This window comes from Macrotis lagotis, chromosome 2, assembly GCF_037893015.1.
Source record: "Macrotis lagotis isolate mMagLag1 chromosome 2, bilby.v1.9.chrom.fasta, whole genome shotgun sequence".
Taxonomy (NCBI): Eukaryota; Metazoa; Chordata; class Mammalia; order Peramelemorphia; family Peramelidae; genus Macrotis; species Macrotis lagotis.
Genome location: NC_133659.1, coordinates 334,084,149 through 334,224,172, shown reverse-complemented (window position 1 = coordinate 334,224,172; position 140,024 = coordinate 334,084,149). Strand labels below are relative to the sequence as shown.

The 140,024-nt window shown below is 53.1% G+C and overlaps 1 protein-coding gene across 6 annotated transcripts; it reads left to right on the top strand.

The window, feature by feature from the left end:
• The first annotated feature begins 46,868 nt into the window (after positions 1 to 46,868).
• TCF20 (transcription factor 20) lies at positions 46,869 to 127,546 on the top strand. 6 transcript variants are annotated; one of them, XM_074227077.1, is made up of 6 exons: positions 46,869 to 46,928; positions 86,665 to 92,406; positions 96,591 to 96,717; positions 117,478 to 117,571; positions 122,533 to 122,582; positions 127,329 to 127,546. In XM_074227077.1, exons 2-5 carry the CDS (start codon positions 86,701 to 86,703, stop codon positions 122,546 to 122,548), a joined length of 5,943 nt encoding a protein of 1,980 aa, XP_074083178.1. In that variant the 5' UTR covers positions 46,869 to 46,928; positions 86,665 to 86,700; the 3' UTR covers positions 122,549 to 122,582; positions 127,329 to 127,546. The 6 variants fall into 6 exon arrangements, with proteins under 6 accessions (XP_074083178.1, XP_074083173.1, XP_074083177.1 ...); XM_074227072.1 differs by lacking the exon at positions 46,869 to 46,928 and adding an exon at positions 47,526 to 48,996; XM_074227076.1 differs by lacking the exon at positions 46,869 to 46,928 and adding an exon at positions 47,526 to 65,087.
• The last annotated feature ends 12,478 nt before the right edge of the window (positions 127,547 to 140,024 follow it).

Sequence of the window (140,024 nt, the reverse complement as noted above, 5' to 3'; positions counted from 1 at the left end):
GGCCCCGCGTGGAGGCCTGGGGAGAGAAGCGGCGTTGGCAGACCTGTGGAAGGACCGGTGCCATCTTGGAGCCTTGTCCTAACGAAGCCAGGCTCTGGCAGAGGGAGGCAGTTTGGCCCGGAGCCTGGGCAGCTGGCCCGCCGGTCTGCGCGCTGTCAAAGCTGGCGTGGCGAGGGAGGGGGCCCCGTCCTCTAGGCTGGGGGAGGGGCCCGCACACAGTATCTCTGTCCCTTCACAAGGTCCCGTTTGTGTCCACACGGCCCAGCTGGCTGCCTGGGTCAACCACTCAATACAGCGAGCATTTATTAAGTGTCAACTGTATGTAGAGCCCCTTTTGGGGGAGCCCCCCAGAGACTCTGTGAGCATCCCAGGAGCCGAGGGTAAGCCTCCTGAGGGCAGGGCCGGCCCATAGAAAGGGATTCATAGAGGTTCATCATTTGGACTGAGGAAGTATTCTGACTACACCTGGGGGGGTGGAGGGGTGTCTGGCTCCCTTGGAGGGGGCAGGGAGACCTCTTGTGTAGTCCAGGCCCCCAGGGTCATGAGCGTCTGCCCTCCGCCCAGAACGCCGGGCACCTGACTCCCAGGCTCCCGAGTCCAGGCCGTCTAGGAGCTGCCTCTGCGACATGGAGGACAAGGAGGCCTACTTCAGTCTCTACAGCAGACCACCGGTGATGAGGGGGTTCTGTTGGGGGACGCTGGTGTCGCTAGGGACTCGTCCTTGGTTTCACACCTGAGTCAGGTCGGAGAGCCCCAGGAGGCCAATGCATGGGCTGAGCATTTGGGTCTGGTCCCCTCCCCTCCCCCCATGGGCTGTGGTCTCGAGCCCAGGTGCCCTCCTGGTCACCCGACTGTAGCTTGTCATTGCCTGTTGTCAGGTGGTGCCCGCCCTGGCCTCCCCAGGCCCGCTTGTGTTTGCTGCCAAGATGGGGAAGAGCAGTGGACCCGAGACCTTCTAGAGCCCCCCCCACTGGGGCCTCTCCTTGTCTGCCCTTTGGGTGAGACTCCTTGTTACAGGTATAAACTCTCTACCCACCTGTGGACCGCGCCGCCACCTCGGTGGAATGCAAGCTTCTAGAGGGCAGGCCCAGCTTTAGATTTTATCCTGGGACACGAGAGGGGGCATCCATGGAACCAGCAGCCCCCATCAGCTGGGGGGTACCAGGGGCAGGGGAGGACCCGGCCAAGCCTCTTCCTTGCTAATGTGGTAGGTTGGGGTGCAGACTGAGTTAGAGGACATCCTCAGGGGCTCTGGTGGATCCCCCACCCACTTCAAACAGGAAAAGAGGAGAGGGAACATGTTAGCCGGACTACTGACAGCCCGCCCTGGGTGAGGCGTGGGGGTTGGCCTCTCCCCACTCCCGGTTTCCTACGTCCGCTTGGCAACAGGCAGCGGGCAGCGAGCAGAGCGCCAGACTCGATTCGCTCCCAGTGCCTAATAGGGAGATCGGCCATCTGTTCCCCATCCCTCGGTTTGCTGATGACTCTTGGCCGTGGGCCAGCAGCTGGGCAGCTCTTTGTCCTTGGAGGCCCTGACCTGAGCCTCTGCTGCCCAGTCTTGTGAGCCCAAGAGATGCCTGGCAGACTCATCCTCGGCCTTCGTCCTTGCCGGGCAGGGAGCCCCAGGGCCACGGCCTGGACCGGAGCTGGACGGTCTGTCCGTCTGGGTCCCCTCTAGAGGTATGGATGTTGTTCAGAGCACCGTCACTCAAAAGGTTTGCTCAAGGGTGAGATTGTTCCTTAAATCCATTGCCTTTATATCAAACATTAAATGTATGGCTGGGTGTTGAGGTGTGGGTTGGAGAACAGGATCAGAGCTGGAAGAGACCCTCGTTGAAGGGGGAAACTGAGGCTTGGGCAGCGGCCTCTGATGTGGACAGAGTCTGCGGTCTGGAACTGGGAAGACCCCAACCAGCCGAGTGACCCTGGACCGGGCCCTTCCTCCCAATTGCCTCAGTTTCCTCATCTGTAAAATGAGTTGGAGAAAGACGAGGCAGTCACGCCAGGGTCTTTGCCAAGAAAACCCCACATGGGCCAGTCAGGACCAAAGCAATTAAAGCAACAAAAGCAAACAGGCCCTGAGAGGGGCGCTGGCGAGGCCAAGCTGGGGTCTGAGCTTAATTAGCTGTCAGGGCCCTCTTGAAGTCTCTGCTTCCAGGGCTGCTGGGGACCTCAGACAGTTCCCTGCCCTGCCCTGGGCCATCAGATCCTTCTCTGTGAAATAAGGGGTCTCCCACCCCACCCCCCGCTCAGATTATATAATAATGATGTCTGAAACACCCAGGAAAGGGGTGTGTGTGTGTGTGTGTGTGTGTGTGTGTGTGTGTGTGTGTCTGTCTGCATGTGTCTGTGTGTCTTGTTTGTGTGTGTGGCCATCTATCTGTCTGTCTGCATATGTCTGTGTGTCTTTGCATGAGTGTGTGTGTGTGTTTGCAATTTATGGCCCAGCAGTCAAAGAGCATTTATTGAATTCTTGCTGTATACCAGCCACTGGGACTTCCTAAACAAATCCCAAATACTGTCAGGAGCATTCTGGTTTTCGTCTTAGCTGAGGGGTCGCTGATGCACCCCCAGGGAATTCCGACAAACCGCTTCTCCCAGAGCCAGCTGGAGCGAGAGGGCAAGGTTAGGCTCCAGGCTGCCTTGCTCCTCTGATAGGTGCCCGCGTCTCATAGATGGCCTTCCTCTCTCACCCTCTCTGGGGGACCAGGAGAAGTCGGCAGTGGGCACTTACTGTGTGCTGCCTGGGGGTGGAGAGACAGTGAACCAGAGAACCTGAACTCAGTGCTGGAAAGACCATAGAGATTATTGAACTTGACCCAGGTCATTTTAGGGAGGAGGAAATTGAGGCCCCTAAAACCTCTGCCCGGGACCCCAGAGATCTTTCCACTGGTCTCTAGATGGATGACTGGGGGCAGCTGGGTGGCACAGTGGATAGAGCAATGGCCCTGGAGTCAAGAGGACCTGAGTTCAAATCCAGGCTTATACATTTGATACTCACTGGCTGTATGACCTTGGGCAAGTCACTTCACCGGACTGCCTGGCATCCAGGGTCGTCTCCAGTCTTCCCGATCCATATCTGGCCACTGGACCCAGATGGCTCCAGAGGTGAAAGTGATGCTGGGGACTTAGCACAGCATGACCCACCCCCATCGAAATCCAATTCACATGCTTGTCATGGCAAAACCTTCCTGATATCGTGGTCTTCTTATTAGATGGATGACTAATGAGGAAGGCCTCTTGTCCATGGTTTGTGGGAGGTTGGTTAGAGTGGGTAATGGCTGAAGGGTTCTAGGCCCCTTTATGGGCTGGACTTTAGACTCTGTAGATTCCAGTCCCTGCCATAAGATAGAGGGAGATGTTGAGACCCAGCCAAGGGAAGTGCCTTGACCAAGGTCATTCAGTTAACTGTAGCTGGCTTTTATTAAGCACCAGATATATGCCTGCAGTCATTAAGCATCAACTGTATGGCAGCCTCTGTGCAAAGTTCAGATGGTGGTCTTTTTAACCTACTGGAAGTCACTGCCCCTTTCTGAGCTCAGTTGCTTCATCTGTAAAGTAGATTGTGTAATCTTTCAGCTCTCCATCTATGATCCCACTAAAAATTACTTTCTCTCTGCCTCAGTTTCCTCTTTTGAAAAATGAAGGGGTTGGAATAGTCAGCCTCCCAGTTTTTTCCCAGTTGCTGCTGATCTTAGTCCCCTCCCCCTCTGTAAAATCAGGAGGTTGGGTGGATGGCTTCCCCAGAAGCCCCAGTCTCTTTCAACTCCACAGGGAAGATTTGCACCCAGAGCTCTGCACATATAAGGGGGGATGGGGCACCGAGCAGGCTTTGGGCAGCATTCCCCTCCTTTCCCGGTGCTCCAGCAGTGGGCCACGCTCCAGGGCCAGCCAGGATCCTGCTCTGGAGCTCGGCGGCAGCTGTTTGGATGACAAATCGCATTCAAGCTTCATTAGAGTAATCACAGCTTCCCCTCCCCGGCATCCCGGCCAAATGTGACTGTCAGCTCGAACTAATCAAATCCCTTCCCCGGCCCTCCATCCCTTCAGCCTCCTCTGGCGCTGCCTGGGCAGCACCGCTGCCACCGCCAGCGCCAGCCCCACACATCTGTGCTTGGCCCTCGGGGCCAGAGCAAGTGAGCACCAGCAGATGAGGCCCCGGGGAGGGAACTTGGTCATCCCAGTCAGCGCCTTAAAGCTGGCAGGGATGGCAGAGGGTGTCCAGTTCTAGCCCTCCTGTGGCAGATGAGAAAACTGAGGTCCAAGGTTTGTGAGCAATGTGCCCAAGGATCAGAAATTGGAGCAGGAGGTCTCAGGGATCATCTGGTCAAGTCTGCTCATCTTACAGCTGGACAGAATGAGACTGGCAGAAGCTCTGGAAAGTTCTTCTGGCTGAGAATTCGGGACGTTGATGCTCAGGCATGGTCTCCAGCAGAGGGGGGTGGGGGGTTCTGGTCCAAGGTGCTCCAGGAAGAGGTGGGCAGGGGCTTCCCCTGGGGCCCTGCTGCCAAGTGGGTTGAGACCCACCTGGCCTTTCCTAAGACCCTAAGATTCAGAGCTGGAAGGAAAAATAGCAGTGATAGAACAATGATAACTGATGTTTCTCTGGTGCGTGATGCTCCCCCAACTGGGCCTGGCCCTCAGAGGGGGTTCTGGAGGCACTGGTATCCTTAGCTAATCTTCACCCCAGCCCCATTTAACATTAAGAAACTGAGGCATGCCCTAGAGGGGAGAAGAGAATGAAAGGTTCAGGCAGCAGCAGAGTCCCGGTTGAGGTCACTGCACAGACTCCTCCAAGGCCCAGGCTCTTTCCTGGACACTAATTCTGGCTCCTTATCCCTACTGAAAAGCAAGCAGCTTGGACCAGGTGGTGGTGGTGGTGGAAGTTTAAAATACTCTGTTCTGAGACCCCCTCCCAGCTCTGTCAGTCCAGGTTCCAAGACCCCCCTCTTAGCCCCAACATTTCTGGCTTTCCTACATAGCCCCCAGGAATGAGAATTCCCATCATAAGCTCTCTCATGGGAGAAGAATCATTGGGAAGAAACAAACCTGATTCTTGGTCCTCATTTCAAGGCTGCTCTTTAATTTTTTCAAATATTTTCAGTTTTTCTCATCACTTGTAAAGATAGTTTTCAACATTCCTCATTTTTCAAGGTTTTGAATCCCCCAGTTTTCCGCCGGCCTCCCTTGCCGCGCCTCTCCTTGACGGGGAACAATGTGATCCAGGTTGTAGATCGTATTACACATATATCCATGTTAGTCCTGTCGTGAAAGAAGAATTAGAACTAAGGGGGACAGCCACGAGAGAGAAAGAAAGAAAGAAAGAAAGAAAGAAAGAAAGAAAGAAAGAAAGAAAGCAAGCAAGCCCATGAAAGAAGTTTCAAAAAGGGAGCATGGCCTACTTGGTCTGCATTTCCACTCCCTGACCTCCTCTCTGGTGGGGATGACTTGGTCCGAGGCAGGTCTCCCAGGGCTGTGCTTGACTTCTGATCTGCCGAGAGGAGCTGTCCACACTAGCTGATCTTGACACAGTGTTGTCCTCAATGCCAACAGTGTTCTTCTGCTTCTGCTCCCTTTCCTCTGTCTTGGGCCAGGCCAGTCTTCTTATTCATTCATTCATTTATTTATTTTGGTTTTTGCAAGGCAATGGGGTTAAGTGACTGGCCCACTGTCACACAGCTAGGCAATTATTAAGCATCTGAGGTCGGATTTGAACTCAGGTCTTCTTGACTCCAGGGTCAGTGCTCTATCCACTGTGCCACCCGAGGCCAGTCTTTAGAGACTTTTCTGAAGTCCACTGCTCGCGAGTTCATCCAGAACAGTAGTGCTCCATCACATGCCTAGACCGCCATTCCCCAGTGGATGAACATCTCGTTTGGCCATTCAAGACTGATCTTGATAGAAAGTGGATCAGCCCCAGGCTCTCCCTGCCTGTCTTTTTCTGAATCTCCAAGGACCTTATGGTGGACCTTGCTCGGCTGCCCGGAGGCAGTGTAGTACCATAGAGGGAGCCCTGGCTCTGGAGTCACCACTGCCCTGGCCCCCCTACCTAGAGGACTTTGGGTTCTCTCCTGGATCAGATGAGCAGATTGGATCAAACGCCTCTGGGCCCCTTTTTTTTCACTCTCACTCTGCTCTCCCTCGGCCGACCCACGACTCAGCCCCAGAAGCTTGGAACTTGGACGTTGGCGAACTCCTTTGCATGCCAGCATCTCCTGCATCAGAGCCAAATCTCCCACCTCTGTGTCTTTGCCTGGGCAGTGCCCTGGGGCTGAAAGCTGCTCCTTCCTTCCTTCCTTCCTTCCTTCCTTCCTTCCTTCCTTCCTTCCTTCCTTCCTTCCTTCCTTCCTTCCTTCCTCTGAGTCCCTGCTTCTTTGCAATCCCACCTTGTTTGGGAGTCCTCCCCTGGGCTTCCTCAGTTGCCGCAATGTCCCCTCTGGGGTCTCCTTCTCTTTGCTCTCAGATCTCCTGGATGGCCGGGCCCATTTTTACCATTCTGTGTTTCTCTAGTGGCTCGGCTACAAGAAGCCCCAGAAATGCTCTTACATTCATTCATTCGTTCCTCGTCATCTTTATGGAGTAATTTGACTTAGTGGCTAGAAGGCTTGGAGAGAGAAAGAGAAGGAAAGGAAGAAAAGAGGGAGGGAGGAAGGGAAAGAAACAAGGATCAATTAAGCACCCATTGGGACCAAGCACTACCCAAGCACTTAAAAATGGATGCTCATGGCAACCCTGGCAGGCATTTTACAGTTGAGGAAACTGAGGCATGTAGATATTGACTTGTCCAGAGTCACCCAGCTATTAAGTACCTGGGTAAGGATTGGGGCTTGATCTTTCCTGGCTTCAAGGCCTGTACCTTGAGGCAGGGGTTCTTCTGAGGTGTCTGTGTGGAGACAAGTCTGCTTGTACTTTGAGGCACAGGGGTGGTGGGAGGCAGAGCCTTGGGGAGCTTGGGTGGAGAGGAGAATGGTCAGGGAAGTCCCAGAAAGAAAGGGGGGGGAAGGAAGAGGAGGAGGAGGAGGAGAGAGAGACAGAAACAGAGACAAAGTGAGGGAGGAGAGGGAAAGAGAAAAAGGGAAAAAGAAGAGAAGGAAAGAGAGGAAAGAGGAGAGGGAAAGGGAGGAGAGAGAATGAGAGGGAGGAGAGAGAGAAAGGGAGGAGAGTGAGAAAAAGGAAAAGAGGAGAGAGGGAGGAGAGAGAATGAGAGAAAAAGAGGGAAAGAGGAAAGGAGAGAGGGAAAGGGAGGAGAGAGAAAGGGAGAGAGGAAAGAGGAGATAGAAAAAAGGGAGGAGAGAGTAAGAGAGGGAAGAGAGGGAGGACAGAGGGAAAGAAAGACAGAAAGAAAAGAGTGAAAGAGAGGGAGAGAAAAGAGATGGGCAAGAGAGTAAGAGTGGGAAAGAGGAAAAAAGAGAGAGAGATGAGATAGAGTCAGATGTGTGCAGTGGATAGGATGTGGAATCTGAGCCCTGGGGCTATTCACTTCCTTGGCTTATTAGCCTCAGTTTCTTCCTTCATCTGGCTGGTGAGGGGCCCAGACTCCAGATCTCTGGTCAGGGTGGTCCTAGTTAGGACCGCTGTCATCCCCGGGCCTCCCCGTCACTCATCATGGGGCCTGACCTGGAGGAGTCACTTGTTTCAAATCCCATGACTTGGAGCTCCATCTGGTTGGTAGAATTCTGAGGTTAAACAGGGATGGCCCTTTGCCCTTTGCCTGCCCCCAGCCCAGGTCTCCTTCATGCTTGCCCAAAGCCTGCCAGTTAGGAAATGTCAGGTCACATTTGAACTCAGTTTCCAGCTGCCGGTCGGGTTCTCTCCTGCCTCTTCTTCCTTGTTCTCTTCCTTGCCCAACGATCTCAGCTGGCTCACAGCCCTTTGGCTGCCATCATTTGTTCATTTATCACCACTGGTTTGCCAGGAACCAGCCCCCAGCCCTTGTTGCCTGCCTCTCCCTGGACCTGGCAGGCAGCAGAAGCTGCCCACACCAGGCTTTGGGGGCTTTCAAGGGAACGATTGAATTCTCACCTTGCCCTCAGGACAGGCATCTTGGTGGAATCCAGGCTGTCACATCTGGCCAGGGGCTCCCAGCAGCCCCTGCCTTGACCGCCGTCAGCCCCTGCCTTGACCACCAGCATCCTGCTTGCTCACAAGTTATTCCAAAGAGCTTTTCTCTGGCATCATCAGTTTATCAGAGCGGCTTGCCTGCCCGCCGGTCAGAGCAGCCCAGCCAGGGCTTCCACCCAGAGAGCTCCCGCCAAGGGGGCACATTGCCCAGCAGAGCAAGGCCCCTGCCGGCTTCTAAGAGAAAAGACTGGGGCCTTGTCCCTTGGGGCATGACTATCACAGCTGCAGAAGACCTCTGGGTCATCTCTCTGAGTGAGAGACACTCCACAAGCACATGAGTGGTTTGGATGGACCTTTCTAGGAAAGCCTGGTCATTCTGGGCCGAGGAAGGCAGACAACCATTCGTTCATTCATTCAACAAACATTTGCTGATGGCCCATGGCTGCCAGGGATCCGAGATGCCCTTCAAGGAGGGGGATCCGTGGAGCCTGGAAAACACAAAGGGGGGGTATTGTTCCTAACATCAAAACAACAGCGTGGGTAATGGTGCAGCAAACGCCGGCTCATACCATAGATTCTCTCGATGGAGTCATTGCTACATTTACTCACTCATACGGTAACGTTTTTTGCTTCATTATTTTAATAGAATTCAAATTTCTGACTCAAAATGGTCCAATCCCTTCTCCCCTCCCCCTCCTGCGGCAGGAGCATTTTCCTTTCTTGTCGGGCTGGCGGCTTCGAGTCCTTCCCAAGCTCAGATTCTGGGCTGGGCGGAGTCGATAATTAATGTTGAATTCAGAGCTTCTGTGATTTTGAAATTGGGCCATGGGAGATGGTTTTGATAAGGAGCAGCCCATCCCCCTGTTGGACGATCAGGAGACCCATCCGTGAGCTGAGCAGAGGTCATTTATTTAGTGCTTACTGTTTGTAGGGATAGAAAGAAGTTAGGGAGGAGCAAGTCATATATTCTCTCATTTAATCCTGATAAAAATCGTGGTAGCTGGGGGCTGCTCCTGTCCTAATCTTAGAGTTAGAGAAACTGAGGCAGGCAGCGACTTGCCCAGGGTCCCCTAGGCGGTCAGTGTTGGGGGTCAAGCTTGAATTCCATTTGAAATGGCATTTTTTGAGTCCAGGCCCAGCTCAGTGGCGCCCTGGCTAAAAACCCCATTTCTTCCCCCTAAGGAACTTGCATTCTGGTTGATTCATCTTGGGTTTCTAGGACTGCTAGCTGCCCTGGACACTTGATTTGGTAGCTGTATGACCTTGGGCAAGTCACTTGATGCTGTGGCCTCTCGAAAAACAGACAGCAAAAACTAAGACTGTTAGGATCATGGACTTCTAAAATGAAGGGATGCTGAGCCTCAGAGCCTTGCCTCGAGGATGATGGGTTCTGAGACTCCCGGACCCTTCCTTCGGGGGGGCTCCACAACAAGGCCATCAGACTGGCCCCGCCGGGTCTCCGTGGGCTCCTGCCCACGTGGAGGGAGGCGGCCTGGCAAGGCTGGCAATGCTGGCGACCACAGCCAGCACATCCCACAGAGCCAGGGTTTCCTGTCCTCAGTCTGACCTTGTTACGGCGGCCGGTCCTGCTGCGAGGGAGTCCACGGGGCTCCTCCAGCTGGGGCTGGTTAGCGCTGAGGAGGGGGGCACTGGCCTCTCCCAGCCCAGGTCAGCGGCCAGATTCCCATGTGGGCCAGAGGCTGGCAGACCGCACCCGAGCTGAGCCCGGCCAGCTGTCTCCCAGATGTGCGGGGACCTGGGGAGGGAGGGGCAAGGCATCCTCTTCTGGAGGGAGCGCTCCAGACGCAGACCCAGCAGCCAGGATGTGTGGCTTTGGCAGGTGGTCTTCCTCTGAGCCTCAGTGTCCTCATCTGTCAACACTCCCTGTCCACTCCACCGAGGGAGCATCAACCCTGTCTTGGGCAGTCAGCTCACTTTCCTTAGGACTGTGAGAGCATTCATCTGGAGAGACCCCAGAGCCCCTCATTTTACAGATGGAGAAAGTGAGGCACAATGGTGTTAAAGTGTTTACCCAAGCAAAGCAGGATTTGAACCCAGGCCTTCTGACTCCACATTCACACTGTTATCTGGGCTCTGGCCATTGGTGGTTCATTTCCCAAATGCTAGAGTTAGCATGGTACAGGGGGAAAATCCAATGTTCAAATCCCTGCTTTGGCCCCAACCTCAGAGAGGGCTCCCTGGGGCCTGTTTGCTTGGACTCAGGAAACCATCACAATGGCCCATTCTGAGGGGGAGCCCCTGCAGGCGGTGGCCAGACCCATCAGTGCCTTTCCTGGGGGCCCTCTCAGGCCAGCGCTGGGAGGGAGGGAGGCCCCAACACCGGATGGATGGATGGGTCTCTCCAATCACTTAGGGACACTCACTGGCCTGAGAATGGATGGAGGCCAGAGGGATGGTGATGGATGATCCTCAGCAGCAAAAGGGGGGGGGGCCTTTCCTTCCTCCCAGAAAGCTGAAAGAGGAGGAAGTGGAGGATGCAGGTTTTCCTGAGGTCCAGCCTGGGCAAGGGGAGGCAGGAGTGGCATCTCCAGAAATCCAAGGAGCATCTTATGGCAGAGGAGCCGCCTCGCTCTCATTAGCGCCAAGAACCGAGCACGAGGGAAGAGTGGACGAGTCAGGAAGACCCCATCTGGGAGAATCCTCTAGCTGGGGAAGGGCCGGCATCAGGAGGGAGAAGATGAGAGCCAAGAGTGCGATGGCCAGTGTCCATCAGGCAGCTGTCTAGAGACTGCCCTGGAAACTGCAGAGCCCAAGAGACTACCCAAGAGAAGGGGAAAGGGCTTGCTGGGCGTCTGACGTGAAGGAGGGTCAGCCTCCGGCCCCACTGCTCAGGGCGCCAGGCGTAGTGGAGGGCCGGGTCCAGGACTGCCACTCTGGAACCCGCTCGGCAGGTACCAGGTATCCCCTCCAGTTGGGGCCCAGGACCCAATGGCAAAGCAGATGGATGCAGGTGCTCTGGAAGGCTGTGGAGGGGAGAGCAGACCTCTCCCCCACCCCGGGTCAGAGGGAGGCACCCTTCCCCCTGCCTGCGGGCCTCCTTTTCCGGCTGTCTGGCTTGGCGCAGAGCCAGCTGGATCCCCTCCACCTGCCGCTCCTTCTCTGGCTCTGGTTCCAGGAGAGAAGATCTAGGAGTCAGGCTTGGATGAACAGGAGACGGAAGGCTTCAGCTGCTCCGGCGCGCTGCCGGGGGAGGCACCAGTTCAGAGCTGGGAAGCCTTAGAGATTGCTCCTCTTATAGGCAAGGAAACCAAGGTCCCAGGAAATGGAGTGAGTGACCCACGGCCACATGGGTGGAATTTGAACCCAGGTCCTCGGACTCTTGCGGCGGCTCAGGAGAGGAGTGGGAGCGCTAAAGCAGCTTCTGCTGAGATCTGGCCACACTTCCTCAGCCCGAGAGTCTTCCCTGGCTCTCCGTGGCCTCCTTTGGCCTGCATTTGAGGCCCCACTCATGGGACGTCTGGGGCCAGTGAACTCCTAGGACAGTCACCCCCTGCCTCGGGTACCCAGGAGCTTCTCCCTGGACTCAGAACTTGTGAGCTCACTTCCTGCTCTCCACCAGGAGAATGACCCAAAGGGAGGTGGAGGGGCCGGGGACTGGGGGTGGAGGGCTGCCCCCCTCCCTGGGTGGGGATGGGGGATAGAAAGCTGCTCCTCCCCCTGCCCCGGCTTGCTTATTTTAGCTTGGGTGTTGATCTGAATGAGTAGGCCCTGGGGTGACGGGTGCCCCAGAAATGGAGCGAGCTGGCTTGGCAGGTTTGTAGGACAGAGTCAGCCAGGCTTACCTGGGAGAGCCTGGATGGTGCCATTCACTGTCCTGGAAGGTCAGGTCTGAGCAAGTGCTTAGAACAGGAAGAGTGGGGGGCCTCAGAACTGGAAAGGTCAGGACTGGGGGGGGGTTTAGAACAGGGGAGGTCAGGGTTGGGGTGCCTCAGAACAGGATATGGCAGCTGGGGAGCCTGATGGACCGAATGCTCGGCTTTTGTTCTCTTTGCATTTGAGGCCCAGTCAGCCACCCACCTGGCCACCCTCTCCCACCATCAAGCAGACAGAGGACCACAATTGCTTCCTTTCACCCTGGAGGTCTGGGCCTGTGTGCAGCCCCCCACCCCCTGGTTCTCCCTCCTGAATTGCTTGGGGACCCGTGGGTCTGAGCGGCCGGTCCCCATGTATTCAATTTTCTGGCCATGGTGCGCTATTAGCCCATTCTGCCACGTCCTCAGTGGCTTTGCCCATGTTGCAGGGAGATGAAGTAATGCTGCTCCAGGTGGACTTCAGCAGAGGAGCTGGCACCGGTGCCTTGGCCTCCATCTCGCCTGTGTCTTGCCCTTGGGAGGTGCTCAGTTCAGGCTCTGTCATCTTCAATATCTTTCTACCCATGCCTTCCTTGAGTGCTCCCCCAGAGCACTGGGACGTGGGGGACCTTGCTCTAGTTCTCTTAGTGTCTATGAGGGGGTACCACGCTGCTCAGAACGCCAGCATGTAGTCAGGAAGACTCAAGTTGCAATGCTGTTCCAGATGCTTCCATGCTTGATGAGCCCATTGGTGCCTCAGTTTCCTTCTCTGTAAAATGAGGGCATTGGGCACAAATCAATGATGCAGCCAGCCCAGTGCCCCCCCCCACTTCCACTCAGACTTCTCTCTCATATTAGGGATCTTTTATATCATGTCACCATGAAATTCTCCCTTGTTCATCGGCTATAGCCCATTCCCACCAACTTGCAGCAATGAGTACCCGCAGTGACGACTCACTGGAGATGGTGGCATCCCATGATTCTTAGCTGTACAGTGGTATCCCCGGAATCATATTGGGGTAAGAATGATGGGTCTTTGTTCCACAGAGCAGTCTTGGGACCCACAGAGAGGGTCAGGGGTGTTGAAGGCTGGCTGACGGGGCCCTCTTCCTCCTGGCTGGCAGTCGGGAGCTCTCCCAGGTGGATGGTTGGCTCTCTTCATCCACTTGGCTTTTCTTCTGTGAAGGGTAGGGCAGAAAAACATGGAGGAGACGCCCAATGATGTTGGCACAAGGAGGGCCTGGAGGAAGCTCTTGGGCTATGCCAGTGAGACCTGGGGGCAGGGGCAAGTCACCTATGTAGCCTGTCTAGACAGGGGCACGTGCCCTCAGGCAGCTGACCATCTGTGGGGAGAGACGTGGGCACATGGACTGCTTTCCATGAACCATCTGGGGCTTTCTTGGCAGACCTCCAAGTTGTTGGTTGCTTTCTTCTCCAGTTCATTTGACAGATGAGAAACTGAGGCAAGCAGGTGACTTGTGCAGGATCACACAGCTAGGAAGTGTGGGAGACTGGATTTGAACTTGGGTCTTGCTGACTCTGGGCCCTCAGCTCTGTCTGTTACACCACCTAGCCTCACCCAAGCAGAGTGCTGGTCAAGGATGGTCAGGTCACCGAGGGCGGCCCATCAATGGCACCAGGGATTCCCCCAGGGCATGGATCTCTCTTTTCCTTGTCCTCCTGCTGGCTGTCCTCCAGGTGCTTTCAGGCCTTTGGCCGGCTGCCCACCCCTCGCTTTCTGCCTGGGCGGACGGTTGGGATGGGAGAGGAAGCAAGCTCCCTTACAGGCAGGAGGATGAAGACCCCCACAGTGGGGGCCACGTCCTTTCCCCACTGCACCAGGCAGGGGGCCAGGGTGCGGAGGTTGGCACAGAGGCCCAGGAAGGGTGTCCCATCTGCCTCCAAGATAGAGCCACCCAGCACTGGCCCACGGCCAGAGCACTGCCAGCCCTTTAGAGAGGATGCCTGGCTCAGATGCTGCCCCGGAATGTCTCTGGACCCAGTCCTCTGAGAATTGAGGTGACGTCAGCACCTGCTGACCCTTGGTGTCTTAAAAGGAGTGGCAGACCCTGGAGGGGTGAACTCTGTGATGGGGGGGGTCCTTGGAATAGGGGAGGTCAGGGCTGGGAGGGGGCTCAGAATTAGTGATAGTAGAGCTTGAAGGGACCTTACAACAGAGGTCAGGGCTTGGAACAGGGCATGGGCAGGGCAGATAGTGTGCGATGGAAAAGATCTGTCAGCTCTGGGGTCAGAGGGACTGTCCCAGCCCCTCAGCGCCATCTCATCTCAGGCATTGCTTCCGTCTGTCTGTCCATGGGTTTGTGGGTGGGAGCTCTGTACCCCATGAGTCCTCCACATCGCCTGGACCACCAGCCGGCCCCCCGCAGGCCTCCAGGATGAAAGCCTCACCTGCCTTTCCCAGTGATAGCGCCTACTTGCTGGGCCCCATGGAGGGGCCCTGACTCCTTGGTGGGGTGGGGGGCCAGCTGGGTCAGGTGACCCGGCCAGCCCCTTGATGGAAGGAGTGAGGAGGGGGCCCTGGCCGCCCTGCCTGTGCCGTGCTCTGATGCTGTCTTTGGCTGTCCGCCTCTTTCCTTTCCCTTAATGGGCTGGCTCCTCGCTCCCCCTCCTTCGGAAATGGATTTACCATTATCCTCAACTGCTTTTCTTCTCTTTCGCTCCCCCCGCCCTCCTCCCTTCCCTCGCCTCCCTCCTCCCTGCGCCTCTGTCTTCATGTGGCTCTTCAGAGCCTGGGCCTGGGAGGGCCGAGCCAAGATGGTCTGGTTTAGCCTTCGCTTCTCCAGAGCCCTGGTCGCTTTGGGGTGAAGGGAGGGATTTAGGGTGGGGGGGAAGGGAAGTAAGTAAATTATATATCGAACTCCTAACTGATGCTGAGGCCTTGTGGTTTCCATGGCAACGAGCCTGGAAATAGCTCGGTGTGACATCAGTATGGTACAGGTGTAGTCAGCTCCAGCCCCGCTCCCCCTCCATGAGGGAGCACAGAGGGGAGGAAGGATGCTCTGGTAATTAGCATATGCAAATACCCACCCGGACAGGAAAGCAGGGCGTCCGGAGCCAGGCCCAGCATCCTCCAGTACCATGGGGCCAGCCCTGCCGGGGGCCTCCCACAGGTAAGGAGAGCGGGGGTGGAAGCAGGAAGGAGGGCCAGGAAGCTGGGGGCCCTGCATCCCCTGGCCCCTGTTCTTGGGTGCCGGGCCGAGCAGCCGGAGGGACCTGGGCCGACCGGTCAGTGCTCCTCGGGGGCCCTCGCTGGGGGTCTCCTGGGGCTCATGATAGGGTTCAGTCTGGAGAGTAGAGCCCGGCCCCAGCTTCCAGGAACCGACTTCCTGTCCTCCCTGGGCCTGTCTCAGCCTGTCCAGGAGCCTGGCTAACTCAGGAATGTTCGGCTGGGTGGGGCGAGGGTGGCGAGGATCCTACCCAGCACTGGGAGGTAAACCTAGAGATGATGGGCCAAGCTGCCCTAGGGGCATCTAGTGAGCCCCTCTTATCTGCCCTGGCTCCGAGGCCACCGGAGGCCGGGATGCCCGCCGCCTGCCTCCTGTGCCAATGAAGACTTGAGTCTTCCCTCCATGTATACCCCTCCTCCCTCCGCCCGCCCAGACTGCCGCCCGACTAGGCCGAAGCAACAGGGTGTTTGTTGGCCTTGCTCCAGAGCGCTGCTCACAGGCTAGAGCTTGACGGTGAGCTCACTACCTTCCTTAGGACAGGCCGGGCCTAGCAGCGTTCCTCCTCCTCCCTCCGTGTTACAGCCTCTGGAAACTGGTTTCCCTCCCAGATCTGTCCTTGGTACTGAGGCAACGGTCCAGAAAAGACCGTGTCCTGGCCCGGTCACTTGCCAGATGCTTCTCCTGGCCTGAACACAGTAGGCTCTTCATCAAAACTCATCTCCTTGCTTCCTCTCAGGTCCTCCCCAGGCTTCTCTGGGGCCTCCTCGCAGCTCTGCCAGGCCAGGCAGCCTTGGTCCATTTCTGAGATGGGCACATGGGGCCTGGGTCATTTTTTATCTGTGCATCCTCAGCCCTGGCCTCCAATGCCCGGTAGGCGACCTATCGGTCTTTGTTACCATCCCGTTGGACGGGTCAGGGCTCGCCTCTCGGGAGGGCCTTTTGCTAGAGTCTCCGCTTGGCCTGGGGTTGGCGCTAGAACCTCGAAGGCTTTGCTGGTGGGCCAGAAGGGCTTGTGAGTGGGTGGTAATCAGCCCTAGTGAAGGGGTGTGTGTGTGCATGGGAGGGACTCAAGCAAAGATGTCACTAGTCCTCAGTGGTGTTCACACAAGTGAGTAGCGGAGCTCTGGGCTCCACGCCCTGACCCCATCCCCCAAGGAGAAGCCAGAGCCAGGGGGCTGGGCCGCGGGGTCCCTCGGGTGTGGACCATCTCTGTCTTCCCCCGGGCGTGAGGTGGGCCCTCAGACGGTTTGTGAACCGACCAGTTGGGGGGCTGCCCTTCTTTCCGGGCTCTGCAGACCCCGAGGGAAGCGCTCTGCAGGGAAGGGGGGATGGGGCGGGGGCTGGTTTCCCACAGAAACATCTTTGGGTGTGTCTGGGCTTCAGTGTGCCGTGGAAGAGGGATGCCATGGAGGGGAGGGGGAGGGGAAGGAAAGCCTGCCAGTGTCACATGTACATCCTGGGGAGGACGCGTGTGTGTGCGTGTGCGTGTGTGTGTGAGTGTGCGGTGCGTGGGTGGGTGTGTGGGGGGTGGGGGCGGGAGATGAGGCCAAGCCTGCGCCCTGAAAATTAGATTAATGATAATTAATCACAGTAATCATGATAACAATCATCTGAGAATGAGAAGAAAAATCTAAGAGAGTGAAGTCGTTTCCCTGCTCTGGGGGCCTCAGCTCTTGGTCAGCGAGCTCAGGAAATCTTTAAAGTAGGGCAGGGGAGAGACAGAGAGAGAAACAGAGGTGGAGAGACAGAGAGAGACAGACAGACAGAGACACAGAGAGAGAGACAGACAGAGAGACAGAGACAGAGAGAGAGACAGACAGAGAGAGAGAAAAGAGAGACAAGACAGAGAGATAGAGACATAGAGATAGTCGGAGACAGACACAGAGAGATAGAGACAGAGAGGGAGACAGAGACAGAGAGAGACAGAGAGAGACAGAGACAGACAGAGAGAGACAGAGAGAGACAGACAGACAGAGACAGAGAGAGACAGACAGACAGAGACAGACAGAGAGACAGAGACAGACAGAGAGAGACAGACAGAGAGAAAAGAGAGACAAGACAGAGATAGAGACATAGACAGAGATAGTCGGAGACAGACACAGAGAGAGATAGAGACAGAGAGGGAGACAGGACAGAGATGGAGAGAGAATGACAGACAGACAGATAGACAGAAAAGGGAAGAAACAGAAGAGAGCGAGCGCACTTTTGGGAGTCAGGGACGGTTTGAGGACAAAGCCGAGCCAGGCTCCTGGAGGCTGCAAGGGGGGGAGTGGACTTTTCCTCAGGGCACCCCAGGGGGCTTCTAGAGGCTCAGGAGCTGCAAGTCCCAGTTTCGACTCCTCACCCTGAATAGAGGAAGGATCTCAGCCAGGACCACACAGTTGGGAGAAACCCAGCCAAGATGTGACCCCGGAAGCGGGCCTCTTTCCATTCTTGTCCCCTCACCCCTTGTACTTAAGCCTTTTGAAGCAAGGTTGTTGACCAGAAAAGTGTCCATCCTTCCTGCTTGGGGACAAAAACCTCCCCAAGAAAGAGTTCTTGTTTTTTAAAACAAAGGGGCATCAGCTTCTGCTGGGCTGGGCTGGGCAACAGCTCTGGGAGCGAACTTGGAACCAGTGCATTTGGATTCTGCACCACCTTAGTGGTTTTGGTTGACCACCTGGGAGACTGCTGAGTAGACAAGCAGCAGGAAAGAAGCCAGAGGTGTGGGGGCTCCCCTGGGTGTTGGCGGACAGCATGGGGGGCTCAGCTTCTCTGTGGGATTTAGGAAATGGAACCAAGAGACCCTTCACCTCCTTTTAGTTCATTTTTTTATTGGCAAGGCAATGGGATTAAGTGACTTGCCCAAGGTCACATAGCTAAGTAAATATTAAGTGTCTGAGGCTGAATTTGAACTCAGATCTTCCTGACTCCAGGGCTGGTGCTCTATCCACTGTGCCACCTAGCTGCCCCTCTTTTAATTCATTTTGGAGTGTGGCTGGGGTCCCACATGGCCTCGGAGCCCTTGCTTCATCCCAATCTCGGCAGAATGTTTGGGGTGATTATAGTTGAACATGGCGGTAGGTTGTCTATCATAGACCATCACCAGAATGATGAGGGGAGCCCCCCACGTTCCCCAGCCAGTGGGGCATCTGCCGGATTCCTGCCTTCCTTTCTGGCTCATGTTCTTGGAGCCAAGTCCCAGCTTCTCTCATCTCCATCCACAAAGGGTGATACCCCACTTTTGGTCCCTTGCTCCCCTGAAAGCCCTGCTCACTACATCTGGAGTTGGTTGGGTGGTTCCCGGTGGCTTATTTCTTCTCCTTCTGTGAGGGCGTCCAAAGTTCTGGGATTGGTCAATATCAGTGTTTCTCATTGTGCTCAATACAACCTATTGAATTGTAATAGATTGTGTTTTATATTGGGGAAACCAGTTGCCCCCCCAACATCCTTCCCCACCCCTCTCCCGGCTCCTTGCTATTCAGCTGGGGGGGGGTACTTTCTTTCTTTCATCATGTTAGGTCCTTGTCCATTAACTTGAAGCTTTAATATCTCAAAGAGATTCTTGGCCAAACTACAAAGGGTTGGAGCTGGTAACCTCTGCCCTGGTCCCCTTCCTGGAGGATCATGGGATGTCAGAGCTGGAAGGACCATACAGACCCCCCCCCCCATTTAAGAGACTTGAACACTCAAGCTCAGGGAGGTAAAGTCAGTGGTGGAGGCAGCCGAGCAGATCCCGGACTCGGCTCCAAATCTTTTCATGGCACTACATGATAAGGATGGCAGCAGGTACCAGGGAAAAGAATAAACTGGAAGCAGGCAGGATGGCATGCTGTCAGGGAGGCCGAGACCCACAGAGTTGCAAGCCACAGCGACCATCCACTGAGGGGTGTTTGCACTGGCGTCAAGAGCGGGACCCCTGGGGAAGGAGGGCAAGTCAGGCCAGGCCCGGCCCGAGAGTGGCCATCGCATTTCAAGCCTGAGTGGAAGAGGAAGACCCAATCTTTCAAGGGGAACGCAGTCTACCCCCAAGTAGAGCCTTGAGTCGGGTGCTCTCTGTTCTGCTCATCAGAGAGTGAGGCAGTGAGAGCAGATTGGGGGTGAGAAGCTGGAGAAGGCCTAGAAGATGCCTCCCCCCATGCTAGGCCAGGGTCAGGGGCTGGACCTCGGGGTCTTATTGTGGCTAAGCCCAGGATCCCCAGGGTTCCCCAAATCTGGAAAGGAGAGAAGAAAGCCCTGTTCCACCTGAGCCCTCTGAGGGATGAATTTTTCAGGGTCCTACCCCCAGAGCTAGTTTGATGTAGGGCCATAAGCCTTTGCTTCATGTGCCATGGGCTGCCAGGGCCAAACCGCTGCTCACCTCCCAGTCAAGCTGAGGGGTCTGGCAGTGCCTTGTTGTTGGGTGGCGACTCCCTGGGGGCTCCCTGGCCGGTTCTCAAAGCTATCTGTGCTTGGCAGATGCTATCAGTGGTTGTACCAGCCCGGCTCTTAGGAGCCTCCTCAGGCATCAGCTGCCAACCTGGGCCTGCAAGGGTCTCTCCAGCGTTCCCAGCTGGTAGCCTCTTCAGGATGAAGGCCAGCTTGGGAGCCTGCGCCGTCTTTGCTTTCATCCACAGGGTACAGTCGCCTCTTTGGCACTGGTGCCCTTGTCGGCAGCTGCAGTGGAAACAGATAGGGAAACCAAGGCCAGCTTCAGACGTGGTGTTGTGGCATGCCAGCGTGGAAGCTGAGGCCTGCAGAGATCTTTAGTTTGGCCGAGGTCCAGTGGCTTGCACGGGCCACACAGAGAAGAGCTGCTTCTGACCATGGCAAGGGCAGAGTGGAGGCTTGAACCCCCACCTCCTATCCAAGCCCGAGGGATCCCAGCCCCCAAGAATGAAGGGTGCCTGGTCTGGTGTATTGCCCTTTCATTTATGGGACAAAACTCTTTAAAAATGGGACAAATGATGTCAATGTAAAAATATATTTCTACATGCATGTTCATATATTCTGCCGTCGACCCTGTCCCCTGACTGGCCTTCCACAGCTCTCTGAGATACCTACAGAATAGATTCTTGGGCGATTGTGGGGTTGACCATACAAGAGGGTGGCAGGATGCCATCCAGGGAAGGGTGGGTAGCAAGAACCAGACAATGCGAGGCAGGCCCAGTGAGAGAGGTGCCCCAGAACCATGTCGGTCATGGGGTATACTGAGGGGTTACGCTTGAACTCACAGTGGCTGGTATGGGGCCTCAAGGTAGGCTCGATAGAAACGCTGACTCTGATTTGGGCCAGGCCCTTGATCGGCTCTGGAGAGAGGAGGCTGCTGACCTCCCTGCCTCCTCAGGTGGTGGTCCTGGTCGGGGTGAGTGCTTCCCACCTGCCCCAAAGCCCCTTCACTGTCTTCTCTGGGGCTGACCAAAGCAAGTTCACATCTGGTCCTGCCTGGGTGGCTCTGCTCATGCCACGTCCCCTCCTCCCTGGGCCTCAGTTTCCCCTCTCTGTAAAAGGATCCCCTCTGGGGCCCCTTCCCGGCTGGCTCCTGAGGCGACTCTGCAGGAGCTTTGGCCGTCTGGACATTTTCCCCGTGTCTGGCCATCAGCAGCCCAGTGACAGGAAACAATTCCAATTCAGTGCCTCTCGACCCCCCCTCGTCCGTCTGGCGCTCCCCTGCCAGATGCAGCCCTGCCAGCTCCATGCGTCCCAGCCGGGCCTCGCCGCCCCCAAACAAAGCAGCCACCCGTCACCGCTTGACCCGAGTTTATCTCCTCGTTAGCGTGGCAGCGGAGAGACGCGCAGCTGATGGGCTCCCGGAGATGCTTGGGCGCCTTTGGTTTCCAAGGGGAAGGAATGTTATCTCGACCGCGCCGGGCAGGGGAGAGGGGCTGGCTGGAGCAACAGCCCTGCTGGGAGGGCGCTGCTGGCAGCTCCTGGCCCCCACCCCTCCCCTTTTGTGGGAAAGAGGATGGGGATGCAGGGGGAATAAGGGGAGACCCTGGCCTGAGAACTTCAGAAAACCACGGGCGTGGATGGGAGAGCTCTCAAGACCCTTAGAACTGGGAATGTTAGAGGGGGGAGGGGCCTTGGACTCCTATTCCATTTTACAGAGGGGGAAACTGAGTCTCAGGTACTTTCATGAAGCCGTACAATGAGCACAGTTTGGTAAGAGGCGGCCTCAGAAGCCAACTTTCTCTCCTCAACAACCCTCTCCCCCGAGTTCCCACAGCCACATCCAGCCTTTGACTCTTCAATGTCCAAGGCAGAATGTCCCCCAGTTCCAGGTTTGGGGAAAGCTTCCCTTACACGATGGAACTGAAGAGACTTGGGGGACCCCTCCCTCCACCCAATCTGTTATCTACCATCTTGAGGGGAAGAGGCTTCAAGCCAGGTGCCCCCACCCTCCTCCTGTTCTTCACGGCCTCTGGAGGTCACAGAGCTGTAATTAGGGGTGCACAGGTGGGACAACCATAGCAGACGTGGTGCTGAATGGGGGCAGGGAGGGGGCAGAATCTCACCTTCAGTACCCCAATAGATGAGTCCAGGCCCTGCCTTCAGGAGAAGGCTCAGGGCTGTTGGGCTTGGAACCCAGAAGCCCCAAATTCAAATTTAACCTCTGCTGTTGACCCTGGGCAAGTCACTGAACAAACCTCTCATCTGAAATGAGGGGAATGGACTCAGTGGCGTCTTTGGGTCTGTAGTCCCGGTTCCACTTTTGGTTGTGTGTTAAAAGGTGATTAAGTGTTTAGTGACTGGCAGCTCACCCTCTCCCTACAGAGGCTGGATCAAGGGAGGGAAAGTGGAACCTTAGAGCTCACCTTTGGCCTCGGTTTCCCCATCTGTAAAATGAGACGGGGAGATCTGGTAATCCAGAAGTCCCTTCATGTTGGCTCCATGGGGTGAGGTGAGATCCCTTTCCCTCACCAAGGGTTTAGTCCACAGGACCTCAGGACTCCTCCCTGCCCCCCAGCTCTGCCTGGTCCAGCCTTGTGGCTCTCACACAGGGTGGGGGGGGGGCGCCTCAGAGCCAGATGTAGGACAGTGGGTCAGTGAAGCCTGTGGGCAGCAGGCTCTTCGGGCCGCCAGGAGAGGGACTGGAAAGGAGGGTGTGGACAGGAAGGGAGGGAGTAGAAGCCATGAGCTGCCATCATCTTCTACCAGGACCTTGGGGGGGGTCTCCATTGAAGCTGTGTGTTTTGGGGGACCCTGCTCCTCCATGATGATGGGTGGTCTCTGTCCCCCACCTCCACCCACTGACAAGGGTCCAGATGCATGAATTCTGGGGTTCTAGTGCTCTTGATGGAAGGAACCCTAGGGACCCCACTGGCCTGGCAGGAGCTGCCCACCCTCACAACTGATCAGGGCAGAGACAGGTCCTCCCAGGAGGCCTCTCCCCCAAAGGCTGGAGGGTGGCCAAGCTCGTGGCCAGGCAGCTCCTCGACCTCCCAGAGGTCTCCTTCCCAGGACTCACTGGCCCTGCTGGGCCTTGGGGGAGGGGAATCCCTGTGGGGGCCCAGGACCCTGCATCCGTCAAATGGAATACGTCTCACCCTACCACCTTTATGGGGGGGGGGGATTGAACATTCCTAGATCTGGAGAGATGGAGTGCCACCCGCAGTGGGGAACAGCCTGGCACCCCAAGGACAGATGCTTGCTGGGGGGGGGTGTTTGGCACCGCCGTCCCTAAAACGGACTTCCATCTGGTAGTAGGCGAAAGGAGGAAGAGGAGGAATGGCAGTGGGGGGGGCTAATTAGCCATTTCTTCTTTTACCACATCTCTGGGAGGCTGGCAGGGAGTGTAGTGTTAGCCCATCTTTACCAGGGGCCCAAGGAAAAGTGGCAGAACCAGAATGCCAAGCCATGCCCTCTGGCTTTGCAGCCACTCTGCTATGCTGAGCCCCTCTCCTTGGGCTTCCTGCCATGGCCCCGCCCACCCTCCATCTCCTTCAGAAACTTGGCGCCTGGTTCCCCATCCCTCACCCCTGCCCCCGGCGGGGATGGGCAGAGCCCTCCCCTTGTCTTGCCCTCGTCCACTTTGCTGTGAGCTCACCTCCTTCCCCATCCAACCCCAGCTTGAGCGCTCTCCCATTCAGAGGGTAAGCCCCTTGAGGACAGGGACCGAATCCTGTGCCTACACACTCTAGCTCTGTCTTCTCCTTCCTCTTCCTACTCCTTTCTTCTTCCTTTTCTCCTTTTCTTCCTTTTCCTTTCTTTTTCCTTTCTTTCCTCCTCCTCCTCCTCCTCCTCCTTTGCCTCTTCCTCCTCTTCCTCACTTTATTTCCAGAATGAGATGAGGTTTAAAAACTGTGGACCAGGAGAAGACCCCCACCTGGAGACTGCTGCTCCGGAGAGCTGGCGGGGGCTTAAATGGAGGCCTCAGTTTTTGTCAGCCACAGGTCTTGGCCCGGGCCGGGGTGGCCCAGTGTCCTTAGGAAAGAGTGGAGGCCCAGGAGGAGACTGGAGCCTAGACGAGGCCCCGGGCCCCTGGAGGGGCATCCGTCCATAGCAGGCAGGGTGGGCCGCCTCATGGGCCAGGGAGATGTCCTAGGAGCACAGATTAAGGACAGAGATCCTCAAAAGGAGGATGTCAGAAGAAGAGAGATAGGGGGAGTGGGGGACATGGTTTCTGGGAATAGGGGTTCAGGAGCTTCACATTCGAGTCCTATGAGAAGCGACGAACTGGCTGGTTTGTGAGGCTCAGAAAAAAGTGGGGATCACCAGAAGCCAGTGGGGGTTCACTGCTGATCAGATCCCCAGGAAGACCTGGGTTCAAATGTGACTTTAGATATCTGCTCACTGGCTACCAGCCTCAGCTCCCTCATTTGTAAAATGGGGGGAACACTAGCCCCTTCCTTGCAGGGTGGCTAGGTGGCACAGTGGATAAAACACTGGTCCTGGAGTCAGGAGTCCCTGGGTTCAAATCTGGTCTCAGACACCTAATAATGACCTAGCCGTGTGGCCTTGGGCAAGCCACTTAACCCCGTTTGCCTCGCAAAAACCTAAAAAAAGAAAAAAAAAAAAGAATCCTGCATGGAGACTGCTTCTCCAGCCTCAACCCTTGTTTCCTTGGGACCAGGCTGTTGGGCCTTTGGGTGTCATGCTTTGGACAGGGGTTCCTGGTGGGCAGAACGGAGAGATGCCGGGCTGCAGCCCCTCCCCCCCGCTCTAGGGTAGTTGAACCGCCTGGGCCCCCCCACCATCCTGAACACCAGATGCTCCGGGTCCCAGGCCCCGGCCTCGCCCCCCCTTGCAGCGCCTCCAAGGTTGACAGTGATCCATCGCCAGGCGCTCCGGGCAGCGGCCTCCAGACAGTTGCTCATCCGCCTAATCGTCGGGCCCTCTGGGCCATATTTTCCCGTTTATTGATGAGCGCGGGCTGCCGGAGATGGATGGCAGCCGGCCTTGTGCCTCTGCCAGGCCGCCTCCGGTGACGGGCCCCATCCCCTGACCTGAAGGAGAGGGGTCCCGATGAAGGGGGTGGTGGGGTCCAGTGGCTAGAGCCCTGGGTTGCCAGAGGGGGCGGCACCCCCCTCCCAGAGAGGACCCCTTGAGATCACTCTGGACCAGCCACTGCAGAGCTCCCCCTGTGTGGTCTGCCACTGGCATACTGCCTGCGAGGCATCCCCCTTCTCTGGAGGCCGAGGCCGCCCCTCCCTCCCCGCCGTTGGGCCTGGTCCCATCCAGTTCTATGACTGGCGCCGGTGGTGATGATGATGGCAGCGTCTCTGGCATCCTAAGGTTCATCAGTCACTTCTCCTGTGTGACTGGGCAGGGCCTCCCACCCTTGGGCTCGAGGGCAGGGGATGGGCAGCGGGTGTAAAGAGAAGAGATGGGTATATGTGGGAAGGAGGCAGGTACCCGCACCTGGAGGAGCCGGGGTCTCTGAGGCCCAGAGGGAGAGACGATGGAGAAGCGGGGTGGGTGCGTGGAGTCCCCAGAGGTGCAGGCTGGGGCCCCCTTCCACAGCGGGGCCAATGGGAGCCAGGCAGGGTAGCTTGCTGCTTCCTGTGCTACTGATCAGGGGGTGGTGGGGGGCCTGCCAGTGGCTGGTGGTGTGCCCACGGCCCCTCCCCCCTGTACCTCAGTTTCCACTTCTGACTGCCTCAATTCTTTCCTTCCCCAGGAGAGGTGAGGGGGCTGTGGCTGCAGTGCCAATTGTTTTGCCTCAGTGGGCAGGGTGGTGCGGAGCTGGCTGTGATGCCAAAGATGCCAGTGGAGCTCTGGGGATCATTCCTTTGAAGTCTCATTTCTCTTGGATGCACTGCCCAGTCGGGCCCCGCTGCACCCAGTTCCCCTAGCTCCAGTTCTCCGACTGCCCGGCACTGCCCGGCGTGGTGTTGCTGCCCATTGTCACGATCGCAAAAGAGGGTGGGAGCCTGTCAGGAGAAGGGATGGCGGGAGGCCTTTGGGGGTCCCAGACTCCTTTCTTTTCCTCAGGCTGCCCGCAGCGCCATTCACTGGACCCAGTCCAGATGGCCCCAGCTAGATGGGGAGCCAGGAGGCCGAGGGCAGGCTGACCCGGCAGCCTCCTCCCCAGGCCTGGGCTTCTTCTGCTTGGATCAGCAGTGCAGCCCGGAGCCAGGGTCCCAGCATCCCCCTCCTCTCTCCTGTCTGGTCCTGTGGGTGAGGAGCAGTTAGTGAGGATGATGTGGTCATCCCTCCCAGGGAAAATTTCTCCACCAGGGTCGGCAGCATCCTCTGGTGCCAGCTCTTGCCCCAGTGGTCTTGCCCCAGCAGGAGATAAAGATTCACCAGAGTTGTGACAGTGCCAGCCCGGGCCTGGGGGCCCAGCCCTTCACAGCAACAACTATCATGATGCTGGCACTTCCTCTCCCTGACCCCATGGGGTCTTCTTGGCAGAGATGCCCAGAGGTCTGGCCGAGTCCTCCAGATCATTGTAAGAAGAGGAAACTGAGGCAAAGAGCGTAAAGTGACTCACCCAGGGTCACACAGCCAGGATGTGTCTGATCTGGATTTGAACTCGAATCCCTCTGATTCAGATCCTTTGCCCTGTTGTTCAGTGTCCCTTAGGCACCAGGCTTTGACCCTGATTCTGGCTTTAGAGAGAGGTATGGAAAATTCCATCTACCAAACGTGCTGTGTCCAGAGGACATGGCGGGGTCCTGCCTGTCACCCTACTACAGGGTGCCTCCCAAGGACTTGGCGGTTGTCAGAGGACAGCATAGAGACCACCAGCCAGCCCCTCCCTGGACAGGAGAAATGGGAGGCCCAGGGGCTGGCCCCAAGTCACCCACTGAGTGAGGACTTGAACCTGGCTCTCTGGACTCTAGTTCCAAAGTGGGCATCTGGCTCAGATGCTGAGTGTGCCAGGATGCCCCTGGGCCACTGAGGGGACATGAGGACATGACTCCTGCCCATTGAGGCTTGGGGGGCCTGCTCAGTTTGGGGAGCTGCTTTTTACCTCCAGGGTCACCCTGGGGGTGAGGCAGGAAGGAAAGGGGGAGTCCTGGAGGAGCAAAAGATTAAGAAACACCTTTATAAGTTCAAAATAATCATGGAAAATGTTCAAGCTGGGAGGGTCTTAGAACAGGGAAGGTCACCCCCCCCCATTCCTCATGGCCAGTCCTGAGGCCCCTCCATTATCCCCCTGCCCCCCCCATTGGAAATTTATGAAATCTCCAGAAGTGAATAAAACCTGGCTTTAATCTTGGCCAGGGCCAGGCAGCCTGGGGCTTCTGGGAGAGACCCCAAGTCTCCCTTCATTGACTGTGTGACCTTGGACAAGTCATTGCCTTCCTGGTCCTAGGATGGTTCCTGTCCTTGGAGAAAGCCTCTGAATGAAGGGGGCTGGGGAGGCTTCCTGGAGAAAGGGGGAGCTTTAGTTGGGGCTTGAAGGAAGTGGGGGTTGGTAGGAGACTGGGCAGGGGTGGGAGATGAGGGTCTTGTCAGAGAGACAGCCAGGAGGCCCAAGGTCAGCAGATGAAGAGATGAGGGGGTATGGGGCAATGGGGGTACTGCCAGAGGGTCTCAAATGTGCCACTGTCCTCCACCGTCTCCCCTTGGGGAGGTGGGGCCCTGACTCAGGCCCAGAGCTCCCAGGGCAACTGGCCTGGGGTGGGAGTGGGGACCCCCCCTTGCATTAAATTCCCAAGGTGGGGGGGTTCAGCCCAGAGACAGGAAAAGCCTGCCACAAGACTCCCCACCAGCCTCAGCTTCCTGCCCTGTGGAATGGGCCCAGGGACTGAAGACTTGGGGGGCTTGGGGGGGCCGAGGGTCTTGTGGACCCCTTATTTTTACAGATGAGGACACTGAGGAAGGAACTGAACAGTTACAAGGAGGAGGCAGGATTCAAACTTGGGGCTCCCTGACCCCGGTTCTGTACCCCTCCCTCCACTGGGCAGGACCCTTCCCCTCCTCCAGGCTGCCCAGGTCTGGAGCCAGCCCCCCCTCCACCCATGGCCTTCACCTCTTCTGCCTCCTCTGCTTTTCACCACAGCTTTTCCTCCAGTGGCTGCCATCAAAGCGAGCTGCCAGAGGCTTTGTGAGCCCCCTCCCCTCCCTCCCCCTGCCTCCAGCTCCCAGCTCCCTCCTCTTCAGCTCCCCCTCCTCTGTCCTTCTCTTCTATCTCCCTGCTCCCTCCCTCCATCCCCTCCTCCCTGCATCCCCCTCCTCCCTCTCCCTCCCTCCATCCCCTCCTCCCTCTCCTCCCTCTGTCCCCTCCTCCCTGCATCCCCCTCCTCCCTCTCCCTCCCTCCATCCCCTCCTCCCTGCATCCCCCTCCTCCCTCTCCCTCCCTCTGTCCCCTCCTCCCTCCTCCTCCCATCCTTCCTAATTGCTTCCCAGCTCTGGTGCTGTTTATCTCCTGGAGCCTCCCAGAGAGCAGACCCAAGAACCACCCCCCCTCATTTTTCTTGCTTGCAGGGGTCCGGCTGGGCAGGAAGCTTCAGGTGGGGGGCTGGGGAGGGCCCGGGAGAGTAATTGGAGACCCCTGGGGGACTGACCTAGGGAAAAGCTGCAACGGTCCATTTAGTGGTCCCAGGGGAGGCCAGCCGGGTGACCCTGGGGCGGCCCAGGACTGACCCAGGTGGCAATCAGCATCTTAGTCACAGGGAAGGGAAGGCAAGGCTGGGGGGACGCTTCCCTGAGGTCATTCCCTGGTCTCCTAGAGCCCCCTTGGGTCCCCTGAGGCCCAGGGAGGGTGAGGGTCTTGAACCACTTATTTAAGGCTGAAGGGGACCCAAGAGCCCAGTTTTGCAGATCAGGAAACAGAGGCACATTGGCCATTGGGAGGGCGGGATTTGGACTCAGATCTTGAATCATGCAGGGTCTGAGCCAAGGGGGGATTTGGGGCCAAGAAGGCCCAACCTCGGTGTGACCTCGACCTGTGCAGAGCCGGAAACTTGATTCCATTTGTAATTGGATAAGGCGCTTAATAGACGCTTACTGTCTACCTAAAGTGAGTTAGACCCTGGAGACTGGGCCCCAGGACTGTGGGACCCTGAGGAGGAGCCCTTCCCTCTGGGGGCATTTAAGCTCCTACTAGGAGCTTGTGCCAAGTGGTAGCCTGGGCACCTTGAGGCATCTGAGCCAATTCCCTGCAGGCTGGCACGGGACTAAGAGGAGGAAAGCAGGGGGTCCTGAGACCCTCCCCCCCATCAGGGTCCCACAGCATCAGGGATTGGAGCCTCCCTACCTGGGATGGCTTCCTGGGGGCCCCTGCCCAGCCCGCCCAGATGGAGGGGGAGGGGAGTCTGCTGGAGAATCAAGCTTCGGTGAGCCTGTGTGGGCATGCATGGGGGGTGCCTGGTGGGTCTGGAGGAGCCCCTCCCCTCAGCCCATTCCTTGTGGGTGAGCCTGGAGGAAGCTGTCCTGGGAGGCATCCCCGCAGTGGGGCTGGCGGGAGGGGGGGCTTCTGCTTCCCCTTCCTCCCCTCCCCCTTCCCTTCTCTCTTCCCCCCTTCTTCACCCTCTTTCCCCCCCCTCTCCTCTCCCCCCCCAGCCCTCCCATCTGCAGCTTGGTGTTCCCCCCTGCCTGTCTTAGCCATCCCCCCGGCCCCCCAAACCCTAGTCCCATTCCCTCTGCAGCATCTCTTCTGCCCCTGCTCCTGCCCCTGGCACCCTCCCCCTCCTGCTTCCCCTCCCCCTTCTTCTGGCTCCTGCCCATCCCCCACCTCATTAGGGCTCCTCAGCCCCAGAAGCCTAATTCTCCCGGGTGCCTGGGTGCCCCTCCCCCTCCTGGTGCCCCACCCCCAGCAAGGGGGAGCTGGAGGAGAGCCGGGTCTGATCCTCCACTATTAATTACTCCCTGGGGAGCCTGTACCAGGCCTCCCACCCCCTCCCTTCCCTCCTCTGCTCCCCTCCCCCTCCCCAGCGGGGGTCCTGGGGAGGGGCTTCCCAGATCTGGCTAGTGAGAGCCTGGACCCTCATGTCCCCCTCCCTGGGGAGCAAGGGATTCTGGGGGGGAGGAGAGAGCCAGGGGTCCCCTGCCGGACCATCTCCTCGATGCTGCTGCCACTGCCCTCCAGGTCCCCTCCTCTGTGTCACCGGGAGGGGGCTTTGCCTTTTGGGGTTCTGGCCTTCCCAGAATCAGAGAATCCAGTGCATGGGATCCACAGGATTGAATCCAACCTCTGCCACTTGCCAGCTGGGTGACCCTGGGTGAGTCCCCACAGCTACTTGCCTCAGTTTCCCCATTTTGTCAAATGAGCTGGAGAGGAACCAGCAACCACCCCCAAAATAACCCAGATGGGCAAAGGGGGAGAATTTGTGTCTTCCTCCTCCCCACCCTCTCCTCAACCTCTGGGTCCAAAGCTGGGTTCAAGCCCAGTTGAGACATCCACCAGCTACTTAACTGACCCTCCCTGAGTCTCAGTTTCTTTCTCTGTCAAATGAGGATGAGCAGAGACAGAAGGGTCTGGAGGTGTGACCTTGGACAAGTCACTGCCCCCATGAGAGTGCACACTCACACCCTGTCCCCTTGCACCCTCTCTCTCTCTCATTCCTTTCCCTGTGGCTTCTGGCTCCCGCTTCCTCCTCATTCCCCATGGCTTCTGGCCTTTTTGTCCTGAGAAAGAAGCAAGTCTGGGTTTGAAGGCCAAGGATCCTCATTCAAATTCTTCCTCGAGCCTGGTGGCCTGGGACAATTGGCCAGAAGCCTCCGTGAAATAGGGTTATTGAGGTCCTAGAATACAGGGGGATCTCTAAGGGCATCCGGGCCCCCCACAAGCAGGGAAACTGAGGCACAGCTGTTTTATTCGATTTAGCCAACCCTTAGGAAGAGACAAGTGTTTATTGAGTGCCTACTGTTTGCAGGCCCTTGGCTGGGCCATGGGATGACCTGACGGTTAAGCAATGTTGGTTGGGCCGGTCCTGCCCCTCAAAGGGCTTCCATTCCCTGGGGGGATCCTGTGAGAGCAGAGCTGTTGGGGGGCCCCTTCAGAGGCAGAGTAGTGAAGCTGGTGGAGCTGCCATTGGGGATCCTGATAGGAAGGGCCGGTGGGGTGGAGAAGGAGAGCGTACTGGTCTGTTCTGAATCTGGGGGCCTCCAGGGGAGACAAAGGGCACATTGGGGTGCCAGGTGGTGTGCCCATCCTTGCCCAGCAGTTATACACTTCTGCATATGGCGTAGGCATGTTAGTAACAATGGGGCCTCCAAACACGCTCTGCCTGGGTTTCCCCAGCTGTGAAACCCTGAGGTGTGAGACCCAGCAGGTTCTTTATGAAAGCTTCTCTTCCCCTGAAGTGGTTATTGCTGGGACCCGCCTGCAGGGCAGTCTTGCCCTTCTTCAGCCCGGCCCCCCCCCGCCCCCCAGTCCTCCTTCCTCCACTACCGCACCCCACATGTCTGGTCATTAGAACCTTCAAGGGGCATTTTCTTAAAGTGGCATTGTCAACCTGGTCAGACTGGAGTAGGAAAGAATGATCCATCCTCGGAGTAGGGCACCATGCCCAGGGGCCCAGATTGTCAGCTGCCCCCCAGGCTCCCCCATCTTAGCCCCGTACCCAGGGGACCAGGGTAATGGGGGGTGACCAGGAAGAAGGGGGAAAGCGCAGCTCCTGCCCACCTGGAGACAGGACGAGGGAGGGAACCCATTCTACACCCTCAGCTTCCATCAGGTGCTCTGTTTATGAGAGTAAGGGTTTCTGGGGAGCTACTTTTCTGTCCCCCAGATTGCTCACTGTTTGTAGGGGGCAGGGTGGTGTGATTTCATTCTGATGGGTGGTTTTTGGAGGAGAAGGGGAAGAAATCACCTCTAATGTATGGCCTCATTGCTGGTGGAATGTGGAGAGGCCTGGTTGCTGGATTCTAGTCCTGGCAGGGCCAAGGTTGGGGCAGGCCTGTTTTCTCTCCTCGTCTGGTGGTTGGGGCAGGGCTCTCCTCCAGGAGCAGTTGTCCGGGAAGCCTTTCTCTTGCCAAAGTGGTCAGCTCACCCCCTGCCAGCCCCCTCCCATCAAAGATCGGAGGTGGATGCAGCCACAGGGTCCTGCCAGGCTTGGCGGCTGCCCTCTGCCTGGGGTTGTCTGGCCCAGGAGGCTTTACCTGATCTTGCCGCCCCCTCCCCAAATTATTTTCTATTTACTTAAAATGATCATTTTTACTGCTAGAATGGAAGCTCCTTGAAGGTAGCGGGGCTTATTTGTGTGGCTGCTGCCCAGGGATGATAGGTGAACCTTGGGTGGGCCCCCAGGGGGCTGCTGCATTTACACAGGGAGCAGTTGTGATTCCACCAGCTTCTCTGAGCCCCTCTACCAGGAGGTTGGGGAGTGGAGCCCCCCACTTAAGATTCCTCACCAGCCCCCCATCACAATTCTTTCTGAGAGGTCCTTTGGCATTGCGCAGTAAGCCACAGTGGCGTCCTCAAACCTCCCTCATTCAACATTTGGGGAGCCTTGGTGCCAGGCTCCAGAGCTGGGTGCATGCCTGCTTGGGTGGATGTGGACCCTGCCCTCATAGGGTTCACAGCCTCATGGGGCAAGGAGGCATGGGTGGCACAAGCCTAGCCCCTGGAACCCCCCAGAATTGTGTCATTTGTGAGACCTATTGGATGCTAAGTCTCCAGAGGGCAGGGTGAGGGTGGTTTGTTCTCCCAGCTCTGTACCCCCATGGGCTGGCATAGTGCCCCCCATGTGGTAGGCCTTAGAGGCAAGTGTCTTGGATGGAACTGAAGCCGGAGCCCCACCTCCACCACCGATCTCATTAGCTTCCTTAGACAAGACCTTCAGCTGGCAGGACCCAACCCTGCCTGCCCTGCAAGGCCAGTGCTGGTGCCCTCTCTGAGGCAGATGGTCCATCCCTTGACTAGTCCATTTGAAAGTGGCCTCTGGTCTTCATCTGCATCGGAGCAGAGACAGCTGAGACCCCTGTCTCTGTGGGGTTGTCTCTGGGACCCCGCTGGCCTCCTTCCAGTGTGGAAGCTGCCCTTTCAGGAGGGCTGGGAGGGCATCTCAAAGGTCATTTTGTGGGTGAACTCTGATCTTCGGCTCCTGCAGAGCTGCCCTTCTGCTCCGGACCCTGCTCCTGGTCAAAGGCGAGCCCCTCCCTTGGGGAGCCTGAGGGGAGGGGCAGAAAAACTGGGATTGTACCCTGAAAGGGGGCTGCAAGGCCATCCTGAGGGGGCACTTGTGGTCCCATGGGTCCTAGGCAGCAAAGGATTTGAACCCAGGCTCTAAAGGAACCTCAGAGCCCACTCAAAACCCCTGATCAGTTGTATCAGTGGGATGGGATCCCACTGAGGAGGGGATCAGAGCCCAGGAGACTTCCCAAGTGGTCTCCAGCAGGTGCCCCGCCAGTGGCAGCCACCCACACCCGCAGGGGCTCCCCACTGGCTTGCTGGTGGCTCTCCCTGTAGCCGCCCCCTGGCCCCAGCCCTTCATTGCCACCCCCTGGATGGGCACCCTCCCCACCCTGGTGGCGCTTGTCTTCTGTGCCTGCACAAGCTGCCAGAGCCCCCCCCTCCGCTCTGTGGTCTTCAGTGCTCCTCTCCTGATTGTTCCCAGTCCTCCTCCCCTCTTGCCGGGTGACCCTGGGCCTGAAGTTTAGGAACCCCCCAATCTAGAACCACCTGACCTTTCCAGTTAGATTTAGGGGAACCGTGAATCAGAACCTGAGCCTGAGCATGTTGCTCTCTGAAATGAGAGATGTGGGGTAGATGGTCTCAAGACGCCCCCATCTTCCCTGTTCTAAGACCCCCAGCTCTGAATCCTGGGATCCCAGGTCTTGCTCACCTCTAGACCACCCAGCTTGTCGCTTAATGGACACATGAGTGACTGTTCATGAACTCATAGAGTCCTGAAGTGTCAGACCTGGGAGGGACTTTGGGGTCACCTCTTGTAGCCTGCACCTTTGGGGCACATGATGTGTGGGGGTGGGGCAGCAGCCCCAGGACCCAGCTCCTGCGACTCCGGTCCAGTGGTTTTCCATCCCAGCCAGGGCACTGCCAATCTAGGCACCTTTTTGTGGTGGGGGTGGGCTGAGAATCAGCCAAAGGTCCTCCATGGAGTCCCTCCCTGGCCTAGACCCACCCATCTGGGCTCCAGACCCACCTCCTTCCAGCTGTGGGAACCCCTCTGCCTCCACTCCCTCAGCTGTGGGTGCTGGGGAGGATCCCCGAGGTCCCCCTGTTCCCATCCTTAGGCCCAGCCCCATCTCTTTCAGGGTCCCCTTCTATGATGGTCTACAGGTCTCAGGGGGTTGCTTCTCCCACCTCCCATTAAAGAGAGTCCCCTGGGGAGGGTCCCCAGGATGGGGGGGGGGTTCCAGCCCTCCTCCCCTCTTGCTGGGTGATCCTGGGCTAGGCATTTGATGTCCTGGCCTCAGTTTCCTCATCTGTAAAATGAGGATTGTAATCACCCCTCTCTCTGGGCTGTTGTGAAAACAAAGGAGAAAATATATTTACAGGCCTGGAAGCAAGATCCAAACAGCAGCTGTTCCTGTTAGAGCCAGTGAGGCAGAGAGGGAGGAGGGAGGAAGAAGGGATGAAAGGGGGAAGGGAAAGAGGAAGAAGGAAGGAAAGGTGGGGGAGTGAGGGATTTTATTTGGTCCTCCAAGCTAAATGCTAGAAATGGAGACAGCCACGTCTGGTGGGTGCCTGCCCCCCCCCCCGGGAGCTTCTTCTCTAATGGGGGCAGAGAAGGGCCCCCTAGCCCCTCTTCCCTTCCTCTACTGGGACACTATTAGACTAGAATATTGGCTTGTGCTGTGTGATAGCCAAGGGGATCTCCTCTGGCTCCAAGGGTCTGACCCTCCTTAGGGATGTTAGGCTATCAGCGGCCCTGGAAGTGGGCATGCCCATGTTGGTACCCTCAGTTTACAGAGGGCAGACAGAGGCTGGCATGGACAGCGGGAGGGCCCTCTTCCCTCCAGGTCCCACACATAGTGACCTTAACCTTGGGCTGGCTGGAGGCCCAGCTCTGATCCTGGCCCCGTCTCATCTGGTCAGTCTGCCGGTGGCTCGTCTGCCCAGACCCTGTCCGGCGGAGCTCTGGCCTGTTCTGGCTGGGCCTTTTATCTTGTAATATTGGCAAAACGCCAGCCACGTTTGTTGGGAGAATTAATGTGATGACCGCCTGGGAACCGCTGAGTCGCCGGACTTGGGAGGAGAAACCCAGGGGGACCAAGAACCCGCTGTCCACTCATCCTGCTCTATTTGGGGTGCGTAGCCCCAGGGCCATGATGCAGGCCTGCCCTTGGGAAGCTTGCAATGTAACTGGGGAAGAGGGGACCCCCAGAACCCCAACACCCAGGTGTCTCAGACTCTGCCTCCGTAACAAGCCAGCAAACTGTATCCTAGGGGTCATGGTCAGAGGGGTGTCGTCACGGGTGTTGCTATTATAGGGGTTGGTGCTGTTGGCGTCGGTCGATGGGATCAGAGAAGTCCGGGGGGTCTGCTGTAAATATGAGTGGGTGTCGTGCCGGTCGTGGCTCTTGTGGGGATTGCTGGGCAGATCACGGAAGTTATTCTAGAGTGGGTGGCATTCAAGGAGGGGCAAAGAGAGGGAGGAATAGTGGTCCAGGTATGGGGCCCAGCCCAGACAAAGGCATAGTGGTGGGAAGGCCCACGTCATGCTCCCATTAGGGGCTGCTGGCCCTGGAGCTGGAAGAATTCTCTGAGGCAAGCCCCGTCATTTTATTGGAGAGGGATTTGAGGCCACAAGAGGGGACGTGGTCCAAGTAGCCCAGGTGCTTTAGGATGATAGCGAGAGAGGAACCAGCCTCCAAGACTTCATGGTATGGGACAAGGCCTGGGGGACAGAGGAATTAATTGACTTGTCCAAGGCCATGAGTGGTGAGGCAACAAGTCCAGATTTGAACGCAGATCCTTCGAGGCCAGGTCCAGCTCGCTCTCCAGACAGAGCTGTTCAGTTTGAGTGTAGACTATGGAGGAAAAAAGCATGAGCTGAGACGGGGGAACGGGTCTGGGGCCTTGAGACTTGGTTTCCTTGGTGGGCAAGAGGAGCCGTGGGAGGTGTGGGAGCAGAGGAGGGTGAGACGGGCAGGCTCCATTACCCGGATCCATCGGTGCTCCTGTGAGCCGGGTCCAAGGCTGAGCTGGGTGACTGTGGAGTCTGCATCTATTAAGTGTCTCATGTATACCAGGCCCTGTATGCTTAAGCATTGCAGATACACAGAAGGATAAACAGAGACGACCCACGGTCCTTGCTCTCCCCCCACTGGGTGGTGATCTCAAAGGGAAGGCACTTGCCATGAGGGAGTTTTCCCCAGCTCTCGATTTCTTCATCTGTGAGAGGGGGCCCTCGAAGCCGGGCCGCCGGTGACTTTGGGTCGGTCCCAGGATCTCTCTGGGCTTGGGGACTTTTGGAGGTGATTCTGGACAGCACTTTGGGTCCCTCCCAGCCCTGGATCTGGGTGACAAGTTTTTCCTCTGATGTTTCCCAGCAGGGTGACTTCTGTGTCTCAGTTTCCCCATCTACCATTGCCCTCCCGTCTCCAGAGCAAGTGCTTCCCTGAATGTAGTTGGGGGGAACCCCTTAATAAGGAGACAGGTGTGTGGTAACGGGGGCCTGGTGAAGGGGGGTATCTGTGAGAATTGGAGGGGGGTGAGGATCTGGACTGAGACAAGGATGCTGCTCTTTCCAGTATCCGCGACTTCCCTGCGGACCATTTTCTCTTTGGAGGAGATGAAAGACATTTTTTTTTGGTGAGGTTTAGTTGGTCCCTAATTGGCCGTTTCTTCAAAGATCACTTGTGTTGAAAGGAATTAATGCCTGTCTTATTTAGATCACTTCAAAGCCAGCCGCCGTCCGTCTGTCCTTGAGGACGCCACTTGGCTTCCAGCCTGGGCTGTGGAATGGGGTCTGAGGCCGGTGGCCAGGCCAGGCAGGGGGATCCGGGGCCCCACCGCTGGTTTCTGTAGCAGGGAGAATGAACCCATGTATGTGGGGGGGGGTCCATGCTAGCCCCCCTGCCCTGACTGTTGACTGCCGGCCACCAAGGTGGGCACCCAGATGCCCCCCACAGGGATCCAGCCGCACCTCCTGGGGGCCCAGCCGCCCTCCCCAGGTGCCAGAGCCTCCCTCTCCCTCAGGTGTCTCTATGGCTGGCGCATGCGTGAGCAGGCGGAGGAGAATTAGCATTCCTGGCGCATTGCCCCAGCATCCTGCACACGCTGAGGAGAATATTACAGCTATTAGCCGTGGGAGTTCGGCCGGCGCAGTATCTGGATGGAGAATTCACTGTGATTAATCTGCCTCTAAGTAGCGGCCTCCGGGGTCCTGGGATTCTGTGGCATGTTTGGAATGGGAGAGAGGCCTGGGCAATGGGAGGATGCCGGGTGGGGGGGGATCAGGGGGCACTCCCTGGAGGAGATCCAAGTGGCCACAGGGGAGAGGACCTGGCAGGCCCCAGCCTCTCCGGCCTCACCAGCTCTCTGGCCTCTCTGACTTTGGATCCGCTGGTTCCTTAGGGACCCGGGACCCAAGCTTGGAGGGGATCCTGCCCCCCTCATTTTATACATGAGGCAGCCAAAGCACAAGGTCAGATGGGTAGTGAGCCCTCCAGCCGGCATGGAGACCTCAGAGCCCCCTAATTTTTCAGATGGGCCTGGGATCCAACCTGGACCTCAATCACTGTTTCCACTAAACCTCGCCACCTCCTTTCATTGCTAAAGTGCTTTACATGCCAACAGACACTGATTGAGCACTTACTGTTTACAGAGATCAGAGGCATCCCAGCCCAAGATCAGTGCTCCCTCACAGATGGGTGCCCGCCACCTGCCCAAGAGGGGCTGGTGCAGGCCCAGGTGAGGTCTGGGCAGGAAGACAATGAGGCTTCTGGGAAGACACAGCATTTCTCAGAACAGAAGCCCCTTGAGGGCAGGGCCTCCTGGGGTCACCCCGATGAGAAATGCTCCTTGGCTTGACTTGAGGTGAATCCCCTTCTTCCAGGGGTAGGCTTTAGCGAGGGAGAGGTGGTCTTAGGTGGGGGTGGAGGGTCCCGAGGGGGCCCAGGCTGCAGAACCTTCCGGAGCCGAGCAGAGCAGACCCAGCCTCAGAGCCTCGAAGATTGAGAATCGACTCCAGAGACCCTTGGGAGGCAGAACAGAGGCCGAGGACACAGGCTCTCCCTGTGACCTTGGCCAAGTCCCTTCCCCTCTGGGCTCCCCGTGTCTTCATCTGTAAAGGAGGAGGAGGTGGTCCCTCTGGTCCTAGCTTTGGATCTGACCCCAAGAACCCAGTGTAGAGTGAAGGCCCCGGAAACACTTGGTGACTGATGGCTGGTGCGGTGTGTGGTCAGTACTAGGAGACAGGCCAAGGGTCAGGGTCCTGCAGGCCAAAGGGAGACCAGGGGTCTTGCAAGGACCATCTAGACCCCCCCCCCCACTTGGACACAGAGAAACTGAGGCCCAGAGAGTTGTAGTTGCTGGTCCAAGATCAGGGACTAGATCCGGGGCTTTGTCAAACCTTTTCCTTTGGGGTTTGATCTCCCCTTGGGGTTTTTTCTTTCTTGGGGAGCCATTAGTTGCTCTTTCCTAGGGCTGGGCTGCCCCTCCACCCCTCCCCCTCTTCCCCCCTCCTTCTTCCTCATCCCCTCCCTGAAACACTTGTAAAAAATAGCTATTTCCCTTCCCAAAGGCTCCACAAGCTTTTATTGAGCCCCCCCCCATGCCAGGCTGCCCCCTGGTTGGAACAGAGGCAGAATCTGCCCCCGTGCTCAGTGAGCTTCGTCTGTCCAGCAGATTGAGTCTGGGGGGAGAATTCTTGGGAGGGGCCCAGCAGAGAAGAAAGGAGGGAGGGGAGGCTGAGCAGGAAGGAGAAAACCTTAGGCAAAAGTCGGGGAGTGGGAGATGGGATGTCCAGGTGGTGAGCACCATGGAGGCCCGGGCCCCTCCAGGACAGGACGGGGAGGACGGAGCCGCGTGCTGGGTGGTGTGGGGCTCCGCTGTCCCTCCAACCACCCAGAAGTGGCTGAGGGCATTACAGGGCTGGATTCAAATCCTACCTCAGACCCTCACTGGCCACATGACTGCTCAAATCCTGTAACCTTCCTCAGCCTCAGTTTCCTCTTCTGTCAATGGGGGCAGCCCTGGCTGTCCTCCTTGGGTTCTTCAGCACCTCACCCTGGCCCCTCTTTCCTATTTCCTATTTCCTTGGGGAGTGGTCAGAGGTGGGGACCCCCATCTCCCAAGCCCACAGGTGCCCCAGGCCAGCTCGGGGCAGTAGCTTGTTCTTCCAGGGGTCCTGGGCCTCATCTCTCCCCTCCTTGGTCTCCACCTCCCCAAGACCCAGCTTCCTCTCAGGCTTGACTCACACACCTGGGGGCCTTCCCACCTTGAACCCTGGTGCCCTGGGGGAGGACAGAACCTTGGCTCTGGCCAATCTGCCACACTCCATCTCCCAGCCTCCATTTTCTACCGGGCAACTCAACCCTTCTACACTTGACCTCTTCTCCTGCTCTGTCAGCCTCCAAGTGCCCGGGAGAGCTCTGGGGGCTTCCCCCACCCCGTCTGCCTATAGTGTCCCCCAGCACAGTTGACCTAGACGGCCCCTACGGAGTCATCCTCGGGGCAGCCTTGTGGACTCTGGCGTGGTCCCCATTCTGTGGGCTCAGACTTTGTGGTTGACTCGTGGTCCTGGGAGGGAGGTGCCCTCATGGCCCCTATTTTACAAAGGGGGTAAACTGAGGCAGCCGACCGTTCCGTGATTCACCCAAGGTCGTGTGGCCAGGAGGCATCCGGAGACCGCAGGTCTGGTGCGTGGGGTCCGTGAGGCCCGAGAGGCAGCTCTCTGGTCGTCGCTCAGGTCCCAACTCCCCCTCCCGCCATGGGCCTCTTCGGCCTTCTGGGCCTCGGGTTCTTCCTCTGTACGGGGTGGGGCCCAGTTGTGGCAGTCCAGAAGGGGCCTCAGAGCCCACCGCCGTCAGAGTGTTAGGGTCTCAAGGCCTGCTTGGACAGAGGAGGAAACTGAAGGGTAGCCCACTGCCCCAAGGCTCCTGGGCAAGGCCCCCCTTACTGTGTTCACTCAGGGCTCACACATGTACACACGTACCACACACTCACACACCACAAACCCAATGCACGCATGTGTTTCTCTCCCTCCCAGTAGCGCCGAGCCTGCCATTTCCTGGGTTCTGCTTCCCACAGGCCCAGGCAGACGGGGCCTGGTTGGGCCCCGGGGCCCCTGACCCTCGGCAGGATGCCAGGGTGATGTCCCGGCCCAGGCCCAGGGCCCATGCTTGCAGCCAGGGGCAGGAGGAGCAGAAAGGAGGCTGAGAGGGCAGTGCCCCCTCCATGATGGGTAGCCTGGGGGGCTGGGCAGGATGCCCCTGCTGCTGCCCAGGTAAATGGGCTGCTCAGAGTGGTGCTGCCTGTGTTCAAAGTTTTCTCTTGTGTGAAAACCAGTCCTCACAGTAGCTGCTGCCGCCGGCAGGCGGGCACAGATGGGCAGCGCCGGGAGGGGGCAGGCGCAGCCGGCACCACTCTCCCCTCGGCCCCTTTCCAAGGCCCTAGCCGCCGGAGAGGCGAGCAGGAGGGGAGGAGGGAGGCGGGCCGGGGGCTCGGCTCTGGAGTCCCGCCGGCCTGTCCACGTGTGGGGCACCAGGGCAGAGGCGGTGGCCGGGCTCTCCTTGGGATGCCTTCCATCACTAGCACGAGCCAGTTAGTTCCAGGCAGATCCCAAACTGCTGATGCTGGGGAGTGAGGGGCGGGAGGCTGCCCCCCTCCCCAGGGCCGGGGGGGGCTCAAGGAGGGGAGCCCCGGGACAAAGAAGGGGCTGGCGGGCGGGGGGCTGGGAGTTCTCGGCTCGGGGGTCCACGCCAAGCATCAAGGCGCAGAGTGAAGCAGCCTTCATCTTGCCTTCCACTCTGTGTCTGGAGCTGGGAGGGGGAAGGGGAGAGGAGACTGACAGGGAAGGATGACATTGTCTTGTCTGTTTGTGCTCACTCAACACCGGGGAGGGGGCCTGGGCCGGGCCCTGGCCGCCCCGCGCCTCTGGGCCCCTCCTCTGGGCCCCCTCCCTGCTCTCCTGCCTTTGGGTTTTGATCATTTATTTTCACAGTCCACGTTGGAGACGGGCAGAGAGGCGGCAGGCTTGGGTGGCAGACCCCTCCTTTCTCCTGCCTCTGCAGCTCTGCCAGAAGCCCTCGGCCCGACCTGCCGGTCTGGTCTCCTCTCCTCCTGGCCCGCCCCTCGCCCCCGCCAGACCCAGGGATTAGCAGGGAGGGGGTGCCCGGCCCTCTGCCCAGATCCTTGCTCTGGCCCCAGAGCCCTTGGCGGGTCTGGCTCCGGGGTCCCCGGTGGCGGAACCCTTCCCGGCCCTCCTCGGGGTCCCCTCTCTGAGCCTCCTCGGATGGCCCTCTCAACTTGGATTCTGGGATTCTGTCACGGTTGCTGTCTGCTGGTAACAAAGACGAACCCCCCCCCCCCAGCCCCAATTCACCTCCTGGGCTTCTGGCACTCAGGTTAGAATTCCTGATTGGCAGCAGGATAAAACAAGGTCAGGCCCCTTGACCTGATCTGGCCTGGCCGGAGAGGTGCCCCCCCACTCTTGGGTTCCCCCAGGTGGCACCGCCCACTGTGAGCCACCTTCCCTCACCCCAGAGTCCCCATCTGGCCGGGCAGCCCGGTCTCTTTCTCATTCACCAGGCTTCTCTCTGGATCCTCTCTCAAGGGTCATCTTCCTGGGGGGGCGGGGGACAAGGGGGGGGATCCTGCCCCAAGAGCCGGCCAGGGAGAGGGGCTGACCCGACGACGTCCCCTCTGGGCCAGGGAGGGGAGGGTGGCCCCTTTCTCTTCTTCCACATACCAGGAAAGCCCCCCCAGGCTCAGTCTCTGCTCTCTCCAGAGCACTCGGGGGCCCCTCTGGGGCCTCCAGGGGGGAAGGAGGCTGCCCAAGCCAGCTGGTGGGACCCCCCCATACTCACATTAACACAGACACATTCACGCTCACACATACACACATTAGCGCAGAGGAACACAACGCATCACACACAATTAACACAGCCACACATTAACACTTCCCCACCGCCCCTTTTTAGTCCTGGGGAGCCCAGATCACCCCCCTTCCTCCTCATCTTCCTGGGATTTCATGTTGCCAAGGAGCCTTCCTCACATAATGGTGGGCGGCAGCCGGAGCAGAGCGCGGCGTCTGCGTCCTCTTCCTGGTGGGGGAAGGGGCTTGCCCCAATGCCAGGAGAACGTTCAAACTGCAGGGGCCCTGGCTTTCATGGTGGGGAAACTGAGGCCCCAGGCGGGTGAGGAACCATGGTTCGGCTCATGAGATCGGCCGCCAGGTAGAGCTGGGATCACCTTCCCAGGGTGGTCTTTCTGTTCCTCTGGGCAGATGCCAGTTCAGTGCAGTAGCTGCCCTGGGAGATCTTGGGTGGGCCAGAGCACCCCTCAGGGATGACCGGACCCCAAAGGTACCTTAAAGGTCATTGAGTGACCCCCCCCCATGTCTTCACTGCGAGGGTGAGAAAAATGAGGCCCACAGAGGCAGTATCTTGTCCTGGGGACAAAGACCTTGGACTCCATCAGATGGGGAGGTGACTTACCCAGGGTCACATACACACACTTCAAGATTTGAACCCAGGTCCTCTGACTCTGGCGGGCTTTCCTGAACAGCTCACATGTCTATTGGCTTAGGGCGGGGAGGCCAGAAGCTTCTGTGTGGGTAGGGGCTAGGGCTCAGGGCAGGGAGCAGGTTTCACATGGTTGTGACCTGGGAGGATCATGAAGAATATCCGGAGGCCCAGAGAGGATGAGGGCCTTGCCCTGGGCCACCCAGCTAAATAGGTTTTGGAGGTGGGATTTGAACCCAGGTCTTTCTGACTGATGAGCTAAGCCCCTACCTTGAACACTCCCACCTCCCAGGATGGATCCTTGGTCTACCTCTGAGAAGTCCCCCTTTACCCCTAGCCAGTGATGGGACCCCTCCCTCAGGGACCAGACCCTCAGGATGTCTTGGAGGTCTGACTGGTCTCATGCTCCTCTGCAGCCCCCTTTCACACCACCAAAAGTTCTTGCTTGGGGGCTTGACCACGAGTGACCAACATCCTAGGGCGGCCTTGCTCTCAGGAGTGAGGAGAGGGCAGTCTGGAAGGGTCAGGCTGGACACTCTGTGGTGGAAGGTGACTTGGAGGGTGGCTGCTGAGGGGTCATGGCTTCTGGGAAAGGGTTGCCCTGGTGCAGGTGTGACTCAGAAGGGTCTTCAGGCACTGGAAAGAAAGGCTGCACCAGCCTCTGTTGGGCCCCATAAGACAGAACAGGAGCCTGGGAGACCCCCAGAGGTTGATCAAGACTCCCATCATTGTGGGGTGTCCCCAGTTTTTGGAGGCCTGCTTATGGGAGGGTTGTTGGGATTCCTATTCAGGAGGGGCCCCCCTCTTGGGACCCAGCCGGGTGTAGATTGTGTGCAGGTGCCATCGTCCCCGGCTCTCTTAATCATCTGCCCCACTGTCAGCCTCTTCTTCAGTCATGGACCAGAATGCCCGAGGCTGGTGCTGGTGGTTACAATGGTGCTGTTAAGCCCCCCTGGCCATTGGGTCCAAGCCTCTCAGCTTCCAGACAGACACCTCTCTGTCTCCTGGTCTTCAGTCGGATCCTTGATTCTTGGGGACCTTGGTGCCCCTTCTCTGAGGCCCCAGAATTCCACCTTGGAGGGGCCTGAGTCACAAGCTGAGGCGGGAGGGGGCCACCACGGGCAGGACCCGTCGCTGCCTTTGATAAAGGGTGTCGGGCACTGGCTTCGCATCTGGTTTGCCACTTGGCGACCTTGGACAAGTCCCCTAACTCCTCTGAGCCTCAGTTTCCCCAGAGGACCTTGAGGTTTCCTGCTCTAGACCAGTGAGCCTGTGTTGTCCAGAAACCACCTCACCCCTGGGCCAGGTGGGAGCTCTAAGAGTGCCCCGCTTCAGAGAAACAGTTCAGACTCTTTAGCCCCCCCCCCATTGAGGAAGTTTGGGGTCTTGCCTCCTTCCTTCCATCATGTCAGCATGTCCCGTTTCAGAGGGAGCCTGGCCAGCGATGGTGACAGAGCACTGCCAAGGCCTTTCCCTGGGGCCTGAGACATCCATCTGCAACATGGGGATGCTTCCAGAAGAGGGGAAACTGAGGCCAGGAGAGGATCCTGGCCCTGGCCAGCAAGGTCTGATTTTGGGCCTTCTTTTGGGAAGGTCCTCCCCAGCCTCTGTCTCTGACACCTCTGCCTCCCTTTGCATCTTAGACCTTGACCTGAGCTAGTGGTCAGCAGGCTGGAGCCCAAGGCAGAGCTTCCGGGTTCCCCTAGAACCTTCCAGTATCCCCTTGGTCCTGTGTGAATTGCCAGGGCAGGGCTCTCCTCTCCCCCCCCCCCCCTCGGCCCCAAGGAGAAGGGCAATGGGCCAGCTGGCTCTCACCGCCTCTCTCCCTTTCCTCCGTCCTCTAGGGCCCTGTCAGGTTCACCATCCCCAGCAGACACCTGAGGCTCAGACGGCTCATTTGTTCCCAAATTGGATTAGGATTCGAACCCACGCCTCTAGCATCTTTGTTCTTCTGTATCATAGTGTCTGATGGAGACTGAGATGGGTTTGTTATTACTGTGCCGCCGGGAACTCTGAGCAGACCCCTTCCCTCTTGGGCCTCAGTTTCCTCATCTGTAAGAAAAGGGCAGGACTGGCCGTCTTCAGCAGCCAGGTGGTCTCCAGGTGATCATTTGGAAGGGGCCACCCTCTGTCTCCTTAGAAATCCTGGGTATTTGAATTGTTGCCTTTAAAACCAGGGCTTTACCTGAGGGCTGGGCTGGGGGCTTGTCCACACAGAATCAGGAACCCCTCATCCTGGAGCTAGTAATGTAGGGGTGGACATGCAGAGAGAACACTGCCAGGCCAGGTTCTGCCAGCAGTCTCCCCCAGAAGAGAGAAGGGAGGGGGGAGGAGGAGGAGAGAGGGAGGGAGATGAGTGAGGGAGAGAGCCGGGGGAGAGGGAGACAGCCCCCCGAGGCTGCTGAGACAGTGGGGCACATCTCTGCGCCAAGGCCAGGGTGGGCCATCCATCAGCGCTGACAGTTGGAAGTAGAGGCAGTGACCTGAAGGGGAAAAAAAAAAATCTCCATCTCTAATGCCCAATTTTCCCAGGCTCCCAGAAGCAGGCAGAGACATTTGTACTGAGGAGATGGGCCAATGGGGAGCACCCTGGCGCCCCCACCCCAAGCCCACAGTGGAGGCCCTCCTCCAGCCCCGGCAGAACTGGGCTGAGGCCTCCTCTTCCTCTCCCTGCGGCAGCTCCCCGCACTGCTCCGGAGCCTCATGTCCCTCACCTGACCCTGCAGCCCTGGTCCACTGTAGGAACACCACCGCGATGGGAACCTAGGATAGGGCGCCTTGTTTCTTGTTGTTGGGGGTGGGGTGTAAGGAGAAGGCTGTCAGGGCCTTGATTCGTGGGCGACTCTGGGCCAGTCACTTCCAGCCGCTTGCCTCAGTTTCCCCATGGGCCTCCCTCGCCTGTGGTGAGGATCACTTGAGGCAGCAGGGCAAGAGTGCTGGGGAAACACACCTTCAGGGAGTAGATAAAGAATTCTTACTGATGACTACTGTCCAAGGTCCTCCCTTTGAATTGGACTTCTGCGGTTTCCTGGCAGTCTAAACCTTTGCTCCCCAGCCCTGGTGAGGGGGCACTCGAGTCAACCCGGGCCCCTTTTTCCTGGAGAGGAGGCCACAGCTTCAGTCAGGAAGCCCTGGGGGCCGGTCTCCCCTCCTCCATTTACTAGGCGAATGACCCTGGGCAAGTCCCTGGCCTCCTCTCTGACAGGCTCTTCTGTTCCAAAAAGGGACCCCATTGGGGGTTTTGTTGCAGACAAACCGGAGTGGCTGGTCATGTCCTTCTCTGGCCCATTTGATAGAGGAGGAAACTGAGGCAAATAGGGTAAAGTGACTGGCCCGGGGTCCCCCGGTGGTGAGAGTCTGAGGTCAGTGCTCTCTCCGAGGTGCCATCTAACCACTGCTCTTGAACATTGGAGAAAAGCCCTGCATTCATTCTTTATGAAAAGGTTGAGGATGCCTGGGTGCCCCTTCAGGTTGAACCCTTGGTGGTGGGCTTGTGGGAAGACTAGAGCTGCCCATCATGGGGTGCCCTCCAATGACAAGGAGACACACGCAGCATTCCTGGGTACCCCAGGTGGATGGCAGTCTGGGAGCACCGCCGGGTGGGGAGGGGCCCCAGGGGATCTTCTTGGAATTGGCCAGGACCTGGTGGCCTGGCACTGTGGGTTTAGCGTTGGTGGGTCGCTGACTCTTCTGAGCATCATCAAGTCGTTGGGTGAACTGGTCCTTGCCCTCAGGGACTTCATATTTACTCGTATGCCCATGAGCTGGGCAAAAACTCCTCCTCCAACCTGAAAGTCCTTTACCCTGCCACAATGAAGGTTCAAATTCTGGTTCCAGGAAACTTCCTGGCTGCCAGGGCTATGGGCACACCACTCCCTTCTCTTAAAGCAGCCTCTATTTTTCAGAATCTCGTGGAGGCAGGGCCTGTACGTAATTATGCCAGTCATCACACTGGGGCGGCACGGTCCTCTTCAGTAATGAAGGACGACCATCACCATCACCGGGCCAGGTGGGGAAGCCGAGGCCCGGAGAGGAAGTGATGAGGCCCAGTGTTCCTGCGGCGGCCGGCGGCCTCGGACGCTTGGGAATCTGCCAATGCTTTGGAGCCGGGGATGCGCTGGCCGGGCCATCGCGGGGGCCGCCTCGGTTGGGCCCCCCAGTCCTGCCTCCACGGCCTCCTCGGGCTGCGGGGCCGGACAAGGGAGGGGGTCCGGGCCCCAGGAACCAAGGGCAGCGGCCGCCCCCTCCCCCGCGGCCCCCCACGACGTTCAGGTTTCCACCCGACGCGCCTTCCACGCTCTCCTTCCCCAAAGCTCCTCGGGTCGCGGCCGGCCCGAGCGGCCTTCCCGCCGGGGGGCCCCGGGGCCCGTCGGGGCCGCGACCCGCGCAGGGCCATGTGCTTGGGGGAGACCGTGCCGTGCGCCTCGGGCCCGCACCCCCGGGCCCCGCCGCGCGGGCAGCGGCCGGGGGGCGCCGGGCCGGGCCGGGGGGCGCCGGGCCGCCCGGCCCCACCTCTGCCAGGGGAAGTTTCAGGAAGGCGCGGGGGGGGGGCTGCCGGCCGCGCGGCCCGGGGCCGCCCCCTCCCCTCCGCGGGCGCCCCCGCCCCGGGGGCCGCCCCCGCCCCTCCCTCCCCTCCCCCCGCCCGCGCCCCCTCCCGCCTCCCGCGCGCCCGCGCGCCGCTGCCCGGGCGGCCCCTGATTGGCGGGGCGGCGTCACGTGCCCCTCTGTTATTTCCTGTGTGTTTGGGAGAATGGAGAGAAGCAGCCCCGAGCGGAGCCGCGCCGGGGCCCAGGAGCGCGGCGGCCCCTGCCCCTGCCCCCGCGGCCGGGGCGCCCCGCGCTGAGCCCCGGCCCGGGACCAGCCCGCGCCCGGCGGCGGCCCCGGCCCGAGGCCCGCGGCCCGCCCGCGGGGGGAGCGCGTAAGTGGGGGAGGGGAGGGGGCGGGGAGCGCGCGCGGGGGGAGGGGCGGCGGGGCCGCGGGCCCGCGCCGGCGCCCAGGTAACCCGGCCCCGCCCCGCCCCGCCCGGCCCCGCCCCGCGGCCGCATGTGGAGCGGGCGGCGCGGGCGGGCCGGGCCTCGGCGCGGGCCCACTTCCTGGGGCCCCTCCCCCGGGGGCCGTGGGCGCCCGCGGAGCACGTGGCCGCGGGGGGGGGCCGGGGCGCCTCAAGGTCACGTCTGCGGAGCGCCGGGCCCCCCGGGGCGCGGGGCGGCGGGAGACCACCTGTGGGAGGGGGCCCCCAGGCCCGGGGCGCCCCCCGCACGGAGAGCCCAGGCCGGGCCTTGGCGTGACTTTGCCAAGGTCACGGGGCCAGGGCCGGGGGGGGCTGCGGGGCGGCGGGAGCCGGAGCTGCGCCCCCTCTGCCTCGGGGGGCCCCGGGGCGCGCGGGGCCAGGACCCCCCAGACCCCGGGCCGCCTGCCCGTGCTGGGGGGCGCCGGCCCGCCGGCGGAGCCGAGCTGGGCATCCTCCTCTTTCAGCCCTGCCCGGGGCCGAGGTGCCATCCTGTCACCCCGGAGACTGCCCGGGACACCGAGGCAGGCCCCGGGCCTGGACAGCGCGGCTCTGCCCCTCGTCCAGTGCCGGACTCTCCCCGCTGGGTCGGGCTGTGCCCGTGACCGCCTCAACAGGAGCCAGCCTGGGCAGGGAGCCCCATGGCCGGCCCCAGGGACGGGGGTGATGGAGTGCCCGAATCCTGGGCTTCTGCTTGCAACTTTCAGAAAAGGCCGGAAGGTTGAGCCCGGCAGCCCGGGCCGACGGCAAGAGCCTTGGCTTTCTCCTAGGTGGTTCTCGTAGGACTTTGGGGGGATCGGGTGGGAGCCGGCGGAGGTGTGGAGGCCGCTCTCTGTCCTGGAGGAGTTTCAGGGTTTCAGTTTGCAAAGTTAAGCTTTCCTTTTGCAGCCTGGCCCTCCCTTGATGTTCTTAGAAATGAGAATAAAAATGTGGGCATTGTCTGCAGTGTGATGCAACGGGCCTGCCCCTTCTGGGAGGGAGCTAGCTGCTTTTCCAGACACTCAGGGACCTCCTCCAGCCTCTCTGGTGGAGTGAGGAGTTGGTGGGATGACTCCCTCAGGGCCGCTTCAGTGCTCGGTGCACCTCCTTTATCCCTTTCCTGGGGGCCGAGGCACACTCTGGGAGCTACCTGAAGGAAACCAATTAGTTGTATGGTTTTGTTCTCGTGAGCTGCCGAGGCTTTGCTTTGAGGGTAGGGGGAGCATAGGGGTACTCCAGCCTCAGATGAATGCCGTGACACGAGGATCGTCTCTATTTAAAAATAGAACGGGTCAGACCGGCCGACAGACGGGCACGGCTCTGGACAGATCTCCAATACTGAAACTGGCTGCGTCCATTGTTTGGGATTGAAATCTGTGACCAGTTCTAGGGTTTGTCTGACCTTAGTAGTATGGGGGGGACACACAGGAGACTGAGGCCTCAAGGCGGGCACCTCCAAGCTCTGTGATCCCCCATTTGGAAAAGGGAATGCCCCCACCAAGGTCCTCTTTTAAGTGAGCATTGGACACCAAAGCAGCTCCCTATCCTCTGAGTGCCTGTATTTCTGGGAGGGGCCCTCCATCCATCTCTTTCTGATCAGACTTCCTGCCTTCAGGGAGTTTCTGCTCCTTCCAAGGGCAGAACATGTACAAAGTCATGGGAGGAGGAGCAGTCCAAGAAAAGTCTCTTCTAGGAAATGACGCTGGAAGAGATTTGAGTGCAGAGAGATAGCATTCTAGGAATGGGGAAAGCTGGGGTTTGAATTTAGGGGATCCCAGTAGCAAGGAGACTAGTTTGGCTACTGTCTGCTTGGAATGATGGTTTGAAATCAGACTGTGAGGGATTATAAATGACCCATGTGTTTGCCCTTTATCCTTAAGGTACTGGGGAGCCACTGTTGCCTTTCGACCGAGAGAGAGCCATGGTCAGAGCGGGAAAACCCATTGGGCCACAGCTTGAGGAAGCGCAACCCCAGACCTGGGGGCAGAGACCTAGTCAGGTGTCTAGGTTGGGGGTAGAGAGAATGGGGCTGTTCCCGGGGGGGAGGAAGTGGGCTGGAGAGGCCCTGGCAAGGGATTGGCTGTGAGGGATGGGACAGGCACCAGAGAAGCATCTTCCAGCTGAAACAAGCCAAAGAGATCCAGGGGGAAGATGGAATTGTTCCTTAGAGAGGCTGCTCCCAGGAAGTCAGCGAAGAGACGAGAGAAAAGAATGGCCATCCATCTGGGACAGGGAAGCTCAGGCACCCTGGCTGTAAACATTGATGGAGTGCCTGCTGGGTGCCAGTCCCTGCCCTCCAGGAGCTCCCAGTTGAGGGGAAAAACTAGGCCCTCTAAGTAGTGTTCTGACCTCTTTAGCCCATCCTCCAGCAGTCTATGGCTGCAGCTCCTCTGGAGGTCCATATATCCCATGGACTGCCTCTTCTCCCTCTCTGGGAGCCCTTCAGGAGGAGACCTTGCCCCCACCAATGCTAGAACTAGAGCCTTTTGCCTGTTCTTTAGAGGAGAAAGGTTTTTTGGGGGTTTTTTAGGTTTTTGCAAGGCAAATGGGGTTAAGTGGCTTGCCCAAGGCCACACAGCTAGGTAATTATTGTCTGAGGCAGGATTTGAACCCAGGTACTCCTGACTCCAAGGCCGGTGCTTTATCCACTGCACCACCTAGCCACCCCTGAGGAGAAAGGTTTTGCTGCCTGCAGAATGTCTGAGGTTGGAGATGGGGGCACAGGGAGTGGGGGAAGTCTTAGTCTTTCAGAGCAGGCCTTTACCAAAGGCTGGTTGCATTGGCAGTTTGGACTGAATAATGATAACTACCAGTAGCCCCTGCTTCCTGAACTTGGGGGGATCTCCCAGCTGCTGGGCTCCCAAACTGTTTGGCCAGACTTGCGGCTCATCCTATTCCTTGGGTGAGCGCAGAGGCTTTCCTCGGAAGGACCCCTCAACCTACTTTGCAGTTGCTTTTCTTGACTTCACAGTGGGATTCTGAAGGGGGGTGTCCATGGTGTTTTCTGGGTTCTTTCTGCATGCTGAAGCCGCCTGTGCTTGGCTCTTGGCAGTTTGAGAGAGATAGTTACAATTGGGCCAACACTTTGATGGCTGGGTGTAAAAGACTGCAGGGTTTCCAGAAATTGTGCGTGTTTTTAAAATTCTTCTGAGGTAATTAGTGTAAGTTCATTTGTATCTGTGGGAAGGGTGCCACATGGATAGGGAGGGGGCTGTCTTGTGGGGACGAGTCTCTTCACCTCCTTTTGCTCCCTCATCTCTACAGCAAGGGCTTGGGCCGGGCCATCTCCAGAGTCTATTTCAGCTCTACCATTCTGGGAGCTTGGACAGTTTCCTTTTCTTTCAGAATCACTGCTGCCCCAGAAGCCAAGAAATCTCCAGTGAAACGTTTCCTGTCTTGGTCCCTTTTTTCTGACCTGGAGGCCTCTGGGAGTGAAGGTGGTTTATTTGGAGCCTGGGTAGCTTTTGGTGACCCACTTAAGGCTGCCACCCACAGTGGGTTGAGGATCCCACATCTACCTGCTGGCCAGGACAGCTTTTTCTTACTGATGATTATTAGGTTATTTTTAAGGTGCTTTGAGTACTTCTTAAGGGCTGAAGTTTTGAGCCCTAAATTTGTGAGGAAATGTTCATCTTGTGAGCTTATTAAATGGAGAGATTTGAAAATGAAAGAGTGGTCCATCAGAAGGCAGGGCTTGCCATTGGGAGGTGAATTGGGCCCTATACAGGAAGGTGACCCTCTTTGACTGATAAAACTCTTAATAAAGCATCTTTAGCTTACATTCCAGTTAGATCTTGGTTTTAAATAATTGTAACATCCAATTTGAATACTTTTTTTCTAACTTTCATCATCTTTTGCCTGCTCTTTAGAGGAAAAAGGTTTTGCTGCCTGCAGGATGTCTGAGGGTGGAGGTGGGGGAACAGTCTTAGTCTTTGAGAGACATAAGGACTTGGGTCCCAGAGGGACTTGGGTTCTGGTCTCGGCTCTACCAGGCCACATCGTTTAAGCAGGTTGTCTCCTAAAAGTGAGGGAATTGGATCAATCTGGCATTCTTAACATGGCCCTGAATAGATTTGAGGGGGGTCCTGTCTAAGAAAACATTTACACTGTTATTTCCTTTGTAATCCCGTGTCAACCATTCCTCAGGAGTCCATGCATGGTTTTGCCAGACTGACTGCCCAAAAGGGAAGAGAGTGGGCTACAAACAAGGTCCAGAACCTTTGGCCTGGACAGTCTTTCTCATCTTCTCCAGCCCTGGCCTCTCTTCCTGCCATTCAGATCCCCGGGTGGCTGTCCACAGCTTCTGGTGGATTCAGTTACATACAGTCGAGTTAGAAGGAGCTTCAGAGCTGATCTTGTCCAAACTACTGTGCCCCGGACCCCAGGCCAGGGCCGGCCCAGAGGCTCCTGAGCTGGCAGGTTGGTCAGCACACTTTAATTGTGACCTCTCAGATTCTCTTTCCTTTCTTTCAAGAGCCATCTGCGGCTCGATCTCAAACTGACAGAAGATTTCTTGTTCTTCTTTTGGCCCAGAGGGTTAGCAGTCCATCTCATTTCACTGGTTTTAGGCTTCTTGTTGCTCTGATCCTACCCAAGGGTGATGACCATCCATCTATGGGGATTCACTTAAAAAGCTACAGTTCTGAACCTCAATCCTTTTTGCCTGGCCCTCCGAGCCCTACGTTGGCTTCAGAGATAATGGTATGCAGGGCAGAGAACGGAAGATCAGGACCTGCCTGTAGCCCAGCAGTAGGACCCAGGACCAGTCTCTCACTGGATCCTCATGAGAACCCAGGAGGATATCACCCTCATTTTACAAATGAGGAGACCGAGGCAGCCACGGAGGATAAGGGACTGGCCATGTCTGAAAGAAGACTTGAACTCAGCTTCTTGAGTCCAAAGTCACCACTGCTGCCTACTAGTGGCCCAGGAAAGCACCCTGGCTTTGAGTTTCTAATTCTTCTGCCTTCTACAAGTCACGTCTCTGTGGGTAGAGAAGGGACCTTGCTGCTCTGGATCTCAGTCCTGTGTGCTAAGTCCCGGCCTAGGCCCTAGGGGAGGACACAGACAGGGGCTGATCCCCGGCTTCTCTGAGTACTCGGCCTCCAGGGGCCCTGGGGAGACTGCTGTCGGCCGCTGCATTTTAACCAGCGTTAAGGGTCAGCCTCTGAGCCCATGTGTCACTAGTGAACTGCAGGCTTTGCATGTGCTTGGCGTTTCTGAGAACAGGCTGGCATTAATAGATTTCATCTTCTCCCAAAATGTTGGAGGGGTGTTGTTTGTTTGTTTGTTTTTTTAACATTTGGGAGAAGAATATATGCAAGTTGTACATTTAAAATGGGAGCTGTAGAAGAGAAGGTTCTCATGGCAACGTTTGACTTGGCCATTTTGCCCATAGAGTAGGTAGTATTTTTGATTACGAGTGAGGCTGTTTAAAGCCCTTCAGGATATACAGTATGTGCAGTGTGGGCGAGAGAAAGTTCTCATAGCAACGCTCACTTTCTAGAGTTCCTAAATTTAAAAATTAAAATTAGCTTTAAGCACCAAAACAAAGGGACAATTTGAAGCATTTGATTGAACTGGTAGAATTTTTGCTGTACCTTTATGGAAGAAACCTAACTCGTGCAAGGACGAACAAGTAGATATTGAGCTGAGTACCTTTGGGAGTCAGACCTAGGTTTGCTCTAGAGGTGAAGCCGATGGGTTCGCTTGAAACTGGACTGTGATATGTGACATGGTGAGACATGTGGCTCTAGTAGTCTTTCATCTTTGAAATGATTGGGAGAAAATGTCCCTATTTCTGAGAGAAATTGCCCTCTGAGTCAGCTAGGTTGAGTTCAAGACCTGCTTCTGATCCAGGCTTGAGTGTTACTGAGCAAATCAATAACCTCCCAGGGGCTCAGGCAGCGTCCCCCATACCAGAAAAATCATAGATCTTTCATGAAGCAGGGGAGATGGCAGAAATATTTCTCTTAGGCTTCCATCGCTGACACACCTCGCTTTGCTCAATCTCAAGATCACTTTTCCCAGCCCTCCCTCTGGAGAGCAGCTTCTCCTCTTGTTTGTTTGTTTTTAATCATCTTCTTTCCCTAGGTGGAACAGAATGCCTTGCCCATAGTAGAAACTAATAAGTGCTTATTTGGATGGTTTCCTTTTTTCCCAAATTTCTTTTGAATTTCTTCTTTAAAAATATCTTTTTAAAAATGTTGCACTATTCTAAATTCTGCCTTTTGTTCTTATGTCAAATTCATTTCCAGATAGAGCTCTCCTCCCTCTCCACCCTGCTCTATAAGTGGGGATTTGTAACAGGTTCTAAAAACCTGGAAAAAGATGGGGAATATCCAGAGCTGGGCATACCCTCACCTGTCGCCTTTGGTGCTGGGTGAGAAAGGGACTGAGGAAGGGATGGAAAGAGGATTTCTCTTACCTCTTTTCCAAGGCTGAGCTTAGTCATTGTCATTGTGTAGCATTGCTTTGGGCTTTCTTTTTGTCATCTGTAGGACTCAAATCCTTGTGTGGATTGTCTTCCTGCTTTTGCTGCCTTTGCTTGCCATCATTTCATAGAAATCTTCAGTGTTTTTCTAGATTAGAAACGGAAGGACCTCCCAAAGGTGTCTAGTTCAGATCTTTCATTCTCAAGATGAAACTATGCAAAGCCATAGTCATGAAGTAACTTGTCCAAGGTGACAAGCCAGTGGAAAAGCTAAGAGGTGATTCCTTACTCTAAATCCTGCACTGACTTTTTGAAAGTTTTTTTCTATTAATGAGTATTTCTCTTTCCTCCCCCATCTCCCCTTGGGGGGGGGGAAGAAAACCTTTATAGCAAATCTGCATGGTTAAGTAAAGTAAATGGCCACATGAGTCACGTCTTCTCATGCTTCTTGAATCCACCACCTCTCCGGAAATGCAGTGATAGTGGTGTTATCAGAGATCTTCAGTCTTTTAGTTGTCTTTACAGTGTGCCAGAGCTGCTTTTTCTCACTTGACTCTACATCAATTCATACAGATTTTCCAGGTTTCTCAAAAACCTTCCTTTTCATAAATTCTGCAGTTAGGTGGTGCAGTAGATAGAATGCTGGCCCTGGAGTTGGGAAGACCTTAGTTCAAATTTGAGCTCAGACACTTAATAATTGCTTAGCTGTGTGACCTTGGGCAAGTCACTTAACTCCACTGCCTTGCAAACCCCCCCCACCCCCCAAAAAAATAAATAAATTCTGGTGCCACCTATTCCATTAGATTAATGTGCCATGATTTATTCAATCTTTTCCTGTTTGGTGCTCATCAGTTCAGATTCCCTTGGTTTCTAGTTCTTTGACACTACAGAAAGAGCTGCAATAACTATATTAGTACATATGGATCCTTTTCTTGCTTTGATAATCTCTTAAGGGTATGGGTCTAATTGTGGTATCATTGGGTCAGAGGGTTTGCACAGTTTGGCTTCCAGACAAGCTGAACTAATTCAAGCTCCACCAACAATGCTTTAACCTGTCAAATGTTTTCCTTCCTTCTGCTATGTATTCATCTGCCCATCTATCCATTCATCTTTGCCAGTTGGGTATGGGGTAGAAATGTAGGTTTCTTTCATTTGTATTTCTTTCAGTTAGAGTTCAGGGGCATTATTTCACATAACTGGATAGTTTGGATTTCTTCCTTTGAAAAACCAACTCTCTTTATCCTTTGACTATTTAGTAATTGTGGAATGGCTCTTATATGTTTAAATTGGCTTCTTTATGTAATCTAAATTTTCCATTTTATTTTCTGATCCTTTCTGGTCCTTTTTTGACCTAGACTTTTGCCTACCCAAAAACTAAAAGAAAATTTCTTGGCAAGTGTCCTTGTGGAACATCTCTTGGTATGTGATATGAGGTATTAGTCCAAACCTAATTTCTGTCAGACTGTATTCAGTTTTTCCAGTAGTTTTTGTTGAGACCCCTAAGCTGGGATCTTTGGGCTTGTTAAAAACCTACCCTCCCCCCTAAAGATTGGCAAAACCAACCATCAGTCGGCCTTCTTTCACAGCTCTAGGCATCCCTTCCACCCTACAAAGAAGAGAAAAAGGTGATACTCAGGATATTGTGTTTTGAAGTAATAGTTCCTTATATTCAGGAACTACTTTTGTTTAGCTATTCTTCAGAGAGTGAAAATCCAGTGATCCTATATTTCCATTTCTTTGCTGCCACAGAAAGTATTGTTATAATCATTTGGATGTGTGTGTGTGGACCTTTCTTTCTCCCTTGGATCTCCACGGGTTACGTGCCCAGCCATGGGCATGAGTTCCAAAATGGAGAATATTTTGACCACTGGTGTCCTAGCCATTCCACTTTCCTCTTAGGGAATGGCTTTGTCCATTGTGATTGTGAGCTCTGAGGTTGCATGCTTAATATATGGTGCTTAATAAATGCTTCCTGACTGAAATATTTGTATTTCTCTTTGTATCTTGGATATAGGACACTTAGAGATATTGGATGCAAAGCTTTGTTCTATCAAATTTCCCTTGTCCTGCCTCATTGGATTGCTTTTGTTTATACAAAAACTTTTAAATTTCATAAATTGAAAAAAAAATGCTATTTTTGTCCTTTGTGTGCTTAGGATTTATCCCCCTAATTATAGGGAAGAGAGATGCCTGATCTGATCCTCTTAAAATTTTTTTTGTGATTTGATCTCGACTTGAATTCTTTGAGATTGATGAGGTACAAATTTGCTTAATTCTGTTGAAAATGTTCCTGTGCTGTTTGTCATGGTGATGTGCACATAACCTGTCATCTGGATGGGTGGGGATGCAGTAAGTAGGCCCACACCATACCAGTGACTCACACAGAGTAGCCCCCAGATTGTGCAGGTGTGATGATTCTCATTTTACAGATGAAGAAACAGAGGTTCAGAGGCAGTGTGTCTAAGGCCATGCCAGAGCTGACTCTCATAAATGGAGATTTTTCATACTTCAGAATTGCCCTCTTTCCATTCTACCAGTGTTGCTTCTGAAGATGTGGAGAGCTGAAACAATCAGTCAGAAAAATCTGTTCCTCCCTTTCTCTGCCTCCCTCCACCTAAATAATTTAATCAAATGCAGATTGTGTTCCTCTGAAATACCTATACCTTGTCTTCCTTCCATTACCTAAAGTGTGAGCCAGAGGGGTTAGGGTCTGATTCTGAAGGAAGAACCCTGCTCTTTGGCTATGAATTAGGTTGAACTCATTAGCGTTGGTGCTGGTGGTTGGGTCCACTCTGTGAGAGAGATGGAGCAGACATTCAGACCACTGATGATGATCAGGGAGATCTCCAAGGTGTCTCTGTAGGACACGGTGTTCTAGTAGTTTTCCTCTATTGAACCAGAAGGTATAACTTTTTGTTTTTCTTTCCCTCCTGATAAACAAAAATAATCACTCTGTTATCTTTTTATTTTAAGAATAAAAGTTTTGCGGATTTTTTGGTCCCAGCCTTTTGGTTGGGATGATCCAAAGCCATGTTATATTATAATAATACTGTTTATTGTAATACAGCCACCAATGAAATTGGTCTGCTTTAGGCAAGCACCTATATATTGAGTGGCTTCTCTGTCTACCCAAATCAAAGTGAGGAATCAGTAGATTTCCAACTTGGAGTGTGGTTTTGTAGAAGAGAGGGAAGGCATCAGGAGAGGAACAGAAAAGGAAAAAAGATCCTGATGGGAAGAGATTTTGCCCATCACAATCAGAAGATTTCCCCTTCCTCCTTCCTTTTTTATTTTTTTATTTTTAGTTTTTTGCAAGGCAACGGGGTTAAGTGGCTTGTCCAAGGCCACACAGCTAGGTAATTATTAAGTGTCTGAGGGCAGATTTGAACTCCCTACTCCAGGGCCAGTGCTCAATTCACTGCGCCACCTAGCTGCCCCCCCCTTTAAAAAAATTTTTTTGCTTTTTTTAATCACCTTCATTTCCAAGAACATCCCTCTTCCCTCCTGCCCATCATCACTTAAAGCAACCCAATCTTTTAAACATTTTTATTCTTTTTTTTTTAAGGTTTTTTTTTTTGCAAGGCAAATGGGGTTAAGTGGCTTGCCCAAGGCCACACAGCTAGGTAATTATTAAGTGTCTGAGACCAGATTTGAACACAGGTACTCCTGACTCCAAGGCCGGTACTTTATCCACTACGCCACCTAGCCGCCCTTTAAACATTTTTAATTGAAACAATAAAACAATCGATAATATATTTTGATTTGCCATTTTAGTGAGAGATCTGTGGTAGCTCGGCTTCGTTTATTAAGGCACTTAGTAAACCCACAGGCAGGCTGCATAAAATTGCCCTGCTGGCCACATTGGCCAATGCATTGGGTTGCATTTTGAACAGCTTTGACTTAGAACAAAGAAAAACAGATAGGGGGATGGATGGTCCAAACAAACTCCCCAGAGAACAGTGCTCTGAGCAGGTGTGTGCCTGCTGCCTCCAGGGAATGGCTTGGGGTGTCTTCTTGTGGCCTTCTGGGCCCTCTGCAGCAGCATAGTTAGTCCATGAAGATCAGCAGTCACTGTTGGATGTTCCTCGTTTTCCAGTTCTGCTTGCTTCCCTCTGCGTCCATTGGCAAACATTCTCCTGCCTCTGGAGCACCAGGATCCCATCATGTTCACAATTACATGAGCCGTTCCTTAATCAACTGGAATCTTTGTTTCCATTTTTTTTCCTATTGCCAAAAAGTCATGCTTGAAATACTTCGGAGTGTGTGGGGCCTTTCTATCGTTGACTTTGTGGTTATGTGCCTAGCAGTGGGATTTCTGGCTCAAAGGATGTGGACGTTGGAGCTCCTTTTTCAGCATAATTCATAGCACTTTTTCTGAATGCTAGATCATTTGAAAACCTCTAATAGTGCTTCGTGTGCCCCTTTTCTCCATCCAACATTGACTCTTACCGTTTGGGTTCTTGTGACTAATTTTCTGGATGGAAGGCAAAAATCTCAGTTGGTTTTCTTTCTGATTGCATCTTTCCCATGGTCAGTAATGGTGACTCTTTTTGGGGAACTTTGATAGTCTGTAACCCTGGGTGAGGGAAGAGGAAGGCTGTTTTCCCTTATCTGGCTGACATTTTCTCCATTACCTTATTATTTAATAAGAAGACTATTGAAGCAAAGATGAGATGCTTGAGAAGAACTGACCCTAGAATCATTTCCCTAGTGTGGGCCCTCTCTTCCTTTCTGCAGATGAAGAAATGATAGTTGTGGTACCCTTGCCACCTAGGATGCTAGTCAGAAATCACCAGGCAATTGTGAATTCACATCGGTTCTCAAACAGGGCAGGAACCTGATGAGGGCAGCATTCATATGCAGAGAATGGAATCCGGGGGATCCTCACAGTAGTTAGGATTCAAGTGGGATCTTGGGTCCCATTCCAGCCGGATGCCTTCTCCCTGTAAGAGCCACCTTGGCCTTCCTGCCTCCCAGCTTCCTCTTCTACATAATGTGTGGCTCTGGCCTAGGAGGGCCATTGCAGAGAGAGAGTAGTAAAAGCCAGAAGTCACTTTAATGATATAGGCTAAGCCCTTTTTTTTTAACAGGTGAAAAAACTGGGACTCAGAGAAGGGAAGAGATTTATCTTGGGTGCCCAGGGGTTATCAGACTTGGGATTGGAACCTCAGGTCCTTGGATTCCAAATTGGGCAGTCTTCCTTGCTCCCCCATGATGTGTTCCCTTGTTCCAAGCCTCCTGATCCATCTCTGTGTTTCTTCACTCCAATTCATCTTCCATCCAGTGACCTCAGACAGAAGACTGGGGCACTCGTTCTGCTTAGTAGCCTTCAAGATCAATAGGAAACCCTTGTTTGACATTTAGAACTTCTTATCAGCTGTCTCGAGCTTAGTTGGCCACATTACTACCCTTTGTGCACTTTGCCATGATGAAAATGTCCTCCTTGCTCATGCTCACATGTACTTCTTGATCACCCACTTCTGTCTTCCATTCAGTCTTTCCTTTCTGCCTCAGAGGCCCTCCGCCCTTCTCTCTGCCTTGGAGAAAGTCCCTCTTTTTCTTGGTAGCTCTGCTCAGATGCCACCTTTCCTCTATGGTCATCTTTGATTCTCAAGGCTCCTATTACCTTGAATTTCTTGTATGTGTGTAGTATATGCAGGAGGCTTGGAGATAATCCAACTCACCCACCCTTTTTTTCCCCTTGGATTCTGAGCAACAGATCAGATTAATTCATTAGATCTTTTTCTTTGTGAATGATCCCATCAGATCTTTTTGAGTGGATCACAGGTCTCTTCCAGAAGATTCTGCAAATGATCTGTGGCTTGATGCCATCTGGCGGACCTGTTGGCTCACTAGGAATCTGTCTTCCACTTAGACTTGACCCTGCATGACCACCATCAGAGTGGGGAACACCTAGCCTAGAGTTTATAACCCAACTTATTTCTGTTCTCTCTTACAAGGAAGCTTAAAGGATTCCGATGCATGGTTAGGGAGTTAGTTCTAAAGGGTTATGATGGCATTTTGCCATCTCAGGTGTTTTTCCATAGTAAACTAACATGGTAGGATCTCCTTGGCACCACATCTTTGAGTCCATGACTTGAGGGTCCAGATGTTATCCACTGCAGGGTCTGACTTAGGTTAAGGAGCTTTATCAAGGCTGCCCTAGGGATGTGGGCAAGAGTGTGCCATCATTTCATTTTAATGGTCAGGTTTTTCCTATTTTGATGACCCAAACTTCTCTAAGAAGCCAAGACTTATTTTTTTAAATATCAGTATTTCTATTGGAGTTATATGACTACAGAGATAGAACACCACAGAATATGAAGTCTCAGAAATGATTATTCCTAGAGGATAATGGAAAGATTCAGGATAAGTATGAGAAGGCAACAGTATCTCATGACCCATGAAGAACTTTGAAGATAATCCAGTGGTAGGAAAAGAAAATGGTCTGATCACCTAACAGGGATAAGAAGGAAGAGGTGAACCCCCAAGGCTCAACCAGTTTCCTAGAAGCATTAGGAAGGATGGAGGAGGCTTTTAGCATGTTGGGTGGGTGCTCTGTGGCACAAATCTCATGAGACAGGAACACTCAAATTGGAAGGCTTCCAGAAGCGTTGCGGTGTTGTGTGTCTGACTGGGAAAAGCCATATGGACAGAGCTGTGAGTTGAAGCCAGACAGACCCAGCTTCAAGTTATACCCCTGGCACATAATGATGGAATGAGTCTGCTCAGTATTTGAAGCTCACAGTGCCTGAGGTGGCTACATAAACATTGCCCGATTTGAGTAGAAGAGAAGAACGCCTACCTGCCCTGGCCAGAGGAGTTCCTTCAGTCATTGAAGTCACAGGTCCAAACTCTGTCCTGCTACTTGAATGTGTTTTACACATGTCTCCACTGAAGCCCCTTGAGGGCAAGGTATGCTTCATTTTTGACTGTGCCCCTGGTTCTTGCCTGGCATGCAGAAGGTTCTTGTTCAGTCATTTCAGTTGTGTCCAACTCTCTGACCTCTTTTGGGGTTTAAAGACACTGGGATGGTTTACCATTCCTTCTCTAGCCCATTTTACAGATAAGAAAAAGTGAGGCAAACAGTTATGGGCCTTTCCCAGAGTGACATCTCTGTAAGTGTCTAAGGTCACATTTGAACTCCGGTCTTCCTGACTCTAAGCCAATGAGCTAACCCTTATCATAGGCACTTAAAAGATGCCTGCTTCCTGGTCCTCGGACAGCAGGTGCAGTGTCTGGTGCCACTTGCAGACCAGCTAGGAGGGGCACTCCCTAGGACAGACAACCTTTCAGCAGCCCGCAGAAGGTCAGAAACTGGTTTCTCACCAGGCAAGCAGTGCGTCTGGCTCTGAGGCAGCTGCAGTTTCCTGTTCACGCACAGATTGCCTTGTGGACTGGAGTTGGTGGCATGAGGCTGGTGTGGAGGCTGTGGTGGCGTCGGATGCCTGGCTAAGCTTTAACCCCTCAGTTTAGTTTGAAGGGCCTGGGAGCCAGGAGAGGCTCCGAGCTGCCATCCTGATGGATGTCTCTTCCCTCCAGATCCATTCCTAGGCTTTGTGAGAAGTATCTGGAGAACTCTGAGGGAAAGGCTGACTGAAGAAGTTGGACATAGGGTCTCCCCAGGCCTTTGGGGTTCGGGTTCTCCTTTTAGCCTCTGTCCCTCACTCTGGTTGGCTCCCAGGCAGCTGGCACAGGAGAGGCTGGGGCCGGGTTTGTGTGGTGTGTGGTTTCCTAATGATAGACTTAGTAGAGGGGGCAGGTGACTACCTTCAGGTCCATCACCATTAATGCTGAAGACTTTCTAGGCTTCTGGGAACAGGGTGTAGCCATGGGGAGTTCCTCTTTACTGCTCGAAACCTGGGTTTCCCCATTTGTAAAATGGGAAGAATGATGGCAGCTACCTGCCATTGTTGTTAGAAGGCTCCAGTGAGACCACGCCAAGAATTGTGCAAATCTCCAGGGGATCTGCCTTTGTCATTATTTATGGATTTGAAGGCAGAAGTTTGTAGAGAAGAGGACTTCCTCTGATTCAGTCTGCTGGCCCATTGTGGCCTCTCCCTAGTGCTTGACTGTCTCTGGTCCGGGCCACCTGTCATCTTCCATTTTGAGTGGAAGTCCGAGGCCTCCGTTGTGGCTATCTGAGACCACACAGTAAAACCCAGGCACCCACAGAGACACCACCCTGATGGAGAGGGCAGAGGCCCCCAGCTCATCATACTTTGTCTTAGATTATCTCTGGATTCATGTTAGAAAATTAATGACCAACAGTTTTTCCTCCCAAAAGAAGAAATGTGCTTCTTGTGCTTTGTGGAAAGGATTTTTGTCCAGTATGAAACTCTCTTTCCAGGAGGTGCTCACAGTCATGGGGAATGGTTTAAATATGTCTCAGGGTTGGCAGGGAGGCTGCTACAGGATTCCTCACTGTTCCTCCCTTTAAAGAGGACTGTAATCAGAAACAGCCGCAGCAATGGGAGCCCACATGGAAGGGCTTGGATGTCTGGGCTGCCCTGAGGAGAGAGAGTTTGAGTCAGTCACCTTGCGTCTGCTGAACATCCATGGAGTGCAGACACCGTGCTAGCACCAAGACTGGGAAGGCAGTTCCTGCGCTTGGGGAGTTGACACTAATGTGGGAGAGGAGAAATAGTCATTTTACAGCATCAGTCTAGGTTGTGTCACATAAATGCAGAGTAGTTTACCAGCGAGTTTGGGAGGGAGGGTCCCGGCCATCATCAGGACTTCAGGAAAGGAAACTCCATAAGCAACCAAGAAGTCTGAAGTGGGGCCAAGCGGGATTTCTGAGTTTGTTGTCCTAGGGAGGAAACTGAGGCTTCGGTTGATTAAAGTGACTTGCTCCCTCTTCGGGGTCACCCACAGCAGGATCTAGATGATACCTCTGGCCTTGGATTTCAGATACCTTGTTCCTTCTGCAGCATCATTTGTTTGTCTTCATTTCATTCTAGGAGAGAACTGTCTAGGAGTGACACCTCTGTAAGTGTCTGAGGTCACATTTGAACTTGGGTCTAGGAGAACCTGTCAGTAGGACCTGGACGGAGCTTTTCGGGCTTCAGTATTTAGTCCTTCCCTTCAAGTGAGCCTTGGGAGAAGCTGCTAGGGGTGGGGGGGAGGCCAGGATCAGTGGTCAGAAAGCAGATGAGGTTCCCCCTTCTGCAGGGTCTGCCTTCAGGGGGCCTGGAAACTGAGAGGTGGGGAAGAGAAGAGGCTGTTGATGAGCTGAAGCATCCTCTGGGGCCTGGTGGGCCTCGTGGGAGCCAGCTGCAAGAGAGGCTTTAGTAGAAGGAGAAAGGGTCCGCACAGCGGCAGATGGCTTAGCATCAGCTCCCCCATGGGGAAAGCGTGGCCAGGGATAGGAGAATTCTGTAAGCCCCTTGAGGGCAGTACGCCAAACCCAGGACTGATGCCTGGCATCCAGGCACACTAGATTTGTTGGACTTGAAACTCCCCTCTGCTCATGACCTTGGGCAGGCTGCTTCTCTCTGGTTCCTAAGACTTGTAAACTCTCTATCAGCCAGGATAAAGAGTTGAACTTTGATTTGGTGAGCAATGAGGAGACAGCCCACAGTTCAGGGCAGGGGAGACATGGGACAAGAAGGGTGGTGCCTGGAGAGGTTGGAGGTGAGTCGGATAGTCTGGACCCAGGTGAAGAGAGTGAGGCTGGAGGTGAGAACTCAGCCCCAACACCACAGTGGTCAGGAGTGGCCAGCTTCCCAAGCACAAGGAGGACTCTCCCTCTCTGCTGTGTTTCCCTCCAAATTTACTTGGGAAGCTCGCCTTTCACTCAGGTTTAAGAACACTTAAAATAGGGGCTTGTTTGGGTTAAACAAGATGATTTCGAGTCGTTCGCTGTTGGCGTATGGCATGGAGACAGTGCTGCTTCTGAGGCGAGAAACAGATGCCTGCCCCAGACCCACAGAGAGCTCCCCTGGCAGGAAGCAGGGCCGCCAATGGCACCACGCCGATGAGCCTTGGGCCAATCGCAGTCCCAGTCTGGTAGAAATGGTCCAAAAGCAAGGGAACTCTTTGATGGCAAATCATCAAAGTCTAAGGCTACTGAGACTTGGAAATGAAGGGCTCTAGATACCCGGTGAGTGCAGGGTCCTCCGAACAGTGCCCGGTGTGTGTGTGTGGGGGGGGGGTTGCCGCAGTTCCTCCCAGCTTCCCACAGCCTCTTAGGAAGGAGTTGGAGGCTTTGCTCAAGTGGAAGTTTTTGTTGAGAACATGGAAGGGAAGGTTTCCATTGCAGAGGCGGCAGCACAGGTCAGCAGTGAGGGCCTTGCAACGAAGGTGTTGGTCTGGAGCCAGCTCCAAGAGGACCGGCTGGCCTCTGTCTGACCTCTAGCCAGGCCCAGCTTCTAGGCTTGATGTGCTGTGGTCCTCGTGAGTCTGAAGGGAATGTTAGACTATCACAGACTTCTCCCAGCTGTTGAGAATGTTGCCTGAAAGAGGGACCTTGGAAATCAGGTTGTCCTCGAAGGGCATGTCCCTTGAGATGCCTTATTGTGGTCATGATGATCATTAGAGGGGAAGTGTCTGGCAGCCCGGGGAGGGTGGCAGATGGGAAGTCCCCTTGGAAAGCTCCCAGAGTCATCAGCCCCTCAGTGATGAAGGCCACAGCAGGAGGAAGAGGAGGGCCCTGGGAATGTGGAATGTATGCCATAGACTCACAACAGAGCTTTCCCTTCCTGTAAAGCAGAGCTGCTTCCCCTTTCTGGGTATCTTGGACCCCCTTTTCTCAGCACCATGCTTTTAAATGCCTACCATTGCAAAAGAAACCAATAGGTTGATCCAAAGCCCTCGTTGTACTTTCCAAGTTCATAAATTCTCTCCTTGCGGTAATCTGGGCTGTTGGGGCTTTGAGGAAAACCTCTTCATGGCGCCTTCCTTGTGGACTTGGTCGAGCACTTTGAACACGATAGAGATGGAGGATGTTCAGGCTGTTCACAGGGCTGATCTCCATAGAACTGGGGGGGCTCTCCCTCAATGGGCTCTGGGCAGCCACTTCCTGAGGCACCAGGCTGGGCTTCCCTGTGCTCTCCCAGTGGTGCCCACAGGGCACCCTGCAGGCCTGTTGCTAATTACCCTGACCCCCAGGGGCCTGGAGGACAGTTCAGGACAGTTGTGTCAAGATCACAATGAAGCCACTGAATCAATTCCTTGTACTTTCTGTTTATGGATGGAGGGAGGAGGAGGAGGAGGAGGAGGAGGAGGAAGGCAGTTTTATTGACCTTCTTTGCTTCCGGGTGACTGGAATCTGCCAACTGCTTCTCAGGACTCTGGATCTAAGCTCTGCTCAAGGTGGTCCTGGCCCACCGGACACAGTCGAGGACAAGGGTGTGGCTCTTGGGTTGGCTGTTGGCCTGGGCAGCAAAACTTGAAGCAGTTCTTAGAAGCTGAGGGTCAGTCAAGAAGTTCCCTCAGGCACGGTCCCTCCAGTAAGTTACAGTTTAACTGACCTTTCTGAGAATGGACTGAAGTCTTAGAACCCTCTTTCTGGAGTTCTGGGGGAGATTCTCCCTTCCTATTTGGAATTGGTTACCTTTATACTACATGGTAGCAGCCTCTTTGTCTTCCTTCAGGGAATCCATGTGTTCTCTTATTTCTCCAACTAGAAGTGGACCTTTGTCAGCTTGGATAAGGTCAGGGGGAGTTGGGGGAGTCGCAGGTTTGTGCTGTTGAAGGAGCCAGTCTAGGAGGCTGACCCAGGAGTAGTGGGGTGTGGGAGATGGGCCTGGATGGGTGGACTATTCTTTCCCTGACCTTTGGAAGTTAGGCCATTTTCATCATTATTTCACATCGTTTCTGGCAAGAGTCTCTACTCCGTATCCTGGCAAGAAGGGCATCTGTTCTGTTTCTCCCCACCTCTAGAGACCTTCCCTTTCCTTCCTGCAGTCTGTGGCAAGTGTGGGGAAAACTGGCGTGGAGCAGAAGTCTTCTGAGGCCAAGCTTCCAAAGCCAGTATGACACCTTGGATCAGCTCTGCCATCCTCTCTGAGGCTTAGATCATAATGGGCCCCGGGGAAAGGGTTGCATTTTGCTTAGGCTCTGCCCACATGCAGGTATTTCCAGGAATTGCATATGCACATCAAGAGCCTGGAAATGAGCGTACTTCATCTGACATGCACTTTGGAGACCTGCTCTCTGAAAATGTGTCTCCGATGCCATTAAGGCAGCTCCAGTGTAGATGAGGAGGGAGGCATAGGGAGCTGGGCCCCTCCCAGCCTGGGTGGTTCTGGCGTGGGAGATGGGAGGGAGGTTGGGGTTGGGGATGGGGATCTAAGGCTACTGATGTGGGGACTTCAGGACCTGCCTTTCCAGTGCCTGCTTGGTACATCCCTCCTCCTCCTATCAGGTTGTTTTCTGGTACCGTTAGTCACATATACCCTTTCTCCCCATCATAGAAAGAACCCTAGAACTCATCTAAGCCAGTGCCCTCATTTAGAAAGGTGGGCACTGAAGTTTAAAGAGGGAACATGGCCTAGAAAGAAATCTGGCTTCTGACTATGACTGAGATCAGTGGGTCACACTTGGCACCTCTGCAGCCTGCTGGGGTCTTATTTTCTTCCTCTGATAAAGGAAATAGAACTGAAGGGTGAAGCGGGGGAAGGTGTACCTTTGGCCACAGTAAAGGCATTTGCTAGGATAAGACACTTTTTGGGAGTCCCTTTCTTTCGGCAATTCAGTGTTGGCAAATAGAAGAGGCCCTCTCTGTTCTGAAGCAGGAGTGTTCCCCATCTTTCCCTGTTCTTCTCCCTAATGCAATAAATTGAATTGGGCTCCAGTTGAGTAGGGAGGAGGGTTTTATGGTTATTGCTTCTTTTAAATCTCTTGGGAAAGACAGCCAACGGCTGTTGGGTAATGTTAGGCCTTGCCCTTTTGTTGCCATGCTATTTATGGTTTTTATTAATGTCTCTACTTGGTGGGTTTGGGGAGGATCTGCAGTTTTACATATGGAGATGTGCTAGGCTCCCGCAGCCCAGAAAGGTAGAGAAGACATCTGATCTTTGGATGAATTCTATCCCCAAGAGTTTCTTTTGAAAAGTTGATCTCGTTGGCCACCACAAGTCTGCTCCCCCAGCTTCTCTCTCCATGCTGGGTTCTCGGTTCTCGGAAATTAATCATCCCAACAATACTCTTCCCGTGCCTGCCTAGCCAGCCATACGGAGAGAACCCCATAAACTGTAAAAAGGTCCATTGGCTTTTATCTGGAGTGGACGAGACCCACAGAATTGGAGCTCAGCTTTTTGCTTCTCTGACAGCTTGACCTATGGTGTTGGTAGCGCCAATAAAATCAAGTCCAAGGGGCTCGGCTGACTGCATTTCTCATTGCCTTCTCCTAGCAGGCCAAGGACAGGTTAAAAATGTGTTTGTCTGAGGCACGGCGGCCTCCTGGCTTTCCTTCCTGAGCTTGACGGGGAGCCGTGGAGGTTTTGACAGCATGGCCGCAGTTATGGCTTCTCCACCGGTTCACGGAGACTTCAGAGGAGCTGGCGTGACAGGAGAAGGGACCACCTTTTATCTTGAGTTGAGGAAACGGAGGCAGATAAGAGGTGGAAGTGACTCGCTCAGGGTCATCCAGCTAGTTCAGGAGTGTGGTCCAGTTTGAACCCTGGTCCTCTGAACACCAAGACCTTGGTCCCCTTAGGTTCCCTGAGGGCTTGACCTGCTCTGATGGGCAAGAGACTGATCAGCTCCTGAGGGAAGGAGCTGCTCTTGGCCCACCCCCTCCTCGGGAAGAGTTGGTGGTGGAACTAAAGCAGAAAGGCCAGGAGTCCTGAAGTCATCTGGACAGTCAGGATTTGAAGTCAGGGTCTCTGGAATGTAAACCTCTTCAACGATCCCCACTCCCAAAATTGCTTTGTGTTTATTCTCTATATCTGAGTGCCTGCTGTCTCCCCCCCCCCCCAAAATGCCTCGAAGCAGACTTGTAAATCTCCCAAAAGTCATCCCCAAGCAGAGGAGAGGTTCTCGAGCCCTGGAAATGGGCTGGTTTGGTTGATTGGTTTTTCTTCAGGCTCTAGCTGGAAGAGCTAGCTGATCTGAGGAGGCCTGTCTGCCTTGGGTTGCCAGCCAGCCCACGATGAAGCCCGCAGCCCCCTGGGCTCCTCCCTGGCCTCCAAACTCTGCTTCCTCCCTCTTCTCAGGTAGCTTCTTGATGGCTGGGCACCTTGTCATCTCTTGGACTAGATCTCCAAAGTTCTTCTGAACTAAAATTCCATGGTTGGATGATTTGACTTGAGAGGAAGGAAATATTTGGGCAGTTGCCATTCACTCCTTTTTCCCCCTGAATAAACACTTATTGAAGGCCTGCTGTATGAAGATCCTGATCCTAGGTAAACCCTAGAGTTCCGACAAAGAAAAGCTGCCACCACTCTCACCTGAATTCAGTGTCTGGTTGACTGTTGGAGGCCCCACCCTCCTCATCCTCCCTGGGTCTCTCTCAAGGCTCACAGCCCCAGTCTTCCTTGCTCTTCCCCCTCCCTCTCCACACCTATCAAGTCTGATCCTTTTTAGACCCTTGACATCTCTCAGCCCCTCTGCGGCCTCTGTGCTCCTGCAGCCTCCACTCTAGACTGCCGACTGGCCCTCCAGTTGTCTTCTGGACACCTAGAACTGAAAGCCTCCTAGATGTTCAAGACTGAACTCACTCAGTCTCCCCCATCTTCCCTACCTTCCTCCCTCCCAAGACTTGCAGTCTGTCACCCCTAGCTCCTCCCTCACCTCCGCTCCCTCCAGGAGCCAGCCTCTTGCCCTGTGTGGTCGGCATAAACACCTGGGCTCAGCTCCCCAGCTACCCTCCAGGAACAAATAGAAAACCCTTTGTTTGATGGTCAAAGCCCTGCATAACCTGCCCCCTCTCCCCTCAGTCAAACTTTTCCAGCCTCCCATGGACTCTGCAGTTTGGACACCAACTGTTCCCTCCTGCCCCCTATGTTCTCTCTAAGACCTGCACTATGGATGGTGTGTCAGGGAGGTGATTCCATGACATGTATATGAATTGGACTTGAGTCGGGGGGGGCGGGTCTGGGTAAAGTCACCAGCCTTACTGTTTCCTCCAGAGTCATCTGGGTTCAGTAGCTGGATGTGGAACAAGATGACTGCAGATGGCCTTGGATGGGAGGCAGGTAGGGTGAAGTGACCTGCCCAAGGGCACACAGCTAGGCAATTTCAAGTGTCTGAGGTTGAATTTGAACTCCGGTCCTCCTGACCCCAGGGCCATTGCACTAGCCACTTACTGAGACCCCTTGTTTCTTTTGAGCATCTCCCCTCCCCAGGCCATCTGTAAATATCTCCTTTCTTTCTGTCATTGGAGGGTAAACCTGCTACTTAAACGTGGATTTAAATTTTAGCCAGTATCTGGAGAAAATCTTGGGGGAGGGGGGATATTAGAAATGAGACATTTGCTTTTCACACTGCCAGGTTGTGATGATTAGAACTCAGAGCTGACTGGTATTACCCCCCCCCCCCAAAGTTGCCTCTAGGACAGACTAGCAGTCCCCTGACAAGTGAAGCCCATCTGACCAGAGCTCTCACTTGCCCCCTTCTGAGGAGGGCAACATCCTTTTCCTAGGGCAGCTAGGTGCTACAGTGGATAGAGCACTGGCCTTGGAGTCAGGTGGACAGGAGTTCAAATCCAGCCTCAGCCTCTTGGCTCTCGTTAGCTGTGTGACCTTGGGCAAGTCACTTAACCTGACTGCCTCACATATAGATAGGACCATCTCCAGTCATCCTGATTTATATCTGACTCTGGACCCAGGCAGCCCCAGAGGAGAAGGTGAGGCTGATGACAGCACAGGGCCCACACACAGACACACACACACACACACACACACACTCCAATCCAAATCCTGTGCATGTCCCGGCATCACCTCCCTAATGTCATGCTCTTCTTTGAGAACAAAGGACAAACATCATCATCATCATCATCAACCTCCTTATGCTCAGGCTCTGTCCTCTTGGTCCAGAATGTGTCCTCCCCTCCCCTCCCCTCCCCTCTTGGAATCCCTCCTGGTTTCCTTTGAAGCCTTGGTTGGGTGTTGCTGCCTTCATTCTCCCTCTTTGGGATATCTCCACAATTGCCTAGCCAAGGTCTCCCCCTCTTAGATGAAGGCAGCAGCCCCAGGTTCCTTTCTGAATATCTCCTGAGGTGGCCTTCTCCTTTTCAAAGGCCACATCACCCCACTGACTCACTGACCTTGCAGGCCACAAAGAATCCCTGGTCTTTTTCCAAAAAGATTGTCCGCAGTAAAATGATTGCAGTGCTGACCTGGTGATGCACCTTTCCGAAGTTGGCAGAACCGTAGCACCCTTTGCAACCATTTTTGTTTTCCTATTTTAAAAAGACCCTCTAGAGTTTCCAGGAGGTGCTATTTTAACTGGGATTTGTGAGAAGGAATAAGTAAAGGTTTCACAGTTGAGATCAGGGTAGAAATAGCGATTCTTCAGTCCTTTTCAGCCATGACTAACTCTTCGTTAACCCTATTTGGGATTTTCTTGGCAAAAATATTGGAATGGTTTGCCATTTCCTTCAGCTCATTTAAGAGATGAGGAAACTGAGGCAGCCAGGGTGAGGTCACTTATCCAGGGTCACACAGCTAGGTCATATCTGAGGTGAGATTTGAACTCAGGTCCTCCTGACCACAGACCTGGTGCTTTATCCACTATGCCACCCAGTTGCCCTTGGAAGCAGAGTACATCACAGGATCTTCAATTAAAACCATGACCCTAGATGATCTTAGAATGCACCTAATCCAACCAGTTCACTTCAAAGATGAGGAGGTTGTTCTTCCTTCATTCTTAAAGAGAGCCAGTGACAGCAGGAGGAGGATATCATGCTTTGCAAGGGAATTGGATTTAAGTGAAGCAGAGCTGTGCCAAGTCAGCAACCTCATCTCAAGTCATCACAGTTCAGTGGCAAGACATGGGTTGGTTAGGACCAGAGATGGCCCCAGATGCAGTGGGAGACCCTGACCTTTTTAAACTAAACTCTTTCCCAGGTCTCAGTTGGTCTGAGGTAAGAATTGAGACAAAAGATGACTTAGTTTGCCTTCACATCATTCTGGGAAGGGAAGCCCCTCTGTTTTTGACAACAGAGGAGTAAACTGAGGCCCAGAGGGGTGAAGGGATTTCTCCAGGGTCATCCAGGGAGCAGTAGATGGTTCAGCCAAGATTCAGGTCTTTTAACTCTAATCTAGGGTTCTTTTACCCCACTCTGTTTCTCCCATTGTTCAGGGAACAGTGAGTGGTCCAGTTGGGCTGGGATTCATGCACATAGTAGACAAAGTGGTGAGAGATTGAGGAGGGTTTATGTGGTCATTGAATGTGGAGGACTGGAAGAGCTGGCTAAGGAATCCTTGGAGTTTAAGTTGGAAGGGGGCCACTCTAGCCCTTCTATTGTACAGATGTGGAAACTGAGGCCCTGACAGGTGGTGGAGCAGAGATGGGAACCTGTGTCTGGATCTGGTTGAGACCTTTGTTTCAAGCTGCTTAATGGGAGCTTGACTTGAGGGCCAGGGTCTGGTGGGACCAGAGTGGTTTGAATTTCTAGACCAGAGCAAGGCCCTGCCTGCTGGCCCTCGCTGGGCACTTTCTAGGAGAGTGGCTAGTAGACCTGAGGGTCAGCCCCCCACTTCCTTGGGAGCCCAGCTCTTCTCTCTCCCATTCATTTTTTTTTTTACGTTTTTGCAAGGTAAATGGGGTTAAGTGGCTTGCCCAAGGCCACACAGCTAGGTAATTATTAAGTGTCTGAGGCGGATTTGAAGCCAGGTACTCCTGACTCCAAGACCGGTGCTTTATCCACTGCGCCACCTAGCCACCCCCCTCTCCCATTCTTAAGGGATTCATTTCTGCTCAGCAGCATTCTCTTTCTTCATGTTTCGTTCAGAGCTGAAGGGAGCATGGTGGGCGGGGGGGGGGGGGGTTGAGGCTCAGCTGCTCACCCTCCCTCCTGGTCTCTCTGAGGCGCCTCCACCTGCGAAGCCCCTAGCTGGAATCCTGTTGGGGCTTCCATTGTTCCCTGGAAGTTGCAGGAAAGGGATGGGAGGAAGTTGGGGGTGGGGAGGGAAGTGGTTTTGTTTGGAAAACCTTCTGTCCCAGACAGCCAGCACACATCTAGATTCTGCACTGAAAAACCAAGGTCTCCTTTACAGCTCCCTCGGCAGCCGCCGGGCCCGGGAGCCAAAGCCAAATGGTTCTCTTCATCCAGGTTTTGTTGTTTGTTTGGTCAGGAGACAATCACCATTTTTTCTAAAAACTGCCACTGAAATGTGATGTTTTAGCTGAGCCTCAAGTCCTCTCAGGGCCTCTGGGATTTGTAGGCCTTTCCTCAGTCAGCAGACTCGTGTCATTTTTGTCTTAATAAGAGCTAGCATTTATCCAGCATTTTGCAGGTTATGTTTGCCATAGATTCTGTCATTCAGTGCTCTTCTTCCCACTTTATAGATGAAGACACTGAGACTCAAACACAGAGTCAGTAACTTGTTGAAGGTCACACAGCTAGAAAGGCCAAGATTTATCCACCGCTTTGAATTTTTTAGACTTCCCTTGCCTTTTGCTGTTTCTTATCCTTGACCGATTAAGCTGAAGCTCCAAATGGGCCTCCTGCCTCATGGAAGGCTTTCCCTGTGTCCTCTTCCAGCTGGTCATGAGGCATATGGCTCAGAGATCCTAGTTGGCCATGGGATGGTCTGGATCTGCTTTGAGGCCTATTGGCTTGATCATACATCATGGGTCATGTTTGACTTCTTTCTATCTATCTGAAAAAGGAAAATCCATCTCAAGTATCAATGTAATAATGAAATTACTTACAGGACACCTATGTTTTCTAAGGGTTGGTTCATTGGTTTAATTGTATACTTTAATCAACTTTAGAAGATGAATACAAAGCTTCACAACTTCTGGGCTATTAACAGTGCTTTGTTTCAAGATTAGAAAGAGTGTACAGAGTATTTCTGAAGAAGATGCAGAGAATAGAAAGGATTTGCTTCACGATAGACTATCCATCCCCATCTGTCTTTATTCAGTGACTGGTAGCCATTGTCCCTTCAACCTTCCCCCAAGTCTGGGGCACTTAGGTGGTTTCCACTTTTTTCTTTTGTATATATTAGAGCAGTAAGAACCTTGGAGCAAAATGTTTTTAATTACCATACAGATATGAAGAGAAGCTGACTGAGCGCCTCTTGTAGCTGGTAATGTCTTTCTGATCAGAACCATATGGTTGGGGGCTGGTACACACACACACACACACACACACACATACACACACACACATTTTAGAAATAGTTTAAGTGAGAAAGGAGCATCAGGGGTCACCCAGCCCAAGTCATTCCCAAACAGGAATCTGCTGAGGTACAGTCAGACAAGTAGTCAGTTGTCCAGCCCTGACTTGAGACAGGACCAATCCCATCCCCCTTTGATGCAGACAATCCCTTCCGATGGAAGTTCCCAATGGTGGGAAGTTTCTCAAAGCTGAAGTCTGTTTCTCTCCAACTCCCTGCCATTGTTCAAGGTTCTACCCTCTGGGGCCAATCATCAATCAGCTGGGATTAAGGGCATGCTATGTTCCAGACTCTGTTAGGCCAAGACAACCCTAAATGAGCCCTCTAAAGAAGAGGCACAAGGACATCTCTGGGATCTCAGAGGTCGGGGAGGAGAACAACAAACAAGTTATAAATAGATGATAATTCATCCAGGGAAGTCACTGGAGTTAAGGGGCCTTCTGAAAGGTTTCCTATAGCAGATAGGATTTAATTTTTAAAATTTTTATTATTTTTAATTTTATTTAAGGCAATGGTTAAGTGACTTCCCCAAGGCCACACAGCTAGGCAGTTACTAAGTGTCTGAAGCCAGATTTGAACTCAGTATCCTGACTCCAGGGCTGGTGCTCTATCCACTGTGCCACCTAGCTGTCCCAGAAGATGGATTTTAAAGGAAGCCAAGGAGGTCAGTTGGTAGAGGTGTGGAAGGAGATAGTTTCAGACGTGGGGGACATTCCAAGAAAACATCTGGGTCCCAGGACTGGAATGTTCATGGACTAGCCAGGAGGCTATTGTCACTGGATTGAAGAAAATATGGCAGGGGGGATAAGGTGTAAAGAGACTAGAAAGGGAGGAGGGGGTTGGGTGATAGAGGGCTTTGGATGCCAAACATTTTGTATTTGATCTTGGAAGTGATGGGGAACTGAGTAGGAGGTGACACAGACATGTGATTTAGGAAAATCACTCTTGTGGCCAAAAGGAGGATGGACTGGAGGAAGGAGAGCAACTTGTGGAAAGGATACCTACTAGCAGTGGTCCAGGCGTGAGGTGTAAAGGGTCTGGACCAGGGAGGGTGGCATCCCAGAGGAGGAAAAGAGTGCATATTCAAGACCTGTTCCAAAGGTGAAATCATAGTCCTTGTTGGGCACCATATTGCATTTGAGAGACGAGAGTGAGTTTGGAGTCCAGGATGACTTAGGGTGGGAAGGGTCAAGCCAGTGATAACCCTCAGAATACCTGAGAGCAGCCCTCAGATGCCCTTCACACTGTTCTGGTTAGGCCAGGTGCCCTGGTTCTTCGAATCCTCTTCAGGGATGTGATTCCAAGGGGAGTCCTATAGAAACTAAGACTCAGAAATCAAGATGAAACAATGTGCATCCATCAATAAACTTTAACACTTCATACAAATTCCTGATGCAGCTTTGAGTGGTGTTACTTCAAAATGAAAAACAGTCCCAGACTTCAAGGAGTTGAGATAATGACATAGTAACACAGATAAGGGGTAGCTGGGAGACCCTTAAGGAAAGCCCTGTGCCCACAGAGGAGGACCCAAGTTCAGATGTGACCTATGTTCACATACTGGCTGTGTGGACTCAGGCATATCCTTAGACCTCTTCCTACCTCAGTTTCCTCATCTGTGAAATGGGTGTGGTCATAGTAACTCCATGTCCCAAAATTGTGGTTAGGAGAGCATCCATAATACCCTTTACAAACCTAAATGCAGCTCTTCCCCTTGAGGAATGTCCCGTGAGGAGGCAGGGTGGCAGCCAAGACCTGGGAACTATCTCTGGCTCTGCTGTTGGATCTATGACCAGGATAAAACCGGGGCGGGGGCATGCTTGTGACTGAGCCTACTCATGGCAAAGTGGAAGATGAAATGAAGATTGTGCCCAAAATCCCAGCTGCCTTCTCCCTCCAATGAGTTTTTGGCATGCTTCTCCTACTGACCCTCTCGCTGGCTCCTCCCATTTCTTCCCCCCCAACAGTTTTTAAGAAAGTAAACCTTGTCTCATGTCGAGACTGGCAATTGGATAAAAGAGGAGCCTGGAGGACCCCCAGAGTGTCTGCCCATTGCCAATGAGGAGCTGGGTTTCCCATCAGTCTGTTAGCCCTCACTTTTACATTTTTCATTTGTTTTTTGTTTTTTTTCCACTCTGCTGCTTTTGTACACAGTGTTCCCTGGATGCTTTCTGTTACCTTCACATCAGTTCTCAAAGTCTTCCTAGGCTTTTTGGAAATTGTCCCTTTGTCACTGCTTGCAACAGAATCCCAGTATAGTCATCCCCAAGAGATGACACCCCTTAGTTTCCAGTTTCTTGACTCCACAAAAAGAGCTGTGGGCATGCATAGTTTTGTGCATAGGGATTCTTTCTTTGACCTCCTGGGCTTTAGACGTGGTAGTGCCAGCTCTGGGTCATCCAGTTGGGTGACTTTCAGATGAATAGACTGACCAGAGCAATTCACAGTTCAGCCAGTGATGTATTAATGGGCCTGTTTTGCCACAGTTCTTCTAGAATTTGTAATTTTTCTTTTTTGTTATTTTTGCTCAAAAGATTCTTTTCACAATTTAAAGAATAAAGAGATTGTGGCTAGATGGCAGTGACGCAGACAGGACTTGGGGGCTTTATTGGACCATAAGCACAGTGAGGCACAGTCAGATGTGGGATGTGAAAGATGTCAGGATGGTTAATAGGTTGCTCTACTTGGCCCTGGGGAACACATCTTAGTAAAGTTAGAACAGACTGTGATGTGCTAGGAATCCTTGATGAAATTGAGAAATAGCTTGGTGTGAACCCAAGTAGGTTGACCCTGGTTCCTAGAGGCTTGGACACATTAGACTGGGAAGTTCGGGAGAGGTGATGGGGAACCACGGAAGGCTTTGGAGCTGGGCGGGGGCACATGAGTTAGAGATGAGTCCAGAGGAGTACCTGGGCCTGAAAATTGATGTTCCCCATACTGGCCCCTAACTGGCCTCTCTGCCTGTGCCTCAGGCTGACCCACCCTGTTGCCAGATTCATTTTCTCACCATGGATCATCCCTCTTCATTGACCTCCTGGGGCTCTCTGAGCTCCAGCCCCACTGGTCCTCTCCTCTGTCTCCTGGAGTTTCTCTCCTCCTTCAAGACTTCATTAAAACGTTGTCTTCTGCCTGCATGGAACCTCTGCCTGTTCCCTATCCTCTAAGTGCTAGGATCCTCTCTCCCCAGAGGACTCCACCCCACCCCACTCCCCGCTTTGAATGGAAACCCAAGTGAGAACAGTTTGACTGACTGTAGAGGGAGAATATGGCCTTGAAACTGATGTTAGAAAAGATTTACTTTACAAACCTATTGATGATGAGCTATTTCAATTGTCAGATTAATTTTTTTATTAGATTTTTTTTTGTGCAAGGCAACAGGGTTAAGTGGCTTGCCCAAGGCCACACAGCTAGGTCATTATTAAGTGTTTGAAGCCGGATTTGAACGCAGGTACTCCTGACTCCAGGGCCAGTGCTCTATCCACTGCACCACCTAGTCGCTCCAGATTAATTTTAATGACAATTCTGTACTCTAGGAGAATTGTCTTGGGCTCTGCTCAGATACCTTCAGGTGAACCATGTCTGGAAGAGTGAAGTCAGCTTGTCCCCCAGCCATTCAGACGTGTGTGCATGAGTATCGACAGAGTTTGACATGATGGCTGAAAGTCATCTTTTCTACAAAGTAGTTCACTAAGGAAAAGGACTTTGCAAAATTGAGTGATGTTGGGGAAGTCAAACTGTCAGCTACCTCTTGATTATTACAAAACCCACTGGCTTCCTCAGCTTTCTCATCAGTACTTGGAAGGGGATTTGGACTAAAAGAAGACATTGCTATTTTTCTTAGTGACTATAAAGATGAAGCAAATTTCTTTTGGGATAAAATTTCCCCCTGAAAATATTTTATTTGCTGGTTAGGTTTGAAACACTGAATCGGACCAAATGAATGAAAACAGTTTATTAAGTTCTTTCTATGCCACATTATGCTCTGCTTCAAAGAAGCTTCCAGTTAATAGGGAACTGATTTAACCAAGGAAGTCTTTGAGGATGGTGAGTGATTGGCAGACCTGCTTTCTGAGAATGAAAGTGTTGATTTAAGAGATAATGTTTATGCAGCATCTTAAGGTTTGCAAAGCACTTTGGAGTTATGCTCTCATTAGAACCTCACCACAACCTTGTAAAGTAAATGCTATGATTATACCCATTACACAGATGTGAAAACAGGATGAAAAAAGTTCAAGTGACTTTCCTAGGGTCATACAGCTGTTGATGTAGGGTTTTTTTTTTGTTTTGGGGGGTTTTTTTTAGTTTTTACAAGGCAATGGGGTTAAGCGGCTTGCCCAAGGCCACAAATCTAGGTCATTATTAAGTGTCTGAGGCTGGCCGGATTTAAACTCAGATACTCCTGGGCTCGTGCTCCATCCACTACACCACCTAGCTGCCCCTGAGGTAGGTTTTGAACTCAAGTCTTTCTCACCCCATTCTTAGATATGATGATGGTTGCCAGAGACAAAAGTATAGGGAATTGGAAGGAACTATCTGGAGAAGGATGGAGAATGAAGAAATGGAATAGGGGAGGGTGTGACTTAGGCCACATAAAGTGAACTTACTCAAAAGAGATGAATGCAAATCCTTACACTCCAGCAGTTGTGCAGAATGGTAGAGGCTTTATTATGAAAAAGTTAGAGCTGCGGCACCTGCCATCAGTAAATGTGACATGACCATTTTGTCTTATTCCTTCTGACCAAGACCAGTGCGTCAACCCTAGGGCGAGGCCTAGAAATGGTGTAAAAGACTCCTGCTTTGGCTTTGGTGTCAGGGGAGTCCTGTAGCTTCCCCAGTGGAGGACCCCAATTCTGATTAACTCCTACTGAGATAGGGCTGTGTTTTCTGTGGAGCTGTTGGAGACCAATTGTGGACTTCTCAGTAGAATATTAACTTCCCCGGGCAGGGGCGCTCTAGTGGCCATTCCTCTGAGGTCGTGTGTAGGAGTTTCATTAGTTGGCTGCTGAGGTCCTTCCAAACTTGGAAATTCTGGGAGACCATCATTTCAACCAGCAGCTGAAAAAGCCTTATCAGTTGGAATAGAATGAGATCATGGGGGACAGCTAGGTGGCACAGTGGATAGAGCACTGACCCTGGAGTCAGGAGGACCTGAGTTCAAATGCAGCCTCAGACACTTAATAATTGTCTGGCTGTGTGACCTTAGGCAAGTCACTTTAACCCCATCATCTTAAATAAATTTTAAAAATTTTAAATTAAAAAAAAAGAAAGGAGATCATGATAGTCCCTGCCCAAACTAGCCCACTGATCACAAGGTATAAGTTCTAAATAGGAAAATTGTAAAATTTTTCCATAAATACTTGTGCTTAAGACTTCTCTGTATGTTAAAGGTAGTAATATAGTTTCAATTTTATTTAAATAAAATACAAGCCAAAAATATTGCTTCATAAAATGGAAGACAGTTCTTTCTCTTTTGTTAAAAAAGGGTAGAAGGACCCTAATCTTGCCAAAGTCCTCTCAAAATCTCTGATCGTAATGGAAGTCACAACCACTGTTTAGAGGAAGGCAGGAGGCTGACCAAAGGGAGGGGTGTTTTAAGTGCTCAGCCTCTGTTGGCTGACTGCCATTTTTATAAAGCTATGTCAATGGGAGTTCATTGAGGGGAGGGAGAGAGGAGCCCTGAGGTCTGCCAGAGGGTAGATAAGACTGCATGTAGGTAGTGGACCTGTAGGTCATCCAACAGGGTGGGGTGGGACAGCAGAGGCGAGGCTGGAAGAGGAGCTGCTGATTCTTGCTGGGCCCAGTTCGGTTCCTTCATCAGTAAAATTAGAGTGGGATTGGCTAGTTGAGTAAGGGCCCTTTCAGGGCTAGAGTTTTTATGAAGAATATGCGTCATTTGGCCCGAGCCCCTCCAGTCTGCTCTCGTTCTTGATTCAGACTCTGGGTTCTCAGGTAGAATTACTCAATGTCAGGACCTGACTTTCCCAAGCTTACTTCATTGCCCAGAGTTCCTGGGTCCCTTGTGCCTACCCAGCTGCCAGGCTTCATTTGACCAGATGCCAGAGACCCTTTCAGAGGGTTCAAGATGAGAGTTCAGTTGCATCATAATGAAAGAATAGGGCTGACTTGAATGAGCTGCTGTAAAGAATGGGGAGTTCATCCCACTACCACTAATCCTCATTTTCTTGGACTTCAGTCATTATTCTTGGGTCATTTGGGTGGAGCATCAGCCAAGCTAAATGGAGCTTCTGGGAAACTGGGGCCGCTTCTTACTTAGTGTGGGATCTGGTTCAAGGAAAAAGAGCAGTTAACTTTTCACCAGCTTCCTTCGGATGGAACTGCCCCCATTCTCTTTGGCTTATACCAGACAAAAGATCAAACATCCTCCCCTCCCTCCCCGTGTCCCTGCTCAGGCCTGGACTCCTCAGGTGATGCCCCTGCCCCACCGAGCTCCCAGTGCTCCATAGGAATGCAAGCTCTGATTTGATTACACCAGCTGGAACATTCTGGAAAGGTTTCAGGACAAGAGAAAGCTGGGTCTGGTCTGGGCCTTACAGGAAGAGGAGAGAGACACACATTTGCTGTGAATTTTCAGCCACATCACACAGAATGAGTGGGAGCTTGTCTCCCCACTGGGTTCTGACCTTTGCTCTCTGGCCCTCCCAGCAGACTTCAGAGAAACTTGAAGCAACTGATAGCTTTGTTTTTTTGGAGGATGGCTTATCTGTCAGGGTCTTGGAATGTGTCCGTGGTCTTTGGACTGGATTTTGAGTCAATCTCTGCATCTGTCTGGGTCCAACCAGGCTCTCGTCAAGTGTTAAGCCAGACTAAAGCCAACGTAGTGGTCATCAACCCAACCAACAGCTGGCTATTTTTTACCCAGTTGCAGAGTCTCCAACAAATCTTAAACCCCCACTAGACTTTCCTTGCTTCCAGAATCAGCTCGAGTCACATGTCTTGAGCCAGAAGGCACTCAGGACCCTATTTAGAACAGAGGGGGAAACTGAGGCCCCAGAGAGGGACAGGTTCTTTCTCTTAGACTGCCCTACAAGTCAAATGGTAGATTTTTTTTTAAAGCATGACTTTTATAGCAAGTGATCTATCTTAAGAGTCATATTAAGATAAACTGTATCTGAAATAAATATTAGAAAATCATACAATTGTAGGGTTAGATGAGACCTCACAGATTGTCTGAGCTAGTTCGTAGATGAATTCCTGAGATGGATGACATGGGATGACTTCCTAAGTATTGGACCCTAGTCTCAGAGATGTAAACGTGTGGAAATTAGTGACGTCTAAGATGCCAGCAGAGTTGGTGCCTGGGAGGTGCAGCCCAAGGACTGCATGGGCATGTGGTGGAGAGAGCTGCCCCTTGTGCCCAAGGCTGGCTGGGCATTGGAGAGAGGGAAGAGAGAGGGGCAGGGTGTGCAATAGTCACAGTTAGGATGTTGAATGACCCTCTAGTGTTATGGAAGGAGACCTGGCCTTGCAGTTGGGGAACTCACCTTCAGATCTTCCTCATCTGTAAAATGGGAATGATAGTCACTACTGTCAGTGTCATAGGGTGAAGAAAATTCTTCACCTGGAATGTGAGCTATAAATGTGCCTGGGCAGTGAGAAAACAAGCCTTTTGGAGCTTTTGTTGCATCTCTGAGTTACCGTGAGAGGCCACAGTGAGGCAGAGACTGCAGGCACTTAGACCTCTGCTAGGTACTGTACCTGAGAGAGAAGGCCGTGATCCTGTGGACATTGGTGCCCTTAGACCCAAGGTCATTCAGCAGGCATTTAGGTGTGCCTACCATGTGGTGAAGCTGGGCTCCCTGCCAGTCTTCTAAGAGTGAGGAGCCAGGCCACAGAATGTGAGGCAGAGGAAGTTGAAGGGAGGGCACTCAGTGGCAAGGGGGCTCACAGAAGGCCTGCTTGTTGGATAGGCTGCCTTGGGCCCAGAACTTTGGAAGGGGAATTGGGTCCTCCCTCTGTCTCTCTCTTGCTGACTCTCATTCTTGCTCTCTCCCTCTCTCTGCTTCTCTGTTTCCTCTCCTTTTATTGCTTACAGGTTCTCTCTTACTCTCACCCACTCTCTCACTCTCTCACACACGCATGCATACACGCCCTCACCATGGAGAACTGAGGTTCCTCAATCCAAAAGGGCCCTTGTGAGTGAGTAGAGGATGCTCCATTTTCCTCTCTGAAGGAGCTCTCTTCCTATCTGACTACACCTGTGCCTGGGGTGCGGGGGCCCCCCGGAGGCTCCCAAGGCCTTCTTGATCTGCTTTTCTATTTTGACTAATTGCATTTTGTTGTAATCCTTTGAGCTTGATGTAGTGCGCTGCTTGGTGTCAGCCTTGGTACCCCTGCTCCCCAGGAGCTCACAGTGTAATGGAGTAGGCAGATGCTCATCCCTAAAGACTGTGGATAAGATTCTCACCAGAGCAAAGGCACCAACATTCCAAAGCTTAGGAAAGGCTTTCTGGAGATGGGGAATATGAGCTGGGCCTTGAAGGAAGCCAGAAGTGGAGATGAGGAAGGAGAGAGTTCCAGGCATGAGAGCCAGTAAAAATTCCTGGGGTTGTTTGTGGAACTGCAGGGAGGCCTGTCATTGGATTTGGGGGGTGAGGGGGTAAGATATAAGAAGACTGGAGAGCTGGGGAGAGGGGCAGGTTAGGAAGGGCTTTGAAAGTTAGATAAGAGGTTTTCTATTTGAGCTAGAGATGATAGGGAGCCAGTGGAGCAGGATGAAACAGGATGGGGAGTGGACATGGTCAGGCTTTAGGAAGAATTTGAATGGAGTATGGATTGGAGTCAGGAAGACCTTCCCACCCCCTTCAGTAGGCTGTTGCCACAGTCCAGGCAAGAGGGGGTGAAGGCTTGCCCAGGCTGGGCACCTTGGAGCAGAAGAGAAGAGGCTTTTAGCCCCTCCCAAGTCTGTTCTCACTCTTGATTCAAACTCCAGGTTCTCAGTTAGAAACACCCAATGGCATCAAATTGGGAATTGCTAGGGTGGGGGTGGGGGTAGGAGATGGTGAGGAGTCCAGGATGACATTCGATGGTGAGATAGTAGGAGGAAAGAAGGGAGGGTTTGTGGGGACAAGTGATGAGTTCCATTTTGGTTCTGCTGAGTCCATGTTGAGACATCTAGGAGGCAGTTGGTAATAGAGTCTGGAGGTCAACAGAGAGGTGGGACAAGAGAGGGCTTGAGCATTGAGCCATGAGCATTGAGGACATCACTGAGTGAAGCCTTGTGAGGAGCAGGTGTCTGGGCAGCTCCAGACTGCCCGGTTGCCAACAGTGGCCTCTTGAGGCTGGCTGCATTGTGGCTGAAGGCACTGACTGGTGGGCAGCACGGGGTTTGGTCCTCTCAGCCTTGACTCCAAGGCACGTTCAATGTAGCTGACATTTGTACAAGAGATGGTACCCTTGGCTATGCAGAGACCAGGGCCTGAGACTCAGCTGAGAAGGACCATCCTGGACAGGTGTCCAGGGCAATTCAGTGAGCGGTAGAGAAATGGTCCTGGGCTGGCCTTAGCATACCCAGGTCTTGCCCCTCTCCTTGACATGAGGTTTTTTAGGATTGGTTTAAGCCTAGAGAAATGCTTTGGTGGGTGGTGGGGGCTTTATTGGAATGTGACTGAGCTTGTCTAAAAGTGATCCTCAATTTCTCTACAACAGATTCTGGTCAAAGATAAATGTTTCTGGGAGGGTTAGGGGAGCAGGAGGGACAGTGAAGGTGAGTGATAGGTCAGTAAAATTCATAGAGTGTTTGTTGACTCTGGGAGCCAGAAGATGTGGCCAACAGGCCAGGGTGGGGTTTGCAAAGGTCAGCTCTGGTTCCACTGGAGATGGGAAGGCAACAAGGACTTTGAGAAGGCCTGTGGTTGAATAGCTGCTGGCATATAGGTGTGTGTGTGTGTGTGTGTGTGTGTGTGTGTGTGTGTCCAGGTACCCTTGGGGGCCCAGAGGGTCCTGGAACTGACCTTCATTAGCATGTAGAGCTGGGGCTGCCACAGGGATTGTCACACTTTTTACAGAGGAGAAAACTGAGGCTCCCACACGTCTCCCTACCATCCCCTGCCCCCAGGGGGAGGTAAGATTTGAAACCTCAAATCAGGTGATATGCCACAGAAATTGAGATAAAGTGGCCAAAATTGAGCCGTAGATTGAGCACCAGAAAGGAGATGGTGGAGGCCCCTGAGCTGCTAAGCTGACATGTTTGGCCTCTGGCACATAGTAATTGCCTAATAAATGCTTGTTGGTTGACTTTGCCCAGTAGATGGAAGGGGGGAAGGGGGGATCCAATAGAATCTTTGAGCAAAAGAGTCAGACTGAGAAAAAATGAATCTAGGCTGTAGAGTTGGTAAAAGGAGGACTGGAGTGGAGGTGGAGAGGTCACTCTGATAGTGTGGCGGCCTAAGATGCTCACTGGGGGCCTGACCCAGCTGGCCTGGGAACTGAAAGGAGGATGAATGAGAAAAAGATTGGAGATACCTGCCTGTCTCTAGCCAGTGACTGGCTGGGGAAGATGACCAGAATAAGCCCAGAAGTGGAAGTGTGGGACTTTGTTTGGGCCTAGAAAATGAAGACCTGGGAGCAGTGTGTCAGCTGGGCCATCTACCTGATCTGAAAAGGGATGGGGAGGGGGCTGGGCCTCCATGTGTTAGATGACATTTCATCTCCAATGGAGAAGGGCTCTTGACTTTCTTAAGATTCTCCTGGATAGGGGCGGCTAGGTGGCGCAGTGATAAAGCACCGGCCCTGGAGTCAGGAGTACCTGGGTTCAAATCCAGTCTCAGACACTTAATAATGACCTAGCTGTGTGCCTTGGGCAAGCCACTTAACCCCATTTGCCTTGCAAAAAGCCTAAAAAACAAAATAAAACAAAAAAAATGTCCCTGGAGGTCTGCCATCCCTTGGGCATCAAAGTTAAGCCTTGTATTTTTAAACCCCATTTATGCTTTGTGGGATATGTGATTGGAAAAAAAAATGTCAAAAGGACCTTTCCTAAGGAAAGGGCTGTGAAGAAAGAAAGAGAATAGAATCTTCCTTCACTTTGTAGTTGATGGCGGGATGCTTAGTTTGGGAGCCGAAGCCATGAACTTCTCTACCATCCATCAAGGAAAGGGAAGGATTCATTCTGTGTCTCCTCCTCCTTGTTACTTGAGGAGTTGAGGCTCAGTGGCCTCCAAGTGCTCTGACAGAGGCCCGACTCCAGCCTAGGCTTCTCTGAAGCAGCAGATCTTCTTTCAGAGCAGCTAGACCTGTGTGGTCTCATTAATCCAGTAGGGCTGAGGCAGCTGGGTTCAGAGCACCCCAAGGCTGCCTGGATCGGAATAGGTATAGGCTTCATGGCAAGGTTGGATGGGGCAGAGGAGGAGTACAAAAGGAGGTGTTGGGGGAAAAAAGAAGGAGGTGTTGGGAAGATTCATCTGGATTATTGAAAGGGGAGAGGGAAGTCAGAATTGGTAGGAAGGAGACAGATTGGAGGGTTTGGCAATGATCCAAGCCCAAGATGATGAATGAGGCCATTGGATTACATGGACTGTGGGCTCCCCCTCCAGCTCGGCCTTTCTCTGGGCTCATTTGAGTCTTGCTCCCTGTCTCATTGTTGGTGAAATAAGTTCCAACTGTTAGTCGGAATAACTGTTTGGGTGAATGGGTGGATAGATTAGTCTAGTTGCAGGGGTAGTGGAGGAGTGAATCGGAGGCCTACTTCAGAGGCCGGAAATCAACCCCAGGGTGGGGGAAAGCAGGACGGAAGTTGGGAAAGAGGGCCTGGCTGAGGCCAGATTTGTTTCTGTAACCTAATTATTTCAGCTTTGTTTCATCTTGATTTAGAGGGGGAGCCTGGTCACGGATAAATTATTAACCCCTTTTCATCTATCCCAGTTTCCTCTCATTCTGAGGTGACACCTTATCTTAATATCTCAGTCATTTCCATTCCCCTACAGAGATTGAATCCCTTCTGGGGTGAGGTTAGTTAACTCTAACCCTAAAGAAAAGCAATTTAGTCAACATGTGACAGTAGATATAGGATTCCAGCCCAGTAGGTCTCCACCTCTTTGCCTTCATGGAGGAAGTGTACTATATTATCTCTTCAGATAAAATAAAGAGTTATGTTTTCTTTATTTAACAAATGGGAACATTTTGTCATACAAAGAACAGAAAAGGGATTCCCTGACCCTGTGCACTGGTCTTATGGTGTGGTTTTAATCAGGTGTTAAATTTAACGAAGTAGTGGCTGAGTTGCACTGCTCATTTCTGAACCCTCCTGAGCTTCATATGTTGCTTTTCAGGAGGTTGGGACGCTTTGTTCTTATTCGAGTCTTCCCCTCTCCCCAGGCCCCTTTTCTTCACCCCCTCACCACTTTGGCTAGAAGCTCTACTCGCGCCCCCCCTGAGGCTGCTGCAGTCACAGAGGGTCAGTTGAGTCTTTGTTAACTTCCTAGTAAGTTGGCTCTGATCAGAGTTTCTTAGACTGGAACCATAGCATTAAGAAGGTGAGCATTAGATTGAAAATAGGAATTAAACTGAACTGTCTGCCAGTTGGGATGTAGTGGGAGAGATGCTCCCAAGAACAAGGGGGAAGGAAAGTTCTTGCCTCCCATGTTCATTCGACGCAGATTATATCTCCTCTAAGATCCTGGGTTTTTTCTCATCTTTGTAGCTTTGTACCCACCTCTACTTTGCCTACCACCCAGCATCCCCTCATGTCTTCAACAGATGGGAGAGGGGACGAGGGTCTATCAACTCAAGCTGCCAGTTGGGCTAGTTTGGAATCCATGAATGGAAACCTGCAAAAACCAGGCCATTCTTTTCAGTGAGTTTTATCTTGAACTTGGGGCATGCGGGTGTCTGCTGGGTGTGTGCAAACTTCCATACCTTTTCATTTGAAGGGTCTTCTGATCTGATCCTCTGATGGCTGAATCCTCCAGGGGCCAGTTTGTGACCCTTCTTGGGGAAAGATGCATACACAGAAAACTGGATTTTGTTTGTAAAAAGAATAAAAACCAGAAAAGTCAGATGAACTAAAAAAAACAATGCTAGGTGCCTTGTTAGGCAACCGATACAAAGAAAGAAGTGATCCCACCCCTCTGGGAGCTTACATTCTAACAGGACTGATGAGCACAAGTCAAGGTAGACACCAGAAACGTTTCACTTAATACAAGGAAGGTCTGGTTACTTGGCAGCCCATCAAGGAAGATAAGAACATCAGCTGCAGAGTGGCGTTGTGACTCCCAGGGGAGGGGGGCTGGAAAGTAGGGCCGGATCAGAATGAGAATGGCTTCAGAAGCTAAACCAAAGGCATTTCAAGTTTTCTTCTAGAAGTAGGAGCTAATCAAAGGAGCCTGTTGAGCAGAATGGCAGGGGCTGACACCTCCAGGAAGGCCGTGTGAGGGGAGGGAAGGGGGACCCAGAGTCAGAGATGCACCCCATGTTCACATCCCCCACACTTGATCTAGGGTAGCTTGATGACCCTGAGAAGGCTGCACACTGAGACTCGGGGAGTGCTCCCCAGGCTGAGGAGAGCCTAGGCCTTAGGGGAGATCTAAGCATTTCAGTGGCAGCTGAAAGGGGCTTTTTCATGTATCAAGCTTGGGGATTGAATGGAAAGGGAGGCCAAGGAGCTTCTCAGGACAGTCTTGATTAAAGTAGCATGGACAGCAGCGTCACTTGAAGAGTAGAGTCTGGGAGGGACGGAGCAGTGTGGGGGCTTGGGATTGCAGGGCAGGCTTGACTTCAGATGGAGAGGGAGGGCCCCAATATTTTGCTCACCGCCTGGCTCTCCCCCTGCCTCCTCGCTCCTTAGCTTTTCCAGAAGTTGGCCAAGGCGTGAGGTGAAGTGAAACCACAGGCAGGGCTCAGAGTCATCTGCATCCCCTAGGTGAGGCTGGGCCACTGGTTCCCAACCCTCTTTGTGACTCTTCTTTCTCTGCTTTCTCCCCTCCAGGAGGGCTCTCGGCGCGCTGCTCAGCTGCTGAGCAGGATGCAGTCCTTTCGGGAGCAGAGTAGTTACCACGGAAACCAGCAGAGCTACCCCCAAGAGGTGCACACTTCGTCCCGGCTAGAAGAGTTCAGCCCCCGGCAGCAGGCCCAGATGTTCCAGAACTTTGCAGGAGGCGGAGGGGGGGGTGGCGGCGGCGGCAGCAGCGGCAGTGGGGGCGGACGGCGTGGAGCAGCAGCCGCCATGGCCAGCGAGGGCTCCGGCCATCAGAGCTACCAGGGCTTCCGGAAGGACGCTGGGGAGTTTTACTATATGGCCTCCAACAAAGACCCTGTGACCCCCGGGCCCCAGCAGCCCCCCCAGCGCAGGCCTTCTGGGCCCGTGCAGAGCTATGGGCCCCCACAAGGCAGCAGCTTCGGAAGCCAGTATGGGGGCGAGGGGCATGCGGGCCAGTTCCCGGCCCAGCACACGGCCCTAGGCGGGGTGTCTCATTATCAGCAGGACTACAGCGGCCCCTTCTCGCCGGGGAGTGCCCAGTACCAGCAGCAGGCCTCCAACCAGCAGCAGCAGCAGCAGCAGCAGCAAGTGCAGCAGCTGAGGCAGCAGCTCTACCAGGCTCATCAGCCTCTGCCCCAGGCCTCAGGCCAGCCAGCCTCTGGCTCTTCCCATCTCCAGTCTATGCAGCGGCCTGCCACCCTGCCCTCCTCTGGTGCTGGCTACCAGCTCCGGGTGGGTCAGTTTGGCCAACACTACCAGGCCTCGGCAGCCGCTTCCTCCTCCTCCTTCCCCTCCCCTCAGCGCTTTGGCCAATCTGGACAGAACTACGACAGTGGCTACAGCGTGAATGCTGGCTCCCAGTATGAAGGGCATGCTGTGGGTTCTGGGGCCCAGGCTTATGGGACGCAGTCAAACTATAATTACCAGACCCCCTCAATGAAAAACTTTGAGCAGTCAAAGCTCCCCCAAGGAGGCCAGCAGCAGCACCCTCCCCCCCAGCACGCCATGCCCTACGGAAACACTGCCCCCAAACTCTCCATGCAGGGTCAGGTGGCCCAGTACAACCAGCCCGAAGTCCCGGTGAGGTCTCCCATGCAGTTCCACCAGAACTTCAGCCCCATCTCCAACCCGTCCCCTGCTGCTTCTGTGGTCCAGTCTCCAAGCTGCAGTTCCACCCCATCTCCCCTCATGCAGAGTGGAGAGAACCTGCAGTGCGGACAGGCCAACATGGCCATGGGCTCCAGGAACCGAATCCTGCAGATGATGCCCCAGCTAAGCCCCACCCCTTCCATGATGCCCAGTCCAAACTCTCACACTGCGGGCTTCAAAGGCTTTGGAGTAGAGGGGATGCCCGAGAAGCGGCTCACAGACCCTGGACTGAGCAGCCTGAGCGCCTTGAGCACCCAGGTGGCCAATCTGCCCAACACGGTTCAGCACATGCTGCTCTCTGATGCCCTGGCCCCCCAGAAGAAGAACTCCAAGAGGTCATCGTCCTCTTCCAAGAAGGCCGACAGCTGTACCAACTCGGAGGGTTCTTCTCAGCCAGAAGAGCAGCTGAAGTCTCCGCTGGCCGAGTCGCTGGATGGCGGCTGCTCCAGTAGTTCAGAGGATCCGGGGGAGAGGGTGAGGCAGCTGAGTGGCCAGAGCACGAGCTCAGACACAACCTACAAGGGTGGCCCCACAGAAAAGGCTGACCCTTCCCCACCGCAGAGCTCCCAGAACGATCCCCCCAAACTCAGCACCAGCCCCACAGTGAGGGATGACACCACTTCACCAGAAGAGAAAGAAGCTTTGTTATCAGCGGACACCAACCCAAAAGTCAATGAGAAGGCAATCGGGGTCATTGTCTCCCGAGAAGCTATGTCGGGTAGAGGAGAAAAGACGGGTCAGGAAAAAGGCTCCCAGGAGGAAGAGCCTGCTGTCACCCAAGTGACGCCCAGTACCAGTGGGGCCAAGGACGCTGCCCATGGAACACTGCCCCAACCTGAGCCCCAAGGAGGGAGCAAAAGCACCAAGAGTGGAGATAGCGGTGCCAACCACAATGGAGAAGGGAATAGCCAGACTGGCCATGCTCTTGGCTCGGGATTCACCAATAGGACGGAACCCAGCAAGTCCCCTGGAAGCCTGCGGTATAGTTACAAAGACAGCTTGGGGTCTTCCATGCAGAGAAATGCTGGGGGGTTTCCTCAGTATCCTTCAGGACAAGACAAAGGGGATTTCCCAGGCCATGGCGAACGAAAGGGTCGAAACGAGAAATTTCCCAGCCTCCTGCAAGAAGTCCTTCAGGGTTACCACCACCACCCTGATAGGAGGTATTCCAGGAACTCCCAGGACCATCAGGGAATGGCAGGAGGCCTTGAAGGAGCCATGAGGCCCAATGTCCTCATCAGCCAGACAAATGAACTAGCCAGCCGGGGTCTCCTGAATAAAAGCCTTGGGTCTCTCCTCGAAAATCCTCACTGGGGCCCCTGGGAGAGGAAGTCCAGCAGCTCTGCCCCGGATATGAAGCAAATCAATCTGGCTGACTATCCCATCCCCAGAAAGTTTGAAATGGAATCCCAGGCATCAGCCCATGAGCCCGGGGGAGGCCTTTCAGAGCGGAGGTCTGTGATCTGCGACATCTCACCATTGAGGCAGCTGGTCCGCGACCCAGGGGCTCACACCTTGGGGCACATGGGTGCCGATGCCAGGATGGGGAGAAACGAACGACTCAATCCAAGTTTAAGCCAATCGGTCATTCTTCCAGGTGGCTTGGTGTCCATGGAAACCAAGCTGAAATCCCAGAGCGGGCAGATAAAAGAGGAAGATTTTGAACAGTCCAAATCCCAAGCTGGCCTCAACAGCAAGAAATCCAGTGACCATTGCCACCCCGCAGGCATCAAGCATGAATCCTACCGCGGTAATGCTAGTCCAGGAGCCGCAACCCACGACTCTCTCTCAGAGTATGGCTCCCCACAGGACAGCAGGCCCACCCAGATGAGACGAGTGCCTGGCAGAATGGGAGGCCGGGAAGGCATGAGGGGCCGGTCACCTTCTCAGTATCACGACCTGGCCGAGAAACTGAAGATGTCTCCCGGTCGCAGTCGGGGGCCTGGGGGAGATCCTCATCACATGAACCCTCACATGGCATTTGAGCGGGCCAACAGGAGCTCTCTGCATGCTCCCTTCTCTCCGAACTCTGAGAGTCTGTCTTCTACCTATCACCCCAATACGCGACCTCATGCTTACGGAGACCCCAACCCAGGCTTGAACTCCCAGCTCCATTATAAAAGGCAGCTGTATCAGCAACAGGAGGACTACAAGGACTGGGGCAGCAGCTCCGCCCAGGGGGTGATCGCCGCGGCTCAGCACAGACCAGAGGGACCACGAAAGAGCCCCAGGCAGCAGCAGTTTCTCGACCGAGTAAGGAGCCCTTTGAAAAATGACAAGGACGGCATGATGTATGGCCCACCCCCCTCTTACCACGATCCTGGGAGTCAGGAATCTGGCCGATGCCTCATGGCAAATGACGGCATTCCTTCTAACAAGGGCATTGATCTGAAGCATGGCACCCAGAAACTACAGCAGGAATCCTGTTGGGACCTCTCCCGGCAGACCTCTCCAGCCAAGAGCAGTGGCCCCCCGGGAATGGCCAACCAGAAAAGGTATGGTCCTCCCCATGAGACAGATGGGCATGGGCTAACCGAGTCTGCACAGTCATCCAAACCTGGCAATGTGATGCTGAGACTCCCAGGTCAAGAGGATCAGTCACCCCAAAACCCTTTAATTATGCGGAGGCGAGTTCGCTCCTTCATTTCTCCCATCCCCAGTAAAAGGCAGTCCCAGGATGTGAAGAACAGCAGCACCGATGAGAAAGGGCGCCTGCTTTCTCCATCAAAGGAGGGACCCGATAGAGCATTCAATTCCTATACCCATGTGTCTCATAACCAGGATGTTAAATCTCTCCCCAAAAGAGAGTCCTCCAAGGATCTTCCGAGTCCTGACAACAGAAGCTGCCCTGCCGTCAGCCTCACGAGCCCAACCAAGACCAAAATCCTTCCACCCCGAAAGGGCCGGGGGCTGAAACTGGAAGCTATTGTTCAGAAGATCACCTCCCCCAACATCAGGAGGAGTGCCCCCTCCAGCAGTGCCGAGACCGGGGGAGATGCGGTCACCCTCGATGACATCTTGGCCTTGAAGAGTGGCCCGCCAGAGGGTGGGAGTGCCGCCAGCCATGAAGCTGAAGCAGAGAAGAGAAAAGGAGAGGTGGCGGTGTCTGAGCTGGGTGGTGCAGGGAACCAGGACTTGAACAGTGAAGCCCCTCTCCCTCGCTCCTCCGAAGACTGGCGTAGTAGCGGGGAGGACAAAGTGAAAAAGGAGACCCTTCCAGAACCTGGAGCTCCTGGGAAAGATGCCCCCGGGGCCATGGCCCCCCCAGCCTCCCAGAAGCCCGTGGGTGGCCAAGGAAGACCAGATGGGGCCCTGGCAGGAAGTGGGCCTTTAGGTTTCCCTGACTCCCAAAGTGTCTCCCCCGCAGGCATCTCAACTCCTGAGCCAAATGCCAAGTCTGAAGAGAAAGAGGGAGAAACAGTAACGGTCTCACCCAAGCAGGAGTGCTTCCCCCCAAAAGGCTATTTCCCATCTGGAAAGAAAAAGGGGAGACCCATTGGAAGTGTGAATAAACAAAAGAAGCAGCAGCTTCCGCCCCCGCCCCCACCCCCAGCCCAGACCACAGAAGCTTCTGGGGATGGAGAGCCCAAGCCCAAAAAGCAGAGGCAGAGACGGGAGAGGAGGAAAGCTGGGGCTCAGCCCAGAAAACGGAAGACCAAGCAGGCCGTTCCTATCGTCGAGCCCCAGGAACCAGAGATTAAGTTAAAGTATGCCACCCAGCCACTGGATAAAACTGACGCCAAGAATAAGTCCTTTTTCCCTTACATTCACGTAGTGAACAAGTGTGAGATCGGGGCAGTTTGCACAATCATCAACGCTGAGGAAGAGGAGCAGAGCAAGCTGGTGAAAGGGCGGAAGGGCCAGCGGTCACTGACCCCACCTCCCAGCAGCACCGAGAGCAAGGTGCTCCCCTCCTCCTCCTTTGTTCTCCAGGGCCCCGTGGTGACCGAGTCCTCAGTCTTGGGGCACTTGGTCTGCTGCCTCTGTGGCAAGTGGGCCAGCTATCGGAATATGGGCGACCTCTTTGGTCCGTTTTACCCTCAAGATTATGCAGCCACTCTCCCCAAGAATCCACCTCCCAAGAGAGCCACAGAAATGCAGAACAAAGTGAAGGTACGGCACAAAAGTGCTTCCAACGGTTGTTCCAAGACAGACACAGAGGAGGAAGAGGAGGAGGAGGAGGAGGAGGAGCAGCAGCAGCAGCAGCCGCCACAGTCGCCACCACCGCTGCCTCCTCCACAGCCAAAGGAGCAAAAGGAGCAGCGAAGCCTGGCTGCCCACCCCAGGTTTAAGAGACGTCACCGCTCCGAGGACTGTAGCGGCGCCGCTCGCTCCCTTTCCCGGGGGATCCCTTGTAAAAAGGTTACCGCGGAGGGCGGTGGCAACAGTGGCGGCAGTGAAAAGACTCCTTCGGACTCAAAGCCCGCGGGGCCCACGTCAGAAGGCGCGGGCCCTGAGCTGGAGTTACACATTCCTGAGCTACCTCTAGACAGTAATGAACTTTGGGTCCACGAGGGCTGTGTTCTCTGGGCCAATGGCATCTACCTGGTCTGTGGCAGGCTCTACGGGCTGCAGGAAGCCTTGGAAATAGCCAGAGAAATGGTGAGTAGGAGGACCCCAGTAGGCTCCACTTCTTTTGCTGCCTTTTGTTTGGGTGCCCCTCTCTGACTTGGCCAGACGCTTCCTCCCCTCCTCCCCTGCCTGCTCTGTCAAGGGTGCTCCTTGCCTGTCCCCAACCCAAGCTTGCTTGGGAGAGGTGACGGGCAGCTAGCCCTCTTTCCGGTCTGTTGTCGCATCCTTGAGGAGTCTGGGGTTCAGGGAGGGTGCTGGCAGGCTCGGGTGGTAGTTTTTCTGAAGCCCTGAGTGGGAAAAGTAGCTTTGATTTGCTTCCCCGTCCTCACCAGGGCTCCCATCAGCTCGATGCAGAATCCAAGGCCCCAGCACCATCCTCACTGGGTAGGATGTCTCCCATGTGGCAGGGCTGTGGAATTGTGTTGTCTCCTCTTTGCCACAGTGGTCCTTGGAGGTTTGCCACCTTTCCTGTCACTCAGGTAGCCCTTGCCCTTTCTGCATACTTGGCCTTCGGCTGGAGGCTCCTCAGGCTCTCTTCAGCTGCCAGCACCTCCCCCACTTCGCCCTGGCCCAGGTCCCCTCGCATTGTGAGCTGTTGTTTCTGCAGCTCCAAAGGGAGGTCCTGGTTTTGTTTCTGAGTTCCTGGGGCCTGGCCCAGGCTTGGCACACAGTTGGTGCTTACTCAGTTGGTTTTTCATGGCTAGACTGTTGAGGTTCCAAGCTGGCATGTGGCTCTTCACTTCGTTGAAGCTGTTCCTTCAGTGGGGGGTTCCCTGTTCCTTGCCACAATGAATTCAGAGATCTGGCCTCTCCCCTCCCAGGAGGTGTTTGACAGACACACACACACACACACACACACACACAATCTCTCTCTCACACACACACGCAATCTCTCTCTCACACACACACGCAATCTCTCTCACACACACACAATCTCTCTCTCTCTCTCTCTCACACACACACACACACACCTCCTTCCTCCACCTTGAGGAAGTATCTACTTCTCTGACCCAACCACTCCTTCCTGGTGCCTCCCTTTTTGATGATTCCTCTGCACGCCTTTGGGGGCTTTGGGGGCCATAGGACCCTGGGTTGGCCTGCCTGCCACAGCCCCCTTCTCCTAGCCCACCATTGAGTCACTCCTCCCCAACTGGGAAGTGTGCCTGCACTTCAGTGGTCCTGGGATCAAGGCCCCTGGAGCCCAAGCAGACCCAAGCCTGTGCTGTGTGTCCTAGGCTTTAGACTGGTCACTGTGCAGATGGCTTCACTTCTCCTCCAGCTCCTTTGTGGGAAACACTGACCGGGGGGGGGGGGGGGGAGTCAGGCTCAGGCCTTCCCCAAACCTCTTGGACCAGCTGCTTGTCCCTCACCCCTTCTCCCCTCATCTGGACCTGCTCTGGTCTTTGTGGCACTCACGGTGTCGCTTTTTTTTTTTTTTTTTTTTTTTTTTGTCTAGAAAAATACCATTTTCACTGGGGAAGAAACTGAGGCATAGCACAGTTAAGCCTTAAGAGGGCTAGAGTTTCTTGGCTTCTCTGTGTTCTTTCATAATTGAGGAAATCTTAAATCTAGTCTGAGTGATTCCTCAGACAATTTCATTTATTTGTAGGAAAATTGGGGTGCAAAGGACAGTGAACTTGGGGCCAGGAAAGAGTTCAGTCTGGCAGTTTGCTTCCAGGTGCATGAACTGTCAGGCTGGGTTCCCCATCTGCAAAATGGGTGTCAGGAGACCTCTCCTTATCCTACTTCACTGAGTCGTTAGGCAGTTTAGACAAGGGCCACAAAGCCGACAAACACTGAAGCCTTTAGGATTGAGGTTCGGTGACCAAAGCTCCAGCCACCCCCACCCCTGAGGCCTAAGTGCCTGCCACCCCTGGCCTGTTCTTACTGACTAGATGGAGCTGATGAGGAAGGGAGTCTGCTTGGGCAGGTGCAGGCTAATGGACACCGACCCCGAGATGTTCAGGCCTCCCTGGGTTGATTGATGGTGGTGTTGCTGCTGCCCACCAGGTTCACTCCAAGGTCTCTTGGGATAGAGCTGGTCTCTGGGGCTGGGGGCGGGTCTGCTTCTCAACCGAATCACCCCAGAGCCTTCCAGATACTCTTCACAGTCTGACAGGAAAAGAATCCCTGTGCCTGTGGAGAGCAGGTGTCCCAAGCACCCCTCCACCTCAGTTCCCCCCAACTATTCTGCTGAAATAAGAAGTCACCAGACACTGGGTGCTCTTTGTTCTTGTGTAGAATGAGGAGGTTGGCCTGGGGGCCCAATCCCAGCAGTTTTCCTTCTCCTGCCTCCTCAGGGAAAGCTCCTTTGTCCTTTCCCTGCCAAACCTCACCTTGTTGGGGAGACACCATTTGTCAAGGTCACTTTGAATTGTGTTTTATCTTCCAAGGGATGAGCAGGCACCTCGAATTTATTTTCATCTTCTTAATGAACTTGTTCTCAATTCTATCATCCAGGATAGGGCCCCATCAATTCCATTAGAGATCTAGTTCTGCCTGAGTATTTATCAGGTGTCTTGACAAGCATGATGCTCCATAGAGTGCCGTGATGTCTGTTGGCCTAGCCAGGGAAAGGAGGGGCAGAGGGCCTCTCCAGACCACGCCCAACGAATGCCATGGAAGATAGGAGCCATCTAGGAGCCATGGAAGAGGCCTTGGTGGTGCATTCAGAATTGGGCCCAGGCCCTGCCTACTCTGCACTGGGGGCCTCTCCTTGGGGCACCTGAGGCCTTCCTCCCAAGGGCTGCTCTTGGGACTTGGAGGCATGAGATGGAGCCCAAGGAATTCACGGTTCCTTCAGCTCTCAGCCAGTTATCTTCATGGCCACCAGAGGGGCTCAGTTCCTCCCAGGGACCTGCAGGGCAGAAGTTGGGATCAGGGTGGGGGGCAAATACCCTTCAGACCCTCTTTTCCCTAGCCTGGACCTGTTTCCTTCTCTGTAAAATGAAAGCTCAGCCTCAGCAACCTGTAAGCCCTTCCACTTGCCAGGCCGTGGTCCCGTGAACCCTGTGACAAGGCAGCACAAAGATAGAGGGAAAATGAGGCTCAAAGAACATCACTCAGTTGGCACTTAGTACGTGATCACGGGATGCCCAACACTCTGCTAAGAACTAAGAAAAGCAAAGCCTGCCTTCAGAAAACTCTGATTCTCCTGAGCCAACCACAAGGCCTGGACAGTGTGGGTGGGTCTGCCCGCCCCAGGGTTTAACCACGTCACTCCCGTCACTTCCAGGAGCAAATGAAGAATGTCTTGCCAGGCTTCTTGGACCCCAACATGGCTCCGTGATGCCGACCTCCTGGCTATCTCCATCCCTTGGCTCTGGGAATATTTCCTGTGACGGGCACGTCTTTCCTGGCCCCCTTGGGGTCCTTCACATCTCCACTACAATTACATCTTTTGAAGGAAGGCTTTCCCCAAGTCCTCTTAATTCCAGTGCTGTCCTCTGTTGGAAATATTCTTTATCTTGTTCCTTGTTCATTGGTGTGCATTGGGTGGCTGTCTCCCTTGTTTAGACTGAGCTTCTGGAGGCCAGGGATATAGTCTTTTGCCTTTCTTTGTATCCCCAGCACTTATCCCATAGATGTCCTGCCATCTCCTGAGAAGAGAACCTGTGGGGATGGGAGGCAAGGGCCTCGAGGAGAGCTTTGTGGTCAGATGGAGAAGAGAGGTCAAGCAGAATGAGAATGGAGAATCGACTGAATTTGGCTACTAAGAGGCTGTTGATGGCTTTGGAGAGAGTAGTTCCAGGGACAAGGCTGAGAGCCAAGCTTCTGAGGCTTTAGGATCTGGCAAGAGAAGATCGAGAGGTCAGAGTTGACTCCATGCTGCTTGGTGGCACTGCCCCACAAGGCAAGAATGACCCTCCCTTGTATATAAGGGCAGGCAGCCTAATAACCCATCTGCTGGGGTCTGATTCCCTTCCAAATCTCTGCCCTTTCCATGACCTTTGGGATTCCTTTTCTGGATTAGTGTCATAATATTCTTGTCTCCACTATTTTGTCTCTTCTGGCCCTTCCTTTTCCAGGGCCCTGAAACCCCCACCCCCTGCTTTCTGTAAGCCTCACCCCGGCAATGGGTATGTGGCCACCTCAGGCTCTCAGAATCCCTGACCTAGAGCATTGTGAGAGTTCAAAGCCAGAGCTCAGGAATGGGTTGAGTATGGTTTTGGAATATTTTGGTTATTGTATGTTTTTGGTCCTTGTTTCCCTAGCTCATAAGTGATGTCCCTGCTGTATTGTCTGTACTACGATGGGAGGAGAGGCAGAGTGGGCTCCTGCCAACATCTCAGCCCTGCAACCTGGCCAAGTCCTGTCATCTCTGGGGCTCTGTTTCTTCAGGTAGCAATGGGCTGGGGAGATTCTATGTCCTGAGCCCCTTTTTAAGTATCTCTCAGAGATATGCTTTAAAGAAGTAAGATAAATAATATAGAATTGCACAGAAAAGCAATTGTGTTGAAATAGTTATTGAGATTTTGGGGGGGTCATTGGATTTTTTTTTTAAGTTCAGGGAGACCAAGTTAAGGCTCCTTCCTGATTTAGATAATCTCTAAGCCCCTCCCAGCTGCCCATCCTCTGGGGATTTTGTCCCCTTTCCCTGCCAGGCCCTGATCATTTTCCGTTAGTTTGAATGCTCCAGGGCCAAGAGATGGAAGGAGAAGGGAGAATGCAAATGCATCTGGATCAAATCTGATTTTCCTGACTTTGCCAGACATCACACTAAGCAGCTAGTGTGTTTTCTGAGCTGCCCAGGCCACAAGAATTGGAGAAGGAACCTGATGTAGGAGGACGCCCTTGCTGCTCTCAGCTTTCAGAGCCCTGGCCTGGAGAGAAGGGGGTGGGAGTCAGCAGCAGGCTCTGGAAACCAAAGAAAACAAAACCCAAAGCCCTATTCCTTGCTTTGAAAAGAGACCGGGGGGGGGGGGGGGAGCAGGAGGATTGTTTCAGAGTCCAAATCCATTTAATTTTCCACCCTCATGATGCCAAACAAGGCCCTGCTGTAGACAGGGCCCCCGCCCTCATGGAGCTCAGGTCAGAGCAGAGAAGAGGGGCGTTCATCTGCCATCTCACATCAGGCATCTGCTTCCATCTGGCAGACAGGCAATGCAAGACCCTGGCTCTGAGGCAAGCTGGAAGGGCCCAGCGCCGAAACTGAAGAGCCTGAAACAGGGAAATGATTTCATCTTTTGCTTTGGGCTTGATTTTCTCTTATAGCTTCACTTAGTCCTTCAAGAAACTTGAGACAGGAAAGCTCGTTTTCTCCTATAGAATGGAAAAGGGAGAATTTTAGGGAGAGTGTCCCTGAGTGGAAGAGGAGTTAAGATTGGGATCAGGAAAAGGTCCTATTAAGGTACGAGCACTTCTGCAAACAGAGGGGAAAAGAACTAGAGAGAGAGGCTTAACAGCACAGGAAAGGCTGAGAGGATCTCTAAAGGCAAAAGGGATTCGTTGGAGCAAGCCAGGAGGGCCAGGACAGTCAGAGTCAGAAGTGCGCTTGATAGGCATCGAGGCCAATGAGGCCTGGGCCTTCTGGGGCCTTAATGGGAAGGTTTGATTAGAGGGGGACCAAGAAGAATTCTCAGTTTTATTTTTGGTGTTTTGCTTTCCTCCTTACTATACTGATGTTATTTGAAAGTTGTAGTATATGACGTAAGATGATCATCTAAGCAAAATTTTTTAAACCAAAATTCTTTCTAGTTTTCCCAATAATTTTTTTATAATTTTTGGCAAGGCAGTGGGGTTAAGTGACTTGCCCAAGGTCTCACAGCTAGTATCGAGTGAGTCCAGAATTGAACTCAGGTCCTCCTGACTCCAGGACCAGTGCTTTATTCACTGAACCATCCAGCTCCCCCCACACCCCGTAGTTCTTACTGAATGAGTAATCCCTTTCCCTATTCAATTTGTTTTGGGGTTTATTTAAAACTAGCCTTTTTTGCATTTATTTCTAGATCTTTTTTGGGGGGGGTCTTAGAGTGCCAATTTTAAAAAAAATCTGTATTGTATAGTTATGCTAATTACCCATTTATGGCCTAGTTTCAGTTCTAGTAGCATCACTCTCCCCCTCACCCCAACCTACCGCCTTGTCTCCTAGCTTTCCTCCTTTTTTCCATCACATCCCTTGTTCTTGATTTTTCATTCCTTTGATTCAATTTTATTATTTTGTCTGCCATTATAAGGGTCTAACATTGATCTGTAGACTATTTTTGGAAGTATTCTTGTGTTTACTGTATTTATCTGGCCCAGGCATGAACATGGAGAGCTCTTCAGTCATTGAGGTATTTTAGAAAGCATTATTTTATAGCTGTATTTGTGCAGGTGTGGTGTGTTTTATAAGTTAAATCTCAGATAGTTAAGGCAATTTGTGCTGATTCTGCATGTAATTTTTCTTCCCAGCTCTTCCTCCTGGGTTTTATTAGTATTACACAGAAAGGCTACTGGGCCTTAACAGATTTATTTACTAACCTATTATTTTACAGAAGCTATTAATTATTTTGATAAATATTATCCTTGATTCTCTGGGGTTCTCTAAGTAAACCATCATATCAACTACAACTAGAGATAATTCTGTCTCTTTGCTTGTGCTTATTCTCTCAGTTTATTCTTCTTCCTTGGTTAGTGCTGGAACCTGTGACACTATGAACGAACAGCAGAGGCAACAAGCCTCCTTGCTTTTACCCATCTCTTACTGGGAAGGCTTCTACTGTCTGTTGTTCTTGATGGTGCTGGCTGTTAGGAGGTGGATGTTTTTGTCTTATTGAGCTAAAACCCTTTTACTAGAATGATTTGAGCATTTAAGAGAGTGTTGTGCTTGGCCAAAGATCTTTTCTACACCATTGACATTGTTGCATGATTTTTATTTTTGGTTATTAGTGTGGTGTAATTTTCCTAAGGTTAAATTATTCTTGTTTCTCATAGTGGTCATAGGGAATTTGGTCTGTTTTATCTTTCTGCAGCAGCAATGATGTTTTATGAATCAGTAATCAATAAAGTTATCAAGTGTTTGCATTGGACCAGGCACTGTGCTAAGAGAGTATTTTCAAGTGGGCATTGTGCTTTGTAGAGCTTAATTATCTCATGCCAGGCCTGGCAGGTAGCTACTACAAGTATTCTCTCCATTTTATAGAGGAAAGGTTGGGGCAGAGAAAGGTGAGCAGATTGCCCTGAGATCAACCCAATTTGAAGGCAGATGGGAGGGATGAGAGCGGAACCCTCCTCCCTGCTTAGGAAATCCTTGTCCATCCCTGTGTACTCTCTTCAGTAGTAGAAGCTTCCATCCATCTACATCTTTTCTCCCTAGTCCTTTTCCACAAATCAGGGACCTGATTTCCAGAAATTGCCATTTCTTTGTGTTTCCTATGTAAACCAAGTTAATATTTTCTTTCTCTTAGAGTGAATGTTCTTGTTCAGGTTGCCCATGCAGCCAGCATCCAACCATCCAGCACACTGGCTGCCCTGGCTGGATGCTGCCTGTGAATCAGGGAAGGATCACAGACAGGTGGCAAGGTGATCAGCCGAGCCGCCCATCCCGGAGTGCCAATGCTACCCTAGACAGATTGAACTGTTAAACAAAATAAATAAAAAACACAGTATCAAGAATGTGGATTTGTGGGTTTCTAGGTCAGTATGTGACTACAGGGATCTGTTTCTTATTTGAATTGCTATTAGTGAGAGCCCTCAATTGAAAACTTTTTCATATCAGTATTTCATCATAATCAAAAGGCTTCTGATATTTTTTCCACCTTATCAACCTGGAAAGGACCTAAATTCCCTTCCCTACCATGAAGCTTACTAGCTGTGTGATTGGGAACAAATCTCTTCATCCATCCTCAGTCTTAGTGTTGTCAGGAGTAAAAAAGACTGCCTGACAAGAAACAAAATAGAATATGAATATGAGGTGCTGCTCTATTGACTAAGGGGAGAGAGTTCACTAGAGCTAAACAGTGTCCACTGGTAGCATCATTTCAGAGTGGGTTTTGAGCCTGTTTTACCAAGCGAGGAACTCTAAAGCACTTGCAAACAGTTGTGTACTATAGAAAATGTCTGCTGTCGTTAGTAACAACTCACTGAAGTGCTTCAAGGATTTGTGATTTCATCGATGTGTAAGTTCCCCTTGCTATTCCACAGATCATTACTTGAACCCCCTTCGAGGGTCAGAGACTCTCTGAACCCGAGTCATACACTGGACCTTGGACAGCAGCCCCACAGCCTGGTCTAGGTCAGCTACCAAAAGGAATGCTAAGCAATAAATATTGTATTCCTTCTTCTTTAACACTGTTTTATAGCCTGCTGTAGAGAAGAGTTTAAATGTTATTGATGGGGGATGGTTAGGTGGCGTAGTGGATAAAGCACCGGCCCTGGAGTCAGGAGTACCTGGGTTCAAATCCTGCCTCAGACACTTAATAATTACCTAGCTGTGTGGCCTTGGGCAAGCCACTTAACCCCATTTGCCTTGTAAAAACCTAAAAAAAAAAAATACTTGTACTGATGCTGGGGAAACAAATACTATAAATGAAACAGTTCCATTTTGGGGCAGCTAGGTGATGCAGTGGATAAAGCACCGGTCCTGGAGTCAGGAGTACCTGGGTTGAAATCCGGTCTCAGACACTTAATAATTACCTAGCTGTGTGGCCTTGGGCAAGCCACTTAACCCCATTTGCCTTGCAAAAACCTAAAAAAAAAATGTTATTGATAATTCTGCTCTCCCCCCCTTCCTAAAAAACTGTTCCCTTAAGGAACTTTTAAAAGAGAAGGAAAGGGGAGGGAAAGTTCCACACAATTTCCACTCAACCCTGAGGACAGTTCCTAGGGGCTTTCTAAGTTAACCATAGCCACCCCCATAGCTCAGGGGCTTCAGAGTGGGAAGAGACTTTAGAAATTATTAAGAGGGGTGTGTGTGTGTGTGTGGAAATGGGAGATGCCCCAGCTCAAAGAAAAATCTTTAATTTAGGGAATGACAACAGAATATTTTGGCTGCTTTTGCCTAAATGCCATGACTTAGTTGTGCTGTTTTGACAGCACTCAGCCATCGAGTCATGGTCTGATGGAAGAAAGGACCTCATAAAGCTGTGTAGACCACAGGATTGACAGAAACAAGCTTCTGGCTCAGCTGGAGAGTGTAGAAACCCAACTTGAAACCTGTGGCCACATTTGATGTCTCAGGGCCCATGGCTCCCTGTTTGAAGGTGTTTTCTTGCTTGCATGCTTGCCATAACTTGCCCAGTGGAGCCTTTCTAGGGACATTTGTGGTGGTCTCCAGAGGGTCTTACGGGGGGGGGGGGGGGGGGGGCTCCAGCTCTTCGAGTAGCTACTAATTGGCAGAATGAAAGAAGCAGTCAATGAGGTTCTTTTTTTTCCTTAGGTTTTTTTTTTTTTTGCAAGGCAAATGGGGTTAAGTGGCTTGCCCAAGGCCACACAGCTAGGTGATTATTAAGTGTTTAAGACCGGATTTGAACCCAGGTAACCCCTGACTCCAGGGCCGGTGCTTTATCCACTGCGCCACCTAGCCGCCCCAATGAGGTTCTTAAGGAGTCTGCTGACCCTTGGCAAAATTGGGGAGGGTTCGATTTAAGTAGCACATGAGTTGGAAAGGTCAGTCTAGGCAGGTTTAGAGCAATGTCCCTCTCCTATGGTTTTGTTTGTTTTTCCATAAAAAATTAATATTTTTAATTCAAGAATTTATTTAACTTTTGCAAATGAAACTTATACTCATTTAGCAGAGATAAAGAGAAAGAGCAGGTGAGAGAGAGAGAGAGAGAGAGAGAGAGAGAGAGCACATCTGTAAAAGCCAAGAACTGGTTCTTTGAGTCAGTGTAACTACAGACAGGTGGCAAGGTGATCAACCAAGCCACCCATTCCCCTGAGGGCCAATGCTGCCCCTGTCAGATTGAACTGTTAATCGAGAATGGGAATTTGTGGGTATCAGAAAAAGTATCAGAAGCCTCTTATTTGTTAAGAAATATTGATATGAAAAAGTTTTCGATTGAGAGCTCTTATTAAATAGCAATTCAAATAAGAAACAGATCCCTGCAGGTACAAAACAGATCTTTTATCTGTTTTGCCTGCTTCCATTATCAAGTATAGACACAATGTGTAATAAAAAGTTGGAAATAACATATAACCTATTTGTGAAACTAAATTCTCTCCCTACCCATTGAGAAGGCAAGAAATAGGATACCGAGACGCAGTGGATAGAGCACTGGCCCTGGAGTCAGGGGTACCTGGGTTCAAATCCAGCCTCAGACACTTAATAATTACCTAGCTGTGTGGCCTTGGGCAAGCCACTTAACCCCATTTGCCTTGCAAAAGCCTTAAAAAAAAAAGAAAGAAATAGGATACCCATTTTTACATATGAAGTCATGAAAAGTATTTCCATATTAGCTATATTGCAAGAAGAAAAAATAAAAATAATATTTTCATTATTATGCTTCAGTCTGCACTGGGTTTATCAGTTCTCTATGTGGAAGTGGATAGCTTGTTTCAACATGAGTTATTTGGAACTATGGTCTGTCGTATTGCTCCTAGTAGCATAGTCGTTCACAGTTGGTCATCGTTATGTTGCTAATTATTGTGTACAGCATTCTCCTGTTTCTGCTTACTTCACTTTGCATCGGTTTATAGCAAAGTTCCCAGGATTTTTTGAAACCATTCTCTTCATCATTTGTGAAGCTTTTCCAAAGATTATGTGAATTGAGTACTCCATTGTTAAATAATTAAAAGTTCTAATCCCTCTTCACTAGTGAGAACTTAGACCTTAATATTTCTCAGATTAACTCTTATATCAGAGTCCTTAAACTACAAAAATTCTCATTTAATTTCTTTTATCTGATCTTTAAGCGATTGATTTTTATCCGATGTAAAATGAACAGTAAACAACTCACCTTTTTGAATTGTCTCATCCCTGGCTTCAGTTCTAATTTCCCTGCGTATTGGAATCTTTTTCCGACTGCACTCCCATGTTCTCCTTCCTATCTGAGTCAGAAGCAGTTTTCCTTCCTTAGACCTTTCATAGGCCCCTATACTTTTCTTGGGGCCCTTATGGTCAGTTTAGGTAAATACACTTGGAGTGGGAAAGCATTAAAAACCCTTAACTGATGGTTAACTTGAAGATATTTGTCCCCATTTCTCTTCCCCCCCCATCATAGATTATCAGAGAGCATGGACTTCAGAATGACTTACTTATCTTTGTATGAGCCTATATTCATATCTCTAGAACCCTAAGGCTGATTTTCATTACAACTCTGAGGACAGTAAGATTAATACAAAGTCTGGTCCCCATTTTAAATATGAAGAAGTATTGACTCCAGGATGGTGATTGACCCATAATCCTACTGCTAGTCAGAATCTTAGGTGGGATTTGAACTCAGCTCTCTTGATTCCTCAAGTCCAACACTCCATTGCATTAGGCTACTTCTCAAGCAGAATAGTTTGATCATTTAAAAATATTTGTTGAAAGGAGTACAGAAAATGAGTCGAAGTTGGAAGCCCTACAGCATCATACTTGGCTGGAAGGCATCTTGGAGGTCATGTGAGATAGATGCATATGCCAGGCTCTACCTCTGCCCATGAGAGAGGGTGCAGTCTGGCCTCCCTTGGCTCACCTCCACCTGATTGTTGTTCCCTAACTGCCTGGGCCCAGAGCTCCTCATTCTACAACTCCAGGTACACCAGTGGTCAGACAGCTCTAAAGTAGTGCAGCCCATCTGCAGCAGCAATGCAAAATCAGACCAGATCAAATGATTCAGAAGAAGAAGGGTTCTTAGGGGCAGCTAGGTGGCACGGTGGTTAAAGCACCGGCCCTGGAGTCAGGAGTACCTGGGTTCAAAACCAGTCTCAGACACTTAATAATTGCCTAGCCATGTGGCCTTGGGCAAGCCATTAGCCCCATTGCCTTGCAAAAAAAAAAAAAGAAGGGTTCTTGGAGGGCCTTAAGACAGCTTTGTGGTGTCACCCAGCATCACCAGATGTGGAGGCAGAGGATTTGGGTGCAGATCCCCCTTGGGGCATGGGACAAGCAAGTTCTCTAATCAAGTAAGGATAAGCTTGGACCAGGAGAAAGAGCCTTTCCAGCTCTGTCTTCTGACTTGGATGGACTGAATAAGTATTAACACCTACTATGTACAAACATTCTCTCATTTCATCCTCATAATGAGTTTGGGAGGGAGGTGCTGTTATCATCCCCATTTTACAGATAAAAAGCTCAGGCAGAAATGGTGGGACTAGATTGAATTTGGGTCTTTGTGATTCCAGACCCAGGATTCTATCTGTTCCACCCAGTTGTTTCAGTAGATTTTTTTTTACTTATCCTTAATCTCAGAAATGGAAAAGACCTCTGAGCTCATCCAACAGAGTGGTCCTTCCCAACCTGCCTGGGAAGTCCACTGAGGGTCTCCACTTCCACCTCTAGTTGGGAGCCCTTCCAACCACAACCATCCCCTTTGGATCAGGGCTTCTTACACAAGTGGAGCTGGCATCTTCAAAGGGAAGCCGCCACTTGGTGGGAAGGGTCCCAGCGTGGGAGGCAGAATGCCTCTGACCTAGCCTAGTGACCTTTGGCATTGCCAGGCAAGCCTCTTGTCCCTCTACCATAAAGTGGAAATGAGGACAGCATATGACTACAGCTGAGCCAGCAAGAAGGGCTGCAGGGGTGGCCTGGATGATACCCTGTGAAGGTAGTATCTGGGGGCAAGTGAGCAAGTGGCACCTTCCAAGCCCTGTAAATTCAATCTCCTATCTTGGCTCCTGAGACCCAGAGCCTGCCACTCAGGCGGCAGGACCTCAGAGACTGGTTGCAGAGGATTCGTGCCTGTTCACTACATAACTTTGTATAGCTGAAGCCCAGGGCCCAAAGATGAGCATCAACGCCGGCACTACCTCACAGCCACATGCTTTGGAGTGGACTTCTCTGGTGGAAGAATGGAGGTGCCCACAAGTTAGCAGAAAGCTGCTCACTTGTCAGGGCCTGCTCTGGCCAGTCCTTCTGAGTCAGAGGGGCAAGTCTGAGCCCTGCTGCCTTTAAAGGAAGAAGCCCCAAACTGTGTCCTCCCTTTCTAGGCCAGACCCTGAGCATCTTTGTAGCCACCAGCTCTAAAGTGCTGTTGCTGAGCCTCATGACCCTGACCTGGAGACAAGACAGACTTTCTCCTAGTGGAGAAGGGGTCAGAGGAGGCCTGGATTACCTGTGCATATGATGTGTGTCTCCAGCTCCCAGCCCCTCCTTGGGGATGCTTGGGCTAGTGTCCCTTGACCACAAGCCATGCTACTTAATGGAAGGCAGTGAGTTTTGGGGGGGCAGGGGGTGTGGGAAATCCTCCCAGGTAGACCAGCATGTCAGGAATTGGGAACGAAGGCAGCCTTAGTTTGAACAAGTGCCAACCATAGTTAGCCTTCCCCTCTGGTTCCCTTGCTTCAGCCCCTCTGACTAGAGGTGAACCTGACTTGTAGAGGAGATCCTGGGGGCCTCGGGCCCCTGACCATTTGGAGAGCTCCCCTCAAGAAAAGTTTTTCCTGTCACCTTAACCCAAAACAATGAAAAAGTAACCCTTCCTATCATAAAAAGGAGAAAACAGAAAGATCAGTCAGCTTGGCACCGCCGGAAATGTGGTTAGAAGACCTGGTCCAACTCCCAGGGTAGTTGGGATAGACAGATGAGAGCACCTTGGTGGGCTGCTTAGTACAGTGACAGACCTTCAAAGGGAGCCTCTACCCGGGGATCAGACTTTCTGCAGGTTGCCTCCCTGGACCTCCATTTTCTCATCTGGACTGGATCCCTGGCCCCACCCCAACCCCAGCTTCTAATCCTATAGTCTTATTTTTTTCCCTAGATGAACAAGGGGTAGAGAGCAGATTCTCCCACTGTGTGGTGCCTTTGATTCTGAGGTGTGAGTTCTTGACCTTTTATGTGTCAGGGCTTCCCTGATCTGGCTGGATCCCCTCAAGAAATGGGGGGTTGGGGTTTGGCTGTTAGGAGGCAATGAGCTTAAGTGACTTGCCTAAGTAGTTTCCTTACTTCCTAGAAGTATCAAATCTCAGGCCAGATTTGAACTCAGGTCTTCTTGACTCCAGGACTGGTGCAAGAGTATAGTGTTTTTAAGTTCCCAGTAACAGAGATACAAGCATCCACCCCCCACCCCTTTGGAGACTGCCTCCTCTCTGCCCCTGGAGCCCAGGCTAAGTGCTGCTACCCTGGGACATTACCAGACATGGAGGCAGAGACCACCACAGCCCTGCCTCAACTGGGAGCTGACTTCATCCCCCATCCTCCAGACCAGCACAGGACCCTCCCCCTCTAAAGGAACCCTTGGGGAGTTCTGGAAGGGCGGCTGGGTGACAAGCTCATGTTCCTGCTTTCTGAGGGCCCTCAGTGTTTTTCCTTTGAGGTGGAGGGTACACCGAGAGTGCAGTTGGGAAACGGGCCGCCGGGCCTGGCTGGCCTTAGAGCTAGGGACCCTGATCCCAAGGCCAGGGGGTTTTTCACAGCTGTCCTGTTAGAATACCAGCTCTGGGGATTTAGACCTTAGCTTGGAACCCACCCCCCCCCCCAAGCCATCTCCTCCCTTGGTGTCCCTCAGCCAGTTGAGGCAGCTTCTAGGACTCGTGTGCCCTCAACCGCTCAGCTCATTGGGGAGGTGTGTTCCAGTGAGCCTTGAGATACCTTGTAAACAGTGGTAGAGTTCAGCCAGCGTGTGGTGCCGGCCCATGTGGACACAAGTTCATGAGCTGCCTGCCCTTTCCCCTCTCAGAGGATAACTTTGTGGCCGTGTCTCCCACTCCCTGCTTGAGAGCCGCCCATTGATTTAGAAAACCATCAGCAACAACAAACGTGGTTTTTGTGGCCACGTACATTTATTATGTGCTTCCTGAATGCTAGGCCCTGAGATGAACCCTGGAGACACACACTTCAGGAGCTTGGGGGCTAGACCTCACAGCCTTGGCCAATCACCCCCTCCCCCCAGCAGCCATTGCACACACATCCCAGCTGCCTGTCGCTGCCCTTCTGTCTTCTAGGTTCTGCTTAATGCACCCTTCCCAGAGATTTCACCCTCTCGGTGAGCAATCCCATGGCAGAGAACCTCTTTACTGCCCCCACTCTGAGGGTTCCTAAAGGGCGACTCATCCCTCACAGCAACTCTGGTTTCTCAGCCTGCTTTCCACTTCCCAGACAGCACCAATGGCAGGAAGTTCTGCCAGTTCAACAGTCCCCCCAAGCCAGGCAGCTCACCCATGAGTATCGAAAGAAGCCCCCCCACACACACACACACACGGAGCAGAGCATCTTACAGGGCCTTGCCACCTGTTCAAGGCCAGATTGTGTGGGGAGCTCCCCAGAAAGCCCAGAGCCATAAGATCTTGGAGAGGCAGGGGCTAGTTCCAGGAGAGGGTAACACGGCCTGTTGTATGAGAGTTTTACAGGCCAGGATTTAGGTCTGGGACTAAGAGCTGGAGGGACAGAAGGGTCTCCTCTTGTCAGGAGCTTACCTCTCTAGGGAGAAAGGAGTGGGGAGGCCACAGGGCTCAGCCTTGAAGACCACTCCAAAGAGAAGAGAGGGCACTCCTGGCCTGGGGGGAATAGAAGAGAGGCACAGAGGAATATTGGGGAAGCAAGACAGAAAAGCTTGTCTTTGGGCCTGTGGGTGTCAGGGCACCACTGTCCACTTCTGACCAGGACCAGGGCAACAGTCCGGTGGCTGCACAGATAGTCCTTCATTGGGTCCTCAGGATGGCCCCAAGAGGGTTATTCTCATTTGAAAGTTGAAGATCCAAAGACAGATGGGCTAAATGATGTGCCCAGGGTCACACGACTTGGGGGGGGGGGACAGGAGTGTTTAAATCCCAGGCCCACCCTTGCCCACCTGTTGCTGACAGTCTAGGAGAGGCATACAGTCACAGAGGAATGCCCCCCATTTGAGGTCTTTGAAGGTAAAAGCATGTTGCAGAAGGAAAAGAAGCGTGAATGAACCAGAAGCTTCTTGGGGCTCATGCGTTTCCTGTCAGGAGGGTTGAACCATCCCAGCATCTCAGAGTTGGGAGACACCTTCTTGGAGTTCTAAACTTGTGGTTCACTGGACTCCCAATTCTCATTTCCTTCTCCAGCTCATTTCACAGATGGGGAAACTGAAGAAAATAGGGTCCCATGACTTACCCAGCATCACAGCTAGAAGTGCCTGAGGCCAAATTTGAACCAAGGAAGATGAGGTTTCCTTTGCCCGGACCTGACTGCCTTTCTCCCTTACAATCCCCCAATCCCCACCCCCTACACACTCATATGCCCAGAAGCGAAGTAGGTTCATTGACTTACTTCAGAGACCTCCATGATCAGTCACTTGATCAATACAGACATGAAAGTCTGCTCTCTCCAGGAGGGAGCTGGGCCTGGATAAACAGGTCTGTACCAAACCCCATTTTCAACAGTCGGATACAAGCTCAAGTTGGGGCCTGACTCCCTTGGGGTGCTTGGAGATGGGATCCAGGGTTGCTGCAGGGGGCACAGGCCCCCAAGGACTCATCCTGACATTGTGGTGTAAGGGAACAGAGAGCAAGCAGCTTCGTGAGACCTACCTTGGGTAGTCCTCTTGTGAATTCACGGTCCCCCTTCCGTTCTTATATATGAACTCGGACCTGTTACATGGGTGTTAAGGCGCCAAGAAGACCCCTCTTTATGTCAGGGTTGCTGTCCTGCTGGGTGGGTCCCAGGTTCAAAGCTGGAAGTAATGGGGCCACGTTTTGTAAATCACAGAGGCAGGAAGATGCCAGCTCAGCCTGCAAACTGCAGGTCTTTTGGACACCAATCACTGGGCCAAAGTCCCATGAATGCTCCTCCTCCTCCCTCCCACCACTCCTTCCCCCCTCATGTTCAAACCTTTGTTTCTGAAAGACTGTTTCATGGTTCTGAATGGGTCCTCCCGGGATCAGGGCCAATTTAAAGGCTTCTGGACTCAACTCCCTAGTCCCAACAGGTGACAGTAGGCCAGGGAATCCTAGGTTTGGACTTCAGCCTCCAGCCTGTGTGGACTCTGTAGAGGTCAAGGGGTCCCTGCTTGCAAAGCCAGGGTCTATACTGCCTGGTTTAGACCAACCTCACATGGTCATTTGGGCTGGGAGGATTGTGCTCAGCCAGTCAACCCTGGCTTACGGGACTCCATTAGGGACCATACGAGGGCGCCCTTCAGCCAACTTCTACACCCCAAGCACTTTGCATAGGGTTCCTTCTTTGATTCTCACAATAGCCCGTTCTAAAACTGAGGCAGAGAGGTTAAGTGATGTGTCCAGAGTTACACAGCTAGTAGGTATGTTGTGCAAACTCAGCTCTTCCTGACTCCTGGAGGACTCCTAGAACCTGAAGGACTGGAAGGAGGAAGGGGAAGGGGTGGCAGGAGGCATGGAGGGCACTTGTGGAATTTTTGTTTCACATGGAGCTGAAAGGGACTTCAGGTTATGAAGACTGTTGTCTTGGTTTTGCCAGTGAGACTTTGTCAAAAACCAAGCCAATGGGGCAGCTAGGTGGCACAGTGGATAGACCACCACTGGCTCTGAACTCAGGAGGACCTGAGTTCAAATTTGACCTCAGATATTTAATAATTACCTAGCTGTGTGACCCCGGGCAGTCACTTAGCCCCATTGCTTTGCCAAGAAAAAGGCCAAACAAATCCCTGGGCATGACCCACAGTTTGGAATTCTGCCCTTTTGGTACAGGGGCACCCTGTTTGTACCCAACTAGAGTGAAAGCATCCTTGGGCTTTGTAAACTAGGGGCGCCAGATCACTTTTTTCATACCCATTTCCAGGAGAATGACTTGTACCCTGTATTGCTGAGAAGGGCCCTAGGAAGGGAAGGCTGGCATCCTTCTTTGTCTTTTACTTCTGCTGTCATCCTGTACCCATGATCCTGCCACCACAAATCACATCTTTGCAGATGGATTGGCAGAAGAGAAGTGAGCATGTGAGACCTCCCTGGGTCTTTGAGACCAGCCCACCCTTGTGCATTAAAATGGCTCACACTCCACCTGAATGCCTTGCCCCAAATCTCCCCCGCCCTATCAGACCTGTCACTCATGTAAGTGGAAAGGGATGAAGGACTGAAGCCAAGTGTCATGGAGCTCTGACCACCTCCCAGAAATGAGGGGCTGTGTATCTGGAGCACCGCATCACCTGTTATCCTCTGCCAGTGTCTCAGGAGTGTTTTGCGGGGAGAGGAGCATATTCAGAAATGGAAGTAACATAAACACAAGATCAAGTAAAACATTTTGAAGCATCACCTCTCCTACCCCACTCCCCCCAGACTGCCACCTGCCACTGGGTACAGTGCTCCCCGACTGCTACAAGCTCCAGGCCATCTCCTTCCATATGCTGGCAGAAGGCTGTCACAGGAGGGCAATTGAGGGCAGGAGATTGCTTATGGGTCGTCGCTGGCACCAGATCAGCGTCGTTCACTCACTTCTACGAGTGAATCATTTTTCTGTCATTGAGAGATGACACAGGGTTGTGAAGGAGTGTGGGGCTGCAAGTGTCTCCCTGTCCTGCATGGCACCTCCTGAGGCCCACAAAGACCACCTGGCTCCTGCCAGTCAACCTGCGGCCTCTTTTATTCCACTGACTGATGGGGTTCTGGGCTGGGAAACACAGGCTGCCAAGGCTTTGGCCCCCAGTCCATTAGGCAGTGGCCTGCTGCCCTTGGGGTCAGAGTGGCTGGAGAGGCCCTTGTGGGGTGGGCACTCCATGTCCCAGGAGGCATGATGGGCCCAATAGACTCAACAACTGGGGAAAAGCTGCAGCATCTGCCAAGGCTCCCCTCAGCAGCCAGAGCTCCCACCATGGCTGCTGATGAGCAAGCAGAGCGAGAGGTGCGGCAACGACCCTGATGAAAGACTGCTAATAAGATGTCTATGTGTGGCAGCATTCCTGGACGCCGGGACAGAGCTGGCGGCCAAGCCTGCTGAGATGCTTTTTCATCCTAGTTGGACTCAAAAGGCCTGTTTGAGGTTTGGGATGCTCTCAGCTCCAGCGCATTTTTAACTCACAGGGCTGCACCTCGGGTCCCCTTTGTTCGACTCCTTGTCCCTGAAGAGCCCCAACTGCTTTCCAAGACTGAGGGCTTTTCCCACTTGGGGCCAGTGCATAGGCCCAGACTGGCCATGGGGAATCCTCCAGATGGGCTGGGCTTGACCAGTGTGGCATCCTTCTTTCTGTCTCTGGCTTGGAGAGAACAGGATTCTGTAGTGGAGCAGCTCTCCAGGTTAAGGAGCAATCATCAATGTTTTCCTTTATTGGACAATTCCATTGGTCTATGCTAGGCTTCTGCTCTGTCACCCGTGGTCTGGGGCAAAAGTTTTACACCCCCCCCCCGGGGGGGGAGACTCCTCAGGGCTGCCTCAGCCTGAGGATCCCAGCTGATTGTTTTGTCTCGTTGATGGGATTGTGGATCTAAGTCATCTAGTGAGAAGCAATGGCCCATGCCCAACACTGGGAAGACAGAGAGAAGGTGTCCAAGGAGCCCTTGGAGCCTAATGCAGGATGGCTGACCAGACTGGCAGCTAGGCCCGGTTTTCCTTCCCAAGCACCTCCCCTCCTCATTCTACCCTCTTGTCCTTTGACGGTGGCCAAATAACTGGCAGGAGAAAGCCAAAGGTGCCTCCACTGGGCAACCCCCAGCTCCAGACGAGGATCGTCCAAGCTCATCATCTGTGTCCGTCCATGTCCATGTCCATCCATGTCAGAGGAGCATGTTGGGTGAGATGACCCCAAAGGGCCTTCTGGCACCTTAGAATCTGGAGCTGTTCAGATCAACAAATGGAATCAAGAGCTGCATAACAAGATTTCTGGACCTGCCCAAGTGTTTTCAAGCACTGTTAGCACAGAAAGTTCCCACGGCAGAAGACTGTCAGAGGCGTTGGTTGTCATGGCATCTGCAGTTAATCTTGAAATGACGGCCCCAGTGCAGCTTGACAGCCGCAACAGACTCCCATAAGACCCCTTGGATGAGCCACATGAAAAAGGGACCTTGTGTGGGTCCCCAACCCACCCCCTGCTGTTAGAACCAGTCTCGACTCAAATGGGGCATCCCAGTGAGAGCTGGTAAAGGCCATGAGCCCCTTCCACCCAAGAAAGTCATGGTCCTGTTGGGTATCAGTGTATCGTGCTTTTCTGCCAAGTGTCTCAAGAGTCCCCTTGAAGTATCAGAGCCTTGATTTGGCTGTGGTGTCCCAGTTCAGAAGCATGGCTGGGCTTGGTGGTGCTCTCCATGGAATGCAAGGTCCACTGCCGAAGCAGTTCCCCAAGCCTTGTGCCCATCTCCTCTTGTCATGAGGGAACATAAGGAGAGTGTCTGCCTCTCCAGGAGGGAGGACAGTGACATGGCTAAGCCTTTTGGGCTTGTCTAGGGTCTCAAGCAAGTTGCTGGCCAGGCCTCAGAATTCAATCCCTTTTTTTTTTAAGGTTTTTGCAAGGCAAATGGGGTTAAGTGGCTTGCCCAAGGCCACACAGCTAGGTCATTATTAAGTGTCTGAGACCAGATTTGAACCCAGGTACCCCTGACTCCAGGGCTGGTGCTCTATCTACAGCACCACCTAGCTGCCCCTCAATCCCTTTCTCTCCCATTCTTTAAAGTTGTTCTCAGGACAAATGAGAAAGGGCATTGGATAATCAAGGAGGTCACCTGAAGTATTGAAACAGTGCAGTAGGAGGATGACAAGTTCATGCAAAGACAGCTCCCCCACAAAGGCAAGCTCCACCCTCTCTCTTGGCCTGCTCCAGGTTCCTCTCTCAATGAAGGGGATGGATTATCTTTGTTGTTCTTTGAGCCAGAAATCCTCCTTTCTTCAAGTTATTCTTCTGACCAAGAACCAACCAGAAACACTTTCATAGGGCCCCAACCTAACATCCTGCCTTATGTTCCTTGCCACTCTAGAGCCCCTAGTGTTGGCATCAGAATCAGCTTTTCTAAGTAGCTGAAGCTCTAAACCCACAGCTTGCCTTACCTCTGCCTGGCATTGGGGTGGAGACACTCGACCCTGAGGTAGAAACTCAAGTCTGTCTTCCTGGCCTTGGGATGGGCACCTTTGTTGAGGTAGCAAGTTTCCCATCTTCAAGGTGAAGCCAGGTGACCCCTTGTCAAGGATTGGGCATAGGGGGCTCCTCCGAAGTGCAGGTTCTGCCCAGCTTAGAATCTGTCAAATGTGTGGAGGAAAAGAAGCTCTGGGTATGCCTCACTTTCCTGGATGCTTGACTGAAGTGAATGGGGCGAGTAAATGGGTCCCTTTGGTGTTGCACAGAAGGGCCTTTTTGAGAATGAGGAAGACTGAAAAATCCCTGCTATCCACCCTAGGAGGGTAAGGGAATGACTCCAGCCCAATCTCAAATCATTGAACATTACCTTCTCTCTTTGATCTTCTATGGCCTTGTGGACGTGAAAGGCGATTGAAACCCTAGGTTTGAACACCAGGTGCTTTCTGTTGCTCAGATGACTGGAAAATTTCTGTGACTTCCTGTGCCAGGCTGCAGGGAAGCCCATGAACGGCTATTACAAGGTCCTTCTCAATGTGAAGACCCGCAGGGCATCTGATGCTTCCACTCCCCCATGATGGCACACATCTGATGGTCCTGTCACTGCGTTACTGATCCTGGTTCAACAAGCAAAGGAAGCCTCATCCCTCCTGTGGCTCCTTGAGACCTTTTCAGAAAAAGGAAATTAGAGATGGGGCAGCATTGTTAGGAAATGGCCGTGTTCAGCCCAATGCCTTGAACCTTTGGCTCTTTTTGAGGAATCTTCCCTTTAACATGGAGCTCAGATGTGGCTGCTGGCTGGCCTCTGAAAGAACCCTCAGGGCCTGAGCAACCTTCTAGAGACAAACCTCTCCATGTAGGGCCCAATCTTCTGACCTGCTCCACTGGGCAGAACTGACCCTCTGCTGTCAAAGCTCTGTGCCGAGATGGCCAAAGTCGGAGAACTCAGAGGACACTGAAGCAAATGGGGAAGTGATTTGGCCAATCACCTTAGTAAGTGCTTGGAGTCGGATTTGAACTCGGGTCTTCCTGCCTCCAGGCCCAATGAGCTATCTATTGGCAGATTCAGCTAGCTGCCTCACCCCCAAAGAGTAGGGCACTGTTGCTTCTCTTGCACTTGTGTCCCCTCCACTTAGCACAGCACTCCACACAGAGGGGACGTTTCATTAGCGCTTGGAACAAGACTTGTGCAGTGGTGCTCCAAGTCCAGTCTGTGTGAGGAGGGCAGAGAGGGTCCGTGGTTGTAGGAATAGCAGCAGGAGTGTATTGCGGACCACCTGGACAGAAGAAAGAACTAGTTGACTTGGGGACAGGCACTGATGCAGGCCCTGAGTCAGTTTTGTGGAGATGAGAACTCCCACTCTGCCAGTCAGGGCCTGGCAGCTTCATTAGAGGCCCCCTTGCCATGCAGATGCCCCATCAGGGTTAGCTTTCCTGCAGTGCAGTCATTGTCAACCTCCCTGCTAGCAGGGTCCTTGTCACAGGAGACCTTGGGGATAGATGGCTGCTGGGAAAACGATACCTCTGATGTGTGTCCTGTGTTTTGGGAAAGAAAAGGCAGGGAGAAAGACCCCATAGAGTAAAAATGCTTCCAGGGACCTGGGTGCTAAAGTTATATTGGGGAGAAAGGGGCAGGACCTAGTAAGACCCAGTGTCAGAGAGAAGGCAAGCTTGCCAAGGAAAATGATGTTGAAGCGGTGGCAGATGACTGTGGGATACCTGGCCAAGTGAAAGACCTCCCCCCTGGGTCTCAGAAGAGCTGCAGATGAGATCACTGGCCTAGGAGCAGCGATATCAGGGTGGTCAGGAGGCCCTGAGCAAGGCAAGTATCCCCACTGGAGTCCACTGCCAGACCAGGGAGCTTGCCTTCAGTTCCTGGGGGAATTCCCAGATGAAGGATTAGAGATGATTGGCAAACATCTGGAGAGCAGAGCCATGCCAGACAGGAGCTGGGGGTCTGGCTCAGGCCTCAGCAACCTCTTCAAAACGCCTCCCACTGTTTGAGCACTGAAGGTGGAGGGAGCGGCGTGGAGTTGATGACCACCCTGTCAGTTGTCTTCAGGACAGTCAAATCCCACAGTGGGGAGGGAGCCCCCAGAGACCTCCACTCGGCCCCAGGATGCGGTCCTCAGTGACTCGGGGGGTCACGTGTGCCATCTGGGTCTGGAGTTCAGACAAAGCTGGGGCTGTGGATGGATATGGGGTGGTCCTGACCCATGTGAGCCAGCAGGTGTGCCATGCCAGCTGCGAAACGGGGTATGGGTGGACACGGGGCTGTCGAGCGCCCATCCAGCCTAGGACTACCCAGAACCAGAAATGACCCTCCCATTCATCCTTTACACCTCTGCTTCTTTCCTGGCTTCTGCCTTTCCATTCCTCCTGATTGGCAGTGGGCTCCCTCTGTGGTGGCACCCTCCAGTGTATCCTGGCTCAATGTGGTTCGCACATGGCTTCTTGATGTGCTGCTTCCCCCTTACCTTGTGAGTCCCTGAGCTGTAGGAACCAAAGCCATGCTTTCTGGAGTCAGCATGCCAGGCCTGTGGAGAATCCCTGCCCATGAGAGGAGCCCCTGTAGAGTGCCCAGAGGCTAGCTGAGCATCTTGGAGCATGGAGGAGGAGGAGATGGCAGTAAAAAGGGTCTGGTGAGGGCCCCATGAAGGAGAGTCCCATCCTTGTTGGGCCAGTAGATTCAGCAGCTTATCGGATAACCTTGCAATGTTTTTTAAAGGCAAACTTCAATCCGTATGGACCGATAGGCCAGCAGATACCTGAAAGGGCTTTAATTAGAAAATTGCTTTGCTCTGGGTGTGATCTTTCAGCCAGATTACCCTCTGCAAAGGTGGGTTCCCAGGTCAGCTCCTCCCCCCCGGAGTCCTCTGGAAGCCCAGCTGCTGGGGAGCCCTAGGGTCTGGGCTGGGGGCTAGGGGCTGGGGGTGGTGCAGGACTTGTGTCCTGAGTCTTCTCTCATCTTTCTCGTGATTACATCCAAGGCCTAGGCTTAGACGCCACTGGCTTCATTTTTCCATCCACCCCAAAATGTTAGGAGTCAGCTTCCCATCTCTGAGCTTTCTATGCTTCCCTTGAAGAAAACCTGGCTGCAGAAATCTTCCCAGAGCAGGCCGGGGGAGGGGAGGCGGTGCAGCCCCCAGGTTGGACAAAGCAAAGCTCGTTCGTTAGCCATACAGCTGCGGTGGGTGGGTGGGGTGTAAGAGTCTCATGTGCACGCTCACAGGAACCCTGTAAGAGGATGGATGCAGGGATCCCTTCCCTGTTTACAGATGTGGAAACTGAGGCACCAAGATGTCTTAGGACTGAGAGCTGGAAGGGACTTAGAGATTGGGATAAGGAACTGAATTTTTGCCAGGCAAAAATAAGAATTAAAAGAATTGTTTTCAACGTTTAGTAAGTAAATGTACTGCTGTTGCATTGCCTCACCGTGCCTGTGTCGTGCCTGGATTCTCCCTCCTTAGGGAGAGCTCCTCCAGCAAGGGACCAGTCCGTGCTCTGCCTCTCTTTGCGTCTCCGGGGCATTTTAGGCCCTGAACTAATGCTTATTAACTGACTGATGGACCATTGCCCTTGGCTCTTGTAAATTAGGATTGGAGGAGAGCTCTGCCCAAAAACTTGGGGATGATAAAAGCTGACCAATCAGGGAAGCTCTGGTGGATGGGGGGGGGGGGTCCATTGGGGTTGTGGCCACAATCTGGACTGACCCAGATGCCCTCTGAGCTCTTGCTCTCTTGGATGATTCTCTGCTTTCAGGGGCAGTCCAGTAATGGGCAGAGTGTTCAGTAAGTGTAATACATACTAGGTGACAAATCTGTAGCTGCGTGCTCTCTCATCAGAGTCTCACGATACCCTGGGAGCAGGAGGCAGAAGGGTCAGAGATGAAACTGGAACCTCAGCAGCCTCCAAGGGGCTCACTTCTCCCTGTGACCTCTGCCCTCAGCTGTGCCCAGCCTCTCGGCCCAGCCACCAGAATCTTTTGAGGATGGGTTTAGAAGGGGGTCTGCCAGCCAGATCGTGGTCAGGAGGAAGCCTGCCTTACCAAGGCCTGGAAGGGTGCCTCTGCAGGACACTGACCTTTTCCCCTCTTCATTCCTTTCAGAAATGCTCCCACTGCCAGGAGCCAGGCGCCACCCTAGGCTGCTACAACAAAGGCTGCTCCTTCCGGTACCACTACCCGTGTGCCATCGATGCAGGTAAGTGCAGCAGAGCTCCTGCCCTGCCCCAGGGCTCTCTCCCCCCCTTCTCCCTCTTTTTTCCTGTGGTGCCCTGGGCTCCAAGGGGCTGCCCAGGAACTTGTTCCCCCCAGGGAGTCCCCGGCCTCCACCTTCTAGTTGCGTCCCCCTTGGGCTTCTGCACCTTGTTACCAGAGCTGGTGCCTCTGCCAAGACTGACTCAGCCAGGTTGTTGCTTTGGATCTGAATTCTGGGCTCTGCTCTGGGGGCTCTGGGTTTTTCTTGGGGGACCTCTTCATGCCATGCTCACACGTTGGAAGGCTTCAGAATTCTAGAGGGTCCTTCCTGCCCAGGCCCATCATGAAGCATAGGAGCCAAGATTTGAGGAGGCCGACGGTGGCTCTCCGATGGCCCTCTGCAGCCCTCCTCCTCAAGGGACCGGCCACCAGCAGAGGGTGAACTTCTCGTTTCCCTGGGGTCACAAGGGCATCCATTCCCAAGGACCCGGCAGAGTCTCCTGTACATCTTCGTGCCATCTGTCTTGGTGATTGAATTTGCTGACCTTTCTGGAGACAGACCTCTCCAGAGCGGGGCAGGTCTCGGAGGATGCCTGCGTGTGAGGCCTGGCTTCCAGCCCTCGTCCTGCTCAGGCTCAACTCAGGGAGGAGCACTTAGCTTGTGTGAGCCACGTGTAGAAAGCAAGGGAGTGTTCTGGGAGGTCTGGCCGGGCCCAGCAGCAGGGAAACAAGTCGGCTGGTGACCCTCCAGAAAAAACTGCCACAGGAGAAAGCGAAGTCTTCTGACACGAAGCCAGAAGGAGCCTGGGATGTGGAAGGCGTGGATGGGACTGACAAGACCATGGGAGAAAACTTGTTTGTCTGGCACCAAGGGAGACTGGAGAAGGTACAAGGCTGGACTTCCCTTCTTCCCTAAGGAGAGGCAGCCCCATCCATGGGACCCTTGGAAGAGCTGCTGCTGTTTTCTGCAGGTCCCATCGCTCCAGCCCCATCCTCAGTGTCAGCCTAGTCTGCACAGAGCCCTAGATGCTAGGCAGTAGAGGAGCAACTTTGATGCCCTGGATGGCCAGATGACTGCTGCTCTGTGGGGCCGTTTGGCTCCCAGGCAGGCCTGGGTACTGTCAGCATCCCCCTGGCATTCCCAAAGGTGATGCCTTTCTAGTCAGGCCATGGATCCAGTCTAATTGGAAGAGAATTTGTGGGGGGGGAGGCTGCCCCAGCTGCAAAGAGCAGTTGAGTGCTCTGACATCACCATGGAAACAGCTCTTGGAAGCTAGGGAGGCTCTGGGGCTTTTCCCCAAGCCTGGAGCTGGACCTGGGTCTCTGGCATCAGAGTTGGGATGTGAGCTCCTGGGAGCTGGGACCCTCATCTCCTTGCAGTTGGGACGACGAGTCTGGTGACTTAGCTATCATTCTGCCAGAGAAGGAGGTTGGCATCTGTCCCCTGTGAAGGAGGCCACCTTTCCAAGGTGTGAAAGTGGCGCTGCCAGGCTCATGCCCGGCCTCCCAAAAGACCCCGTCATCACTGCTCATTGTTTCTTTCCTCTGCCAACCACTGATCCTATTGCAGCAGGCTCAGTGAGAAGGAGACCCAATTTCTTCTCCTGCTTTTTCTCCCTGGGATCATCTTTTTTATTTTTTTAAAGATTTTATTTATTTTGAGTTTTACAATTTTCCCCCTAATCTTACTTCCCTCCCCCCATCCCCACAGAAGGCAATTTGCTAGTCTTTACATTGTTTCCAAGGTATACATTGACCCAAATTGAGTGTGATGAGAGAGAAATCACATCCTTAAAGAAGAAGCATAAAGTATGGGAGATAACAAGATCAGACAATAGGATATCAGTTTTTTTCCCTAAATTAAAGGTACTAGTCCTTGGTCTTTGTTCAAACTCCACAGTTCTTTCAGATGGGATTCTCCATCGCAGACAGCCCCAAATTGTCCCTGGTTGTTGCACTGATGAAATAAGCAAGTCCATCAAGGTTGTGGGATCCTCTTCTTGTCCTCAATTTTGTTTTGAAATATTTTTGAGGGCATATAGGATTAGGTGAATCAGCCATGCCGAAAAGAGATAGCATGGTGGGGCTGCCCACCTGTGTGGGGATCTCCAAGAGAAGTGTAGGCAAGGCCAGAAAGGTCCCTTCTGGGCCCCCACCAACTAGAGGATGCTGGTCTCACACCTCCCAGGCTCTGGAGGCCCAGGGCAGCTGTGGCAGCAGCTGAACCAGGTCCCAGGAGACCCTGAGTTTGGGGGAAGCCTGCTGTCTTAGAAGATGAGGCCAGAGTGGAATGGGCTAGAGCCAGCTAGGTCTGCCCAGCCATCCCTCTGCCCGACTCTGACCCTGTGGTGGCTGAGAGCTTCCTAGGACAAGGCCTGTGGCTTCCTGTCAGATAAGGTTGCCCAACGTTCCTGGATGCCGGAGGGAGGAAGCTCTGTGGAAGACTTCAGTATCCAGCACAGGCAGGATCAGTAGAATAATTCAGGCCAGGGAAGGCCCCCCACCAGCCCTGAGAGGCCGAGAAGCCAAGAGGATTGCTCTCAATCAACCTCAGCCAGCCTCGCACTCACGTTTGTAGCTGTTGCCACCAGAACTGAAGCTTGATGGTGCCAGGGCTCGGTGGTGCTGAGGCTCTGACCGCCTCCCGCAGCTCACCCCCAGAAGAGCATCGCTGAGGCCCGAGTAGAGCTGGGAGACTCCCCCTGGGCTCAGGCTGTCTGTCTCCCGCTGCTCTCTAAGCTCTTCTGGCAGATTGGAGCAGCAGGGACCCTCCGTCCTGCTGTGTGCTTGTGGGTTTTAAATGAACCCTGCTTATTTACTGCCATGCTATTTGCTAGTAGGGGAGGGGGCTGCAAGGTGGTAATGACTCACCAAGCTCCCGAGCTCTAGACTGGCTAGCCCAGGGGGGAGAAAGAGAAGGCCCCCCTCTTGCCTGCCTACCTTGGGCTGGGTATTGTGGAGGCCTGTGGGCCCTTTCCAGACCCCCATCACGCATAGCAGCCAGCACTGTTTCCCCTTCTGTGGGGGTTATTGGGCCAGTCAAGTTGGGAACTGCCATGTGAGCGCCTCCCTCCATTTCAGCTTCTTGCCAGACACCAGTCACTTTCCATATTCTTGGGAACCAGAAGCAAGATAGGAACTGGTCGATGAGAAGACATTTAGGTGGGTTCGGACCTAGACACCTGGCTGAGGGAGCCTGGTTGACCTGAAACACCACAGGACTCGGCCTTTGGCCAGAGTTTTTATTGGTGTGTGGTGAAACTGGAAAACTTGCAAATGCCAACCAGGGGCCACAATGGAAGCAGGGCTGGCACCCGCTCATGTGAACAAGACCCTGTGGGATGCCCATAATCAGAGGTCATATTTTTAAAGACTGCCCAAAGAGTAGGTGGGCAGAGTGGGGATACTGAGCCTGGCAGTTTTATCTTTGGAGGTCAGCATTCCTCCAGCCTAGAGAGGAGTGATTCTCCACGTCCTGCCTGGCACCACAGGACTGAACGTGAACCAGACCCTGGGAACATGTGAGGACAAATTTGGGGCCAGTTGGAGCTCTTCCAGGGGAGCTCCTCCTCTCCGCTGGCCCGGCACATGCCCCAATGGGGACATTTGGCTGGTTCTCTTCCCCCCTGCCCCTAGGCTGAGGACCAGAGCCGTTTCTATGTTGTAGCCAAAGTGTTGGGGGCCAGGAACCAATGATGGGCTTCCCCGGAAGACTTTTGGAAAACCTGACTGCACCCCATTGAGGGGATTCAGGCTTCAGTTGTTGTTGGTCCTCTCTGGGCCTCCATTGCCTAGGCTGAAAGAATTAAGAAAAATGATACTACTAATAATTGTAGATTCTTTAGAAGTGGCCTGTGAAATGTCTGGCCCCATGGCGGGTGCTGTACAAACTAGCAGCTCCTCACAGCCACCTCGGGAGGTGGGTGCTTCCTTCAGAAGTTCATGATTCGTGAACACATTGTTCCTGTTCTCTGCCCAGATGACTGTGATGTCACTGTCCTGGCTGTCAGGGCACGGGCCTTGCTTTCTGTGGTCTGCCCCTTCGGCAATACAGAGATGAAGGGCTCCTGAGTGAGGGGCCGTGAGCATGTCCCATCCACTGAGGGCAGGTCTGGGAGATGGGGGAGAAAGCCCTCACCGAGGCAGGGCCTTGAATGCTGAGGAGACTTGTTGCTGGCCCAGAGGATGATGACAGAGTCAGGGGGCAACAGGGAGAGCCTTTCAAAGGCTGGGAGCAGTAGTGACCTGGTCAGCCTTGGGGATGATGAAGTGGCAAAGCAGAGGAAGAATCCCTGAGGGGTGTCAGAGATTCCCCCCCAGACCCCAGCAGATCAGTGAGATTGGACTTGTGCTGTCTCCCTGCTGATGGGGATTTATCTCCAGGAAAAGTGTGGTCAGGCCTTGCCCAGTTCCCTTGAACCCCAGTGGGCTGGAGGCAGAGCCAAGCATTTACCATTTACCCTCCAAGGACGGTCTCCAGAAGGGACCCAGTGGCATTTCCCTCAGCTTCACAGCCCAGCTGGCTTCGGGAACTGGGCTCCTTCTCGGGACTGACCGGCTAGTGTGCAGAGGGAGGCCCTGCAGTCCCGGGCCCTTCTCTTTCCCCTCGGTTCTCCCCAGATGGAGACAATGGGGTTCTCCACTTTGCCTTGGGTGGATTTGGCCTCATATCAGCCTGCAGCTGACTGCTGTTCCCAGAGCCCCAGGTTCAGATCTGGTTTGTCTTATGGACCCACCGGCCGGCCGTGAAGGTCAGGGCCAGCCAGACCTTGGAAAGTGGGAACGGGTATATCTGCGCTCCAAACATGAGAGGAGATGAGGTGGATGGGCCCCACAGGCACTCTTGGCCTTGCTCCTGGCCCTTGACCCAGTGCGGGCGGCTGGCTCCTGAGGACACGGAGGGTGTGGGCTTGCTGCAGGGTCACAGGGGCTCCTCCGGGCTGACAGCTGCCTTCTGTTTTCCAGATTGTTTACTAAATGAAGAGAACTTCTCAGTGAGGTGCCCCAAGCACAAGGTAAGGTCTGCCCCCTCCCCCAATTCCTGCCCCGATTCTTGACAAACCAGCCTGTTCTGAGCCGTGCCCTCGGGAGGAGCGAGGCCTGCGTCCTCCTGCAGACTCCGGGGGCCCCGGGAGGAGTCCTCAGGCTGGGGCTGTGTCTTTGCCCACCTGCCGTGGGGAGCCCAGGAGGACCCTGGGCCGCTCCACCAGTGACTGCCTTCGTCTAACTCTCGGCGGATGGTTCTGGGCTCCTTGCCGCCTCTGTGTCCCTGGAGCCCGAGGGGAGGGGAGGGAGACTCCGGCTGCTGCAGGCGAGCCATGTTCCTTAGGCCCAAGCGGGTCAGCTGACAAATGAGGAAAGGGTGTTTTTACTTTGCTCTCTTGGGGTTTGGGGCATGAGGCCCTGGTGGTGTTTCTCCTTTCTGGCATCCAGAATAAAGTCGGCTCTGAGCCAGTCTTCCCCGCAGCCTCTCCCACCTCCCAGTGTTAGTGGGGAGCGGCCTGCTCCGGGAGGCAGAATCGCGGGGGGGACCGCCGGGCCGGGTGAGCCCCCAGCCCCTTCCCTAGCTGAGCCGAAGCAGACACCTGGCAGAGGGAGCAGGGGCTCCCCGGGTGCCCGGCCACCTGCACTCCCCTTCTAGAGATGCCCTGGGGGTCCCTCTGGCACTGACTGTCTTTTTCTCTCCTCTTCCATGTGTCCTTCCCTCTTGGCCATCCCGCCTCCTGTCCGCCTCCTGCTCCTCTCTCCATCTCCTCTCGGCTTGCTGCGTCAGCCTCCCCTGCCCTGCTCTCTTCCCCCCTTGCAGAACAAGACGGTGAAGGGCAGCCTCAGCACAGAGCAGTCGGAGCGGGGGTGAGGGGGGCACTGTGCCCGTGGGAATGGAAATTAAAGAAGCACAGGTGAGTTGGGGGCACCATCCCACCCACCCCCAGCCAGCTTCCCTTTCCTGGCCCAGAGGGCCTTCTCCAGGCCCTTCTGATGCCAACTTTCCTTTCTGTGTCTCTTATGACCCCCAGGGCTGACACGCTGACAAGCTCCCCCCCAGGCCCTTCTCTTGGAGTACCCCCAACATTGGTCTCACGATGGCTCTATGGGAAGGAAGGCCTGGCCATCGGGCCTGTCCTCTCCCAGCTTAGGGAAGGAAGATTTCTGGCTTGAAACCTTGAGATTTAAGGGCATTGTTTTTCTTAAACTAGGCCTTTCCACACCCTTTGGCACATGTCTGTGACTGGGCAGTGGGGAAGGCCAGAGGGGTCTGGGGCTTCCACCCAAGGTCAGTTCTTGCTGCCCGGTTCCCAGGGACGCCCCGCAAGCCTCACTCACCTGTATGGACAACCCGCCGACTCCCCCGCCTCCCTGCGCAGGCTCTGTGGCGGCTTCCTCTGCCCGCTGCTCTTGACTGTTGGACTTCCACTCAACCCCCGCACCCCCAGATTGTTGAGCTCTGAGCTAAAACAGAGAAGCCTTGCCAGGGGTGAGCAGGCAGCCCCTAGGGCGTGCTGGGGCAGCTTGACATTGGGCAAGATCAAACTAAAGGGTTTTGGCCCCAAGGTTGGCTCCCAGGGTGTGATCCTGTGGACGGACCCCCTTCTGGGACAGTGGCCCTCTGCTCTGTTCTCCCAGAGCCTCGTCCTAGGGGGGACCCTTAGAGGTTGGGGGCTTGTCTGTGCTGCAGCAGGTGGTGTCTGGAGTTCTGGCCAGGAGGGTTGGTACCGGCCGTCCTCCAGTCTGGGTTGAGAAGTGGCTGGGTGGCCATCTCGGCCCAGGGGCCCAGGGGCACCCTCCTAAGCAGATTGAGGAGAGCCCTGGAGGCCTGGAGACAGTCTTAAAAAGTGGTCAGCAAGGGAGGTTGTGGAGGGTGCACAGCACAGTCAGGGCTGTGGGTCAGGGTCCCCAACGCTGAGAGGGGAACAGGACTTGCCGGGAGAGGAGCCCCTCCCTTGACTTGGGTGTCACCGCCCTGGGTTCGAATCCCATGGAGGGAGGTGTGGAAATTTACTTCTAGATGCCCTGTGTGGCCTTGGGCTCCCAGACTTTCTCCAGGACATGGAGCTTTGATCTGGTGGCATCTAAGGAACCAGGCTTTCTGACCTAGAAAAGCAGAGTTGGCTCGGGCAGGCAGAGAGAAACCGGCCCTCGGGCAGGGACTGCAGAGCGGCCTCCTGGAGCGTGCGGAACGCCTCGGGCTCGAGGGTCTGTGGAGCTTCCCCGGGTCAAGGAGGGCCGGCTCTGCCAGTCCCCAGGAGGCAGCGCCTGCAGCCTCCCTCTACTCGCCATCTGGACAGCCAGAGGTGGGCAGTCTAGTCTTTGCCCTGTTGAAGTTCAGTGGGAATGAGCTGCCCAGAGCTGAGGTCCACAGGCCCGTCGGAGCCTCCCGACCTCTGCCATCGTTACGGGATCCCCTGGGGCCGTCTCTCGGTGCCCTCTCCTCGCCAGGTCACTGTGGGGCCGCCTCCCCTTACAGCCACTCTTGGAGGTGGGAGGAGTGTGGATGAGGTAATTGAGGCTCAGGAGGCGAGGGACTGGCACGGGGTCCAGGTAGAAGGCATGGCAAACCTCCAGATGCAGGCACGGCAGAGAGGCTTGGGGCGGGGCCTCCCTCACCTGCTTCACCTGGGCCGCCAGGCCTGGGGCAGCCTCAGGGATTTGGACTTGGTGGTGTCTGAGCCCCCTCCTGGCTCTCAATCTGCAGCTCTGTAAGGGATGGACCTGGGCTTGTGTACGTTTGAATTCATGTGACTCAGATCACCTTCCTGGTCCAGAAAAGGTCCAGGAGAGGGTCGGGGCAGCTGCGTATCCCAGGTCTGGTCCAGGCCTCTGCCAGGGCTGCGTGGCCACCCACCGGGGCACCGACTTGGAGCTGGGCCAGTGACCCCGGGACCTCTTGGGGCATTCCTGGCCCACCTCAGGGAGGGGCAGTGAGGCTGGCACAGTCACCCCGGCTCTGAGCGCTCCTTGGACTGGGCTGGGTCTCCTGGGTGTCCTTTGAGCTGTGGGCTCCGGACCCTGTCCTCCCTCCCCTTTGAGGATTTAGAGTCGTTTGGGGCTTTGAGGTGTGATCAACACAATTCAGCAAGGACCATTTACCACACACCAGCCACTGTGCTCGTGGGTCTGTCCAGGGGGGTGTTGGGGTCCAGGCGGGCTCATAGACACCGGCTGAAGGCACGGATAGCAGCGTCCTCGAGGAGCTGGGCCAGCACCTGGGGTGGCTGCCCAAGGGCAGCAGGAGGGCTCTGATCTGTCTTTGGCCTCTGGGATTTGACCACAGAGCCTGGAGCTCCCTTGGCACCGCTGCCCTCTGGGCTCTGCCGCCGAGCAAGGGGGCCAGTTTCCCCTGTTGTCCAGGCCCTTCCTAAGGTGCCCGGCTAGAGATGCTCTTCCAGGCCCCTTTGGGTCAGGTGAGACAAAGACTGAGGGGATGAGCTCTGTTTCTAGGTCCTCGAGGGTGGGAAGAAGTCAGCTGGTTCCGGCTGAGTCCGTGGAGGGGGCCACTATCCTCCAGCCTCTGGGCCTGGGCCTGGGCCTGGGAGTGGGCCCCCAGGAGCCAAACGTGGATCCCTGAAAGTCTTGGGGGGAAAGAGGGATGTTTAGTCTAGAAGAAAAGTCTCTTCCTTTGTTGTCCAGTCAGTGGTCACGCACGGCTCGTTTCCGAGTCATCTGTTTCATGGGCAGCTATTGGCTCTGTGGCCAGAGCAAGAGATGTCCTGAGTTTGAATCCTACCTCTTGACACTGACTGGCTGTATGACCTTGGGCAGGTCCCTTAATTTTTCAGCCTCTGTTTCCTCATTTGTAAAAGAAAAATTAAGCCAGAAGCTGGACAGATGCTAGGGATGAGACAAGGACGTCTTGGACTTCTGTGAGTCCTGGTTTTTGCCCTCCGTTGTTAGGAAGTCTGGAGCTTCTGGAGTACAAGAACCTGGTGATTGGGGGGTGGGAGGAGTCAGTCCATTGAGCTCTCGACACCTGGGACCCCCCCTCCATGGAATGACTTGACTCTTTTTGAGGGGACCCTCCCTGCCTTGGCGCCTTCCAGCTTAGCAGGCTGAGCCTCAGACCTCAGCCCTCGCCGGGAGGGAGGGCAGCAGATCCAGAAGCCGGGGAGGCAGTTCTGGCACACCCTGTGCGAATGTTGGCATGGCAGACAATTGGGGGCATGTCAGCACAATGGTTTGGGGTTGGAAGGCAGCAGGCACCAGACCTCCCAGAAGGCCTGTGGCTCTGGACGTCTCAGCCAGGAGGCAGATCCCAGAATTCCCAGAGATTCACTGGTTTTCACCCTTGTGAGCTAAACCCATGAGAGGAAAACCCTCTGAAGGTTTCCCCAAAGCCGGTGCCCCTGCAGGGTCTCGTCAGGCCATTGACGGCGAGAGTCCCGTTTCTTCCGTGAGGTGGCTCCTGAGGTTGTGGGTCCCAGGCACAGTCGTAGCCACTGAGTTGCCTGCCCACGCGGGGAGTGATGGTCAGCGAGAGAGGCACATCCTCGTCCCTGACCCTGTCCCTCAGTAACCACATAAGTCAGAGAAAGCGGCAGAGCCTGTGGAGACCGGGCCGAGCGCCGGTCACTGTCACCCCGGGCCTGGCTGGCGCGCTTGGGACGAGCCTCTTGGACGGGGAAGGGCGCCATGGGGTGCACAGGGTGGGTGTTGGGCTCGGTCACGGTCACTCTAAGGACCCTCCTGGTGTCCTCTGACTCCGTTTTCCAGGAGGGTGAGGGATGGCCCGGCGCTGTTCTCATGGGGGCCATCTTGTCTTGCAGGTTAGACTGTTGAGATAAGAAGGTGGTGGATGCTCGAGACGGAATGGAATCTGTCCCACTGTGCAGCCACGCCCCACCCCCACCCCCACCCCCGATGTGCCTGCCAAAGCCAGCACTCCCTTCATCAATTCGTACATCCCACGTGACTGGTGACGCCACAGGAAATGCCCCAGGAGGCCGAATGGCTGTTTCCATGGACGCAGTCTTCATAGTGACAATGTGGGGAGGGTGGGGGGGTGGGCAAGGGAGGGGGGGAAGGGAGTAGGGTGGGGGGTACTGAAAGGGAGGGATAAAAAAATATATATATATAAATCTATTTTTAGTCTGGAAAGACTTTGTTTAAATGAAAGGTGCGCTATCCCTTTTTATCCACTTGGTTCTATTTTAAAATTCTCCAGAATTCCAAATTTGTCACCAGGACAATGAAATTTAAATGTAAAATTGAACAGAGGCCCCAAAGCAAGAGCTCTCTCCCTAGGAAGAGGGCAGGAGGGATGCCCAGGCTTGTCTCACACCAATCTCACCCAACACTACGCCCAAGATTTAAAAGCAAACCACCCACACCCAATCCTTTTCTTTTTGTGATGAATTTGTCTCCCAAGTGGGAGGGTTTGGGGGGGAATGGGGAGGTCAGGGAAAGTTCATGTTTTCCAGAGTGGGGAGTGATGTTGAAACACGGACATACATGCAAGAAAAAAATAAACATTTTTTTTTTCATTTCAAGAAACACTATTTATTTATTTTTTTTAGATTTTTATTTTGGGGGACAAGTTAATGGTAGAAGCCCCAGAGCTTGCAGCAGTCCCTCAGTCATTGATCAGACGGATAAGACCAGAGGGAGCCAGTGCTCCTCAGTGGTCCTGTCTCTGGGGGGACAGGCCCGGGAGCCACGAGGGAGGGGAGCCCTGCCCGCCTTGCAGATGGCCAGAAGGGCTCTCCCCCTTCACAACATTCCGAGAAGCTGAGCAGAGGAGAATGGGAGGCATTGATTTCTCTGCCTGCTGGGGCAGGGAGGTTCCATGCTCATGGAATCAAAGTGGGTTAAGCTGACCAGGAAAAACCCAGTTAACCCGTATTTTCTTTCTTTTCTTTGGTTTTTTTATAAAGGAAGGTGGGGGGTGTCAGTGTAACGGCCCCGTACTCTATGATTCTTTCTGTTGTTTTTGGTTTGGTTTTGTAAATCATATCATTTTTCAACATGAGTTTTAAAAAAAGGAAAAACCTACAAAAAAAATTCTTGTTAAGGCCTTAAGAAGGGGTTAGTGCATCTTTCAGGGGTCACTCTGCCATGGGGATTAAAATAGCTGTTTCACAAACAGTTTTATTTAAAAAAGAAAAAAAAATCACCAAAAAAACTAATAAACTTCATTTTAACCTTGCTGCCTTTTGGTTTCATGGGAAATGGTGCGTCTCTTTCCCCTTCCTCCCTTATTCCTCCACACTCAGGGTCTTGACCCAAATCAGCTGGGACCACTGCCCCTCATTCCCGGGATTGGAGAGGATTCTCTCCCCAGATTAGACCGGGCCTTCTCTGTTCCGTCATTAGTGGCATGGGCAGGCATCTTCCTTGAGTGAACCTTGACTTCCTCTAAGGTAAAATGTGGGGGGGGGTAGATGGGCTGGGGAAGGGGTCACCTCTGGTCGCACCTGCCCTAGTGTCTCTGAAGCCCCAACCAATTCCAGAGTTGGTATAATTGATGCTAGCTTTGGTTTCTATTCTCTCAGGCCTCCAGAGCCTCCTTCCCTTCTCTCCTCATGGGACCTTAGTCCAGACCCCAGAAGGAATGAAAGCGGTCTCCTGGGGCTTCAGGGTCCTTCTTAGGATGAGAAGGGGAAAGGAAATTCAGCAGAGTGCCACCACCACATTGAAATTCCAGGTGGTCTGGGCTCATATTTCCAATGAACATTCATTTTAAAGGTTATAAGAAAATAACACAATGTTAATGGATTTTTAAAAATTAATGAGAACAAAAAATACTGGGAGGAATATTATACAATGCTAATAAGCAATTATAAATGGGTTATCCTTGTCTGGCCATCAATTTAAGGTTGCAAATGGCAGATTAATTTTTTTTTAATGGGCACATCCACCCACTCTTCAGTTTCTCATTCTGGCTCAGCTTTGGAGGAAAGGTGCTGCTGGCGGGTTCCAGGCCAAGGGTCACATTCAGACTTCACATTGCAGGTGTATGAATGAAAACCTTTCGGAACTGGCTTTGTAATTCCAAATTCTAAACCCCAAAAGCTTCACCTCAGGTAGACTGACAGATGTCCCCAAGACTGGAGTCCCTAACAAAGGGAGGTGAGTGATGTGAACCCCCCTCGGGGGTGGTATCAGACTCCAAGAGACAGACCACTAAGCCATAGATCCCTGTTGATTTCAGTTTTTTAAATGTTAATTTTTGTTTTATTATATTTTTACTTGGATCCATATTTCCTGATTGCATTTTAGTCAGGTTCTGAGAGTGGGCCCTCTCTGACCTAGAGAGAGAGAGAGAGCAGGGGCCATGTTTCAAGAGGAATATTGAGTCTGGATGGAAATATGGCCAGGCAAAGAGAATGAATGGACTTGGTATCAGGCAACAGCACCACCTGACCTAGTGTATTCCTTTGGTTGAGTCAATGGTTGGCAGCTTTGACCACCGGAGGAGAGTCCTGCTGCCCTAGGCCAAGGGCACAGGTAGAGCTTTAGACTGGCAGCCCTAAGTTCCTGGCTTTGCTGCTGTGCTCTTAGGGCAATGAGGGCCCCAACTTCCCTGGACCTGGGTTTCCTAGCCACAAAATGAGTTTGCATTGCTGCTTCACGGTACTGCCACATTTTAGGATGGACAGTGGTTTAAGTTTGTCCAGAAGAGGGTGCTGAGGATAATGAGCACCCCGACACAAATTTATGTTCTCCAAACATGGGCTTTTTCTGCCATTTTTGTAGGTCCCAGTCTTCTCTGGCCATCAGTCTTGTGAAGTCATTGGACTGCTCAGAATCATTACTACATAGCACAACAAAGGAAACATATTGAAGTACAGTTTTTTTAGTTTTTAAAAAAAAGCATCACAATTCACCCTCGGCTAAACACCCTGGATTTAGACCAAAGTTGCTTTCAGTGTCTCTCCATCTCTGGTTGGCACCCCATTGAGTGCTGACTGGCAAAGGTGGCTTGAATCTCACTGTGGGACATTGGAGCCATAAAGGATAAACCAGGAAAAGGAAACTTCTGGGTCTGGATCCGTTCCTTTGTCTGCTTCCCAGAATCATTTTGATTCCCTTTCGATGTGAATTCTCACTTTGGTTCCAATCCACCCTCTGGATTCAGTGACTTCCTGTTGGAGTTCTCTGTTTTCCAGTGCTTGGTGCCTCCAGAACCTCCAAAAGTTGAAGACCGGAGGTGGGAGGCTTCCCTCTTTTTGACTTCCGAACAGTGGTTGACAACATAGGTTTTGCTCGCCTCCCATAAGCCTTTTGTTTCCTCCTCACTCTGCAAAAAGTGTTGGTGCATGAACTGCATAGAGATGCCACAGGTCTGGTGAAGGCCCAGTGTCCAGTCCAATCCAATAAATACTAAGGCAGTCCTTGCCCTCCAGAGCTTGCAATCCATTGGGGGGGGGGGGGGGGGCTTCTTGTTCCATGGCACTGAAACCATTGAAGCCAGAGGGAGAGAAGGGGTGGGTTGAAAAGTTGAGTTTTTGCCCTCTCCAAAGGAAGGAAATTAGTAACTCCACTCTCACCCCCAATCAGAGAGAGGAAGGGATGAGTTTATGCTGTGGAGCTGAAATCAAACAGCAGCAGATGCAGAAATATTTACACTTTAATTTAAAAATGTACAGGTTTTCTTTTAAATGGAAAATGGAATCTAAAAATAATCAATGAACTTGAATGTAATTTCTAGCAATATTCTAAATTCATCATAGTAAAAGAAAAAGGGAGGCAGTTGGTGGTACACAGTGGATAGCACATCGACCTGGAGCTCCGAGGACCAGAGTTGAAGTATGGCCTTGGACACATGTTGCCTGTGTGATCCTGAGCAAGTCACTGAAGCCTGATTACAAAAGAAGGAAGAGAAAGAAAGGAAAGGAAAGCAGAAATTCGAAAAGACGTCATGGCTCCATAGGAGGCTAATCTTATCTCACAGTTGTGTTACGATTATTATCAAGGGAATGTGTGGACACGGTTTACCTAGATTTTAGCAAAAAAAAAATGATTCTTTTAAGCAAAGATTTTCTTTTTTATTGTTTTTGAATTTTACATTCCCCCCATCTCACTTCCCTCCCCCCACCCCCCACCGAAGGCAGCCTGTTAGTCTTTCCATTGTTTCCATGCTGTACAGTGATCTAAGGTGAATATGATGAGAGGGAAATCTTATCCTTAAGGAAAAAATAAAATATAAGAGATAGCAGAATTACATAATAAGATGCCTTTTTTAAATAAGTAAAGGTAGTAGTCCTTGGTCTTTGTTCAAACTCCACGGCTCTTTCTCTGGATACAGATGGCATTCTCCATTGCAGACAGCCCCAAATTGTGCCTGATTGTTGCACTGAAGGGATGAGCGAGTCCATCAGGGGTGAACATCGCCCCCAGGTTGCTGTTAGGGTGTACGGTGTTCTGGTTCTGCTCATCTCGTTTAGCAAAGAATTTAACAAGATCTCTCATGCTATTATTACTTCTGTCAAGCTGGAGATACCTTGGCCCATGGTGTAAGGAACCGCCATCCCCCACTAGACTTTAGAGCTGACCTATGTTCAACCAGGCAAATACTGTCCTAGACTCTAGCAAAAAGTGATTCACTCGAGGGTTACGTGAGATGCCTATGGGAAGGTTTGAAGGATGGACGGACATGCCCTCCAACTGGTATGCTGTGGTGGGTGGGTGGATGCATCTTGTTCCTGAGCCTGCTGAGCTCGCCTGGGGAACCCTCCTATACCTCGGTTCTTATCCTCATTTGTAGGTGGCCCTCTCGGTCAGTCAGTCTGGTATAACCCGTGGAACCCTCAGAATCAGGTTTTCAAATGCATGGGAAAAAAACCCAAAGGATTCTGAAGGCAACCAGTTTTGCTGAAATAGTTACACCAATATTATAAAGCACAGACATTCACAGCCCAAGTTAAGAAACCTTGCAGAATGATGCACAAATGAGCCAAACCCTGGGTGGGGGGGGGGGGCAGGAGCCTTGCCCTAGAGGTATAAGCCAATCAAACCCTTACCTGAAGGTGTAGACGAGTAGAGGACGAAAAACCCTACTTTGGATCAACATTCTAGGCTATTCCAGCCCTGGGAGAGTGCAAGGGACTTCTAACCAGAACACCTGTTTGGGAGTTAATTGGCATGAATGACTGGTATAATCTCCCGCCCCTGTGGTAATTGGAGGGTTTTATTAAGCAAATGAACTTCAGGATTGTCTCTGCCCAGCTCTGGAGAATGCCCAGGGAAGGAAATGGACTCCCACCTAAGTGAGGGGACTAGGGGGGAATTCTAAGCTAAGTGTTTGGAATGTGAATTTTATGATACAAGTGGCTAATGCTTTGTGCTTTTGTTCATCTAATTAGGTTGTTTATTTAACCATGACCGTGGAGGTTTAAGTGACTGCAACGATTGGCTGCATCTGGAAGGAGAAGAAATTGGTGGGGATTGGAGTGATTGGCAGGTCTGTGGCTGGGGAATGTCCGTCCTGAAGAGAGAGGCCAGAGGTGAACTCTGGACTTGTCTGGCTGATGGAGGATAATTCAGGGAAGGCTCTAGGAGAGCTCATGGCAGTGATGCGCCTTCGGGCCGTGTTGGCACGACCTAAATTCAAATCCCACCTCAGACAGTAGCTGTGGGGCCCAGGGCAAAGTCACTCAACCACTCTGCCTCAGTTTCCCCAAATATAAAATGAGGATTTATAGTTGCACTTCCCTCCCAGGGTGGTTGTGAGGAGCAAATGAGATAATACTCATGAAACGCTGTCTGGCTCCATCGAAACGCTAGTTAGTGCTGTTATAAATGGATGAAAGAAAAACCTGCTGGAGTGAGAGAAAATTGTAGATTTTATTCATGAACCTTGCAGGATCGGGTGCCCCGCCTGGTGTGAGGACCGAGGCGGCCTTGGAACGGCAGGACATTTATAGACTTCACAAACTCTTTCCCCTCCCTCTTGGATGTTCCTAGGCTCTCAGAGTTTGTTTGAGTGACAATCTAAGAGGTCCACCCATTCCCTGGCATGGCCCCCCCCACATTGTATGATATGCTGATGAACCCCAATCATCACAGGGGGTGTGGGGGTTAATATTCAATGACCTAATTGTGCAAACTCGGTTGCATTAGGTCATCCCTAGGTCACTGTTGACCCATTGAGAATCAGTCTTGGGTTTGGTATCCCTGGAATGGGGTTAGGAAGACTCTTCAGTCTTGTGATCGGCTGGGCCACTCCCCCTTGGTAATGGATTCCCTAAGGGCTCCCCTCCATCACCCTGCATTCCTCACAGTGTTATTAGCAGATGCCTCAGATTTCTGGCCTTGGGCTGCATTTCTTCCAGTGGCTTGGACTGTCATAAATGGCATATTTACCCAGTCTGCAGATGGCACAGAGCTGGGAGTTGGCATAGCGACACAGCTAACCAACATGTGGGATTCGAACCCAGGGCTTGATGACTTCCAGGTCCAGCCCTCTCTCCCACACTGATTCTAAAGAGCTGGAAGTGTCTATTAAACAGTTAAGCACTCAGAAATACCATCTCCTTGTTAAAAAACTAATTTTATGCTTCTTTTATACATTGCCAAAATAGGAAATTGGTAATGGGGGGGGCAGCTAGGTGGTGCAGTGGATAGACCCTAGAATCAAGAGGACCTGAGTTCAAATCCGGCTTCAGACACTTCATAGTTACCTAGCTATGTGGCCTTGGGCAAGTCACATACCCCATTGCCTTGCAAAAGCCAAGCCCCCCTCAAAAAAAATAAATTGGCAATTGGTTGGTATTGCTTATCAGCGGGTCAGTGATGCCCAAGAGGGTCCTTTTCTGCACATTTGCCCACACCCTCCTCCCCCCCAAGCTTCCAGCCCCCCAGCTCCTGGGCTTCCGGCTGACTTCCCCATGGTCTGTCCACTGAGCCGCCCTCTGAGCCCATCCTGGAGAGTCTGAAGGCTCCTTCCTGCCACTCGACATCAATTTGCATGTAGCAGCCCCCTCCCTCCCTGCCCAGGAGCAGCACAGGGGACCACCAAGCTCCCCACTCAAGTATAGGAGCTTCCCCTGTAGCTGATTGATCAGGAAAGCTTCCACATGGTGGGGGGGGGGGCACAGCCAGGGTAGAAAGAGAAGTAGGGATTGTGCCAGAGGAGGATCAGCTGAAGACAGTGAGGATGATGTTTAGTCTAGAGGTGAGAGCCCGGCAACCAGTAAGCATTTATTAGGCACCCGCTGTATACTAGGTTTTTGTGCCAGATGCTGCTTGTTCAAGTAGGTGGGGGCTATTGAACTTGTTTTGCTCGGCTCCAGGAGGCAGGACAGTGAGACAGATGGAGATTTGTGGGGAGTTTTTTTAATCAATTTTATTTTCAGGTCTTTGTTCTCTCCCTCCCTTCTCCCCCCCCCCCCCAAAAAAAAAGAAAAACAAAATCCATTACAGAGTTCAAGCAAAACCAATGCCCACATTGGCCATGTCCTGCCCCCTGCCCACAAATCATCCTCCGTCTGCACCGAGTCTGGAGTGGCCAGCGGGCTCCATCCGGGTCCTGGGACCGAGGCTTCCAAAGTAGGTTTGATGGAACATTTGGAGTGAATGGGCTTTCTGGTAAGGTAGTGAGCTCCCCATCCCCCGAGGCCTTGAAGCAGAATCCGAGATTTCATGTGGGATTTTGGACAGATAATCGATCCAAACACACCGAAGCTGTTGTCCCGGCACCTGGTCAGTGATTGAGCAAAGATGCCCCCTGGCTACCTCTCTCGTGGCCCCATGGGCACCCTCTGCCAGTGGTGGGGCAGTGCCCCTGCCATCGGGAGCCTCAGACTTTTCAGTCCTGACTCTTTGTGATCCCATCTGAGGTTTTCTTGACAGAAATACTGAGGAGGTTTTTGTTTTTTACTGATGAGAAAACAGGCAAATAAAGTGAAATGCAGAGTCACGTGGCTGGTCAGTGTCTGAGGCTGGATTTGAATTCAGGCCTTCCTGACTCCAGGCCTAGCACTCTAGCAGCCTCAGTGCCCCCCAGCTGCCCTTCCTGTGAGCAGAAGACCAGAGTTCAAGTCCTGCCAAATGTGCCCTTACTCCCTTCCTCACCAGAGCCTCAGTTTCCTCCTCTGTGAAAGGAGGGAGCTGGACTCCAGGGCTCCTGCCACCCCTAAATCTTTGACCTCCTGAGGATTCCATTCAGTGCAATTCAAACGAGTTTGATTAAGCAAATACTGTGGGCCGGGCCCTGGGCTCGGTGTGGGAGGCAGAGAGAAAAGTGATGTGGCCTCTTCCTGCTGGAGGAGGAGGGTCTCCTTGAAAGGAGTCCTAAGGCTCCAGGGGCCTAGTAGGAGCCCAAGGGGGGGCTTCCTGGGGGGGGAGGGGCAGGGGAGCAGGAGAGGAGGAGGGGGAGGGGTGGAGAGAACGCCTCCCGGGCCTGGGGGATGGCAGCCACATCTGCCAGGCGTGCCCAGCCACCTCCTTGCACTGACGGTAATTAAGCGTTTCTCCGCTCACTTAATTGAGGCTGTGATAGCTCTGAATCCACTCGCCAGGCAGCCAAGAGAGCCGCCACCGGTGGGGAGCACAACTCGGTGGCAATCCCACCCGGCTCTACCAGCAATCTGCTGGGTGCCTTGGTCCCTTCCCCCCCAGGCCTCAGTTTCCTTCTCTAGAACATCGGAGGAAAAGGAAATGCTTTCAACTGGGGTGGGAGAGGTCCTCAGAGGAGCCGGGCCCCGTGCCTTTATTTCCTCTTGCAAAATGAAGTCACTGGACTGGAGGCCTGGACGATGTCTCTCGGGATTCCTTGGGAATCGAAGATTGTGTGGATGAGATGCCCAGACTGTAAGCTCCCTGAGGACCAGGGCTATCTGCTTTGTCTTTAAATAGCCAGTGCTTGGCATGGGATGAAATACTGACTAGAGCCCCGGACTTGAACTCAAGACCACCTGGACCGGGGTGCTGTCTCAGAGCCTTGCCAGCCGCGTGACCTTAGACAAGTCAACTTTCTGAGACTTCAGCTTGGTGTCGGACTTGATTTATAAGAGTCTGTCACTTAGTGTTTAACAACTGGTGGATTCTCAAATGCAGACCTGGGAGGGGGTCATGGGGAAGGTATGGTCCAGCTCTATCACACAGGCTGCCCCTTTAAGATCAAAGGTTGGCCTGGGTGACTTAGGGCCAAGTAAACAGATCCAGACTGGGCAGGTGTAGACTTCCGCAGACCTTTTGACTTTGGCCCTTCTGCCCCATTGCCTAACTCGACCCCGGGGCGAGTGTGGAAAGAGTAGAGGATCCAGGAATCCAATCCTGACTAGCATGACCTCCCTGCCCGACGTGGAATTCACTTGACCACCGAGTCTAGAAGGTGGAAATGTCGCCTGCGCCTCCTCAAGGCGTCCTAAGATTTATCAGTGAAAAAGACCTCAGAAACTGAGGGCATGCCCATGCACTGGGAAATGGCTGAACAAGTTAATGTGTGGAATGGGATGGCGTCTCACCAGTCATGAGCTGCCGGGCTGCAGAAAAACCTGAAAAGACTTGCAGAAACGATGCTGAGGAAGGGAGAAGAAGCAAGAGAACCTTGGACACATTAACAGCCACATTGCGAGGTGACCAACCGGGGTGGACATGGCTCCTGCCAGCGGTTCAGAGAACGGGGACCGTCCTGAGAGACCTGCCAGAGAAAAAGCGATGGGCTCTGAATGCGGAGCAAAACATACCATCTTTGCTTTAGAAAATGTTTCATATTGTTTCTTTCTCATGGTTTTCTCCCTCAGTTCTAATTCTCCTTTCACAACATGACTAATATGGAAATGTGTTCAACACGGTTGTTTAAACCTCTATCAGATTGCTTCCATAGAGAGGGGGGCAGCTAGGGGGCAAGTGGATAGAGCACGGGTCCTGGAGTCAGGAGAGTCTGAGTTCAAATCCGGTCTGACACTTCCTAATGACCTAGCTGTGTGGCCTTGGGCACGTCACTCAACCCCACTGCCTTGCAAAAAACAAACAAACAAGAATGATGGTGAATCTTAAGAGACAAGGCTTGAAAGATAAGTAGATATAGAATTGTGGAAGACCTTGAATACTCAGTATGATGGGGGGAGGAGGGAGGGTGAAAGAAAAATGTGGTAGAAAGGAAAACGCTTGCAAAATTATTAATGTTGATGAGATCAATGTATGCCGTGAAGTCAATGTAAACACTAAGAGAAGGCCTTCTGTGGGGGTGGGGGGAGGGAAGCAAGAATGGGGGGGGGGATTGTAAAACTCAAACTAAATAAAATGTTTAAAAAAGAAAGAAAAAAATTATTAATGTTGAACACTATCTTTGCATGTAATTGGAAAGAGCAAAATAAAAAGTTGTTGGGACAAAAAAGCTCTGCGAGATGGTCAAGTCCCAAACCCTAGAGTAGGAAACAATAAAAGTAGAATTAAAACTCAGGACATCAGACTTCAAAAACCTAATTCTGTGTCTTTTCACTAAAACTTCTTGTTCAGCATCTTGTAAGCCTGAAAAAGAGAGTTATGGAAATGTGAGTTCTCATTCCCTGGCCCCAATAGCTTCCTGAGGTTTCAGCCGGGAGCATTCCAGTCCTTGTGGCCAGACCCACCTCTGATGCTCCAGCCCCTGAGGTCCCCACATACCTGTAGCCTACCACACTCTTCCCCCCAACTGTCTGGGTGCTCCACCTGCCAGTGTTTCCTGAACAGCTGCACCTGCCTGGATGGACACTGAAATTGCCCCCACCCCATCCTGCCGTGTAGTCAGACACAGCTAGGCTCTCACTAGGCTTGACAACCTGAGTTCAAATCCTGATTCAGACTCTTACTAGTTGGGTGACATTGGACAGCACATGTAACCTGGCCCATTCCCAATCTATTCATCTATAAAATGGGGGTGCTTTTCAGGAAGGTTGTGAGGTTCCAATTAGATAACAACTAAAGCATTTTATAAACCTTAACCCTAATATGCTATTGAGGTGGTCTTGGTAGTAGTAGTAGTAGTAGTAGTAGTAGTAGTAGTAGTAGTAGTAGTAGTAGTAGTAGTAGTAGTGATAGTAGTAGTAGTATTAGTAGTAGTGGTAGTAGCAGTAGCAGCAGTAGCAGTAGTGGTGGTGGTGGTGGTGGTGGCGGCGGTGGTACTGGTAGTAGTAGCTGTTATTATCTGCCAGTCCCTAGCATATCAGCAGCACAGTTGATAGAGGAAGAAGCAGTATTGAAGAGTAGATAGCAGCCCCGGATTTGAAGTCAGGAAGCCCTGGGCTCATGTTCTGTCTCTGACCCGCACTGGCTCACTCTGTCAACCTGGTCAAATTAGTTGACCTCTCTGAGCCTCAATTTCCTCCTCTGTCAAATGGGCACACAATGCCCCTGTGCCCACTTCGCAGGGTTGCTTGGGGGATCACCATTGCTTGGGTGCTGGGGTTTGGACCAAGGAAGACCGTTGTCACGCGCCCTTCTGTGGGAACTGTGGAGATTGAGTGAACCGCCCTGCCTCTGTGTTGGGGCTCAGTGTGAGCCAGCTCAGCTCCCTTTCCATTCCATTTTGGGTCTGGTCCAATTTCTCTCATGTGAGGAAACTTGATTCAATTATGAGAATTGAGAGAAAACCTTATTGCATTGTTTGAACCCAGCCCTGCGTGACTGAGGAGCCCGGCCGCCTGCTTGTTGCTTAGAGACCAGATTTGTTTAACGTTAAACCCAGGAGCCAGGTTGTGCTGGCCAGAAACCCCATCAGAGCCGAAGACTGAGGCAAGGAGTTCGAGAAACTCCTATGTTTCTGAAAACCGGCCCTGTCACCAGTGAGTAACGTCGTGCTCCTCTGAGTGAATGCACACACGGGGGCCGGAGACACCTCTTTTTGCTCTGGTTTCGGGGAATGGCTTCTGTTCACTCTCCTCTATTCTTTCCTTGAACTGGAAATCAGATGAGCTAAACTTATATCCTGATTTATAACCTGTTGATTATTTTTTCTTTTGATGATGAGGGGGCCTGAGGGTCCTAGTGGGGCCCTGGGTTTTCATCCCATCTCTGACACTACCTGTGTGACCTTCGGCACATTTAGCCACTCTGAGATTTAGCTTCTTCCCCTGTAAGCTGAGGGGAGGAAGGGGGCAGCTAGGTAGCACAGTGGATAGAGCACCGGCCCTGGAGTCAGGAGGACCTGAGTTCAAATCCAGCCTCAGATACTTCATAATGACCTAGCTGTGTGGCCTTGGGCAAGTCACTTAACCCCATTGCCTTGCAAAAACCTAAAACAAAAACGAGAGGAGGAAGGTTGGACTCACTGGCCTCGGAAGGCCCTTCGAGCACCAGATCTAGGATCCCATCTCCTTCATCCCCTCTTCCAAGTCTTTTCTTCTCGGAGTTAAACCCCATCCTCCAATTAGTCCGGAGCCCATGATTTGGGCTGGATGTTTGTCTGAGCAAGGAAGTGGACCCGGGCCAGGACCTCTTGGTGAGCAGGGGCCCAGGTCCTGATTTTGGAGCCCATCCCGAGTGGTCTAGAGGGTAAAAGGCACCTAGGAGCAGCAGCCCCGCGGCCAGAGCTGAAG

Coding starts and splice junctions, on each gene's coding strand:
- TCF20 (XM_074227072.1), top strand. CDS start 48,919: ATGGTCAGAGCGGGAAAACCCATTGGGCCACAGCTTGAGGAAGCGCAA. Junction 48,997..86,664: donor GGGGGCAGAGACCTAGTCAG/GTGTCTAGGTTG, acceptor TCTCCCCTCCAG/GAGGGCTCTCGGCGCGCTGC. Junction 92,407..96,590: donor TGGAAATAGCCAGAGAAATG/GTGAGTAGGAGG, acceptor TTGTTTCCCTAG/CTCATAAGTGATGTCCCTGC.